This window comes from Poromitra crassiceps (assembly GCF_964638095.1).
Source record: "Poromitra crassiceps genome assembly, chromosome: 4".
Taxonomy (NCBI): Eukaryota; Metazoa; Chordata; class Actinopteri; order Beryciformes; family Melamphaidae; genus Poromitra; species Poromitra crassiceps.
This window is the reverse complement of record NC_139626.1, coordinates 64,915,972-65,060,150: the sequence shown is the minus strand read 5'-3', so window position 1 is coordinate 65,060,150 and position 144,179 is coordinate 64,915,972. Positions and strand designations below refer to the sequence as shown.

The 144,179-nt window shown below is 43.4% G+C and overlaps 1 protein-coding gene across 1 annotated transcript; it reads left to right on the top strand.

The window, feature by feature from the left end:
- Window positions 1-55,437: 55,437 nt before the first annotated feature.
- LOC310775910 (NACHT, LRR and PYD domains-containing protein 3-like) lies at window positions 55,438-142,089 on the top strand. Its single transcript, XM_083636034.1, has 13 exons — window positions 55,438-55,513; window positions 68,226-68,336; window positions 68,421-68,534; window positions 71,132-71,245; window positions 77,657-77,767; window positions 77,852-77,965; window positions 81,170-81,248; window positions 85,583-85,805; window positions 86,505-88,617; window positions 88,712-88,885; window positions 102,878-103,048; window positions 103,226-103,272; window positions 140,022-142,089. The coding sequence occupies exons 1-13, from the start codon at window positions 55,440-55,442 to the stop codon at window positions 140,552-140,554; spliced, it is 3,978 nt and encodes a 1,325-aa protein (XP_083492160.1). The 5' UTR covers window positions 55,438-55,439; the 3' UTR covers window positions 140,555-142,089.
- The last annotated feature ends 2,090 nt before the right edge of the window (window positions 142,090-144,179 follow it).

Here is a 144,179-nt window from a genome sequence, read left to right as displayed (position 1 = left end):
AATGTAGTTAAAACCTGACAGAGAAGAAGAAGAGTCACATTAATGTAGTTAAAACCTGACAGAGAAGAAGAGTCACATAGTTAAAACCTGACAGAGAAGAAGAAGAGTCACATTAATGTAGTTAAAACCTGACAGAGAAGAAGAGAGAGTCACATTAATGTAGTTAAAACCTGACAGAGAAGAAGAGTCACATTAATGTAGTTAAACCTGACAGAGAAGAAGAGAGAGTCACATTAATGTACGGTAGTTAAAACCTGACAGAGAAGAAGAGAGAGTCACATTAATGTAGTTAAAACCTGACAGAGAAGAAGAGTCACATAGTTAAAACCTGACAGAGAAGAAGAAGAGTCACATTAATGTAGTTAAAACCTGACAGAGAAGAAGAAGAGTCACATTAATGTAGTTAAAACCTGACAGAGAAGAAGAAGAGTCACATTAATGTAGTTAAAACCTGACAGAGAAGAAGAAGAGTCACATTAATGTAGTTAAAACCTGACAGAGAAGAAGAGAGAGTCACATTAATGTAGTTAAAACCTGACAGAGAAGAAGAAGAGTCACATTAATGTAGTTAAAACCTGACAGAGAAGAAGAGAGAGTCACATTAATGTAGTTAAAACCTGACAGAGAAGAAGAGAGAGTCACATTAATGTAGTTAAAACCTGACAGAGAAGAAGAGAGAGTCACATTAATGTAGTTAAAACCTGACAGAGAAGAAGAGAAAGTCACATTAATGTAGTTAAAACCTGACAGAGAAGAAGAGTCACATAGTTAAAACCTGACAGAGAAGAAGAAGAGTCACATTAATGTAGTTAAAACCTGACAGAGAAGAAGAAGAGTCACATTAATGTAGTTAAAACCTGACAGAGAAGAATAGAGAGTCACATTAATGTAGTTAAAACCTGACAGAGAAGAAGAGAGAGTCACATTAATGTAGTTAAAACCTGACAGAGAAGAAGAGAGAGTCACATTAATGTAGTTAAAACCTGACAGAGAAGAAGAGAGAGTCACATTAATGTAGTTAAAACCTGACAGAGAAGAAGAAGAGTCACATTAATGTAGTTAAAACCTGACAGAGAAGAAGAGAGTCACATTAATGTAGTTAAAACCTGACAGAGAAGAAGAGTCACATTAATGTACGGTAGTTAAAACCTGACAGAGAAGAAGAGAGAGTCACATTAATGTAGTTAAAACCTGACAGAGAAGAAGAGAGAGTCACATTAATGTAGTTAAAACCTGACAGAGAAGAAGAGAAAGTCACATTAATGTAGTTAAAACCTGACAGAGAAGAGAGAGTCACATTAATGTAGTTAAAACCTGACAGAGAAGAAGAGAGAGTCACATTAATGTAGTTAAAACCTGACAGAGAAGAAGAGAAAGTCACATTAATGTAGTTAAAACCTGACAGAGAAGAGAGAGTCACATTAATGTAGTTAAAACCTGACAGAGAAGAAGAGAGAGTCACATTAATGTAGTTAAAACCTGACAGAGAAGAAGAGTCACATTAATGTAGTTAAAACCTGACAGAGAAGAAGATAGTCACATTAATGTAGTTAAAACCTGACAGAGAAGTAGAGAGAGTCACATTAATGTAGTTAAAACCTGACAGAGAAGAGAGAGTCACATTAATGTAGTTAAAACCTGACAGAGAAGAAGAGAGAGTCACATTAATGTAGTTAAAACCTGACAGAGAAGAAGAGAGAGTCACATTAATGTAGTTAAAACCTGACAGAGAGAGTCACATAGTTAAACCCTGACAGAGAAGAAGAGAGAGTCACATTAATGTAGTTAAAACCTGACAGAGAGAGTCACATAGTTAAACCCTGACAGAGAAGAAGAGAGAGTCACATTAATGTAGTTAAAACCTGACAGAGAAGAAGAGAGAGTCACATTAATGTAGTTAAAACCTGACAGAGAAGAAGAGAGAGTCACATTAATGTAGTTAAAACCTGACAGAGAAGAAGAAGAGTCACATTAATGTAGTTAAAACCTGACAGAGAAGAAGAGAGAGTCACATTAATGTAGTTAAAACCTGACAGAGAAGAAGAGAGAGTCACATTAATGTAGTTAAAACCTGACAGAGAAGAAGAGAAAGTCACATTAATGTAGTTAAAACCTGACAGAGAAGAATAGAGTCACATTAATGTAGTTAAAACCTGACAGAGAAGAAGAGAGAGTCACATTAATGTAGTTAAAACCTGACAGAGAAGAAGAGAAAGTCACATTAATGTAGTTAAAACCTGACAGAGAAGAAGAGAGAGTCACATTAATGTAGTTAAAACCTGACAGAGAAGAAGAGAGAGTCACATTAATGTAGTTAAAACCTGACAGAGAGAGTCACATAGTTAAACCCTGACAGAGAAGAAGAGAGAGTCACATTAATGTAGTTAAAACCTGACAGAGAGAGTCACATAGTTAAACCCTGACAGAGAAGAAGAGAGAGTCACATTAATGTAGTTAAAACCTGACAGAGAAGAAGAGAGAGTCACATTAATGTAGTTAAAACCTGACAGAGAAGAAGAGAGAGTCACATTAATGTAGTTAAAACCTGACAGAGAAGAAGAGAGAGTCACATTAATGTAGTTAAAACCTGACAGAGAAGAAGAGAGAGTCACATTAATGTAGTTAAAACCTGACAGAGAAGAAGAGAGAGTCACATTAATGTAGTTAAAACCTGACAGAGAAGAAGAAGAGTCACATTAATGTAGTTAAAACCTGACAGAGAAGAAGAGAGAGTCACATTAATGTAGTTAAAACCTGACAGAGAAGAAGAGAGAGTCACATTAATGTAGTTAAAACCTGACAGAGAAGAAGAAGAGTCACATTAATGTAGTTAAAACCTGACAGAGAAGAAGAGGAGAGAGTCACATTAATGTAGTTAAAACCTGACAGAGAAGAAGAGAGAGTCACATTAATGTAGTTAAAACCTGATAGAGAAGAAGAAGAGTCACATTAATGTAGTTAAAACCTGACAGAGAAGAAGAGAGAGTCACATTAATGTAGTTAAAACCTGACAGAGAAGAAGAGAGAGTCACATTAATGTAGTTAAAACCTGACAGAGAAGAAGAAGAGTCACATTAATGTAGTTAAAACCTGACAGAGAAGAAGAGAGAGTCACATTAATGTAGTTAAAACCTGACAGAGAAGAAGAGAGAGTCACATTAATGTAGTTAAAACCTGACAGAGAAGAAGAGAGAGTCACATTAATGTAGTTAAAACCTGACAGAGAAGAAGAGAGAGTCACATTAATGTAGTTAAAACCTGACAGAGAAGAAGAGAGAGTCACATTAATGTAGTTAAAACCTGACAGAGAAGAAGAGAGAGTCACATTAATGTAGTTAAAACCTGACAGAGAAGAAGAGAGAGTCACATTAATGTAGTTAAAACCTGACAGAGAAGAATAGAGTCACATTAATGTAGTTAAAACCTGACAGAGAAGAAGAGAGAGTCACATTAATGTAGTTAAAACCTGACAGAGAAGAAGAGAAAGTCACATTAATGTAGTTAAAACCTGACAGAGAAGAAGAGAGAGTCACATTAATGTAGTTAAAACCTGACAGAGAAGAAGAAGAGTCACATTAATGTAGTTAAAACCTGACAGAGAAGAAGAGAGTCACATTAATGTAGTTAAAACCTGACAGAGAAGAAGAGTCACATTAATGTAGTTAAAACCTGACAGAGAAGAAGAGAGAGTCACATTAATGTAGTTAAAACCTGACAGAGAAGAAGAGAGAGTCACATTAATGTAGTTAAAACCTGACAGAGAAGAAGAGAAAGTCACATTAATGTAGTTAAAACCTGACAGAGAAGAGAGAGTCACATTAATGTAGTTAAAACCTGACAGAGAAGAAGAGAGAGTCACATTAATGTAGTTAAAACCTGACAGGGAAGAAGAGAAAGTCACATTAATGTAGTTAAAACCTGACAGAGAAGAGAGAGTCACATTAATGTAGTTAAAACCTGACAGAGAAGAAGAGAGAGTCACATTAATGTAGTTAAAACCTGACAGAGAAGAAGAGTCACATTAATGTAGTTAAAACCTGACAGAGAAGAAGAGAGTCACATTAATGTAGTTAAAACCTGACAGAGAAGTAGAGAGAGTCACATTAATGTAGTTAAAACCTGACAGAGAAGAAGAGAGAGTCACATTAATGTAGTCAAAACCTGACAGAGAAGAAGAGAGAGTCACATTAATGTAGTTAAAACCTGACAGAGAAGTAGAGAGAGTCACATTAATGTAGTTAAAACCTGACAGAGAAGAAGAGAGAGTCACATTAATGTAGTTAAAACCTGACAGAGAAGAAGAGAGAGTCACATTAACATAGCGTTAACCCCTCACAGCCTCACATGGAGTGGTGTCTAGGAGATTTTAATTGGTCAGACTTTGATTCATTTTAACGGTAAAAGTGGGGCAGTATTTTAGGGTGAGCTCACCCTTTAATCATGTGTGATTAAGTTAATTAGTGCACTAATACAGGAGTGCTAATTAGGAAATACAAATGAGGGAACAGTGATCCACAGCCTGGCTGTTTCTCATGGCTTCATGCTGACTCTAAATCCACAGCTGGCTCTCTGAGCTCAGCTTCACCCTCTGGTTCCCAGGACCATATCATCCACATGGTACGCTCTGGAATCAATTAGTACAGTCTGCCCGGGGAACGTGAACACATGGGCCCCGTTCCAATACCCATACTTCCATACTATTTAGTAGGCAAAAAAAGATTTAGTATGTCCCAATACATAGTATGTCAGATGCAGTATGCCAAGAGTACCAGGATGTTGTACTACATCAGCTCCTATTTCGGAGTATGCATTGATGCATGCTGCACCAGGCAAACTTCCCCACAATCCTTTGCGCAGCAGGAAGTTATGTCTTCTTCTTCTCCTTCTAATGTTTTATGGCGGTTGGCAAACAACTTTTTGTGCATTACCGCCACCTACTGGAGTTACGTCGCACTGACTGAGCTGCGTGTTCATGAATGAGATAATTAACTTTAAGAAAGCCTTGAAATATGTTAAAACCAAACAAGCATGGTGTGTACCAAAACATGCATATCTTGATTCCTGTTTAGAACTCTGCCTTAATGTTTTTGCTTTATTTATTTTATTTTGTTTATTTGATTGTCTGTTCCAATTTTGTAAATGTTTAGTCTGAATTTTTTGTATAATGTACTGTTTGTTACTGCCAGACTTTGTTTATTGAATAAAAAAAATAAAAAATAAAAAATAAAACTCAAATGTGGCGCTGCGGACGTCGGCGGAAGTGAGCAAGAGGTCGGAGTTCAGGAAGCTCATGTGACGACAGATGTAGTGTGTCCCAATAGTATGCATTTTGCATGCATGCTGCACACTACAATCCATACTTTGTGAGGGCAGCGGCAGTACATACTACAAGAAAGAAGTACAAGTATGGGTATTGGAACGGGGCCATGTGCTCTCCACTGCATGCCTCTGCTCATTTCCTCTGTAGCTAGGAAGCAAATGCTCACTCAGGAAGACTGCTTCTTACACTCACGCACGCACGTGCGCACACACGCGCGCACACACACGCACGCACGCGCACACACACACACACACACACACACACACACACACACACACACACACACACGGAAGAGGCATATATGCACATATATGTAGTAAACATATATGTAGTATATGTTCATATAAGTATTCGACATATATCCACATATATATCCAGGATATATGTGCATATATGTGCATATGTATCACAATATATGAACATGTATGGAATTGGAACGTTTCATATATGGTCCATATATGTTTGTCCTATATAATTATATATGTGCATACATGTATAGATTGTATATGGACACATATGGCAATTAATTATATGTACATTTGTATGCATTGACACTATACGGACATATATGGTTAATACATATAAAACTATATATGAATAATAACTATACATACATATATGTTTTATTTTATATGAACATATATGACTATTACCTAGACTACTGCCCAACTGTATGGTCTAGCGCCTCTAAACAAGACCTGGCCAAACTCCAGCTGGCCCAGAACAGGGCGGCACGCCTCACTCTCCGCTGCTCTATGAGGAGCAGTGTAGAGGGGATGCATGCCGCACTGTCATGGATCAAAGTGGAACAAAGAATAGCATGCAGCTTGGTAACCTTTCTGTTTAACATCTGGAACACTGGGAAACCACAGGGCTTACATTCACAACTGTACCCCACTAAGAGTAGACATGGCTATACTACAAGACAGGCAGTAGATGCTCAATTCACTCTACCTCTACCAAAAACCAATGCTCTGAAAAGAACGGTAATGTATAGAGCAGTTGCGTATTGGAACAATCTACCAAGTAATATAACGGTGGCAAGTAACAAATTTTTGTTTAAGAAAAAGTTAAAACATGCAGTGATGAATAATGTGATAACTTTGGGTTATTAATTATTGTACACATATGTTGGATTGTATTGTATTGTACTGCAATATGCTATGTTATATTATATAACACTACACTGTACTAATTCATGAACTTATAAAAAAAAATTAAAAAAAAATGTTTGATTTGTAATAGAGTGAGGTGATTCACTCTCTTTTTGTCTTTGTTGTTATAATTATCAGCAATGTTACTGTATTATGTTTTCATTTTTATGTTATATGTTTGGACCCCAGGAAGAGTAGTCTCACCTTGGTGCAGACTAATGGGGATCCACAATAAACAATAAACAATAAACCTGTGTATAACTGTATGTATTTATCTGTATTCGACATATATCCACCTATATATCCAGGATATACGTGCATATATGTGCATATATATCACAATATATGAACATGTATGGAATTGGAACGTTTCATATATGGTCCATATATGTTTGTCCTATATAATTATATATGTGCATACATGTATAGATTGTATATGGACACATATGGCAATTAATTATATGTACATTTGTATGCATTGACACTATACGGGCATATATGGTTAATACATATACAACTATATATGAATAATAACTATACATACATATGTTTTATTTTATATGAACATATATGACTATTACCTGTGTATAACTGTATGTATTTATCTGTATTCGACATATATCCACCTATATATCCAGGATATATGTGCATATATATCACAATATATGAACATGTATGGAATTGGAACAAGATTGGAATCAAAACACATATCTCTTAATTAAAAGAAATATAATTTTCCAAATTATTTTTGATTGAACAACATCTCAGAAGTGAAACCCACCATAAAAATGGTTAGTTTTGTGCAAGACTTCCAGCACTACTGGATATTTTCAAGGTTTATCCAGTGTGCATGAGATTGAAAAATAAGGGTTTTTTGACAGTGGAGTCATTAAAATGCCCCATAGTCTATATTATGGTTTTAGTGTATATATTATATATGATTTAGAAGCTCATCGTAAAGCTGATTCCAAATATATAATTTAAAAGCTTCATAAATTAAATCCTGTGGAGTTATTAACCATATTAGATCCCTAATCTCTGCCCCAAATGCATCATGGGACTTCCATGCAAATTCTGGAGAAATGTTCACGCCCCCTCCAACCAGTCTCTCTGCTGCACCCTGGATTACTTACATGAACATAGATGATCACATGTATGAGAATACTCATATATGTTAATTGCTTATATGAGCATACCTGCTGACATATGTAAGTAAAGTCTTATATGTTAATTGCTGATATACACATATATGTAGACATATGTAAGTTTAACCCTATATGTTCAATGCTTACACAAACATATATATATATATATATGTTAATTGATTATATGAGCATATATGTTGACATACGTAATAATAATCATATATGTTTAATGCTTATATGCACACATATTTTGATATGCAAGAGAATAGCATATATGTGTGTTGCTTGTATTTGCATATATGCGGAAATATGTAGAAATATTCTTATATGTTAATTGCTTATATGTACATATATCTAAACATATGCAAGAATAACCCTATATGTCCATTACTTACATGAGCATATATGATCACATGTATGGGAGTACTCATATATGTTAATTGCCTATATGATCATACATGTCAATTTATATTTGGATCACATATATGATCCTCACATATATATGCATAACTCTTAGATGGGTTTGTATGCAAAGTGCATACATGTACATGTATGGTGACATATATGTGGACCTTGTGTCGGATGTATGTCCATATATGACATATATTACCTTTCCGTATGGGCACACACACACACACACACACACACACACACACACACACACACACACACACACACACACACACAGGAGATTTCCCTATGCTGTCATTTCCTGCTTCTACTCAAGCAAACTCTAAGAGGAGGAAGGGTCAGTGTCAGTGACAGCATGACCTTTGTGAGGTAGCTGGATTCAACCGGACGTCTCAACAGAGTTGTTTTCATTGTGTTCATCTAGAGATCACCCTGACATTTCACAAGTGTCCAGGGGCTCTATCTGGGTACAGGGGCTCTATCTGGGTACAGGGGCTCTATCTGGGTACAGGGGGCTCTATCTGGGTACAGGGGCTCTATCTGGGTACAGGGCCTCTATCTGGGTACAGGGGCTCTATCTGGGTACAGGGGCTCTATCTGGGTCAGGGGCTCTATCTGGGTACAGGGGCTCTATCTGGGTACAGGGGCTCTATCTGGGTACAGGGGCTCTATCTGGGTATAGGGGCTCTATCTGGGTACAGGGGCTCTATCTGGGTACAGGGGCTCTATCTGGGTACAGGGGCTCTATCTGGGTACAGGGGCTCTATCTGGGTACAGGGGCTCTATCTGGGTACAGGGGCTCTATCTGGGTACAGGGGCTCTATCTGGGTACAGGCGCTATCCGCTTTGTGTGCTTTGCGCACCTGTTTTTGCACCTGTTTATACTATCATCTCTGCACGATGATAGCAGTCTGCCATGCGCAAGTGTCCAGGTGTTATGCTGAGTTTTGCACCCCCGCCGCCAAACGCATCCCCACCTCACGGGAGCATATTGTAATGATTTATACAGAAACGTAACTGTTTAAAAATGATATAATTGTTTGGGTAGACGTGACCTCCCTGTTTTTAAGTTAAAACAGCCCCAAAATATGGTGGTGATGCAATTAAAAACGGGGAAGCATAACTCGTCACAACAACGGGCGCAAACGCAGATTAGAGGCGTGCCAAATCATTTCAAAGCACGGCGCAAACGGGATTTGGGCGGTGTTATCCACCAATATTCACAGGTGTGGCCTGGCAATGCCTGGGCGTTACATCAATCAAACCATGATTCCCATCTCGCACTCCCTGTACAGTTTGCGTGAGGCATGCTGTAATTTTCTCCATGCGTAATTTGGATAGGTGTAGGCCTATTGACTGTATATCCCTATCTCATAACGACACCATCACATCATATATACCTGTTAAAAACATCAGTGTTTTGATGCAATTCGGGTTATTTTGTTGATTGGGGTGGGACAATACAAACGTGTTTGCAGCGGGTAAACGGCGGAGACAAAAGAAAAGATTGGAGGATTTACAGTGGACTCAATTAAAACAGTCTCATAACAACTCGTGCCGAGGACAGAGAGAGATGGAGAGAGCTTGTGACAGATCGGCTGTGGTGCCAACAAGTAGGCTACAATGTACAAGTTTTCTCAATTTATTTACCATAACCCCTCCTTGCAATGTGATAAAAGTTTCTCAGTGAATTCTAGTTGATTGCCTCTCCGAATAATCTGCTGGTTACCCAATTTTAGCAGAATTTGATGTCCTGGGGTGGCATGTCCGTGCGTAATGACGTTTCTGGTTATTATGGTGCGATCAAGCGCAGCGAGTGTTTTAGCACCTAAGAGCGCAGCTAAGCTTTTCAAAGCTATTAGCGTAATTGTGTGCTGCTGATGATAGGTTAATGCCATCTATCCCCACATTTTAGTGCTGAAACGCCTGCTTTGGCATGTGGCACGTCTATGCCCAGTACAATTATAACAGGCATGCGCTTGTGCCCGCCCACAATTTGCACGGCGTTAAACGAGCGCAAACGCTAAATTACCGCTTTTGCGAAGATAGGGCCCATTCTCTGCAAAGTCCTCTGAGACATGCTTGTGAACTAGGGCTATACTCGACTTAGATATTGCTGGCTAACGTTAGCTAACCAAGGTCGGTGAAAATGGAGAACAGGGGCTTGAATACCTTGCTGGCAGCGCGTGGGCGCCGCCGCGATGCCGTAAAGCCGGGAGCGTTTTTGCGGCAGGAACTCGTCCGCCTCTCTCTGCGTCTGGCGGTCCACAGCGATCACCGCCTCCCTGCAAAGCAAACACACACAGAGCAGACACACACTCAGCACAGAGAGACCAACCAAACACACACACAGAGCAGACACACACTCAGCCCAGAGAGACCAACCAAACACACACAGAGCAGACACACACTCAGCTCAGAGAGACCAACCAAACACACACAGAGCAGACACACACTCAGCACAGAGAGACCAACCAAACACACACAGAGCAGACACACACTCAGCTCAGAGAGACCAACCAAACACACACAGAGCAGACACACACTCAGCACAGAGAGACCAACCAAACACACACAGAGCAGACACACACTCAGCTCAGAGAGACCAACCAAACACACACAGAGCAGACACACAAACTGCACAGCGGTGTCTGATCCACGGCTGTGAAAGTGCCAGCAGAGGTTGTTTTGAAAGTCCTTTGCGTCTAGAACAGGGGTGGGCAATTATTTTTCATGGGGGGCCACATGAGAAACCCAGATTGTTGCCGGGGCCGAACAAATATTGTCATGACGTAATCCATGGATGGGTAACTTTGATGATAGAGAGGGCCACAAAAAATGTCCTCGCTACCAGGTTTAGCTGAGGGCCGAACGGCACCAGCGCAAAAAATTTGGTGCATTTGAAGCCAGGTTTAGAGGAATAACTCATTTTAAATTAACAGTTGTGATGTCATTATTCAGTCTTAACCACCAATATTTGATCCTTTTCTCACTCATTCCTATGTCACCACCTGCTCTCAGGGCTTGAAATTAACCAATTTGGCTGCAATATGGCTGCTAGATTTTAAAGTTACCAGCCAATTAGAATTTCCACTAGCTGAAATGTTTTTCTTGAAATAAATCAGAATATGAGTGGGTTAATTTAAGCATAAGTATCAGTAAGTGTCCCGGGATGATCAAAGCCTGTGTTGAGGGTCACACGAACAAAAATGCAGTCTTGCTAAATAAATCCAAAACCAATGAGTTATTTAAGTTATTTAAATTTCTACTTCAATGTAGCCTTTTAGTCATAAAGATTATTCAAAGATATTCCATATTCCAGACTGAAATGTTATAACAGAAGTGGAGTATTGGCCAGAATATGACATGAACATTTGGACACTTATTCAGCGGGTATCTTGCATGTTGCGTTCAGGTGCACTGTGTGTGTAAAAAACCGCATCCGGCCCGCGGGCCGTATTTTGCCCATGTGTGGTCTAGAAGCTGAATCCGAATTAAGAAAACTCAATTTAAAACTACAGGTAAAAGTTAAATTCAATCATTTCTACAGGCAAATGTCAAGCCACTGCACTGAAGTCCAGGATCATTGATGCTAACACACTTGGAAAGCTTGAAATGAATAGAGCAAGAATTGGATGCTTTCTATGTGGAAGTTGTACAGATAGCATAGTAGCTACTGTAACAGTGTGAACACCAGATAGTAGCTACTGTAACAGTGTGAACATCAGAAACACTAGAACTGCTGGAGAACGTGGAGATCCGGCAGTGGTGTCTGTGAAGTGGTATTAGAGACTAGGTGAGGTGAAGGTGGTCAGCTCGTACCTCCTCCAGTCAGTGTAGTAGAGGTTCCTCCCGTAGGAAACCAGACCAAAGGGGTACTGGATGCCCTCCACCACCAGCCGCCGCAGCTTGCGGCTTGGATCCATGCACTCCACTTTACGAGTCCCTGCAGACAGATCAATACATTCTGATCAGACCCATCAATACAGCCTGATCAGACAGATCCATACTGTACATCCTGATCAGTGAGGAGAGGTTGTCTGAACCCCTTCTGGACGGCTGGTTCATCACTCACTTTACCAACTGTCAAATAATTTAATTACGCTAGTCTTCAGTAGAGTGTTATACCCAGGGGGGTAGACTTTTTGAAATGAGGCAGAGAGGTTACTCACCTATTCTCAGTTCAACTGTATCAATCAATGAGGGGGGAAACAAGGTGGCTAAACTACTCACCTTGGATAGTTTACCCACCCGTATTAATCTCTGTATAAAGTTTTGGCCCCCTCCCCCCCCCCCCCCCATTTTTTTATTTTTATTTTTTTAAAGAAACGCAAAGAAAATAAAACAGACAGGCTCAGACACAAGAAAAGAAAAGGAACTAAAACATATGTACATAATGAACATTCAATATTACAGTGGTTCTACCAGCCACGTCAGGTGCTTATGTGTTTGTAAGCGATGTACTAAGGGGTCTATATAGGAAACCAGCCGGGCGAGTCACCCGTCGCCCCTAACCTCATCGAGGTGGGCTAAAAACGAGTCCCATATAGTTAGAAATTTTCTAAGCGAGTTGGTTCTCAGGAACTGGAGTCTCTCGATCCGTATAACAGAGATGATGTCCGTCAACCACAATTGGAAAAAGGGTGAAGAATTAGAATTAGTTTTTTTTGGCAACAGTTGACCCCAGTGTCAGAGATTGTTGCACAGCTGTAGTGAAGTTCAAGTTTAGGCATTTTTAAATGGTCAAATTTAAACAACATATCAGTAGAAAATATTGTCCAGGGCTTAAAATTTGGCGCGGGATTGCGGGAATCCCGCACATTTCCCCGAATTCCCGCATATTTTCAATTTATAAAGGGGGAGTAATCCCGCAATGGTTTGCGCAGATCTATGCAAGCGAAATGTCTGTCTGTCTGACCCACTGAGTCTCTGAGCACAGACTGTAGAAAGAGATGCAAGATAGCCAAGCGAATGTGATTGGATGAACGTTTGACACTAGGCCAATCAGAGGCAGAGAGGGGCGGGTCAGGCCTTCGCCTTCGCCATGATGGGGGAAAAAATATCGCGTCCCTCAGTCCGCTCTCGACATCCACGCTCCTCTGCTGATCTCTCGGTGGATACAGACAGCTGCTTGCAAACATGATAGATCGCTGGCTAAAAAGGAAAATTACATCTTCAGAAGGGGGACCCGCTCAGAAAAAACAAGCAGGACAAGTCGAACAACAAGGCACTTCTAGTTGAAATGTCGAACACCGAGTAACATCAGTGTCAGTGATGTTTAGTGTTACGTTATTGACGATGAAGAATCTGATATCGATAATGACGTTAAAACGTTAATCCTCCTTATGCCGAGTGCCAGTGACGTCAACGTTGTTGTCGCCACTCAAATTACATTTCTCATAAAGCAGCGGTGAAAATCTGGTGGAAGCATTTTCAATAAAAAGTGAAACGACACACAGATGATTTATAGTCACTTCAATAGAACTCTCGCCAATGCAAAATTCGAACGGGTTTAGTTGCCAGTAATGACAGTAAGAAAGGCAGATGTAGTGAGCAAAGATGGATGATTTAATATTCCATAGCTCTGACCTAACCAAATCTAACTGACATCACTAATGTGAACACAAAACAAGGAACACTTCTGATATAATATGATATTAGTGTTTTAGTAGAGTGTATCACTCAATACAAAAAAATAAAGGCTTTCATAGAACCAAAAGCCTATGGCTTAGTCTGCAGAAAAAACATGACAAAAGCCATAGTAATTTAGACTCAGGTGTGCATAAACTACTTCCTTTTTTAAATACAAAAATGTGAAATTACAGTATTATTGGACAGGAGAAGCAGGTATTTGTCGGTTATATCGCCTAAAAATTTCCCCCTTAAAGTCTATAGATCCCCCCCGAAAATCTATAAATCCCGCCTATCTAACATAGGGGGGAATTACAAAGTGCTAGTTTGCAAAGTGAATTTTAAGCCCTGTTGTCTATTGGTGAAGAATTATAAGTATGGGCCAGTCGAACCAGTTTACTACCAACTCTTCCAATCTGAGCGTGTAACTCTGGTTGGTTCTTGTCCAAATCCATCTTGTTTAGTCCTGGGGAGCGCCGGGTCTTGTCTCACCTGCGTCGGCCCAGCACAGCAGCTGGGTGTCGGGGTCGTAGGTCAGAGCGTTGGGCAGCGCCAGATCATCCTTCACCAGCACCGTCCGCTCTGTGCCGTCCATGTTGGACATCTCAATCTTAGGGCCGTCCCTGTTCCAGTTCGTCCAGTACAACCGCCTGCAGGACGCACACATGGTTAGGACGACTAGAACTACCAAAGCTAATAATGATAGTAGTCTTGCTGCTACTACTACTCAGTCGCAATGACTCTATGCGCGACTCCACACACGGTCACACATCAGAGTGCTGTTGCTACCAGTGTTGCCAGATGGGCTGGTTTTCCGGCCAATAGACCAATTATACGCCTACGTCACAATGACAACAAAGCAAGCTGCGCGCGCAACGTGTAGGCAGAAAGTCATCAGCCCAGCATAGACAGACAGCGAAAACTCTGTCAAAGCCCCGCTGTCAGGACTGCTCATCTCAGTAACCCATCTGCAACACACAGTTATATTTTAGTTTTAAAATGCAGTTTTCGGCTTACTACCACAGCTTATCGCCTGGTGATAAGCAATGTTATGCATCGAAATTAACGTTGTTTAATGGGACATGTCTTACAGACCCATACGCACTGGCGCTGTCAATTGGCCAAGCCTAGTGGCCGGCAATACATATCGTGCATTCCTTTATAACTGGGGATAGCGTAGATAATTATTCTGTAACTTGCAAAGATATATTGTTATGTTGATAATGCACACAACTCAATGACATTATGTAACGTTACTTGGTCGTTAACTAACCGAGCGATGTGGCTGAGCAGCCTACAGCTACAGGCAGCTTACCTGATTATGAAGAGCACTACAAAGTCGGGCATTTTTAATGATGTCCTCGTTCCAATCAGTTCAACTTAATAATGACATTATTTAACGTTACTTGGTCGTTAACTAACCTAGCGATGTGGCTGAGCAGGCTACAGTTTCAGTTCAGGCAGCTTACCTGATTATGAAGAGCACTGCAAAGTCGGGCATTTTTAACGATTTCCTCTTTCGGCTTGCAACCAAAGACACCTACGGTTAGCCTCGCACACACGCAATAGAACACAACACAACACTGAACAGTCTGTTACACTATCAACAAAGCAAGGAGTAAAGTTTTACCGAATCCCATCAACTCATACTGCTTTTAATGCTAACCGTAGGTGTCTTTGGTTGCAAGCCGAAAGAGGAAATCGTTAAAAATGCCCGACTTTGCAGTGCAAAAGAGAGGTTTGGGCATTGCCCGTTCCAAAATAGGCGTTCCAGCGCAATGTGTTGGGCCTTAATGGGTGCTCTCAATTTTAACGCCAGCAAATAGGTCTTAGCGCAAACAACCCCATTACGCCAGGTGTATGCCTGATACCTGACAGTATTCTCCGGCGCAGTGCAGGAAATCCTCGCTTGGATAGGCCCATTACGCACGGCTCGCGTGCGGACACACAATTCGCTCCTCAGAATGCCACGTTGATTTTCAACTAACCTACACTGCAGAAAAAAACACACCTTGATTTAACAATGAGAATTCGTTTGTCATGGTTTTGTGCGAAAAAGTGATTTGAGTTTTGAATTGGATTACCAGGGGAACGAGGGTCTGGCGGGGCGGGAGTCTGTGTGTAGCGCGGGGAGGGGTGCTTTGTGTTCGGCTAGTGTGCCGGGTTGGTGGGTAGAGGCACTACCGAGGCACCGAGGCAGCGCTGTGCATGGTCCCGCGGATCAAAATCAGTTTCTGGCAGCAAATCACTTTCTGACACAACACCGGCCAGTAGGCTATACAGTAACCATTGATAGTATACAGTGACCTCTCTCCCTGCAATAGCTTAACCCGAGTGGACAATTCTGGTATAGGCTATTGAAATAAAATCTCACACATCCCTACCCTATTAAAGAAACGAATATTTTTAAATGTGTATGTGTCGCCAGTAATCTATGATATGTACTGTAATATGACTTACCTGTAGTGCCTATGGGTTGGACTGTAATATTATGTAGAGATTGGGGATATGGACTTACCTGGGTTTACATGGGTTGGGCTTTGGATGGACTGTGGGAGGGTGTCTAAAGATTGTTCTCAGGTGAGACGCATCAGTCGATTGCGGTGGGCGAGCCTACGGTGTGCTGAGCCTTCCAAGGGGCTATGCTGATTGGCTGGCTCCGGCGCCGAGCCGGTTCTTAACCTGCCGTTCTGTAGATGTCAGGGGCGGCCTGGACGAGTGATCACGGACACAGAGGGACAGCAGACCTCTACGGCAGATTGGCGAGACGAGGTGAGGGTCCGATCGCACCTGGCCAGCGGGGAGAAGCCATCAGGAACTTCCAATACAACGCTCGCTATTTTCCTGATGAAGGAAAGTTGGATGGCCATCACCTTCTGCAGCCTGTGAGTGTGATTGCCCTGCGAAAGAGCACTGTTTGTTCATTCCTGCTTTATTGTGTGTCCTGCCAGTTCAGGATCCGGTCGTCTGCGGTGATCGTTGGAGCCCCGAAAGAACCTTCAATACATCGCTTGCTATTTCCTGTAATAAGGAAAGTAGACTGGCCATCTGCGGCAGCTTGTGATTGAGCGCCCTGTGAAGGGAGAGCGCTATTTGTTGATTTCCTGCTTTTACTGTGTGTCCCGCCAGTTCCGGATATGGATCGCCTGGGTGTGTGGGGCCAGCGTCTCCTGTGGCCGCATCGATTGCTTGCTTGTATCCGCCGTCACAAAGACTGCCCCGCCGGGCTGGACTCTTTAAACAGACTGTGCTTATGGGAAGGGGTGAGACGGACAATTGTTTTTATTCTCTCGGCCGGAAGGCTCCGACCGAGAGCGGACATTGAAGCCTAAATTTATATAGCCAAACTGCCATTGATCACTGGTAACTCTTGTTTATAGCAGCCAGCCAGTAACATCCACTCTGTTTTAATAGTAGCAGCTTTCCCCCTGTTATCCCTATAGTGGCCACTAGAGTCCCAGAGTGTTCCACTGTGTGTTGGGAGTTTATTCCCCTTTAGAGTGATCTTTTATAGAAGTGCCATGCGCACCGTTATGTGCCATTTACATTGTAGTGAGTTTTCATAGAAGTGCTGTGTGTAGTCCTACAGGGACCTTTTGCAGAGTGATTTGCCTTACCCACTAGTTTGCACTCTTGACCCAATGGGTGAGAGGGGGGCTATAGCGCCCGTTTATATAGAACCGAAGTGCTCCGGTTGGGATTAGGCTATCTAGCATTGGACCAGTCGATTGTTTGGGGAATGGCTGTAGGCTGTAGGTGGTCAATTTTATTCAATTGTATTTTTGTATTAAATTCTTTGTAATAAAATCTATCTTATTGTTGAAACCTGACTTCGGCCTGTTGTGTGTGTGTGTGTGTGTGTGTGTGTGTGTGTGTGTGTGTGTGTGTGCCTTTGGGGGATCAAAGAACAAGTTGTTGAAGTGTCATTGCCCAAGGTGGGCTCTGTTCGCGACATATGTTATAGCCTATATGAGCGAAACGACTAATTAAAAGGCTACTAATTACAAAAGCATCAATTTTCGTTCTGAATCCGAACTGGTTCATCCTTCAATTCTCTCTTCTCTCTCGTTCTCTCCCCCCTCTCTCTCTCTTTGACTCTCTCCCTCTCTCTTTTCTCTCTCTCTCTCTCTCTCTCTCTCTCTCTCTCTCACTCTGTCACTGTGCTTGTACTAAGCAAGAAAGAAGCTGCTGCCTGTCACAGACGTGCAGGCGGTGACGTTGTGGCTTTTAAGGGGAGTGATCTCAACTTGTGGTGAATCCTGTTAATCTGGGCATAAACACGCCTATCGGGGTTTGCGCTGAGATGACGTGAAGCGCAGCGGCCCGACACGCCCACAATTAGGGCTTTGCGCGGCACTATTCCACTGCAAAATGGGCGCTAACACAAAATTACCGCCGTTGGAAAGATAGGGCCCTAAGTGTCCTCTAGCGGTTGTGTGAATAACAGGCCAGTCTCAGAGTTTGGTGAAAATATAACCTTGAACCTGGAGCCGCTGGCTTGACAGCTGTCATAACCACTCAGCTACCGGTTCGTTGCTGTCCATACCCCTACCACACATCTCATATATTTCCTATAGCCTGTCTTACAGTAACATACTGTAGGTCTACTACCACACATCTCATATATTTCATATAGCCTGTCTTACAGTTAAAATACTGTAGGTCTACTACCACACATCTGATATATTTCCTATAGCCTGTCTTACAGTAACATACTGTAGGCCTACTACCACACATCTGATATATTTCATATAGCCTGTGTTACAGTAACATACTGTAGGCCTACTACCACACATCTAATATATTTCATATAGCCTGTGTTACAGTAACATACTGTAGGCCTACAACCACACATCTCATATATTTCCTATAGCCTGTCTTACAGTAACATAATGTAGGCCTACTACCACACATCTCATATATTTCCTATAGCCTGTCTTACAGTAACATACTGTAGGCCTACTACCACACATCTCATATATTTCCTATAGCCTGTCTTACAGTAACATACTGTAGGCCTACTACCACACATCTCATATATTCCTATAGCCTGTCTTACACTAACATACTGTAGGCCTACTACCACACATCTCATATATTTACTATAGCCTGTCTTATAGTTACATATAGGTCTACTACCACACATCTAGGGGCTAGAAGTTAAATTCAGTGTCTCTGATTAACCCATTGATACCTGATGCAGCATTTCCGTGTATATCCCTAATTTGTGTGTGTATCCCTTTGCTGCATCAGGTATCAATGGGTTAAGCTGAATGCTTAGTCTCACTGTTGACGAAACTGGAAATCAAATCCATTGCCATTGTCTAGGCCAAAAACAAGTCACTGTTTCTGATTAAGCTGAATGCATAGTCATGGCTGGTGACGAAACCGGAAATCAAATCCATTGTCTTTGGTTATGCCGAAATCAAGTCACCATGTCGTCTAAGCTGAAAATCAAATGTATTGTGCTGATCAGCTGATTTCAAAGCCGTCAGTGTCTAGGCGGCGATCAAGTCATCATTGGCTAAGCTGAGATCAAACTCAGTCGCTGCTTGAGTCGAAAATGAAGATCAATATCGTTCAAGCCGGCAATGATAGCGCTTGCCTCTTAAACTGGGATTAAAAAGCATCGCAGTCCAAGGAAATAAGGAAATCAAACTTTAATGGCATCATTATTATTAGCAGGAAATGTTTTGAGGGCCTTCCGGAACAGGACGCCCGGAGCAGGTGCCGCCGCATTATGCATTGTCGGCGGACTTCCGGAGCAGGATGCCCGGAGCAGGCTACGGCTGGAGCAGGCTGTGGGAGCAGGCCCCGCCGCATTATGCATTATCGGGCTCAGACTGGCCGAGGTTCTTCTGGAGCAGGGTGCCCGGAGCAGGCTGCCACATTAACGGCCTCGGACTGCCCTCTGTTCCTCAGCAGCCCTGGGACGGGCCCCGCGGCCCCTCTGTTCCTCAGCATCCCTGGTCTTCGCCAGCCTACGTGGCCTACATCCGTCCGGAGCAGGCCGCCATATTATCGGCCCGAAGTTAAGATCCCTCCCTTCTTAATTGGGGGGAGATCCTGGGTCATCCAACTCTTCAAGCGGACGTTCCAGAAACGCAACCTCCTTAAGCAGCATGGCAAATGCAAACCCGTGCAGTAGCACCCTTTCATCGCATTTCGTTGGTGGTGGTCTCCCCGAAATTATAGCACCAGCAGTAAGCCGCCGTAAGTCGCTCGTTGCGCAGGGGCGAGTCTAAAGTCATAGTGCAGCAGTAGCAATGCTCCGAAGTAGGTCGGTGGAACGTGGAACAAGTGTCCCCTTCCCGCGCTCTCCCCGAAGTTATAGCGCAAGACGCTCGATGCGAGGACATGAATTCAGTGCACCGAAGTAAGGCGTATGGCTGGCTATCCAGTTTTGGGGGGTGCTAAAGTCATAGCGCCAGCAGTAGTAATGCTCTGCAGTAAGCCAGGTGCAGCAGTAGTAATGCTCTGCAGTAAGCCGGTCGAACAAGCGTTCCTCTTCCAGTGCCGCATGCGCGTAAGTCACTGGAGCCAGTCTATGTTGTGGTGAGTCCAAAAATGTTAATACAGCGCACAGCAGTAAACCGGTGCGGCTCCACCCAGCGCCCGCTGTATCACTGAGGCCAAGCCGGTCGGTGGTTTCTTAATGCGCTGAAGTAATTAGGGGTGGTTTTTGAAAGTCGCTGAAGAGACTGAGCGCATCGACGTAAGCCGCTTGGCGAACAAGTGCTTGTTCTATCCAGCGCCCGCTGTATCGCTGAGGCCAAGCCGGTCGGTGGTTTTCGTAAGTCGCTAAAAGCCCGGAAGCCCGGAGTTGTCTCTAAAAGTGAGTCCTTCCTTTTGGGGGATTCTCTATCCTAGTCTGAGCAGATGCCCTCCTCTCTCACCACAAGAAGAGAGGCATCTTACCACGGAGTCATTACGCCAAAGAATCACCCACTGGTCTCTGATTGAAATGTTGGTCTCGACCTAGTTTCAAGATGAGAACCAGTCATGTTACCTCATATCACAATAGGCATCAGCGCTCATCATAAGTCAAGTGTAATCCAAGTGTGACGTCCGTTATGCCGTGTGTCTCCTGACTCATCACCCCATCCTCAATAGCCAATCAGCCCCTGTCAATATGTAAATATGACGTTGGTAATGACGTCACTGCCGAGGCTATGACGTGGCAGTACATATAGCCATGGTCAGCGTGTCATCATCCTATTTCCCTGATCCTTCACCTCATGGTCGCTGTACCTGGGCTGATCGTATCCCATCTTCTGAAGCTGTGTTTCGCCCCACCCACCTCCCCAGTCCACCACCAACGTCTTGACTCCTGAAGAATTCCCTACGGGGGGATTCTCTATCCTAGTCTGAGCAGATGCCCTCCTCTCTCACCACAAGAAGAGAGGCATCTTACCACGGAGTCATTACGCCAAAGAATCAGTTGCCATGCTGCCATGCCATATAATTAGTTGCCATGCCATTTGTGAATAAAGCTTGCTTGTTAAATTTTAACAACTGGTCTCTCATGATTGAAATGAGTAATAGAGTGAATACTGAGTACTACTGGATATCCTACTGGGCAACACTGAATGATGAAGTAACATTGAATACGTTAGATTGATGTAGGCTAACCCCCCCCTTCCCATTGCAACTGCTTAGCCAGTAAATCAGTAGCCAAAACATCATTGGAATTCTGGCAATAGGGAAAAATGGAAAATAAGCTAGTAGCCTAGTCTATAGCCTATGCATTAAAAAAGTTGTGATCAGATCATTGCAAAAGTGTCAAATGTTTGAATGGATGACATAGCCTACTGTATTATTCAGTTAAGATGTCCTGTAATTAACTTATATAATGTAATAGTTGTATGGCAGTATGGTGTAATGTGATTTAATGTAATCAGGAAACATTTCATCATCTTTTATTATTTACACTACAGGAAATGACAGGGCATTAGTAGCCTAGTCTATAAGCCTATGCATTAAAAAAGTTGTGAATTATAAAAAGCTTTATGCATAATAGACCGCTTCTAGGTTATTATTTTCCATTTGAAAAACTGCAGACAATCAGAAATAAAATAAAAGCTACCCTAAACGTACTCACAGCCATTAGTGATGTTAAATACTCACAAAACAAGCTCATGAATGATGCTTTGCAGACTGGAATTTTCTCCTTCTCCTTCTCTCCTTTCTCCTTCAGAACAGAGTATTTCACACTCAGCTGTCTTTTGTTTGCCTGGATCATCCACTTTGGGTCTCCTGCGTTTAACTGGCATTATCTCCATGTAAGACAGCAGCATGGCATCTTGTTTTACTTTATCTGATGTATCATAAAGCACTCGATGTATACCGGCTATCTCTTCAGCAGACAACGTAGCTGCTTCACACACATTTCCTTTATTGTGGGTACAGGCTACCGATGGGATCCCCCCACTATGTTGCGCTTTTTTCATCACGTTACGAGCGTACGTGTCCGACTTCCTCTTCTTTTTACGTCCAGATGGCGATAAAACAACAGCCTCTTCTGTTTCATCAAAAATATCCATCCTTAGGGCCTGTGTCCACCTAGCGTCTTTTTCCGACGTTAAACGCTGGAAGTGTGCTGGGAAGCGCTGATCTCGGCACACAATATACCAAGGAAGCAGTCTGAAAGTAACGTTAGTTCAGCTTGATAGCTGACAGCTAGCAAGCTAACAACACAGGTAGGCTACGCTATTAAAAGCAGTAAGCACAACACTCACCAGAAATATTAAGTGTCTAGCCAATCTGCTCCCACAATTGAGCCTTTCTGTCTCTGTTGCGATAGTTTCTCCATATGATTAGTTGCCAGAAAAGGAGCACCCGACACCAGCGTCTTTCTGAAAAGTTAAATTATTCTCAGCTGGGAGCGCTGGGAGCCGGCGCACAAAAACACCGGAGCGCTCTGAAAATAGACGCTGGGTGCAGCGCACTTTGTATAGACGTCTTTGTCTAGACTCTCCCCCCATTGGAAACAACTGAAAAAAGACGCTGAACCTGAGGAAAAGACGCTAGGTGGACACAGGCCCTTAGTTTTACAGTTTTACCACCAAAACTCCCATTCAGGCGGCACAAGTCTGTCTGCTTCACATTGCGGCAGCCATTGTGATCACGTGGTCTAAATACGTTGCGCTGATTTGCTCAATGGATTTATCGGCTTCCGCAAACAAAGACCTGTGGCGCTTGTCGCTTCTTGCTAGGAAACATGAACTTTGAGCACTTCCGGAATGGGATTTATCGGCCTTTGCAACAAAATTGATTTTATATTCTAAAACAATGCTAACTTAACACATTGACTGCCAGCCGTTTTTTTCTTGCTGTAGGTAGCTTCTGCCAAGCCGTTTTTTGAGGATTGTGGCTCATTTTACAAGAGCCGAGGATTATTTTCTGCTTGGAGTTTGTGAACATACAATATCTCAAAAGTACTAATAGAATGTGTACTTTCTCTGTCTAAAAGAGTTAGTTTGTAGAGTTAGTAGTTATAAGCATTAGCAGTTGAATACAGCATGGTTTTAGCGTCAGAAAAAATATTCAGAGATAAACGGCTTTTTGTGAAATTCGATAGAACTGTCACTTTAACCATTCATTTTTGGCTCTCTCTCTCTCTCTCTCTCCCTCCCCCTCTCGCTCTCTCTCTCTCTCTCTCTCTCTCCCTTCCCCTCGCTCTCCCTCCCTCTCTCTCTCTCTCTCTCTCTCTCTCCCTCCCTCTCGCTCTCCCTCCCTCTCTCTCTCTCTCCCTCCCTCTCGGGAGGGAGACGCACTAGGTTTAATCCTAGTGAGAGGGGGAGAGGGAGAGAGAGAGAGAGAGAGAGAGAGGGAGGGAGGGAGAGAGAGAGAGCGAGAGAGAGAGAGAGAGAGAGAGGGAGAGAGCGAGAGGCAGAGTTGCTTCAACTCCTCCCTCTTCTTGGCTGCAGCGGCCGTCACAGTCTCAGTGCTTTTGCTGCTGTCCTGTGCCTGTCTGCACGGCTGCTGTTTGAGGAAGTCGGCATGGACTCGCTCGCTTCTTGGGAGTTTTGGTTGAGAGAAGCTTTTGCGATTCTGGTCATATTTATGCTGCGTGTTTCAAAGTGTGTTCCACCTGTAATGTATTATGTAAATTTGCAATCCCGCATCGCCAGCAATCAGCGCGAAAACGAGAGCGTTTTCCCCCAACCATTTTCATGAGAATGTAATACTGTAAAATCGCCTCGCCATTTCCTTGAATGGCTTGCTCCCTTTTTCTTTGATTTCGCTCGTCTGGGGGAGCACTGTCAACACTTAGTGGGTCGGTAAAATAGATTATACACATTCAATACCTCCAATAATTGTATAGGAGACGTAAAAGGGATTGATCAACGCCCCACCGTCAAAAAAAAAAAAACGATTTTTTTGACGTATCAATACGTCGCTGGCAGTCAACGGTTGGATTCTGCTTGACGTATCAATACGTTGTTGGCAATGAACGTGTTAAGCATTATTTACCACAGTCAGCTCTCAATTCTTTCCAAAATGGCGTTTACCTGTTTTTGCAAATGAACTCTTCATTAACAAAAACAAAAACGATTCAGTCGCCGCCTTGGGCCCGAGGTACAAAATGTGTCCCCCCCACCTTTGAAATCGTAGCTACGCCCCTGGAATGTAGGCACCTTGTAAAGCACTTTGGATAAACGCTCTCTATAAATGCAGTCCATTTACTATTTAAACATTAATCCACATTACACAATAATACACATTAATTAATTCAACATTAAAATGAACACATAATAATAACCGATTACATCATAGTGTGTGTGTGTGTGTGTGTGTGTGTGTGTGTGTGTGTGTGTGTGTGTGTGTGTGTGTGTGTGTGTGTGTGTGTGTGTGTGTGTGTGTAGGTCACTCACTGTCCCTCAGGTTGTGGCATGTTGTGACATAATGGGCCAACTGTCTCCTCCTAGGATTATTTTTAATTTGAGAGCTCATTAAGCTCTTTGAAGTCTGGAATTATAGAGTTGAACTTGCTAAAGTAAATCTTATTTTCTTCTTCCAATTTTTCGCATTGTAGGAGGAAGTGCATCTGCGTCTCGACCTCACCTGTCAAACAGTCACCACACGTTCTGTTTTCTTTTGGTTGCCATGATTTTTTGTATCTTCCTTTCTCGATTGCCAACAGTCACGTGACATTTCTTGCCCCGGAAGTGAGTTTCTCACTGGTTTTCTCCATAGACATTTCAAAAATCCTTGAAGCTGGAACCAAGCCACCCTGTGACTTACTGAATCGTGAGTGACCATAAAACATTTCATTTGGAGCAAAAACTAAAAATAAACATGGGGAAAAAAATCGAAAATGTGTTATTTCCCTCAATTTTTCTAAATGTCTAATGAGAAAATGAATGGGAAAGGGAAACTCACTTCCCAGTGCAAAATATATCACGTGACTGTTCAGCTCTATTGCTGGTCACTGGTGAGGATCCATCTCTGCTCTCTATCTGTGACTGTCTCTCTTTTTCTCTGTCTCCCTCTCTCCCCTCCCCACTCTTTCTCTCTCTTTCCTCTATCTCTCCTGTACTCTCTCCCCTCCCCTCTCTCTCTCTCTTTCCTCTATCTTTCTTGTACTCTCTCTCCTCCCCTCCCTGTCTCTCTCCCTCTGTCTCTCCCCCCTCTCTCTCTCTTTCCTCTATCTCTCTTGCACTCTCTCTCCTGCCCTCCCTGTCTCTCTCCCTCTGTCTCTCCCCCCTCTCTCGGTGCAGATTATTTTCTAAGGTAACGTTAGGTTAGCAGTGGGAGTGTTCAACCCACAAACCATATTTGGAAGTTCAATTTCCTTCACCAGAAAGGGAGAAGCCTCCTTTCATGCATTACAGTATTATGGTTCCACACAAGACCCGCCCTACTCTACCTGTGATTGGTTGTGTTTAGACATTACATGAGGAGTTGGTTGGGTTTAGGCATGAGTGATGATTGGTTCTGGTTAGGGTAAGAATATCAACGTAAGCCAGGGGTGACTTTTTTGACAACATTTTTTGAATAGGGGCCAGATTAGATAATTCATCTGAAAACATTACTGTAGTTCTTCTGCCTGTGTTGTTCCTACTTGGTGCTTGTCTACAAACTGTATGATAGTGCTGTCATTGTTAGGTGAATGGTAAAATGCAAATAGTGAACTTGTTTGATTAAAGGACGGCTTTCCCCTGGGGATTGGGGAATATGAATATATATTAAATCTCACGCCCCTAAGGTTTTCGAATCCGTTGAAATTTTTGAAATTGCTTGTTCACAGCCAGAGATATCAACCGAAATCCACTCTGTGTGTGTGTGTGTGTGGGGGGGGGGGGGGTGGGGGGTGGAGGGGAGGGGCGGGTGCGGGGACCCGAAATCCTACATTTCCCACAATGCACTGGGCTCGCGTGGCCTTCGTTTCCACGCCCACCCCTCAGGCATTTGGCTGATATCAAACTCCAGTAGGTGGCGGTAATGCACATATATGCTTGCCAACCGCCATAAAAGTCAAAGAAGAAGAAGAAGAAGAAGGCTTCGACATAAAAAGATTTAGAAGAACAAGAAAAAAAAAAAAAATTTGCCTCCAAATTGCACCAAATTTAAATGGTAGTATATATGTCGGGAGATGTCTTCATAAAAAAGAAATTCATGCATTTTAAGGCATTTTCGTAGGAGTTACGCGCATCTGATGTTGTAACTATTTCATGTAAAAATGTGTAAAAACGGGTACATTGCTCAGCGTTGATTTCGTTACTTCAACGCACTACTACTAGATGTAAAATTTGACGAGCTTTCCAATGCCGCCAGTCCCGTGTCTGTACGTGCTTCCGTTCCCAAGATATGGTCTCTTTGCAAGGAGCTATGGAAAGCTAACCTAGCTCGGGGGTTAATGTCATATGAGCTGGCTCCTCGGGGGTTGATGTCGTATGAGCTGGCACATCTGGGGTTAATTTCATATGAGCGGCACCTCGGGGGTTAATGTTGTATGACCTGGTAGCTCAGTGGTTAATGTCATATGAGCTGGTGCCTCGGGGGTTAATGTCATATGAGCTGGCACCTCTGGGGTTAATTTCATATGTGCGGCGCCTCGGGGGTTAATGTTGTATTAGCTGGTACCTGGAGGGTTAATGTTGTATGAGCTGGCATCTCTGGGGATAATGCCGTATGAGCTGGCACCTCTGGGGTTAATTTTATATGAGCGGCACCTCAGGGGTTAATGTTGTATGAGCTGGTACTTCAGGGGTTAATGTCATATGAGCTGGCGCCTCGGTGGTTAATGTTGTATCAGCTGGTACCTCTGGGGTTAATTTCATATGAGCGACGCCTCGGGGGTTAATGTTGTATGAGCTGGCACCTCCGGGGTTAATTTCATATGAGCAGTGCCTCTGGGGTTAATGTGGTATGAGCTGGCGCCTCGGGGGTTAATGTTGTACGAGCTGGCACCACAGGGGTTAAATTTGTATGAGCTGGCGCATCAGGGTTAATGTGGTATGAGCTGGCACCTCGGGGGTTAATGTTGTATGAGCTGGCGCCTCGGGGGTTAATGTCATATAAGTTGCCGTCTCTGGGGATAATGTTGTACGAGCTGGAGCCTCAGGGGTAAATGTGGTATGAGCTGGTGCCTCGGGGGTTAATGTCATATGAGGTGCCTCGCGGGTTAATGTATAAGGGTTAGGGGGTTAATGCCATATGAGCTGGCAACCTTGGGAGTTAATGTGGGTGTCTGTGTGGGTGGGGGTGGTAATTGGTCCGATGTCACAATCATGACATTAGGCCTGCCCAGTAATGTAACTCATACCTCAACTCAACCTGTGCATTCTGGTGAGTTACCCCCTTTTTGCGTTGCAGGGCAGAGCATTCAGAGTGCAGTCAAACCAAACCAAACAACCGTAACTGATGTTACCTTAGTCTTGCTTGGCTTTTCTAGGGCTTTTGGAAGTTACTGTAAATATGACCGCCTATTTTCTCCAAAAAACAACACAATTGACTCAAGATATTTTTCCACATGACAAAGCAGATCTTCAATGTTCCAAAAATGACAAAAACTCATTTTTGCCAAAAATTGAGTTACCCCCTTTTAGCTTTGCAGGGCAGAGGCTAGGCGGTGGAAAAATATGGCTGCCTTTTGTTTTTCTTCAAGACCTCTGAAGGGGCATGGAGGACCTCTAGAGGCGGGACCATGGCCCACAACAATTGTAGTTCATAGGTGCTCGACTTCCCCAAGGCGGACTTGGGCCAGATGACTCGGCTGGCCCAAAAAATATGTGAGAGATGGTTGATATCTCTGGCAGTGAACAAGCAATTTCAAAAATTTCAACGGATTCGAAAACCTTAGGGGCGTGAGATTTAATATCTATTCATATTCCCCACGGTAAAGCTGTCCTTTAACCATACTGTGTGGAGGGCCAGGGAGAGACAAGCCAAAGGGCCACGGGCCACTTAGAATCGGTCGACGGGGCGCATGGACTTTGGACATGCCTGATAGCCAATCAGAGGCAGAGTAGGGTATTCAGGTGCAGAGTGGTGGGTACCCTGTAGTTACTGGCTAAATTTACTTCTTGTACCCCGTAGTTACACTATAAGTACAGGTGTGGTACCCCGTAATTACCCTATAAGTACAGATCTTGGTACCTTGTAGTTACATGCTAAATTCACTTCTTGTTACACTATAAGTACAGTGTGGTACCCCGTAATTACCCTATAAGTACAGATCTTGTTACCATGTAGTTACAGGCTAAATTCACATTGTGTACCCCGTAGTTACGCTATAAGTACAGGGGTGGTACCCTGTACTTTGCCTGTAAGTACAGAATCGGTCCCCTGCTTTAGAATACAGCCCGCGCATCTGTAGTTACACTGTAGTTACTATGTAAGTGTGGGCGAATTGACACAGCTTCAGAATACAGCCCGCAACCCCGTAGTTACCCTGTAAGTACAGGTGTGGTACCCCGTAATTACCCTATATGTACAGATCTTGTTACCCTGTAGTTACAGGCTAAATTCACTTCTTCTTCCACTATAAGTACAGTGGTACCCCATAATTACCCTATAAGTACAGATCTTGTTACCCTGTAGTTACAGGCTAAATTCACTTCTTGTACCCCATAGTTACACTATAAGTACAGATGTGGTACCCCGTAATTACCCTATAAGTACAGATCTTGTTACCCTGCAGTTACATGGTTATTTGCGGGCTATATTCTAAAGTGTTACCAAAATAACACCCACCTCTCCCAAAGAGGAAGAGGTGGTAAACAGGACATTTAGAGGCACTGAGAAGCAGGAGTTACATTACTAGACAGCAGAGGTGGGGTTGGAGGTAAAAGGAAAACTGCAGGTATACATGAAAATAATTAAATAACACAGATAAATAACAGATTCAGTGTATTTATACATGTCATAACAACTTTTATTATGTGTGTGTGTGTGTGTGTGTGTGTGTGTGTGTGTGTGTGTGTGTTTGTGTTTGTGTGTGTGTGTGTGTGTGTGTGTGTGTGTGTGTGGGGGTGTATGTGTGTGTGTGTATGTACATGTATGTGTATGTGTATGTGTATGTGTATGTGTATGTGTATGTGTATGTATGTAGCTATGTGTGTGTGTGTGTGTGTGTGTGTGTGTGTGTGTGTGTGTGTGTGTGTGTGTGTGTGTGTGTGTGTGTGTGTGTAAAGTTGGCCCTTTGTTGGAGTTTCAGTGAGGAGGCAGGAGGCAGATGAAAGCATTTAAAAGGCTTGGTGAGGGTATTTTTTGCAGTAAAGCTTGTACAGGTGCTACCAGCCCCAGCAGGTGCTACCAGCCCCACCAGCATAACCCAACAACAACGCATCTCCCACACACAAGTCATGCTTTAACCCTCTTCCCAGGTAATAACACTGATTGAGACAATTGGGACAAACTATATTGACAGGGGAGCTCCAACAAAGACACAAAGAAACACATTTACACATATATATATACATACATACATACATACATACATACATACATACATACATACATACCAGTATATTATTTACAATTTCCTATATCTATATCCAATATCTATATCCAATCATGAAGAACTATTAATTGTTAACATAACCTATCATATAACTCCCTTTTAACATGCTATCCCCCCTTCAATGTAGCAGTGGGAGGATCCAGGATAATAGACATGTGAGCAGCAATCAGTAGCAACTTGTAGCAGCTAAGCATGATTGCTTTAGGCCTTCAACAATTGACCCAATTGTTGTCTCCTGCCTTGTGTAGGAATGAATGGCTGCCACAGTGCCACTGCAAGCTAGTGAGTCCTCCTATGAGATACAAACACAGAGTTAATGCGCAAGCACGACAATATACTGTGAGGGAGGTGAGGGAACTCCGTCACAGTGTGTGTATATATATATATATATATATAGGGTTGAAAATACAATGCTTCAGCATGCGCTGGGACGCGTCATCAGTGATGTTACCTGGGGTCGTAAGGTGTTTCGGGTCTATCGAACATCATACACCCTCGCCCAGTAGACCCAGCCGAGGCCGATTAAGACCCCGACTCGCGTCCCAGAAGCAGCCGCTCACGGATCAGCCTTCCTACTCTGTCTGCAGCGTTGCCCACGGAAGGGTTGATCATGCCCAATCCGCTGCAATAGAGCTAGTGCTACACCGCAGTATTGAAAGACCCTTCGGTGCATGGAGGGCTAAGGCTCTGTGGGTTTCTCCCGGCCGCGCTCCTCCTTCGTCTCACCAGACCTCCAAAAGGCAATCCTACTATGCCGCACCATAGACAAAGAGGATGCCTCTAGGAGGCCTGTGCGCTGCACGTCATTCGCCTGCGGCGAGCACCTCACTCTAGCCTGAAGGACCCCAGGCCACGCCGATCTTTATACAGCTTTTCAGGAGGCTAATCCGTAGCGTTTGTGGATTTCTCCCTCACGAGAGAGCCAGGATGGGGTGCTAACCCATCCCGTACCGGGTGCCGTCTCTCCGGCCGTCAACTGTCTCTCCAGCTTGTCACCAATCTATACTTGGTTGTCACCTAGACTATTCCTAAGTGTCACTGGCCATGGGAGCCATACACATACGGTTGAAAATACAATGCTTCAGCATGCGCTGGGACGCGTCATCAGTGATGTTACCTGGGGTCGTAAGGTGTTTCGGGTCTATCGAACATCATACACCCTCGCCCAGTAGACCCAGCCGAGGCCGATTAAGACCCCGACTCGCGTCCCAGAAGCAGCCGCTCACGGATCAGCCTTCCTACTCTGTCTGCAGCGTTGCCCACGGAAGGGTTGATCATGCCCAATCCGCTGCAATAGAGCTAGTGCTACACCGCAGCATTGAAAGACCATTCGGTGCATGGAGGGCTAAGGCTCTGTGGGTTTCTCCCGGCCGCGTTCCTCCTTCGTCTCACCAGACCTCCAAAAGGCAATCCTACTATGCCGCACCATAGACAAAGAGGATGCCTCTAGGAGGCCTGTGCGCTGCACGTCATTCGCCTGCGGCGAGCACCTCGCTCTAGCCTGAAGGACCCCAGGCCGCGCCGATCTTTATACAGCTTTTCAGGAGGCTAATCATATATATATATATATATATATATATATATGTAGCCTGTGTGTGTGTGTGTGTGTGTGTGTGTGTGTGTGTGTGTGTGTGTGTGTGTGTGTGTGTGTGTGTGTGTGAAATCCGAGACTCTGAAGGAAGAATGAGTGACGAGTCTCGCGCTAACTAGCTGGCTGCTAGCTGGCCGCTAGCTACTTTTAGGTGATCGCTCGCCTCAAACTCGATTCTTCGGTGATATTTTAATTCTGTTTTACACAAGGCGCAAACTACGGCTCTTGACTTATCCACTGTGCCATTTGGGAAGTAAAACGAGCCATTTAAAAGCGTATTGCTGTCATTCTCGCCTGCACAAGCAGGAGACAGGAAACCGAACTGCTTGACTACAAGTACGGGTGCGCAAAGGGACAAAATAGCGGCATGCGCTTAACGCGATTAAAACAAAATAACGCGTTATGATCGGCGCGCGTTAACGCGCGATTAACGCGTTAACGCTGACAGCCCTAATAATTTTATATATTATATAATTATATATAGCGTGATGTCACTTGCCACCCAGAAATGTATGAGTTGTGCCAAACAAACATTAATATCTCAAAAACTATACATGACATCGCTTATATTTTGACATTCTGAGTGAGAGCAGAGCCCTATACTACAAAGCTATCTTAACAGATCCGCGATCCGCGATAAGTCCCTTTGATCTGGTTTGACTGAACAGGATCAAAGCTATCTAGTTTAAGGATACTACAACGCTGGTTTTCTACTCGATAACTGAAGCTGGATTTATCTGGGATCTGCCTGTGCACGCGCACGTTTTTCGCTCGTGCACAGGCGCGCGTCCACGCGAAAGAGGTGCGCTAGCCAATCACATTATGAACAGCTGAGTGCCACGGGCAGGCACACCCATTTCCTCGTTCAATGAAAGCGCAGTGTGATCAGAGTTTTTAGCGGATATTTAATGTAGCCTATGTCAGAATGAAAATCCGCGTTGGATATAGTTTGCTGAAGGACCGTCTAAAGCTGCCGCTTGTATTCACATCAGTCATTTGATTTACTTTGATCAGCGATTTCTGTCTCCTACAGCAGATTTTTGCGAGTGTAAATGTAAATGTGTAATCTCAGTCTATAAATTTCCACAATCTGTAAGCCTATTTAGACCATAGATTTAGAAACGCATGCTCAATGAATAATGATCTCTATCACTCATTATGTGTGTGGTTGCACTGATCGAATAATAAAATAATGATATCCTAATATAAAAGAGAAAACTGCTGAACTGAATTGAGACGATGCGGGCATAGTCTTCATTGATAAAAACTAGCCTATTTTGTGGTCACATATATAGGCTATTGTCAGCAGAGTCGCATCTCTCCATATTTCATATAATGATGCTGGAAATATGAAGTTCAATCACATCATACAGGCCAAAAGCAACACAGTTGCAGCTGCAAAATGCAGGAGTAGCCTAGATATGAATCATCTTAATATGGGATCGCCTGTATGCAGGTGATCCCATATTAAATTGCTTAGATGTAGTAGGCTATTCTAGCATGTAGGCTGTGACCATTTAAATTCCAACCCAACGTCAGTCTCAGCTCCGTTGCGCACATGGCTCCGTGCGCTTTGGAGACGTTTATGTAACCTTTTTATGCCGGTTTAGTGATATTTCTCCACTCACTATTCAGCTGCAATCGATCAGCGGGGTCAAACAACGTATCTAGGCAACTTGAGAGCACAAAAATTAATATATAAAAATATATTCCAAAGTGGTAAGTAGGGCTTAATTAAAATGTAGCCTGCAACAAGTGAAAGGCTTTAGTCCTTGATTAATTCAACATTACAATTCGTGCTCCTTCCTCGATGGGAAACTCGTCCAGAAAGGGGTTGGCCATTTTTCCAAACTGCTGATTCGTTTGGTTCGTGGGCGGTGTATTTAAGGTCTAATCTTATCCTTGCAACTTAACCTGCTGCGGACCAGGTTAAGTGTGAAGCATAAGTTGCTATGGAAATATATGTCGGTAAGAACTTAACTTGCTTTGTAGTACGGCTAAACCAGGTTTAAACCCAAACTTATCAGGATCAACCTAAATCTTGCTTTGTAGTACAGGCCTCTGGTTAAGTGTGAAGCATATTGCTATGGAAATATATGTCGGTAAGAAGTTAACTAGCTTCGTAGCATGGCCAAACCAGGGTTAAACCTGAAGTTACCTCGCTAAACCACTAATCTTGCTTTGTAGTACAGGCCTCAGAAGTAGCTCAAGAGTTTGATGTATAATATATGCGTGTAGTGTTAACGTTGTGTGAACTGTCGCAGTTTTTAAAATGTAAACAGAGTTAGCTGGCTAGAGTCAGACAATCAAGCCTCGCGCCACTTGGGCTCCATAGGGTTCCATTGCCGTTGCCACCCAGTGACGCGGTTTGTTTACCAAAATGCTGCTCGGCTGATCCCTCGTATATACTGTATGATCATAAACCCTTGAATATAAACATTTCATTGAAATTGATTGAGAAGTGTTCTTTATCCTGAAAAATCACAGCTCCCCTGTTCACATAAACGTTTTATTACATGGCAAGTTCATGTGCTTTTTCTTAGTTTCTGTTTCCCTGCTTTTTCATTCCGTAGCCTCTATGGAGCACAGCAACATATAAACAAAGCTTAGCCTACTGTACTGAAAAATATAAACAAAGCTTAGCCCCTCCTTTCTCTGTCCCTCTCTCTGTTTCTCTCTCCCTCGCTCTCTTTTCTTTCTTCTCTCTCTCCTTCTCTAATACTTAAATAATATATATAAATCTATAAATGTTTCTTTCTCTCCATTTCACTTTCTTTCTCTTTCCTCTCTCTGTTTCTCTCTCTCTCTCTCTCTCTCTCTGCCTCTGTTTCTCTCTCTTTCTCTCTCTCTCTGTTTCTCTCTCTCCCTCTGTTTCTCTCTCTCCCTCTGTTTCTCTCTGTTTCGCTCTCTCTCTCTCTCTCTCTTTGTCTGTCTCTGTCTCTCTGTGTCTCTCTCTCTCTCTCTCTCTCTCTCTCTCTGCGCAGAGTCATTTCTTCACCAAAAGGTAACGTTAGGTCAGCAGCAGCAGGAAGTGTTCTTCAGCCCACAATCCATATTTGGACATTCAACTTCCTGCAGCACAAATGTTTTTTGCCAACTAGAAAAAAGAAAAGAGGAACTTGAGAAGAAGCCTCCTCCCCTCTCTGGGTTGGTTCATTTCCTTGTTCAGTGTGACGCAGATAACCTTCTCCGGCTAAAGGTATTGTAACAAGAGTTTATTGACAGCTTCCAGTCAGTCTTACTTTCCTGACTCTTATCAGCAGATCTTTAGTGCATGTTACTGCCTGCCATTAGCTGTTATTTAAACTAGGACGGGGGGAAATCTACACGCAGCTGTTAAAGTTGTGGCTGTTTGTCTGATGTTTAGGCCCAAAACAGGCAGAAACAATATGTCACTCTTCTAACGGTTTTCCAACATGTGTTTTCATGTTCATATATAAAGTGTAAAGTAGTTAGTTAGTAATTAGCTGTGTTGGTTTCTGCCTGCAGGTTTGAGGGAAAAACCTTGTTCTGTTTTACTCTCACTAGCAGACAGTGATGCTAATGGAGCCTAGTGGTGATGCTAACATGAGGCTTTTGGACCATTTCTTAAGTAAAAAAAAGGGTAACCCTTTATTTTACAGGTACCCTAGTTAGATATGACCTATTTGTAATTACACATGAACACCAAATGTAATTACACAGTAATTACCAATAGTTATAAATTAAGTTCATATGTAGTTACATTGTAACAGACCTGTAAAATGGAGTGAGTCTGTTCAACTGTAGTTAATTTCTGCAGTGTGGCTGTGTCAGCCCCCCCCCCCCCCCCCCCCACACACACACACACACACAAGCTGTAAATGGCTCATGTGACTATTTATATTTTTAATATATTTATTATTTATTTATTTATTATTATTATATTATTCATTTTTGTATGGGAATCTGGACAAAATCATATCTACAACTAACAAAGTATAAATATGTTCCCCAAGTCTCTGTTTATAATAACAAAGCTATGAAGTGACAACTACATCTGACTGACATACAGTTATCCTTTCAAACTCGACCATGAAATGTGGAAAGCCCTCGTGGCTGAGTGGTTAAAGCTGCCTGCTTTGCAATCAGAAGTTCAGTGGTTCGAATCCACCTGGGTATACGGTACCATGTAACTACATATGACCTACAGTTGAATAGACTCACTCCACTTTACAGGTCTGGTAACATTTAACTACATATGAACTACAGTTGAACAGACTCACTCCACTTTACAGGTCCGGTTCCATGTACCTACATATGAACTACAGTTGAATAGACTCACTCCACTTTACAGGTCTGTTACAATGTACCTACATATGAACTACAGTTGAATAGACTCACTCCACTTTACAGGTCTGTTACAATGTACCTACATATGAACTACAGTTGAATAGACTCACTCCACTTTACAGGTCCGTTACAATGTAACTACATCCCCCCTATTGCCTATGGCTACGCTATGTAACCCTAGTTCTGCATGAGTATATATACAGAGTACAGTAGTAGGGTCACTTCTGGGGCTGGGCTGCGAGCAGCACGGCCTGGTAACGTGTTCAGTCATGATGCTTCATCAACAATATTGTGGAAACTCTATTTTAATGTAACACTGACTTCCTGTTTTCAACTAAGGCCTAAGAGCTGAGGAAGCAAATTACAACATGAAGCAATATGTTAAGTAGAATAACTAACAACATGAAGTGCAAAGTAAAACTGTTATCACAAGACAGTAAAATATCTTGCTAAAATGGAAGAGGAATTTCCTGTCACATGCTCCACCTCAGTAAGAGACTGGTTTGAGGTCAAATCAAAAAGTGGCTTTCTCTATCGAATGCGCTCTTCATTTACTCTCTCTGCTAGACTCACCCTGGTTAAAATGACAGTTCTTCCCATGCTTGACTATGGTGACACCATTTTTCGATCTACCTGCAAAACTACTCTGCAAAAGCTAGATGTTATCTATCACTCTGCCATCCGTTTCACTACTAATGCCCCTTTCAGAACTCACCACTGCACTTTATATTCCTCTGTAAACTGGCCATCCTTGCACACCCATCGTGAAATACACGGGTTCATGCTAATCTACAAAACTCTCCTAGGTCTGTCACTACCTGTGTAGTTTGCTGCAAATTGCACCTGCTGCCTACAACACCCGTTCTGCTAACCTCATCCTGTTGAAAATCCCCAAAACTCATTCTGTAATCGGTCATTCGTCATTTCATTCTGCCATGCCCACAGACTGGAATGGATTACAAAAAAGACTAAAACTGGTAAATTTAATCTCCAAGTCAGCTTTCAAGGACTCCATCATGGACATATTCACTGACACATGCAACTGCTTCCTAAACTAACTCTTATCCGCTGCCTGTCTGCTCCAACCGTTTGTTTTATTTGCTCTGTCTGTCTGCTATGTTTTTAACTGTGTTTTAACTTTTGTTTTAATATGTTCTAAGTAACTTTGTATTTATTTTATCCCCTACCCCCTATCCCTCAAAAGGCTGTGCCTTCTGCCAGGTCGCCAATGTAAATAAGAATTTGTTCTTAATGACTTACCTGGTTAAATAAAGGTTAAAGAAAAAAAGAAAAAGATATTACAGCTGTGATGTGACGTCAGACAGAGACATCTACTCTCTTATTCTCGCTCTGTGACTGAATTTTAAAGTGATCTGAATTTCTCCTGTATGCATCTGTACATGTCTGTGTGCTGCTCTGCTGGTTAGTTCCCTGTAGATGATGTGGGTAATGTTTCCATCTAATGGACAAACAGTGGAACTACATCAGCTGATCTGTGGTTTCTGGCTTCAGGTTAGAGCGGTTGCCTGTCGCACACACAGGCTAGAGTGACTAGACTTCTTAACTTCCCCTGAAGTTCTGAGGCCGCACCCTCATATCAAATGTTCACAGAACCAGAGATGAGAAAAGTACACACATTCTTTACTTAGTTATAGTACAGTTAGGCTACTTGTGTAAAAAAAGAGGTAGGCTACAAGTAGAAGTAGGCTACTGATTCAACTTGTTTACTCAAGTAAAAGTAAAAAAGTACAGGCTCATAAAGCATAAAAGTAAAACAAACTTTCTACTGGGTGTTTCTGTGCAAAGCTCACTGAAACTCACATATCTTCTTCTATATAATTTCTGTTTAAATATTAAATATTAAATATTAACTTGTTCAACTTTTTCAAGTGTCTGTGTAAAGTTATCCGGTATGCAAGTGTAGTGATGTGCACAGACATTTTGGGGGGCAGGTGCTCAACAGCCAAAAAAGGGCACCTCTCTCATAATTATTTATTTATAAAAACATAACATACAGTCTCAGATTAACACAGTGAGGTGCCCCTGGGTGACCACACTTGAAGTGCTCCCCTCCTTCTACATGTAAAAAAAAAAAAACATGTTAAAAAAATATAAATGTACTGGCAATAAAGACAGCAGATTTACATGAACTTATTGCTAAAGAACAGGCTCAACACAGACAGAAACATGTAAGCTACAATGTGTTTATTCTCATCTGAAGTTCCATGGCGAATTTGTTCAACTTGAAAAGCAAACTTCCTGTGGTGTAAAGTTCACATCTTCATCAGGTTCGGTGGATTCGTTCTTTGGACTTCCTTGTCCGTCTTCATATCAGATGCTTCATGGTTCAAACGTTCAAATCTTTATTATCCCTGAGGATCCATTTGTTGTACAGCCAGCAGGAACATAACCATCATCAGACAAACCCTAATAGGTAACACATTACAAGTTAGCAAGACGGTTGGTACCAATGGATGCATTCGGTCCGTTCTTCTAGTTTCATAATGATATCAGTATCTTCACTATAGCTTTATAAACGTCTTCTAGTTTCATGATATCAGTATCTTCACTATAGCTTTATAAACAGTCTTCTAGTTTCATAATGATATCAGTATCTTCACTATAGCTTTATAAACGTCTTCTAGTTTCATGATATCAGTATCTTCACTATAGCTTTATAAACAGTCTTATAGTTTCATAATGATATCAGTATCTTCACTATAGCTTTATAAACAGTCTTATAGTTTCATAATGATATCAGTATCGTCACTATAGCTTTATAAACAGTCTTATAGTTTCATAATGATATCAGTATCTTCACTATAGCTTTATAAACGGTCTTCTAGTTTCATAATGATATCAGTATCTTCACTATAGCTTTATAAATGGTCTTCTAGTTTCATAATGATATCAGTATCTTCACTATAGCTTTATAAACAGTCTTCTAGTTTCATAATGATATCAGTATCTTCACTATAGCTTTATAAACAGTCTTCTAGTTTCATAATGATATCAGTATCTTCACTATAGCTTTATAAACAGTCTTCTAGTTTCATAATGATATCAGTATCTTCACTATAGCTTTATAAACAGTCTTATAGTTTCATAATGATATCAGTATCTTCACTATAGCTTTATAAACGGTCTTCTAGTTTCATAATGATATCAGTATCTTCACTATAGCTTTATAAACAGTCTTCTAGTTTCATAATGATATCAGTATCTTCACTATAGCTTTATAAACGGTCTTCTAGTTTCATAATGATATCAGTATCTTCACTATAGCTTTATAAACAGTCTTCTAGTTTCATAATGATATCAGTATCTTCACTATAGCTTTATAAACGGTCTTCTAGTTTCATAATGATATCAGTATCTTCACTATAGTTTTATAAACAGTCTTCTAGTTTCATAATGATATCAGTATCTTCACTATAGCTTTATAAACAGTCTTCTAGTTTCATAATTATATCAGTATCTTCACTATAGTTTTATAAACGGTCTTCTAGTTTCATGATGATATCAGTATCTTCACTATAGCTTTATAAATGGTCTTCTAGTTTCATGATGATATCAGTATCTTCACTATAGCTTTATAAACGGTCTTCTAGTTTCATAATGATATCAGTATCTTCACTATAGCTTTATAAACGGTCTTCTAGTTTCATGATGATATCAGTATCTTCACTATAGCTTTATAAACAGTCTTATAGTTTCATAATGATATCAGTATCTTCACTATAGCTTTATAAATGGTCTTCTAGTTTCATAATGATATCAGTATCTTCACTATAGCTTTATAAATGGTCTTCTAGTTTCATAATGATATCAGTATCTTCACTATAGCTTTATAAACAGTCTTCTAGTTTCATAATGATATCAGTATCTTCACTATAGCTTTATAAATGGTCTTCTAGTTTCATAATGATATCAGTATCTTCACTATAGCTTTATAAACAGTCTTATAGTTTCATAATGATATCAGTATCTTCACTATAGCTTTATAAACGGTCTTCTAGTTTCATAATGATATCAGTATCTTCACTATAGCTTTATAAACAGTCTTCTAGTTTCATAATGATATCAGTATCTTCACTATAGCTTTATAAACAGTCTTCTAGTTTCATAATGATATCAGTATCTTCACTATAGCTTTATAAACGGTCTTCTAGTTTCATAATGATATCAGTATCTTCACTATAGCTTTATAAACGGTCTTCTAGTTTCATGATGATATCAGTATCTTCACTATAGCTTTATAAACAGTCTTCTAGTTTCATAATGATATCAGTATCTTCACTATAGCTTTATAAACAGTCTTCTAGTTTCATAATGATATCAGTATCTTCACTATAGCTTTATAAACAGTCTTCTAGTTTCATAATGATATCAGTATCTTCACTATAGCTTTATAGAGCAGCCTGTAGTCACACCACTAATCAGACCCCAGCAGACTACTCAAAGTGTTCTACGTGTCGAGCAGCCTGTGAATGTTCTAGGTGCCGAGCAGCCTGCAAGTGTTCCGGGTGCCGAGCAGCCCGTAATCTCCCCACTAATCCAGACCCCAGTGGACTACTCGAAGTGTTCTAGGTGTCGAGCAGCCTGCAAGTGTTCCAGGTGCTGAGCAGCCTGTAGTCAGGGGGGGGGCTCAATCCAAATCTCAAAACCGAGGGGGCTCAATCCAAATCTCAACACTGAGGCAGCATCACTAATTCAGACCTCAATAGACGACTCGAAGTGTTCTAGGTGTCGAGCAGCCTGCAAGTGTTCCAGGTGCCGAGCAGCCTGTAGTCACATAACTAATTCAGCAAGACCTCAGCAGATGACTCGAAGTGTTCTAGGTGCCGAGCAGCCTGCAAGTGTTCTAGGTGCCGAGCAGCCTGTAGTCAGTCAGTTTGGGGGGGGGTTCAATGCCGAACCATGCCAACGCCGAATTATGCCGGACTGGTCGATCATCCCGCGCCCGCGCATCGCAGCAGCCTCGCCCGGCGATGGTTCCGTAAGTCGCCGTGCTGCCGAGCCAACCGGTCGGCGACAAGCGTCGCCTTCCGCTCAGCGCCCGCTGTATCGCGAGGCGAGCAGACCGGTTGGCCTTTCAGGCTTCTCTCTTTTGGGGGGTTCTCCGAGCACATGCCCTCCCGCCTCAAGAAGAGAGGCATCTTGCCACGGAGTCACTACGCCAAAGAATCAGTTGCCATGCTGCCACGCCATCAGAATTAATGCCATACCGCTTCAGGCCATGAATCCTATCGCCATGCCATACTTTAATAAAGCTTGCTGATTAACCTTACCCTCTGGTCTCTCATGATTGAAATGATGGTCTCGACCTAGTTTCAAGATGAAGACCAGACACGCTGCCTCACGCCACATGTAATCTAGAGACATAGCGACCTCGGCATCACATGTAATCCTAGCGTGACGACAAGTGCAGTAATCCCAGAGTGACGTCGTTAATGTCATCAGTGCCGAGGCCATGACGTGGCAGTATTTATAGCCACGCCGGGCGCACCACAGTAAATGGTCTTCTAGTTTCATAATGATATCAGTATCTTCACTATAGCTTTATAAATGGTCTTCTAGTTTCATAATGATATCAGTATCTTCACTATAGCTTTATAAACTGTCTTCTAGTTTCATAATGATATCAGTATCTTCACTATAGCTTTATAAACAGTCTTCTAGTTTCATAATGATATCAGTATCTTCACTATAGCTTTATAAATGGTATTCTAGTTTCATAATGATATCAGTATCTTCACTATAGCTTTATAAACAGTCTTCTAGTTTCATAATGATATCAGTATCTTCACTATAGCTTTATAAACGGTCTTCTAGTTTCATAATGATATCAGTATCTTCACTATAGCTTTATAAACAGTCTTATAGTTTCATAATGATATCAGTATCGTCACTATAGCTTTATAAATGGTCTTCTAGTTTCATAATGATATCAGTATCTTCACTATAGCTTTATAAACAGTCTTCTAGTTTCATAATGATATCAGTATCTTCACTATAGCTTTATAAACAGTCTTCTAGTTTCATAATGATATCAGTATCTTCACTATAGCTTTATAAATGGTCTTCTAGTTTCATAATGATATCAGTATCATCACTATAGCTTTATAAATGGTCTTCTAGTTTCATAATGATATCAGTATCTTCACTATAGCTTTATAAACGGTCTTCTAGTTTCATAATGATATCAGTATCGTCACTATAGCTTTATAAATGGTCTTCTAGTTTCATAATGATATCAGTATCTTCACTATAGCTTTATAAACAGTCTTCTAGTTTCATAATGATATCAGTATCTTCACTATAGCTTTATAAACGGTCTTCTAGTTTCATAATGATATCAGTATCGTCACTATAGTTTTATAAATGGTCTTCTAGTTTCATAATGATATCAGTATCTTCACTATAGCTTTATAAACAGTCTTCTAGTTTCATAATGATATCAGTATCTTCACTATAGCTTTATAAACGGTCTTCTAGTTTCATGATGATATCAGTATCTTCACTATAGTTTTATAAATGGTCTTCTAGTTTCATAATGATATCAGTATCTTCACTACAGCTTTATAAACAGTCTTCTAGTTTCATAATGATATCAGTATCTTCACTATAGCTTTATAAACAGTCTTCTAGTTTCATAATGATATCAGTATCTTCACTATAGTTTTATAAATGGTCTTCTAGTTTCATAATGATATCAGTATCTTCACTACAGCTTTATAAACAGTCTTCTAGTTTCATAATGATATCAGTATCTTCACTATAGCTTTATAAACAGTCTTCTAGTTTCATAATGATATCAGTATCTTCACTATAGCTTTATAAACAGTCTTCTAGTTTCATAATGATATCAGTATCTTCACTATAGCTTTATAAACGGTCTTCTAGTTTCATAATGATATCAGTATCTTCACTATAGTTTTATAAACGGTCTTCTAGTTTCATAATGATATCAGTATCTTCACTATAGCTTTATAAACGGTCTTCTAGTTTCATAATGATATCAGTATCGTCACTATAGCTTTATAAACAGTCTTCTAGTTTCATAATGATATCAGTATCTTCACTATAGCTTTATAAACAGTCTTCTAGTTTCATAATGATATCAGTATCTTCACTATAGCTTTATAAACAGTCTTATAGTTTCATAATGATATCAGTATCTTCACTATAGCTTTATAAACGGTCTTCTAGTTTCATAATGATATCAGTATCTTCACTATAGCTTTATAAACGGTCTTCTAGTTTCATAATGATATCAGTATCTTCACTATAGCTTTATAAACGGTCTTCTAGTTTCATAATGATATCAGTATCTTCACTATAGCTTTATAAACGGTCTTCTAGTTTCATAATGATATCAGTATCTTCACTATAGCTTTATAAACGGTCTTCTAGTTTCATAATGATATCAGTATCTTCACTATAGCTTTATAAACAGTCTTCTAGTTTCATAATGATATCAGTATCTTCACTATAGCTTTATAAATGGTCTTCTAGTTTCATAATGATATCAGTATCTTCACTATAGCTTTATAAACGGTCTTCTAGTTTCATAATGATATCAGTATCTTCACTATAGCTTTATAAACGGTCTTCTAGTTTCATAATTATATCAGTATCTTCACTATAGCTTTATAAACAGTCTTCTAGTTTCATAATGATATCAGTATCTTCACTATAGCTTTATAAACGGTCTTCTAGTTTCATAATGATATCAGTATCTTCACTATAGCTTTATAAATGGTCTTCTAGTTTCATAATGATATCAGTATCTTCACTATAGCTTTATAAACAGTCTTCTAGTTTCATGATATCAGTATCTTCACTATAGCTTTATAAACGGTCTTCTAGTTTCATAATGATATCAGTATCTTCACTATAGCTTTATAAACAGTCTTCTAGTTTCATGATATCAGTATCTTCACTATAGCTTTATAAATGGTCTTCTAGTTTCATAATGATATCAGTATCTTCACTATAGCTTTATAAACAGTCTTCTAGTTTCATGATATCAGTATCTTCACTATAGCTTTATAAATGGTCTTCTAGTTTCATAATGATATCAGTATCTTCACTATAGCTTTATAAACAGTCTTCTAGTTTCATGATATCAGTATCTTCACTATAGCTTTATAAATGGTCTTCTAGTTTCATAATGATATCAGTATCTTTACTATAGCTTTATAAACAGTCTTCTAGTTTCATAATGATATCAGTATCTTCACTATAGCTTTATAAACAGTCTTCTAGTTTCATAATGATATCAGTATCTTCACTATAGCTTTATAAACGGTCTTCTAGTTTCATAATGATATCAGTATCTTCACTATAGCTTTATAAACGGTCTTATAGTTTCATAATGATATCAGTATCGTCACTATAGCTTTATAAATGGTCTTCTAGTTTCATAATGATATCAGTATCTTCACTATAGCTTTATAAACGGTCTTATAGTTTCATAATGATATCAGTATCGTCACTATAGCTTTATAAACGGTCTTCTAGTTTCATAATGATATCAGTATCTTCACTATAGCTTTATAAACAGTCTTCTAGTTTCATGATGATATCAGTATCTTCACTATAGCTTTATAAACATCTTCTAGTTTCATAATGATATCAGTATCTTCACTATAGCTTTATAAACAGTCTTCTAGTTTCATGATGATATCAGTATCTTCACTATAGCTTTATAAATGGTCTTCTAGTTTCATAATGATATCAGTATCTTCACTATAGCTTTATAAACGGTCTTCTAGTTTCATAATGATATCAGTATCTTCACTATAGCTTTATAAACGTCTTCTAGTTTCATAATGATATCAGTATCTTCACTATAGCTTTATAAACAGTCTTCTAGTTTCATGATGATATCAGTATCTTCACTATAGCTTTATAAATGGTCTTCTAGTTTCATAATGATATCAGTATCTTCACTATAGCTTTATAAACGGTCTTCTAGTTTCATAATGATATCAGTATCTTCACTATAGCTTTATAAACGGTCTTCTAGTTTCATAATGATATCAGTATCGTCACTATAGCTTTATAAATGGTCTTCTAGTTTCATAATGATATCAGTATCTTCACTATAGCTTTATAAACAGTCTTATAGTTTCATAATGATATCAGTATCTTCACTATAGCTTTATAAACAGTCTTCTAGTTTCATAATGATATCAGTATCTTCACTATAGCTTTATAAACGGTCTTCTAGTTTCATAATGATATCAGTATCTTCACTATAGCTTTATAAACGGTCTTCTAGTTTCATAATTATATCAGTATCTTCACTATAGCTTTATAAACAGTCTTCTAGTTTCATAATGATATCAGTATCTTCACTATAGCTTTATAAACGGTCTTCTAGTTTCATAATGATATCAGTATCTTCACTATAGCTTTATAAACAGTCTTCTAGTTTCATAATGATATCAGTATCTTCACTATAGCTTTATAGTCTTCTAGTTTCATAATGATATCAGTATCTTCACTATAGCTTTATAAACGGTCTTCTAGTTTCATAATGATATCAGTATCTTCACTATAGCTTTATAAATGGTCTTCTAGTTTCATAATGATATCAGTATCTTCACTATAGCTTTATAAACAGTCTTCTAGTTTCATAATGATATCAGTATCTTCACTATAGCTTTATAAACAGTCTTCTAGTTTCATAATGATATCAGTATCTTCACTATAGCTTTATAAACAGTCTTCTAGTTTCATAATGATATCAGTATCTTCACTATATCTTTATAAACGTCTTCTAGTTTCATAATGATATCAGTATCTTCACTATAGCTTTATAAACAGTCTTCTAGTTTCATAATGATATCAGTATCTTCACTATAGCTTTATAAACGGTCTTCTAGTTTCATAATTATATCAGTATCTTCACTATAGCTTTATAAACGGTCTTCTAGTTTCATAATTATATCAGTATCTTCACTATAGCTTTATAAACGGTCTTCTAGTTTCATAATTATATCAGTATCTTCACTATAGCTTTATAAACAGTCTTCTAGTTTCATAATGATATCAGTATCTTCACTATAGCTTTATAAACAGTCTTCTAGTTTCATAATGATATCAGTATCTTCACTATAGCTTTATAAACAGTCTTCTAGTTTCATAATGATTTCAGTATCTTCACTATAGCTTTATAAACGGTCTTCTAGTTTCATAATGATATCAGTATCTTCACTATAGCTTTATAAACAGTCTTCTAGTTTCATAATGATATCAGTATCTTCACTATAGCTTTATAAACGGTCTTCTAGTTTCATAATTATATCAGTATCTTCACTATAGCTTTATAAACGGTCTTCTAGTTTCATAATTATATCAGTATCTTCACTATAGCTTTATAAACGGTCTTCTAGTTTCATAATTATATTTCAATCAGGAGAGGCCAGTTGGTAGGATTAGACAAACTTTATTTAGCAATCGGCATGCATGGCAAATGCTTTGGCGCTTGACTCCATTGGCCAGTGGCGCTGCTCTTGAGGCAGAGGAGGGCGCCTGCATGGGCTAGGAGATCCCCCCATTGGCCAGTGGCGCTGCTTTTGAGGCAGAGGAGGGCGCCTGCATGGGCGACTCCATTGGCCAGTGGCGCTGCTCTTGAGGCAGAGGAGGGCGCCTGCATGGGCTAGGAGATCCCCCCCCCGTGGGGGATCGGGAGTCAAGACTCGTTGGTGGTGGACTGGGGAGGTGGGTGGGGCAAAACAACGCTTCGGAGGCCGGCTTCAAGGGAGATGGACTGCCGTGGGCTGCTGCTGCTATGATCGGCCAGAGAGAGAGAGGTGACGTAGAATCCTTGCTATATATATGAGGATTAACTGACGTCATGTTTGACGTCATAGCAGACGTCATACTAGGATTTTTGACCACGTTGAGATCGGATTACGCGTGAGTGGCCTTCTGCTTGAACTATGGTCTGGAGACCTCACTTCAATCAGGAGAGGCCAGTTGGTAGGATTAGACAAACTTTATTTAGCAATCGGCATGCATGGCAAATGCTTTGGCGCTTGACTCCATTGGCCAGTGGCGCTGCTCTTGAGGCAGAGGAGGGCGCCTGCATGGGCTAGGAGATCCCCCAAAAGGAAGATCTGATTACCGGAAGTTAATTGAGATCTGCAGGCGCCAGTAGTTGATTGTACTTTTCTGGCCTTCGACCTTTTAGCGACTTACAGCTATTTGCGGCTGGCGCTCCCAACTCGGTCGGGCCTTCGATCTTGATACGTTAATGTTTACTTGGTACGTGCTTATCCTGCCTTCGACCTTTTTTGCGACTTACGGCTATTTGCGGCTGGCGCTCCTAACTCGGTCGGGCACCTCGCGATAGCGCTTCCCAGCTTGGCCTACCTGGCCGCCTTGGCGCTTCGCGATTGTACTTTTCCGGCCTTCGACCTTTTTTTAGCGACTTACGTTATTTGCGGCTGGCGCTCCCAACTCGGTCGGGCCTTCGATCTTGGTACATTGATGTTTAGCTTGGCGCTTCCCGGCTTGGCCTACTTGGCTGCCTTGGCGCGACTACCCTGACTTTCTCCGGCTCTCTCTTTTTGTTTAGCTTGGCGCTTCCCGGCTTGGCCTACTTGGCTGCCTTGGCGCAACTACCCTGACTTTCTCCGGCTCTCTCTTTCTCTATCCCCCCCAAAAATTGTACTTTTCCGGCCTTCGACCTTTTTAGCGACTTACAGCTATTTGCGGCTGGCGCTCCCAACTCGGTCGGGCACCTCGCGATAGCGCTTCCCAGCTTGGCCTACCTGGCCGCCTTGGCGCCTCGCGATTGTACTTTTCCGGCCTTCGACCTTTTTAGCGACTTACAGCTATTTGCGGCTGGCGCTCCCAACTCGGTCGGGCTTACCTGACTTAAGGCGCTTCCCGGCTTGGCCTTCCTGGCCGCCATGGCGCCTTACCTGACTTAAGGCGCTTCCCGGCTTGGCCTTCCTGGCCGCCATGGCGCCTTACCTGACTTAAGGCGCTTCCCGGCTTGGCCTTCCTGGCCGCCATGGCGCCTTACCTGACTTGGCGCTTCCCAGCTTGGCCTACTTGGCCGCCTTGGCGCCTCACCATTTTAACTTGGCCTTCTTGGCCCCCTGACTTGGCCTTCTGACTGACCCTGACTTTCTCTGGCTCTCTCTCGGGGTTGACGTAGGACGACGGGACCCCCGGGCGACTCCACCCGCAAGCCGCACTCGTGCGACGGAGCGGGGAGGAAGCGCATTAAGCCCCCCGCCTCCCCCGGAAGGGGAGAGCGAGTAACGGGCACCCGGAGGCGCACGACACGAGGAGTGGAGCGCGTAGGACGACGGGACCCCCGGGCGACTCCACCCGCAAGCCGCACTCGTGCGACGGAGCGGGGAGGAAGCGCATTAAGCCCCCCGCCTCCCCCGGAAGGGGAGAGCGAGTAACGGGCACCCGGAGGCGCACGACACGAGGAGTGGAGCGCTCCCCGTGCCGCACTAATTTTCAGGTTCCGAGGTCGGATGGCGTCCGGTTACCAGACAGCCCCCTGCCCGAGGCGCCCCGTGTCAAGCCCGCCGCTCCCACTCCAGGAGACGTCGGGACAGGCCACGGGGACGAGTGCCCCGGGAGGGACCGCAGCGTCCGGTCGGATCGGCCACCCAGAGTCAGAGGTGTTCAACGCGCGCCCGCCGCCACGCAGCCTCTCCCCGGGGGGAGAGAGAGACGAGACGGACGGACGCGGCCTCGAGCCAGGCCGGGACAGAGGAGGGGGTTACCCCCCCCCAAAAATAACCGGGAGATTTACTGCGCCTTGCTGGGCACCCTGCTTTTCGGGGAGCCACCACCAACGAGACATTATTTGGCACGGACGTCCGGGACACTGTTCGTTGCCATGCTTGCCGATGAAGGGAGGAGGGTCCTTTGGGCCGCCGGTATGGCCACCCGCTCCGGGCGGATGTAGCTGGAGAATGCTGATGAAGACCGGCGGCCCGTTTGCTGGAGGGAGGCGGAGGACGCTCCTTGCACGGCGGCTGAGGTGGCCGCTCCGATCCTGAAGGAGTGGCTGGAGAAGTTCTTTGTCGGGAGGTTGCACTTCTGGAGCGTCCGCTCGAGGTGCAGGACGAACCAGGATCTTGTCATGTGGTGACGAGGTGCGATGAGGAACAGGGGAGCCGGGGGCCGGTCTGGGGCCTGAGCGGTCTTTCCCCTGATTTTGGGCTTAGCTGCAATGCTGTATGGGTCAGCAGTCATCACGTGATGAGATTGATGAGCTGAAAATAAACGATATGACACGTGGACAGGATCGCTAGCTGGAGAGGCAGACAGAATTCACCCGATGCAAGATTCTTATGATAATAGCTTCAGCGCTCTCAGCCCTTTCAGGGACAATTATTTCAGAATTACGAGCCAATAATTCATGGGAATGCAAGCATTATTAGTAGCTAGCTATTTGAATGAAAAGATACGGTGCCGGCCGGTGATGATGTCCTCAGATGGCGACCATCTTTTCCCCCCATGGGGAAGTCTGGGCAGATTCACGGTGATTGACGGGACCCGGCCTGGAGACGCACTGATGCTGAAGTGCCATAGCATCTCGGGCACTCTGGACAGACCGAAAGATCCATGGGGCAAACGGTTCATTCTGGCGGCAACCCTATAGAGCTGAAATGTAACGCTTAATGCATGGGATATAAAGACCTGGTTAATAAACAAGTAAAGAAAAACAGTGGTTTCACCGCCTTGCAAGTGCACCATAGACTGCTAGTTGCAACCATGGACCCATCATAAGATGGACTGGGCATCACACTGGTTCAGTGAAGCCGCTGCATGTTAGATCGCCGCTCTGGCGGTTGAATCCAGTGTTGGGTCACGAGGCCCGCCTCCTCATGTTAGTGGATGGGAAAATCAAAACCGAAATAATCACAGTATACGTCGGATGATTTTTTTTTTTTTTTTTTTTTTTTTTAAAGGTGGTTTGTATAATTTTTAGATAGTCATTATCATGCTAATGCCTGTGCAGGTGGTCATTTTTCTGATCAGTTTGTTTTTTAAGTAGTTATTTGACGTATAAAAAGGGATAAAAATGGGTGATTGGCGGCTGTGGCAGCCAGTCTCAAGCCGTCATTGGCTGGACAGGCTCTTCACATTATAGATCTATCGTGATAGACAAGACACGCGGCTTCATTGTTATGTAATGCTGCCTGGAGGTCGGGTGGCTCTGCTGGGTGTGTGGGGCCGGGAGATGGGCTCTTAGCCTGGGTAGTGCAGGCCTGGAGGTTGGGGTGGCTCATGGGATGAGGCCTAGTAGTACACGCGCACCGTTAGCTCATCGCTAGCGGATTAGCATCACGTACGAACGGACGTTTTATTTTTGTAGGCTATTAAAGCAACAAACGTTTTTATATGCATATCTGGGGGAAATGCTTTGACTGTGGGGATGTTCGTTCTTCACAAGCTCCTCTCTTAGTAACGATATACCAGGCGATAGACCGGGCAGCCTGGCTCGCGCACTCACTGGGCTAACGTTAAACCCAGGTGGAGCAGTGCTAGCGACCTGTTCTGTAAGGCGAGGGTGGCCATTTTCCAGGCGCTCCTGAGAGATCTGAGGTACAGGTTCATCTGTAGATTGAACGTGTCTCAGAATGTTATTATTAAGTTGCTCACTGACCTTGGGCTAAGCACTGTGAGATACCAGTCACATATGTGGAAATTCTGGTATGACTCTCTTTTATAATGTACTTTGTTCTTTTATTATGCCCTTATGTGCTTTTTTTTTTTTTTTTTTTTTTTTTTTTTTTTTTTTTTTTTTTTTGGAATTGTGTATGTGTCATCTATGGACCAAGCGTCTGCCGATAAAGGTTTGTTTGATTGATTGATTGGTTGATAACAGTGGGATTCGCAGCCTCTTGTTACATGACTAGCGTGACACTGTATTAATTATTTTAGCTTTGGTATTATTTATGGTTATGTGGTGACCCACATCGAGACACTAGGAGAGACATTCGCCAAAGGAGACTTGTGCCTTTAAGAGCGGGGGTTAAGGTTACCGTACTTCCGGTTACGGGTTAGGTCTGTTATTGCTGGTTGCTAACCGCGGTGAATGTAAACATTTATATGGATAGAAGTAAACTACCTCGACCAACCTTCGTCTACTGTCTCACTGTTTCCTAATTCCCACAGTTAAAAGAAACGCCAGGGCATTTTACTTTGAAATTTGTTAAGAACAGGAAGTGGTGTATTAAGACTGGGTAGCTTGACACGGAAAGGCGTTAGCATTCCCTGGGCCGTCTGACTTCGGTCTGGAAGTTATACAGTAAACACTCATTCTAACCTGATTCTAACTGATGCTCGGACATGCTCCGTGGTGAAGTATGCAATGTGCGGTGATAACGTCACCGTCATCAGGCAGCGACGTGACGTCTTTTACTCACGCAACCTCCCGTTTATTTACGGTTAAAGTAAAGACTTAACTGCCCGGTGATAGCAGAGGGGTCTGCGCCTGCCGTGCAACTGACCACAGCGACGTGGATGGAACGGCCTGTGATGCCTGCTTGGAGGAGAAGCCTGGGGCTGGACGCCTGAACACCCGGGACAGGAACGGCTGCTGAGCTGTGGCGCGGCCCGTCGCAGTGGCGCGCCCCGTGCCTTCTCATTGTGGCTACGTTGGCGGCCTGTGGCACGGCCGCTTCGCCGGTGTCGTCAGGCGTCTCGGAGGGCAAATACGCTCCGTGGCTGATCCGGAACGGGGTATCGTTGTTTAAGCTGTCGTCACTGTCCAGGACTGCTCTGGCTCGGGATCCGACATGCCAGGAGTGGGTGCTGATTCGGTCTGCAGATGTGGTGCAAAACAGCCGCAAAACAACGCTTCGGAGGCCGGCTTCAAGGGAGATGGACTGCCGTGGGCTGCTGCTGCTATGATCGGCCAGAGAGAGAGAGGTGACGTAGAATCCTTGCTATATATATGAGGATTAACTGACGTCATGTTTGACGTCATAGCAGACGTCATACTAGGATTTTTGACCACGTTGAGATCGGATTACGCGTGAGTGGCCTTCTGCTTGAACTATGGTCTGGAGACCTCACCAGTATCTTCACTATAGCTTTATAAACAGTCTTCTAGTTTCATAATGATATCAGTATCTTCACTATAGCTTTATAAACAGTCTTCTAGTTTCATGATGATATCAGTATCTTCACTATAGTTTTATAAACAGTCTTCTAGTTTCATAATGATATCAGTATCTTCACTATAGTTTTATAAACGGTCTTCTAGTTTCATAATTATATCAGTATCTTCACTATAGCTTTATAAACAGTCTTCTAGTTTCATAATGATATCAGTATCTTCACTATAGCTTTATAAACAGTCTTCTAGTTTCATGATGATATCAGTATCTTCACTATAGTTTTATAAACAGTCTTCTAGTTTCATAATGATATCAGTATCTTCACTATAGTTTTATAAACGGTCTTCTAGTTTCATAATGATATCAGTATCTTCACTATAGTTTTATAAACAGTCTTCTAGTTTCATGATGATATCAGTATCTTCACTATAGTTTTATAAACGGTCTTCTAGTTTCATAATTATATCAGTATCTTCACTATAGCTTTATAAACAGTCTTCTAGTTTCATGATGATATCAGTATCTTCACTATAGTTTTATAAACAGTCTTCTAGTTTCATAATGATATCAGTATCTTCACTATAGCTTTATAAACAGTCTTCCCGCCGCCTCATCATCACCTCCAACTCCTATCCTCCCCTCCTCTTAATCATCACCTCCGACTCCTATCCTCCCCTCCCCTCCTCTTAACCCATGTCACCAACGCGGACTCATGGATTCCTCAGATCATCCTCATGGAACTCCCAATCTTGTTACCCCTTTTTTCACCTAGCTAATTAACTAGTATTCTCTAAACCTACGAACACTTAAAGACTGCATTTTCTATTTCTTTTTGGACTCTACTTTTTAGATTTTCAACTCCCTTCCCTGATCTTAGGATAATTTAAAAATTACATTTTTATATCCCTTCTGTTGGACTCTTTTTTTACATTTTCAATTTTCTGTTCTCTTGTAAATTTTATTTCCATAATAAACCATTCACAGAGTTTCATTATCGGAAACTCTGTGCATGGTTTAGCCCGGCATCTCTCGGCCTGTCTCGGAGGCGAGTCCCCAGATGGGGGTCCGCTGCTGTGGCCTGGGTGGGCCCGTCCCCCGCGTGGCCTGCTCTCACGCTCTCAGTCACTATGCTGGTGGCTGGGGGCTGGGGGGGCGGGTCGCGTGGGGGCTGGGTCCGCCCGGGCCGCAGCAATGGGCCCCTAGCACAACGACCTCACAAGGTTCCTCCTCAGCCAAGTCACTGGGGCAATCCATGTGGCGATCCATGTGTGGATTGCCACCATATGGTGGAAAGGTTTTCTTGCGTTCACTGGGGGTGAGGGGGTGCCGCTGTGTCCCGGCCTGGCCTTCCCTCCCAAGCCTTATGTGGGCGGGGGCCGGGTCGGGGGGCATCGGTGCTCTTCATCACTGGTCGAGGGCTGCCGGTTGGTTTAGAACAGCTTAGGTAGGCGATAGATTAGCTACAGCCTAAGGCTGACCTGTTAGTGTTCAGGCTAAAATCAGACTAGAGCAGGGTAGGATAGGCCAGATTAGGCTGTAGATTAGCTAGATACTATGTCCCAGTTAGCTCTGGTTAATGCTTAGAGTAGTCAGTTGTCTGATCTTCTCCCCCCCCCCCTCTCTCTTTCCCCCTTCCCCCGCTTCTTCCCTTCTTCCCCCTTCTTGTTCTCCTCTCTTTCCATGCTCTTTCCTCCCCCACATCCCACCGCCCCCCCTCCCTTCTCCTGCTCTCTCCTCCTTCTCCCCCCCTCTGCTCCTTCTCCTCTTCTCCCCTATTTTCCTGAATCCCTGCCACTTCCTGCTCTCCCTTCTCTCACATTCCCCCTGCTCTCCTTCCCCTGCACCCTCCCACCTCTCCTTCTCTGCCTCTCTCCTCCTCTCTGTCCTCCCCCCTCTCTCACATTCCCCCTGCTCTCCTTCCCCTGCACCCTCCCACCTCTCCTTCTCTGTTCTCTCCTCCTCCACATTTCCCATTTTCTCCCCACCCTCGCCCTAATCCGGGCCCGTATCCTACTCCCTCCCTCCACCCTAGACCCTACCTCTACTCTACCTCCCCTGTACCCTTCCACCTCTCCTTCTCTGTTCTCTCCTCCTCTCTGTCCTCTCCCCTCTCTCACATTCCCGTTGCTCTCCTTCCCCTGCGCCCTCCCACCTCTCCTTCTCTGTTCTCTCCTCCTCTCTGCCCTCTCCTCCCTCTCACATTCCCCCTGCTCTCCCTCCCCTGCACCCTCCCACCTCTCCTTCTCTGTTCTCTCCTCCTCCACATTTCCCATTTCTCCCCACCCTCGCCCTAATCCGGGCCCGTATCCTACTCCCTCCCCTCCCCCAACCCTAGACCCTACCCCTACCCTGGCTTTCCCTCCCCTGCACCCTCATCTCTCCTCCTCTGTTCTCTCCTCCTCCACATTTCCTATTTTCTCCCCACCTCCCCCCTCTCCTCCCTCCTCCCTCTCCCTCCCTCCTCCACTCTCCTGCTTTCTTCAAATGTTCAAATGTTATCTTTATTCTGTATATTCTTGTTACTGTGTGTTAGCTAGAATCAGCTAGACATACTTTCTGTGAAGCCCTCTGAGACATGCTTGTGAATTAGGGCTATATAAATAAACTTGACTTGGCTATATAAATAAACTTGACTTCTAGTTTCATAATGATATCAGTATCTTCACTATAGCTTTATAAACGGTCTTCTAGTTTCATAATGATATCAGTATATTCACTATAGCTTTCTAAACTGTCTTCTAGTTTCATAATGATATCAGTATCTTCACTATAGCTTTATAAACGGTCTTCTAGTTTCATAATGATATCAGTAGAGGCGAAGGCAGCAACACAAAAGACTGATGGAAATATACATAACAGAAGAGAAGGTAAGCCCACTAAACTGGTATGCAGCATTGCATTGACAGTCAGTAGATAGAGTAAACACGTTTCTGCCTGACCAATCAGTCGTCAACAATGTTTTCACGTCACCGTATGGTACCGGGTTCACAGAATAGAACCCCGACAGGCAGGTACGAAAAGTAGCACGACTCGACCCCAATACAACCCGGGCTGGGACAGTTTTTAGCGGTGGAATGAGACCAATTATCGAGTCGAGCGGAGCGGGATCGCGCTACTACCTGCGGTGGAAATGGGCCATATGTATGTATTTATGTAGAGATGGGGACTTGGACTTGAGACTTGGACTTGAGTCGCACTTAAGTCACACACACAGTGACTTGAGACTTGACTTGAGACTCGTCCTCAAAAGACTTGAGACTTGACTTGGACTTGAAGGTTTGGGACTTGTGAACAATCTTTATTTTTCTTTGTTTACAGTTTTAGATACTGATTTTGTAATGTGATACAAACTGATTGAAAATCGGTGGAGTGATCTTACTGGACTTACTGGGCATTTTACATGGACTTAATAATTTCATGGTCATTTACATGGACCCTGCTATATGTCACTTAGACTTTTACTTTACACTTCATAATTAATCATTTGAATATTGTCTTTCTGTCTGCTCCATATTCTGTTATTGCTGTGATTGCTGTGCTGCATAGGCTACTGTACAAAGACACATTCCTCCTGTGTAACATGTTTACTCACTATGCCTGTTCAAATGATCTTCAATCTTGAAAGCTTGACTGAGTCCAGCTAACTGTGTGTGTGTGTGTGTGTGTGTGTGTGTGTGTGTGTGTGTGTGTGTGTGTGTGTGTGTGTGTGTGTGTGTGTGTGTGTGTGTGTGTGTGTGCGTGCGTGCGTGCGTGCGTGCGTGTGTGTGTGTAAAGGTGTTGGCTCTACTATGAGTGAGTCTGAGGAGAGAGAGGAGCGGCTGTCTCTGTCTGGCGAACATGACAGCCCGAGCAAAGCTAAGAGGTAAGATGAGGATCTCTGTCCATGACATCATTCGAGCTCTGCAGTGACATCATTGTATTAGATATTCCAAGGGCCCTTGACTGACAGGGGCCCTGACAGGTGCCCTAAAAAGAATTGAAGACTGGATTTTTTTGCAGTATTAAATTATTAACCTATCGTCAATAATATAATATTGTATTCACAATGTACTAATACAACTAATGGTTTATTTTTATTTTTATTGTATTTTGGCAAAAAAAAAAAACATCCACCCTCCTCCCCCTTCGGTTTTCATAAAATGGTTCAGTCCTGCCTCAAGTCCGCCCCCAAACCACGCAGAACTGCCGGCTTCTATCAGAAATGCGTAGTGAGTGAGATCATGGCAGCAGCAGCATCATCATGTCTAAATAAGGCAAGAGAGACAATTGAACAAATTAAATGGTCAAATAAAGTTGACATTGACATTTAAGGTATTTTAGATAGGCACCCCCTTCCCTGCCCGGCATCGGTGGGCCCGATGTTGTATCCTTTCATGGGGCCCAAAATCCACAAACGGCGCAAAACAGTGCGCAAATACAACTCCAGTTACATACGGTTAGGATTCAGCTGCGGTGGGACGGAGGAAGAGCCCAGGCAACAGTGCGGGCTGAGCAGGAGCATTTAATAGAGTTGAAAACAGTGAAAACACTGAAGCCTGCTTTCAGAAAGTTGTTGGACTTTTGGATAAAACAACAGAGAGAATACCCTGCCCTGTCTGACAAAGCTGTGCGCTTCCTCCTTCCTTTTGCGACCACATATCTGTGCGAGAAAGGCTTCTGTTCACTTGCTGCCATCAAAACCAAATACAGAAGCAATGCTGAGCCAGACTTGAGACTGAAGCTCACCTCAATTGCCCCAGACATCAAATGACTGTGTTCACAGAGACAGGCACAACCTTCACATTAGGCTTATGTGGGTTGTCAATGGACATCAACATGCTCTGTATGTGTGTGTAATGTTTGAAGTACGATTGTTTGCTCTGTGTGTGTGTGTGTGTGAGTGAGTGTGTGTGTGTTTGTGTGTGTGTGTGTGTGTGTGTGTGTGTGTGTGTGTGTGTGTGTGTGTGTGTGTGTGTGTGTGTGTGTGTGTGTGTGTGTGTGTGTGTACATTGTGGCTGTGGCTGACAAAAGTTAACAATAAATCATGTTATTAGGAATAAGTGTGCCTCCTGTGTAAACTGTGCAGCTGAATAGACTGTATTTGAACGTCGGTCATGGGGGTACTTGGAGAGCGAACTAATTTCTCAGGTGGTACTTGGTGTAAAAAGGTTGAGAACCACTGCTGTAGAGGGTGTGAGGTAGCTGCACTTATCTCTTTAGCCTGTAGAGGGTGTGAGGTATCTGCACTTATCTGTTTAGCCTGTAGAGGGTGTGAGGTATCTGCACTTATCTGTTTAGCCTGAGGGTGTGAGGTATCTGCACTTATCTGTTTAGTCTGTAGAGGGTGTGAGGTATCTGCACTTATCTCTTTAGCCTGTAGAGGGTGTGAGGTATCTGCACTTATCTGTTTAGCCTGAGGGTGTGAGGTATCTGCACTTATCTGTTTAGTCTGTAGAGGGTGTGAGGTATCTGCACTTATCTGATGTTTAGCCTGTAGAGGGTGTGATGTATCTGCACTTATCTGTTTAGCCTGTAGAGGGTGTGAGGATCTGCACTTATCTGTTTAGCCTTTCTGTGTACGGCACTGTCAAATATATTGCAGTTGTTTCTGTGAATTGCAATAACTGTGCCTAGGTACTGTGTTGGTACAAGTGTTGGACTTGTTCTACAGGCTGGTTATTGAGTATGACAGGAGTGATCAGATCCAGATCACTTCCCCGATGCCAGTCCTGCAGTACAGTACAGTGACCTGGCTGGAGTAAGTATCCTGCAGCAGTGTTTCCCACAGGATTTGGAGTATTTGTGGTGGTGGACCACAGCCCCCCTAGGGGGGTGCAGGGGCATGCCCCCCCTGCGAGATTTTTTAAAAACATTTTAAAGTAAAATGCATGAATTTGGTGTACTTTGAGAAAGCTTAAGAGCAAAATTAAAAGGCTCGATCTATGAAGAACATGTCATCATTACTGTGCTGTGGGTTTACAATGACAAACTAAATTTCTCCCTATAGACCCCTTATACAGCTGTCAACATTGGAGCTGCGCGCGCATCGTGTCGGCAAAAAGCCGTGAGCCCAGCATTGACAGACACAGAGAACTGTGTAAAAGCCCCGCTGTCAGGACTGCTCTGTGCCCATCTGCGACACACAGTTAGATTTTAGTTTTAAAATGCAGTTCTCGGCTTACTACCACAGCTTATCGCCTAGTGATAAGCAATGTTATGCATCGAAATTAACGTTGGTTAATGGGATATGTCTTACAGACCCATATGCACTGGCGCTGTCAATTGGCCAAGCCTATAGTGGCCAGCAATACATATCGTGCATTCCTTTATAACTGGGGATAGCGTAGATAATTATTCTGTAACTTGCAAAGATATATTGTTATGTTGATAATGCACACAACTCAATAATGACATTATGTAACGTTACTTGGTCGTTAACTAACCGAGCGATGTGGCTGAGCAGCCTACAGCTTCAGGCAGCTTACCTGATTATGAAGAGCACTACAAAGTCGGGCATTTTTAATGATGTCCTCGTTCCAATCAGTTCAACTCAATAATGACATTATTTAACGTTACTTGGTTGTTAACTAACCGAGCGATGTGGCTGTTACTAGCAGCCTACTACAGCTTACCTGATATGAAATGAGCGAGCACTGCGAAGTCGGGCATTTTTAACGATTTCCTCTTTTGGCTTGCAACCAAAGACACCTACGGTTAGCATTAAAAGCAGTATGAGTTGACGGGATTCGGTAAAACTTTAGTCCTTGCTTTGTTGATAGTGTAACAGACTGTTCAGTGTTGTGTTGTGTTCTATTGCGTTTGTGCGAGGCTGTGTATGTTCCCTCGAGTTGCATAGAACAGGATATGTGGGGATAAGCTTGTTATAACGTTACAGCCTGGCTCTATCGTTTATTATTTTATTAACCAAGTGTGAATAGGCGGACCCGAACACTCTGCTACAATAGCTTTCCGATTCTGGCATCGCAGTGCACAACACGAAGACATGTCTTGCTCGAATTAGTTTTCCAGCCATTGGAAAACTACTTGACAGGGCTGCGCGGAGTCTGTCTTTCTGCCTCCGTCTTGCGCATCGACGCTGCGTGATGTCAGTCTGACGTAGTCGTATAAGGGGTCTATGGGTCAAGGATACTCAACTTGCTTTGCCACTTTCGTGAAATGATAGAAGGCGAGGGGCCAGTTAATAAACAAACAATATACATTATTCTGTAGCGGATTGTGGGTTTTTGGGGTGTCAGCCGGAGTTTAGGCTGACAATGTTGTGCACACCGGATAGTTAGTTAGCTTAAGTAGATACATAAGTGCCTGGGTAGCGAGCAGATGGCGGTATTTGACAATTTAGCAGCTAAATCATAGATTATTGAAAGATATTTCATACTGAAATGCTATAACAGAAGTATTGGCCAGAATGACATGAACATTTCTTGGACACTTATTCAGCAGGTATCTTGCATGTTGCGTTCAGGTGCACTGTAAAAAAACATCAACATCTTTTTGTGGCGGTCAAAATCCTTTTGTGGCGGCCCACCACAAATTCCTTTATGTATGGGAAACACTGCTGCAGTACAGTATAGTGACCTGCAGTACAGTACAGTGACCTGGCTGGAGTAACCATCCTGCAGTACAGTATAGTGACCTGAAGTACAGTGTAGTGACCTGGCTGGAGTAAGCATCGTGCAGTACAGTATAGTGACGTGTCTGGAGTAAGCATCCTGCAGTACAGTATAGTGACCTGGCTGGAGTAAGCATCCTGTAGTACAGTATAGTGACCTGGCTGGAGTAAGCATCCTGTAGTACAGTATAGTACAGTACAGTGACCTGGCTGGAGTAAGCATCGTGCAGTACAGTATAGTGACCTGGCTGGAGTAAGCATCCTGCAGTACAGTATAGTGACCTGGCTGGAGTAAGCATCCTGCAGTACAGTACAGTGACCTGGCTGGAGTAAGCATCCTGCAGTATAGTGACCTGGCTGGAGTAAGCATCCTACAGTACAGTATAGTGACCTGGCTGGAGTAAGCATCCTGCAGTACAGTATAGTGACCTAGATGGAGTAAGCATCCTGCAGTACAGTATAGTGACCTGGCTGGAGTAAGCATCCTGCAGTACAGTATAGTGACCTGGCTGGAGTAAGCATCCTGCAGTACAGTGACCTGGCTGGAGTAAGCATCGTGCAGTACAGTATAGTGACGTGGCTGGAGTAAGCATCCTGCAGTACAGTGACCTGGCTGGAGTAAGCATCGTGCAGTACAGTATAGTGACCTGGCTGGAGTAAGCATCCTGCAGTACAGTATAGTGACCTGGCTGGAGTAAGCATCCTGCAGTACAGTATAGTGACCTGGCTGGAGTAAGCATCCTGCAGTACAGTGACCTGGCTGGAGTAAGCATCGTGCAGTACAGTATAGTGACCTGGCTGGAGTAAGCATCCTGCAGTACAGTATAGTGACCTGGCTGGAGTAAGCATCCTGCAGTACAGTATAGTGACCTGGCTGGAGTAAGCATCCTGCAGTACAGTACAGTGACCTGGCTGGAGTAAGCATCCTGCAGTACAGTATAGTGACCTGGCTGGAGTAAGCATCCTGCAGTACAGTACAGTGACCTGGCTGGAGTAAGCATCCTGCAGTACAGTGACCTGGCTGGAGTAAGTATCCTGCAGTACAGTATAGTGACCTGAAGAACAGTACAGTGACCTGCCTGGACTAAGCATCGTGCAGTACAGTATAGTGACCTGCAGTACAGTACAGTGACCTGGCTGGAGTAAGCATCCTGCAGTACAGTATAGTGACCTGAAGAACAGTACAGTGACCTGGCTGGACTAAGCATCGTGCAGTACAGTATAGTGACCTGGTTGGAGTAAGCATCCTGCAGTACAGTACAGTGACCTGGCTGGAGTAAGCATCCTACAGTACAGTATATCCCATACGGAAGAGGCATATATACACATATATGGACATACATCCGACACAAGGTCCACATATATGTCACCATACATGTACATGTATGCACTTTGCATACAAACCCACCTGAGATATATGCATATATATGTGAGGATCATATATGTGATCCAAATATAAATTGACATATATGATCATATAGGCAATTAACATATATGAGTACTCCCATACATGTGATCATATATGCTCATGTAAGTAATGGACATATAGGATTATTCTAGCATATGTTTAGATATATGTACATATAAGCAATTAACATATAAGAATATTTCTACATATTTCCGCATATATGCAAATACAAGCAACACATATATATGTTATTCTCTTGCATATCAATATATGTGTGCATATGAGCATTAAACATATATGATTATTATTACGTATGTCAACATATATGCTCATATAATCAATTAACATATGCGGATGTTCGCATACATGTAATCATATATGTTTGTGTAAGCATTGAACATATAGGGTTAAACTTACATATGTGCATATCAGCAATTAACATATAAGAATTTACTTACATATGTAAGCATGTATGCTCATATAAGCAATTAACATATATGAGTATTCTCATACATGTGATCATATATGTGCATGCAAGTAATGGACATACAGGGTTATTATTGCATATGTTTAGATATATGTACATATAAGCAATTAACATATAAGAATATTTCTACATATTTCTGCATATATGCAAATGCAAGCAACACACATGTATGTTATTCTCTTGCATAATAATAATAATAATAATAATGATTGGATTTATATAGCGCCTTTCCAAGGCTCAAAGCGCTTACACAGAATCATTATTCGTTCACACCATTCGTACCGGTGGTTCAGAAGCGTGGCAGCCACACATTGGCGCTCAACGGTCCCTCCGAACCACCATCATCATTCATGTCAACATTCATACCAATCATACCATTCATGTCTTACATTCATACCAATCATACCAATCATACCAGGCAAGGAGGGTTAAGTGTCTTGCCCAGGGACACAACGATTAACAGCTGGGAGGGAGCGGGGATCGAACCGCCAACCCTTGCGTCATTGGCTGACCCGCTCTACCTCCTGAGCTAAAGCCGCCCTCATATCAACATATGTGTGCATATAAGCATTAAACATATATGATTATTATTACGTATGTCAACATATATGCTCATATAATCAATTAACATATGCGGATGTTCGCATACATGTAATCATATATGTTTGTGTAAGCATTGAACATATAGGGTTAAACTTACATATGTCTACATATATGTGCATATCAGCAATTAACATATAAGAATTTACTTACATATGTAAGCATGTATGCTCATATAAGCAATTAACATATATGAGTATTGTCATACATGTGATCATATATGTTCATGCAAGTAATGGACATACAGGGTTATTCTATTATGTTTAGATATATGTACATATAAGCAATTAACATATAAGAATGTTTCTACATATTTCTGCGTATATGCAAATACAAGCAACACACATATATGTTATTCTCTTGCATATCAAAATATGTGTGCATTTAAGCATTAAACATATATGATTATTATTATGTATGTCAACATATATGCTCATATAATCAATTAACATATGCGGATGTTCGCATACATGTAATCATATATGTTTGTGTAAGCATTAAACATATATGGTTAAACTTACATATGTCTACACATATGTGCATATCATCAATTAACATATAATAATTTACTTACATATGTAAGCATGTATGCTCATATAAGCAATTAACATATGAGTATTCTCATACAAGTGATCATATATGTCCATGCAAGTAATGGACATACAGGGTTATTCTTGCATATGTTTATATATATGTACATATAAGCAATTAACATATAAGAATATTTCTACATATTTCCGCATATATGCAAATACAAGCAACACACATATATGTTATTCTCTTCCATATCAAAATATGTGTTCGTATAAGCATTAAACATATATGATTACTATTATGTATGTCAACATATATGCTCATATAATCAGTTAACATATGCGGATATTCTCATACATGTAATCATATATGTTTGTGTACGCATTGAACATATAGGGTTAAACTTATGTCTACATATATGTGTATATCAGCAATTAACATAGAAGACTTTACTTACATATGTCAGCAGGTATGCTCATATAAGCAATTAACATATATGAGTATTCTCATACATGTGATCATCTATGTTCATGTAAGTAATCCAGGGTGCAGCAGAGAGACTGGTTGGAGGGGGCGTGAACATTTCTCCAGAATTTGCATGGAAGTCCCATGATGCATTTGGGGCAGAGATTAGGGATCTAATATGGTTAATAACTCCACAGGATTTAATTTATGAAGCTTTTAAATTATATATTTGGAATCAGCTTTACGATGAGCTTCTAAATCATATATAATATATAATGTTTACACTAAAACCATAATATAGACTATGGGGCATTTTAATGACTCCACTGTTAAAAAACCCTTATTTTTCAATCTCATGCACACTGGACAAACCTTGAAAATATCCAGTAGTGCTGGAAGTCTTGCACAAAACTAACCATTTTTATGGTGGGTTTCACTTCTGAGATGTTGTTCAATCAAAAATATATATATATATATTTCTTTTAATTAAGAGATATGTGTTTTGATTCCATACATGTTCATATATTGTGATATATATGCACATATATCATGGATATATAGGTGGATATATGTCGAATAGAGATAAATACATACAGTTATACACAGGTAATAGTCATATATGTTCATATAAAATAAAACATATATGTATGTATAGTTATTATTCATATATATTTTTATATGTATTAACCATATATGCCCGTATAGTGTCAATGCATACAAATGTACATATAATTAATTGCCATATGTGTCCATATACAATCTATACATGTATGCACATATATAATTATATAGGACAAACATATATGGACCATATATGAAACGTTCCAATTCCATACATGTTCATATATTGTGATATATATGCACATATATGCACATCTATCCTGGATATATAGGTGGATATATGTCGAATACAGATAAATACATACAGTTATACACAGGTATTAGTCATATATGTTCATATAAAATAAAACATATGTATGTATAGTTATTATTCATATATAGTTATATATGTATTAACCATATATGCCCGTATACTGTCAATGCATACAAATGTACATATAATTAATTGCCATATGTGTCCATATACAATCTATACATGTATGCACATATATAATTATAAACGACAAACATATATGGACCATATATGAAACGTTCCAATTCCATACATGTTCATATATTGTGATATATATGCACATATATGCACGCATATCCTGGATATATAGGTGGATATATGTCGAATACAGGTAAATACATACAGTTATACACAGGTAATAGTCATATATGTTCATATAAAATAAAACATATATGTATGTATAGTTATTATTCATATATAGTTTTATATGTATTAAGCATATATGTCCATATAGTGTCAATGCATACAAATGTACATATAATTAATTACCATATGTGTCCATATACAATCTATACATGTATGCACATATATAATTATATATGACTAACATATATGGACCATATATGAAACGTTCCAATTCCATACATGTTCATATATTGTGATACATATGCACATATATGCACATATATCCTGGATATATATGTGGATATATGTCGAATACTTATATGAACATATACTACATGTATGTTTACTACATATATGTGTATATATGCCTCTTCCGTATACCTGGCTGGAGTAAGCATCCTGCAGTACAGTATAGTGACCTGGCTGGAGTAAGCATCCTGTAGTACAGTATAGTGACCTGGCTGGAGTAAGCATCCTACAGTATAGTATAGTGACCTGGCTGGAGTAAGCATCCTACAGTACAGTATAGTGACCTGGCTGGAGTAAGCATCCTGCAGTACAGTATAGTGACCTGGCTGGAGTAAGCATCCTGCAGTACAGTATAGTGACCTGGCTGGAGTAAGCATCCTGCAGTACAGTATAGTGACCTGGCTGGAGTAAGCATCCTACAGTACAGTATAGTGACCTGGCTGGAGTAAGCATCCTGCAGTACAGTATAGTGACCTGGCTGGAGTAAGCATCCTACAGTACAGTATAGTGACCTGGCTGGAGTAAGCATCCTACAGTACAGTATAGTGACCTGGCTGGAGTAAGCATCCTGCAGTACAGTACAGTGACTTGGCTGGAGTAAGCATCCTGCAGTACAGTATAATGACCTGGCTGGAGTAAGCATCCTACAGTACAGTACAGTGACTTGGCTGGAGTAAGCATCCTGCAGTACAGTATAGTGACCTGGCTGGAGTAAGCATCCTGCAGTATAGTGAAGTTGCTGGAGTAAGCATCCTACATTACAGTACAGTGACCTGGCTGGAGTAAGCATCCTGCAGTACAGTATAGTGACCTGGCTGGAGTAAGCATCCTGCAGTACAGTATAGTGACCTGGCTGGAGTAAGCATCCTGCAGTACAGTACAGTGACCTGGCTGGAGTAAGCATCCTGCAGTATAGTATAGTGACCTGGCTGGAGTAAGTATCCTGCAGTACAGTACAGTGACTTGGCTGGAGTAAGCATCCTGCAGTACAGTATAGTGACCTGGCCAACACAGTCTCACAGAAAATTGTATAATACCAACGTTTTGGACCAACGTTGCTATTTTACAATTTCGGCTCGAAAATTGTAAAATAGTAACGTTCTGAGATTTTAGGGTTAGGATTAGAGTAGGGGGAGGGGTTAGAAACAGAAAATCTCCGTAAACCACGCCCAGACCACGCCCACCGCTGTAGACACATACGTTACCATTTTGCAATTTCTTAGCCAAAATTGTAAAATAGCAACGTTTGTCCACAAACGTTGCTATTTTACAATTTTTTTGGAGATCGGGTTGACCTGGCTGGAGTAAGCATCCTGCAGTACAGTATAGTGACCTGGCTGGAGTAAGCATCCTGCAGTACAGTATAGTGACCTGGCTGGAGTAAGCATCCTGCAGTACAGTACAGTGACCTGGCTGGAGTAAGCATCCTGCAGTACAGTATAGTGACCTGGCTGGAGTAAGTATCCTGCAGTACAGTATAGTGACCTGGCTGGAGTAAGCATCCTGCAGTACAGTACAGTGACCTGGCTGGAGTAAGCATCCTGCAGTACAGTATAGTGACCTGGCTGGAGTAAGTATCCTGCAGTACAGTATAGTGACCTGGCTGGAGTAAGTATCCTGCAGTACAGTATAGTGACCTGGCTGGAGTAAGCATCCTGCAGTACAGTATAGTGACCTGGCTGGAGTAAGCATCCTGCAGTACAGTATAGTGACCTGGCTGGAGTAAGCATCCTGCAGTACAGTATAGTGACCTGGCTGGAGTAAGCATCCTGCAGTACAGTATAGTGACCTGGCTGGAGTAAGCATCCTGCAGTACAGTATAGTGACCTGGCTGGAGTAAGCATCCTACAGTACAGTATAGTGACCTGGCTGGAGTAAGCATCCTGCAGTACAGTATAGTGACCTGGCTGGAGTAAGCATCCTACAGTACAGTATAGTGACCTGGCTGGAGTAAGCATCCTACAGTACAGTATAGTGACCTGGCTGGAGTAAGCATCCTGCAGTACAGTACAGTGACTTGGCTGGAGTAAGCATCCTGCAGTACAGTATAATGACCTGGCTGGAGTAAGCATCCTACAGTACAGTACAGTGACTTGGCTGGAGTAAGCATCCTGCAGTACAGTATAGTGACCTGGCTGGAGTAAGCATCCTGCAGTATAGTGAAGTTGCTGGAGTAAGCATCCTACATTACAGTACAGTGACCTGGCTGGAGTAAGCATCCTGCAGTACAGTATAGTGACCTGGCTGGAGTAAGCATCCTGCAGTACAGTATAGTGACCTGGCTGGAGTAAGCATCCTGCAGTACAGTACAGTGACCTGGCTGGAGTAAGCATCCTGCAGTACAGTATAGTGACCTGGCTGGAGTAAGTATCCTGCAGTACAGTACAGTGACTTGGCTGGAGTAAGCATCCTGCAGTACAGTATAGTGACCTGGCCAACACAGTCTCACAGAAAATTGTATAATACCAACGTTTTGGACCAACGTTGCTATTTTACAATTTCGGCTCGAAAATTGTAAAATAGTAACGTTCTGAGATTTTAGGGTTAGGATTAGAGTAGGGGGAGGGGTTAGAAACAGAAAATCTCCGTAAACCACGCCCAAACCACGCCCACCGCTGTAGACACATACGTTACCATTTTGCAATTTCTTAGCCAAAATTGTAAAATAGCAACGTTTGTCCACAAACGTTGCTATTTTACAATTTTTTTGGAGATCGGGTTGACCTGGCTGGAGTAAGCATCCTGCAGTACAGTATAGTGACCTGGCTGGAGTAAGCATCCTGCAGTACAGTATAGTGACCTGGCTGGAGTAAGCATCCTGCAGTACAGTACAGTGACCTGGCTGGAGTAAGCATCCTGCAGTACAGTATAGTGACCTGGCTGGAGTAAGTATCCTGCAGTACAGTATAGTGACCTGGCTGGAGTAAGCATCCTGCAGTACAGTACAGTGACCTGGCTGGAGTAAGCATCCTGCAGTACAGTATAGTGACCTGGCTGGAGTAAGTATCCTGCAGTACAGTATAGTGACCTGGCTGGAGTAAGTATCCTGCAGTACAGTATAGTGACCTGGCTGGAGTAAGCATCCTGCAGTACAGTATAGTGACCTGGCTGGAGTAAGCATCCTGCAGTACAGTATAGTGACCTGGCTGGAGTAAGCATCCTGCAGTACAGTATAGTGACCTGGCTGGAGTAAGCATCCTGCAGTACAGTATAGTGACCTGGCTGGAGTAAGCATCCTGCAGTATAGTGACCTGGCTGGAGTAAGTATCCTCATGTGTGGTATTGTCTTCCAGGAGAAGACAACCAAGACCATATCATCAGCATATTTAAACTGCTTGACATTACTGCTGTGAAGAGTCATTTCACATCAAATCAAAAGTGATTCTGAAGAGTCATTTCATTGGTGTAAGGCTTCTGTAAGCGCAAAACAGAAATGGTGGGAACACGCAGCCTTGTGGCACCCCACTGTAACACAAGCTCATCTGAATAGTAAAATAGTAAAAACTCTCTTGAGGCCACCGTTCATGTTCATCTTAAAAAGTCGTTCTAAATGTGTGCCAATTTGCATAATGTTAGAATCCAAATTCAAAATGCTTTTGATTGTTGTAGGTGTCTGGCTATTGGTCCATCATAGTGAGAGGCGTGTCCTCTGTCCCCCTGTGCCATTTATAAGCAAAGTGTAGGAGGTTGAGTAGATTCCCGAAACAGATGACTTAGGGCTGTTGTTTCTCTTCACAATAAAAATCCTCAGGTTAGTTGAAGGCTGTGTATTAAAATCCGCAAGACAAACAAACGGTTGATCTGCTGAATGGGACAGCGCAACACTGAAGTTGTCAGTTATGGTTTCAGCAGATACCATATTATTCGGCCCTGGAACATAAACAAGAATGAAAAACATGAAACTGTCTTCTTCATAAAGACACACATGCCTTCACAATAAATGTCCATAATGTGTTTCTCTCAGGATGCAGCAGCAGAGAGCAGACTCCCCTGAGCCCAGCTGTGTGTCCATGAAGAGTGACTGGTCTATGGAGCTACCTCGAAACTTTAAAGATAAAGATCCTTCTGAAAAGACGTAAGTCATTATCATGTTAGTTACAGCATCAAAGTCTTGTCCATACAGACACAGATACCTTCACTGTCTTCATGTTTCTCTCAGGATGCAGCAGCAGAGAGCAGACTCCCCTGAGCCCAGCTGTGTGTCCATGAAGAGTGACTGGTCTATGCATCACCCTTTTAGCTTCAAAGATGGACAGCAGTCTACTGATAAAAGGTATTTATTTCAGATGCTGTTGTCAGATTCACATGAAAGGAAAAGTAACACACAGTCGCACATCAAAGGTTGTGGTAAGGTGCCGACCACTGGGAGTGAACTTAAAGCCCCATTCAGTAAGTTTTCCAGGTTTTACTGTTGGAGAAACTGCGCCCTCTGGGTCCAATAGTATCGATAACGATATCGCCGTTCAAAGTCAACAAAACACAGCGCCAGAAGCTCTATGTACATGTTGTGACATCGGGTACTCACCACGTGATGAAATAATAATCCATAGTTCCGTGAAACATCATTTTCGTAGCAAATCCGAATCGAGTTACTTCCTCGTTTTCATGAACACAGCGCTTCCGCTGTACAGCGCATGCGCGCATGCTTTTCTTTTTTCTTTTTTCTTGCTACGGGACGTGACAGACAAACTGCTTAGTCCCAGTGCTGGCCAATGGAGGGCGGTGTGGGATAAATAAAGACGAGGGTCTCCCTATTAAAAGTCAATCTACCATGTCCTGTGACTAAAAAGCTGTTATATTACAGTAAAAAATGTGAAAAATCTTACTGATTGGGGCTTTAAGTAGAAAAATGCATTGCACACTCTGGCTCCTTTATGCATCTATATTTATTGTATACTGTTGTCAGATTCACAGTCATCAGAGATAGATAGATAGATAGATAGATAGATAGATAGATAGATAGATAGATAGATAGATAGATAGATAGAGAGATAGAGAGATAGAGAGATAGATATAGCTCTAGTATTTGCAGTGTGTCCCGCACCGTTGACACTAGTTGGCTTTGTCGGCAGTAGTGTCCTCTAGTAAGAGAGTGGCGTCAGCGGAGGACCAAAATGCAAGAATCATTAGCCAATGAACAGCCAGGAATGGGTCTCGCGCTACTTTTGCATGCTAAAATAAAGCCGATAATGTACAATTTGATTTATTTCAAGGGATGAAAAACCCTTTCAAAGTACAACACTGTCTATTTTGATGCAACTCGACAGTGCTGCTTTTTTTACTGAAGAGTTCCACTTTCTACTTCCTGGAAAAAAACTGGTCCATTGGAGTGAATGGAGATGTCGGAACTCTTCTATTATACGGCTCTGGTCGGCAGCTTTGAATTGGCGTTGGGTCATTGGTGACAGAAATCACTCTGATTGGCTGGTCAGGGGTAGTGAAACAGCACACGACGGAGGCTCGGTCCTTCGCGCGGCCGACGTGGGTTCAAATCCGACCCGAGGTCCTTTGCCGCATGTCATCCCCTCTCACTCCCCAACTTTGCTGTTGGCCTAAGGCAGAAAATGCAATTCGGCATAGCGGCACCTACCGGCAACACAAAAAGTGGTTTATTTCGAGAATCGTCATATCGACTTCAAACTGGAGGGGGTGCGCTTAGGGAGACCTGTCAGAGTTCAGTCCCAAATTCGTGAGGCGTGGGAGAGGTTAGGTTTAGGGTTAGGGTCTGGGGGAGGTTAGGTTTAGGCGTGGGGGCTGGGGGAGGTTAGGTTTAGGCGTGGGGGCTGGGAGAGGTTAGCTCCAGCCGGTCCACCGACACGCTGCACACCGCCTCGCTTAGCTGGTTCTGCTTGTGGGTTGTCGGCAGTGCGGGCTGTCGGCACATAGACGGGGCACCGAATTTCATGCAATTCGGCATCGTGTCAACACAAAAAGGGGTTTATCTCAAGAACCATTTGTTTGATGGACTTCAAACTGGGGGAGTACGGTGCTTTGAACTGCCCAGAACACAGACCATTTCACATCAAATCAAAAGTGATTCTCATTCTGAACAGTCATTTCATTGGTGAAGGCTTCTGTAAGCGCAAAACAGAAATGGTGGCAACACGCATCCTTGTGGCACCCCACTGTAACACAAGCTCATCTGAATAGTAAAATAGTAAAAACTCTCTTGAGGCCACCATTCATGTTCATCTTAAAAAGTCGTTCTAAATGTGTGTCAATTTGCATAGTGTTAGAATCCAAATTCAAAATGCTTTTGATTGTTGTAGGTGTCTGGCTATTGGTCCATCATAGTGAGAGGCGTGTCCTCTGTCCCCCTGTGCCATTTATAAGCAAATTGTAGGAGGTTGAGTAGATTCCTGAAACAGAAGACTTAGGGCTCATTCAGACACAATCTGACGCTGGCATTGACCCCCTCCGTGCTCCATTCATAGTCAATGGGGGTAGTCCGACAGGCTCCGGCAGTGGGCGACGCAGGGGTATGCGTGAAAAACACGCGGTCGTACGGCGAGAGAGCTCAGGGCGATCCAACTTTTGGGGGATGCAGCCCTATGTCACGCTCCAGTGGCCAGTCTAGATGCCCCACACACACACACACACACACACACACACACACACACACACACACACACACACAGCTCTGCTCTGTTTCACTCATTTCGTCTCTTCTTCTCTTCTCTTCTCTCTCAAAAATCGCAGCTGTATATCTGTTCTCTTTCTCTTCACAATAAAAATCCTCAGTTGTCAGTTATGGTTTCAGCAGATATTATTCGGCTCTGGAACATAAACAAGAATGAAAAACATGAAACTGTCTTCTTCATAAAGACACACATACCTTCACAATAAATGTCTATAATGTGTTTCTCTCAGGATGCAGCAGGAGAGAGCAGACTCCCCTGAGCCCAGCTGTGTGTCCATGAAGAGTGACTGGTCTATGCATCACCCTTTTAGCTTCAAAGATGGACAGCAGTCTACTGATCAAAGGTATTTATTTCAGATGCTGTTGTCAGATTCACATCAAAGGAAAAGTAACACACAGTCGCACACCAAAGGTTGTGGTAAGGTGCCGACCACTGGGAGTGAACTTAAGTAGAAAAATGCGTTGCTCACTCTGGCTCCTTTATGCATCTATATTTCTTGTATACTGTTGTCAGATTCACAGTCATCAGAGATAGATAGATAGATAGATAGATATATAGATAGATAGATAGATAGATAGATAGATAGATAGATAGATAGATAGATAGATAGCTCTAGTATTTGCAGTGTGTCCCGCACCGTTGACACTAGTTGGCTTTGTCGGCAGCTTTGAATTGGCGTTGGGTCATTGGTGACAGAAATCACTCTGATTGGCTGGTCAGGGGTAGCGAAACAACGCACGACGGAGGCTCAGTCCTTCGTGCGGCCGACGTGGGTTCAAATCCGACCCGAGGTCCTTTGCCGCATGTCATCCCCTCTCACTCCCCAACTTTGCTGTTGGCCTAAGGCAGAAAATGCAATTCGGCATAGCGGCACCTACCGGCAACACAAAAAGTGGTTTATTTCGAGAATCGTCATATCGACTTCAAACTGGGGGGGTGCGCTTAGGGAGACCTGTAGCCTGTACTACGAAGCTAGTTTAATGCCTTATCCGAGTAAGTTTGAGTTTAAACCTGGTTTAGCCGTACTACAAAGCAAGTTAACTTTCAATCACCATGGCAACTGAGGCTGCAAAGCTAACCTGGTCGCGACCAGGTTAGCTTCAGAGGATAAGATCAAAATCCATGACAGACCCATATAATCGGCTCTCTGGAGTCACTCACCGTTCATATAAGATCGCCATATGAAAAATAGATTGCAGTCAACTGAGAATATAACAAGAAAAACATTTGTGGCTCTGTAGGCTACATAATTAAATTAAGCCTACTTACCACTTTATGTCTTAACAGCTCAACGATGCGTGGAGAAATATGATCACTATTAATCACCGCGGCGCATATCATGAATGGACCCTCAAATGGAGTGAGGGTGTCGTCTCAATTCAGGTCAGCAGTTTTCTCTTTTATAGTAGGCTATTAGGCTTTATACTAGGCTATTTTATATATGAATTATTCGATCAGTGCAACCACACACATGAGTGATAGAGATCATTATTCATTGAGCATGCGTTTCTAAATCTATGGTCTAAATAGGCTTACAGATTGTGGAAATGTATAGACTGAGATTACACATTTAGATTTGTTGCTGCTGCCTGTATCAATGCAGCTGTATCAATCGCTGATCAAAGTAAATCAAATGACTGATGTGAATACAAGCTGCTGCTTTAGACAGCCCTTCAGCAGACTATCCAACGCGGATTTTCCTTCTGACATTAAATCGCGGATACATTAAATATCCGCTAAAACTCTGATCATGCACTGCGCTTCATTGAACGAGGAAATGGGTGTGGAAATGAGTGTGGGCGTGGATAAACTCAGCTGTTCATAATGTGATTGGCTGGCGCACCTCTTTCGCGTGGACGCGCGCCTGTGCACGAGCGAAAAACGTGCGCGTGCACAGGCAGATCCCAGGTCCACTTACCTAGTAAAAAACCAGCGTCGTAGTATCAGTTAACTAGATAGCTTTGATCCTGTTCAGTCAAACCAGATCAAAGGGACTTATCGCGGATCTGTTAAACTAGTTTCGTAGTACAGGGCTCTGACAGAGTTCAGTCCCAAATTTGTGGGGCGTGGGAGAAGTTAGGTTTAGGGTTAGGGTCTGGGGGAGCTTATGGTTTAGGCGTGAGAGGTTAGGTTTAGGGTTAGGGTCTGGGGAGGTTAGGTTTAGGCGTGGGGGGGTGGGAGAGTTTAGGTTTAGGGTTAGGGTCTGGGGGAGGTTATGTAGTGTTGGGCAAGTTACTTTCAAAATGTAATATACTACATATTACTTGTTACTTTCATTTAAAAGTAATACGTTACTTTACAATATTACTTTCTGTGTAGAGTAACTCGTTACTTATTACACTATTTTCTCTCTCGTAACGGGACAAGCCCATCTTTTTTTGTCACACGAACACCACAATACATGCATGCGGCTACAACACACTCATGCTGACGGTGGCCGGTGAAAAGTGTCCTCTGCATTTAACCCATCCAGGCATGTCCTTTCCTCCGGGGGGCAGGCCAGGAGCAGTGGTCGCTTTCTCGTACAGCGCCCGGGGACCAACTTTGGATGTTGTCGTCACTGGTCGGATGACGATGACGATCTGATCTTCTGCATGTTTTTAGTGGGGGGGTTATATACGGAGGAACCCCCTGGGGGAGCACGGGGAGAACATGCAAACTCCACACAGAGAGAAAGGCCCTTACGACGAGATACCCCACCTGGGCAGTAAGCACTGAGGATATGGGGGGGAACACAACCACAGCGCCCACAGTGTCCCAGGCGAGAATCGAACTCAGGACCTTCTGACTGTGAGGCGACAGCTCTACCACTGAGCCACCGTGCCCCATTTTTGCATTACTTTTACCAAAACAACAGTGCAGCAGCTGAATGACATCGTTGCCCCGGAACCATCCCAAAAATAATTTCAACCGCCTTGAAGTCAGTGTAAACAATCCAAAATTCTAAATGTTATCATTTTCCTTTGTTATTGTTGTCAAAATAGTGGTTATTTGCATAAAAATACACAGTTTGATTAGGAAATTATTGTATCTTTTTGAAATATGTGCATTGATTTAATAAAATGTAACTCAATTTGTAACTTGAGTTACTTGACAAAGTAACTGGTATAATATTACTGAAATCCTATAAGTAATAAGTTACCGTAAATTCCGGACTATAAGCCGCGGCTTTTTTCCCGTTTTTTGGCCTTTTTTGGCCCCTGCGGCTTATATAACGGTGCGGCTTATCTATGGATTTTTTCCAAAAAAAAAAAAATCTCTCTTTTTTAGCACTCTTTCTAACTATAAATCCACTTGTTTTAATTTCCTCTCTTGCCCTCTTTTAACAACATAACATAACATAACATAACATAACACAACACAGGTAAGCAGAAAGAAAAAGACGAAGCAATCACGCCATGAATGAGGAAATGACTCACCTGCTGGAGGCTGGAGATACACGGCTTGGGCTAAACTTTTACTCCGTGAAACACTATCGATTAAGTCCGACAGCGCTCAGAGGTTTTAAGCAGCTTGAAAACAAGTTTGAAAACGTGCAGAAGTCCATCCACTCACTAAAGAAACTAAGGCAACCGTGAACAGAGTTTATAATGCGGAAAAGCGCATCAGCTTGGACAAAAACAACACAGTGAGTCCGAAAGTGGATAAAATGCAAAAACATCGAAACGCTGCACACGCAGGTTGATGACTTAATCAGCAGGAGTAAAAGAAATAACATTCGCCTCACCTGGGAGGGTACGCGCTTTTTCGTCCGGCAGGACCTCTCCGCGTTGGTGCAACAGAAACGCGCAACATACAACAGCATCATCGAGTCAATGGATATCGCTTTGGCGTACTGTACCCAGCGAGACTCGTCATAACCATTGATGGACAGCGGCGGAACAAGAGCTCAAAGTGAAACTGCCGAATATCTTTTGAGTTGGACTGGTCAATAGTACTGTGAGTAACTAAAATAAAAAAATAAAAAACGGAATTCTCTCTTCTTTAGCACTCTTTCTAACTATAAATCCACTTCTGTTTTAATTTCCTCTCTTGCCCTCTTTTCACCACACCGCGGACACTGTGTGCACTGTAAAAATAAACAACGGTGGTGTTGTGTTATGTTGTTTTGTTGAAATGTTACGGTAATACGGTAAATGGGAGCTTCCTCAAACAGCCATCTCTTTCCCGACAATCCCCTCTGTGTGTGACCACTTACATATGGTAATTACGGTAAGCAAACGGCCACTCGGCCAACAACTCCCTCCCCCGACTACCAGGAGAAAATCACAAACTTCGGCGAATTCACACAAAGGAAGATCACGGAATATTATAGGAGTGTGAAAACATCCACAATCACCAACGGGTTCCAAAACGCTGGACTGCTGCGGGATGAAGAGGATGACGCCGCCACAGCTGGCGCTGAGGGCCGTCAGAGGCTTCAGAGGCTGTTCGATGCCGACAGTGACGAAGAGGAGTTCGTTGGTTTTGAGTGACAATGAAGGAGAGAGGAGAGTGGTTGACGAAGCCACCCTGAACCTGTTCGTTTCCGACACTGAAGATGAGGACTTTGGTGGTTTCAGTATGCAGGAAGAAGAGGAAGACGAGGGTTAGTGACTTGACTTCTCTGGTTACAGCCGTTTGCTGCACATATAGCCTATTGTTGTGTGATTTTGTCTGGGGATTAGTGACCTGACTTTTGTTTTGTTTTGTTGAAATGTTAATAAATGGGAGCTTCCCCAAACAGCCATCTCTTTCCCGACATTCCTCTCTGTGCACGAACCCTTTCATATGGTAATTAAACATCAAAACACCCGCGGCTTATAGACCGGTGCGGCTTATATAAGAAAAAAATAGTCAACTTTGAAGGTGCGGCTTATAGACCGGTGCGCCTTATAGTCCGGAATTTACGGTATATTACTGAGTTACTGCTAAAAGTAATATATTACATGTAATATGTTACTTTTGTAATGAGTTACCCCCAAAACTGGGTTTAGGCGTGGGGGTGGGAGAGGTTAGGTTTAGGGTTAGGGTCTGTGGGAGGTTAGGTTTAGGCATGGGGGGTGGGAGAGGTTAGGTTTAGGGTTAGGGTCTGGGGGAGGTTAGGTTTAGGCGTGGGGGCTGGGGGCTGGGGGATGGGGGAGGTTAGGTTTAGGCATGGGGGCTGGGAGAGGTTAGCTCCAGCCGGTCCACCGACACGCTGCACACCACCTCGCTTAGCTGGTTCTGCTTGTGGGTTGTCGGCACTGCGGGCTGTCGGCACATAGACGGGGCACCGAATTTCATGCAATTCGGCATCGTGTCAACACAAAAAGCGGTTTATCTCAAGAACCATTTGTTTGATGGACTTCAAACTGGGGGAGTACGCTGCTTTGAACTGCCCAGAACACAGACCATTTCACATCAAATCAAAAGTGATTCTGATTCTGAACAGTCATTTCATTGGTGTAAGGCTTCTGTAAGCGCAAAACAGAAATGGTGGCAACACACATCCTTGTGGCACCCCACTGTAACACAAGCTCATCTGAATAGTAAAATAGTAAAAACTCTCTTGAGGCCACCATTCATGTTCATCTTAAAAAGTCATTCTAAATGTGTGTCAATTTGCATAGTGTTAGAATCCAAATTCAAAATGCTTTTGATTGTTGTAGGTGTCTGGCTATTGGTCCATCATAGTGATAGGGGTGTCCCCTGTCCCCCTGTGCCATTTATAAGCAAATTGTAGGAGGTTGAGTAGATTCCTGAAACAGAAGACTTAGGGCTCATTCAGACACAATCTGACGCTGGCATTGACCCCCTCCGTGCTCCATTCATAGTCAATGGGGGTAGTCCGACAGGCTCCGGCAGTGGGCGACGCAGGGGTATGTGTGAAAAACACGCATAGGTCGTACAGTGAGAGAGCTCAGGGCGATACAACTATTGGGGGATGCAGCCCTACCTCACGCTCCACTGGCCAGTCTAGATGCCACACACACACACACACACACACACACACACACACACACACACACACACACACACACACACACACACACACACAGAGCTCTGCCCTGTTTCACTCCTTTCGTCTCTTCTTCTCTTCTCTCTCAAAAATCGCGGCTGTATATCAAAACCAGAACCACACGCTACCTAAACAGCTTCTTCCCGCTGTCTCTCTCCTCAACAAGTCCAATCACATCTGAGGTCATGGACACCCCTCCCCCCCCCCCCCCCCCCCCGTTGTTCCAGTCACCCTTTTTAGAGCACTTTATCTTACTATTTTAATCCATGCGCCTCTATATTTAAATTTTTTATCCTAGTTCTGGTGATTTTATTGTTTTTATGAGTGCTTTTATGAGTGCATAGCTGCATTTTTTAGTCAAAACTATTGGTTGTGGTAACCAACTACATGCTCGTTCATGTCCTGAGTGTCTTGTCTTCACTGTCGTATGTATGTATGTTTATTTGTATCTTGTCGAGTGTGCTGATTGACCAGAATTAATTCCTGTCTGTCCTGCATTTGGCAATAAAGTGTTTCTGATTCTGATTCTGTTCTCTTTCTCTTCACAATAAAAATCCTCAGGTTAGTTGAAGGCTGTGTATTAAAATCCGCAAGACAAACAAACGGTTGATCTGCTGAATGGGACAGCGCAACACTGAAGTTGTCAGTTATGGTTTCAGCAGATACCATATTATTCGGCCCTGGAACATAAACAAGAATGAAAAACATGAAACTGTCTCCTTCATAAAGACACACATACCTTCACAATAAATGTCCATAATGTGTTTCTCTCAGGATGCAGCAGCAGAGAGCAGACTCCCCTGAGCCCAGCTGTGTGTCCATGAAGAGTGACTGGTCTATGGAGCTACCTCGAAACTTTAAAGATAAAGATCCTTCTGAAAAGACGTAAGTCATTATCATGTTAGTTACAGCATCAAAGTCTTGTCCATACAGACACAGATACCTTCACTGTCTTCATGTTTCTCTCAGGATGCAGCAGCAGAGAGCAGACTCCCCTGAGCCCAGCTGTGTGTCCATGAAGAGTGACTGGTCTATGCATCACCCTTTTAGCTTCAAAGATGGACAGCAGTCTACTGATAAAAGGTATTTATTTCAGATGCTGTTGTCAGATTCACATGAAAGGAAAAGTAACACACAGTCGCACATCAAAGGTTGTGGTAAGGTGCCGACCACTGGGAGTGAACTTAAAGCCCCATTCAGTAAGTTTTCCAGGTTTTACTGTTGGAGAAACTGCGGCCTCTGGGTCCAATAGTATCGATAACGATATCGCCGTTCAAAGTCAACAAAACACAGCGCCAGAAGCTCTATGTACATGTTGTGACATCGGGTACTCACCACGTGATGAAATAATAATCCATAGTTCCGTGAAACATCATTTTCGTAGCAAATCCGAATCGAGTTACTTCCTCGTTTTCATGAACACAGCGCTTCCGCTGTACAGCGCATGCGCGCATGCTTTTCTTTTTTCTTTTTTCTTGCTACGGGACGTGACAGACAAACTGCTTAGTCCCAGTGCTGGCCAATGGAGGGCGGTGTGGGATAAATAAAGACGAGGGTCTCCCTATTAAAAGTCAATCTACCATGTCCTGTGACTAAAAAGCTGTTATATTACAGTAAAAAATGAGAAAAATCTTACTGATTGGGGCTTTAAGTAGAAAAATGCATTGCACACTCTGGCTCCTTTATGCATCTATATTTATTGTATACTGTTGTCAGATTCACAGTCATCAGAGATAGATAGATAGATAGATAGATAGATAGATAGATAGATAGATAGATAGATAGATAGAGAGATAGAGAGATAGAGAGATAGATATAGCTCTAGTATTTGCAGTGTGTCCCGCACCGTTGACACTAGTTGGCTTTGTCGGCAGTAGTGTCCTCTAGTAAGAGAGTGGCGTCAGCGGAGGACCAAAATGCAAGAATCATTAGCCAATGAACAGCCAGGAATGGGTCTCGCGCTACTTTTGCATGCTAAAATAAAGCCGATAATGTACAATTTGATTTATTTCAAGGGATGAAAAACCCTTTCAAAGTACAACACTGTCTATTTTGATGCAACTCGACAGTGCTGCTTTTTTTACTGAAGAGTTCCACTTTCTACTTCCTGGAAAAAAACTGGTCCATTGGAGTGAATGGAGATGTCGGAACTCTTCTATTATACGGCTCTGGTCGGCAGCTTTGAATTGGCGTTGGGTCATTGGTGACAGAAATCACTCTGATTGGCTGGTCAGGGGTAGTGAAACAGCACACGACGGAGGCTCGGTCCTTCGCGCGGCCGACGTGGGTTCAAATCCGACCCGAGGTCCTTTGCCGCATGTCATCCCCTCTCACTCCCCAACTTTGCTGTTGGCCTAAGGCAGAAAATGCAATTCGGCATAGCGGCACCTACCGGCAACACAAAAAGTGGTTTATTTCGAGAATCGTCATATCGACTTCAAACTGGAGGGGGTGCGCTTAGGGAGACCTGTCAGAGTTCAGTCCCAAATTCGTGAGGCGTGGGAGAGGTTAGGTTTAGGGTTAGGGTCTGGGGGAGGTTAGGTTTAGGCGTGGGGGCTGGGGGAGGTTAGGTTTAGGCGTGGGGGCTGGGAGAGGTTAGCTCCAGCCGGTCCACCGACACGCTGCACACCGCCTCGCTTAGCTGGTTCTGCTTGTGGGTTGTCGGCAGTGCGGGCTGTCGGCACATAGACGGGGCACCGAATTTCATGCAATTCGGCATCGTGTCAACACAAAAAGGGGTTTATCTCAAGAACCATTTGTTTGATGGACTTCAAACTGGGGGAGTACGGTGCTTTGAACTGCCCAGAACACAGACCATTTCACATCAAATCAAAAGTGATTCTCATTCTGAACAGTCATTTCATTGGTGAAGGCTTCTGTAAGCGCAAAACAGAAATGGTGGCAACACGCATCCTTGTGGCACCCCACTGTAACACAAGCTCATCTGAATAGTAAAATAGTAAAAACTCTCTTGAGGCCACCATTCATGTTCATCTTAAAAAGTCGTTCTAAATGTGTGTCAATTTGCATAGTGTTAGAATCCAAATTCAAAATGCTTTTGATTGTTGTAGGTGTCTGGCTATTGGTCCATCATAGTGAGAGGCGTGTCCTCTGTCCCCCTGTGCCATTTATAAGCAAATTGTAGGAGGTTGAGTAGATTCCTGAAACAGAAGACTTAGGGCTCATTCAGACACAATCTGACGCTGGCATTGACCCCCTCCGTGCTCCATTCATAGTCAATGGGGGTAGTCCGACAGGCTCCGGCAGTGGGCGACGCAGGGGTATGCGTGAAAAACACGCGGTCGTACGGCGAGAGAGCTCAGGGCGATCCATCTTTTGGGGGATGCAGCCCTATGTCACGCTCCACTGGCCAGTCTAGATGCCACACACACACACACACACACACACACACACACACACACACATTACATGGGAGAAAAATAATTACATTTCTAGTTCGCCACTGAATGGCCAAATTGATATAACTTTCAACCATTTTGAGCAATGCTGTTTCCATACAGGCCACCAGCATTGGCTAGTTGTTGATATTTATAAAGATATTGCAGCTCTCATATAAATTATTTTCGAGGCGGTGGGCAAACTGTAATGGCGTCGATTTCCGAAAAGAATTCCTGAGCTGAGCACAGCCAAAGAGTATAGTATAGACAAGAGTATATGTCATTTCTTGTTTTTTTCCATAGGTATTTTCAAATCACCGTTTGTTACATATCTGGGGGGTCAGTCCCCCTTTAAATAGAAAAATGCGTTGCACACTCTGGCTCCATTATGCATCTATATTTATTGTATACTGTTGTCAGATTCACAGTCATCAGAGAGAGATAGATAGATACTGTAGATAGATAGATAGATAGATAGATAGATAGATAGATAGATAGATAGATAGATAGATAGATAGATAGATAGATAGATAGATAGCTCTAGTATTTGCAGTGTGTCCCGGACCGTTGACACTAGTTGGCTTTGTCGGCGGCTTTGAATTGGCGTTGGATCATTGGTGACAGAAATCACTCTGATTGGCTGGTCAGGGGTAGCGAAACAGCGCATGACGGAGGCTCGGTCCTTCATGCGGCCGAAACATCCTTCTGAAAAAAAGTAATTATTTTCTCTGTATTTTAGGATTAATGAAAACATGAAATTGTTCTTCATATCTTCTTCTTCATAAAAACACAGATACCTTCACAATGTTAATAATGTTTCTATCAAGATGCAGCAGGAGAGAGCGCGTGCGTGTCCTGTATGACCTAATACATCATGTCTTCTCAACAGAGTCGACCAGGAGAGGTCAGAGGGTTCCAGTGGTCCGAGTGCCCAGGAGCATCAAACAGACCTGGACTCCATATTTATGGTGTGTAAAGGATTAACAACACCTTCGACTTCAGCTACATACAAACACACCTTGTACTTCACCATCAACTGAAATCAACCTGTTACAAAAAGGACAAAGGCTACGGTGTCACGACTAGTTGTTGTAGTATGCCTAACCTAATCATCACTAAGGCTTAACCAACAATGTCCTCCCTCACCATTAGCCTTTAGCCCCAATGTAAGTTGAAATCTCTACCCCTAGTGTACTGACGTGAGAGTGAAACGTATGTGTTTGCAAGTCAAGTTTCAAGATTTGTATTGTCACTCTGTTGTACAAGTAGACACGTGTGAAATTCTTATGCTGTGGGCTCCGTTACATAAGGTTGGTAGGTACAAAATCACAGCAAACAACCAATAAGGCAATAAGGCAACAGTTAACTAGGGCAAACAGTGTAAACAGTGTATGTAAAGGGCAATTAAGGCAAACAGTAAAATAATAAAAGTAATTAAGTAGAAGTAATAAAGTATTAAAATAGAGTATAGAATAAATATAAAAAAGTGTCCAAAGTGTCCACTTGTCAGTGGAAGGGCTCTATCGTCGCAAAGGCAGTAATTTTGCGTTAGCGGACGTTTTACGCCCGAATAGCGCTGTGCGCAATGCACAATTGTGGCCGTGTTGCCCCCCTGCGCTTGGCCTCACCTCAGCGCAAACCTCCATATAGGCATGTTCCTCACCTGCTCATACGCCCCGGAGAATAATATTCATGTAGGATATAGAGTCGTCTCCATGCGAGCAGGCGAGGAGAGAGAGAGAGGGGAGTAAACAGAGGTGCAACCAGCAAGACAGCGAAGCTCGCGCTGTGTCACCACAGAGGATTTCCCCTCTCTCATCAACAGTGCTGTGCTGGAGACAATTCTTCCATGTCCCAAAAGTGAACTGGAAGAAGCGGCCAAAACAGAGGGACCGAATGGGAAACTATCCATCAATCAGCTAAATATATAGAGTCATCAAGTCCATGTTGCCAGACACTATTGACTTGCTTTGTGGCATCTCCAGAGTCTTTCACGTCTGTTACATGTGCTCAGGTTGAACCTGCTCTCATCTGTGAAAAGCACAGGGCACCAGTGTCGGACCTGCCAATTCTGCTGTTCTATGGCAAATGCCAATCGAGCTCCACAGTGCCGGGCAGTGAGCACAGGCCACACTACAGGACGTCGGGCCCTTAGGGCAGTGAGCACAGGGCACACTACAGGACGTCGGGCCCTCAGGGCAGTGAGCACAGGGCACACTACAGGACATCGGGCCCTTAGGGCAGTGACCACAGGGCACACTACAGGACGTCGGGCTCTCAGGGCAGTGAGCACAGGGCACACTACAGGACGTCAGGCTCTCAGGGCAGTGAGCACAGGGCACACTACAGGACATCGGGCCCTCAGGGCAGTGAGCACAGGGCACACTACAGGACGTCGGGCCCTCAGGGCAGTGAGCACAGGGCACACTACAGGACGTCGGGCCCTCAGGGCAGTGAGCACAGGGCACACTACAGGACGTCGGGCCCTCAGGGCAGTGAGCACAGGGCACACTACAGGACGTCGGGCTCTCAGGCCAGTGAGCACAGGGCACACTACAGGACGTCGGGCTCTCAGGGCAGTGAGCACAGGGCACACTACAGGACGTCGGGCTCTCAGGGCAGTGAGCACAGGGCACACTACAGGACGTCGGGCTCTCAGGGCAGTGAGCACAGGTCACACTACAGGACATCGGGCCCTCAGGGCAGTGAGCACAGGGCACACTACAGGACATCGGGCCCTCAGGGCAGTGAGCACAGGGCACACTACAGGATGTCGGGCCCTCAGGGCAGTGAGCACAGGACACACTACAGGATGTCGGGCCCTCAGGGCAGTGAGCACAGGGCACACTACAGGACGTCGGGCCCTCAGGGCAGTGAGCACAGGGCACACTACAGGATGTCGGGCCCTCAGGGCAGTGAGCACAGGGCACACTACAGGATGTCGGGCCCTCAGGGCAGTGAGCACAGGGCACACTACAGGATGTCGGGCCCTCAGGGCAGTGAGCACAGGGCACACTACAGGACGTCGGGCTCTCAGGGCAGTGAGCACAGGGCACACTACAGGATGTCGGGCCCTCAGGGCAGTGAGCACAGGGCACACTACAGGATGTCGGGCCCTCAGGGCAGTGAGCACAGGGCACACTACAGGACGTCGGGCTCTCAGGGCAGTGAGCACAGGGCACACTACAGGATGTCGGGCCCTCAGGGCAGTGAGCACAGGGCACACTACAGGATGTCGGGCCCTCAGGGCAGTGAGCACAGGGCACACTACAGGACGTCGGGCTCTCAGGGCAGTGAGCACAGGGCATGTGATGTAAAAAACAAAAAAAGAAGAAGAAAAAAAGAAGAAATTTCAGTTGACCCTATTTGAATTCTAGGCGACCCCACTTAGTGACCCTAAGGTTGGGAACCACTGCACTATTGTTTGTGTGTGTTTGTGTGTGTGTGTGTGTGTGTGTGTGTGTGTGTGTGTGTGTGTGTGTGTGTGTGTGTGTGTGTGTGTGTGTGTGTGTGTGTGTGTTATTTATTGAGGAGTCTCGTGGCCTGTGGAAAGAAACTATTCTGCATACGGTTTGTGCGTGCTTTGGGGAGTCTGTATCTTCTCCCTGAGGGCAGCAGGGAGAACAGGCTGTTGTGCAGGTGGGTTGTGTCCTTGATGATCTTCCGGGACTTCCTGAGGCACCGCTGATTGTACAGTTCCTGCAGTTTCTGCAGCTCACATCCTGTCACGTGCTGGGACACGCGCCTCACCCTTCTCAGCTCCTTGTGGTCCATGGTGGTACAGTTCCCGTAGCAGGTAGTGAGTGAAACAGTTGGTCAGCAGACTCTCAATGGTGCCTCGTCCCTGAGGATTTTGGGCCTCAGGCCAAATGTCGAGACACAGCCCTGCGGCGCTCCTATGCTGATGGTCAGTGGGGAGGAGGTGGGCGAGGACGTGGGCGATTGCATCCGCTGTGCTCCTGTTGGGGCGGTATGCAAATTGTAGGGGCTTGTCGTTAGTGGGAGTGTGGGGCGGATGTGTGATATGACCAGCTTAATTTAATTTATTTATTTGTGTAGGGACAGATCATACATAATGTTTACCAAAAGATCTGATGTCCTGTGCCACAGCATTTATAGCCAAGGCTAATTTGCAATGCCCAATGTTTAGTTCATCCGACAGGATGGGGGAGGTGTTTGTGGTGTGCTGTTTCTCCCCCTTGAAGTCAGAAGCAGCATGGAGTCCTCTCCAAAGGTGTCTTGGGTTGTTGGAGTCAAGTTTGGACTCCAGCTATAAGTTATCTCTGTTAGGCAGGGTAAAGATTACAGTCCATTCATTCACTGGTCTTTATCTTCTTCTTGATCTTCCCCGCTATCTGTCGTGGCGTGGCTCTGAACCGGGGCACGGTTGGCTTGGTGATACACAGCTCCGTGGCGTCTGTTTGAGGTGGACCATTTCGGATGTCGCTTGTTCTGGTTTTCATTTAAAGGATGCTTGGTAATAGTGATAGTGTTGCATGTAGTTGATCAGATATCCTATTGTTGATGTGCTGTCCTCAAGAAACCGTAGCTTCGTGTCGTGTGTGACCATCATAGCTCCCGGTGTCACTTCGGCGTCCTCAATCAGTATCACCTGCGTCGGCTCTCTCGCTTAACTTTGTAACTATTTGGTAACTTGTCCCCCAAATATGATGTCAGTACTTTCACTGCAGCGGTACACCTCCAGTCCTGCAATAATGTAAGCAAAATCCTAATAAGTACTAAGAATAAGAAAGACAGATGGATTTCTAAAAATTAAGTAAATTATCTCAGACTAGTGTCATGATTATAATTTTCTGCTTGGGGAGTATCATATAAAACATTCAGGTCTGACAAAGAATTGTGACATAGTAACATGGGTCCACAGCCCAAAGATGTTCTAGGTTCACAAAACGCCATCAAAATTAAAAGTAACGGTTGTTTGGCCGCTAGAGGTCGGGGCCCAGGCAGGCCGGAGATGAGGCGAGGACGAGGCTCTCACAACTCGCTACTGGGGCAACTCGGTGGCCACGCCCGGCTCGGTAACCAGGAAGTAGCTGTGGATTGAGGCAGAAAGTGACATTCACATTCAACAATTTTAGAACCATTGTTGTGAAACTAGAATATTTTGCGCTTTGGGTTAACATTTCTATTTCATAATTATTTGTGAGATCATGTTGAATCTCCATGCTGCACTCTTTAGATCAGTGCGGGCTTTCACTCTCTGTAAGATGTATTTGATTTTGTGTTTTGTCTTTGATGTCTTTTAGTATGAAGGTTTAATATGTATATTATTCTGTTCCAGCTGCTTGAGGAGAACATTGTCACCTTTGTGAAGAAGGAGCTGAGGAGGTTCCAGAGGGTTCTGAGTCCAGATGAGGCAGAATGCTCAGAGAGTCAGAGAGAGGATGAGGAGGAGGTGGACGATGTGGAGGAAGAGCAGAGGAGCACAGAGGCTTTTCTAAACATCACACTGCTCTTCCTGAGGAGAATGAAGCAGGAGGAGCTGGCTAAGGAGCTGCAGAGAAGTAAGAAGCTTTCACAGCTTTAATGTCATGGAGAGAGAGCAAAGATGGTGGAGAATGAGTGAATCATGTCTGTTAGAGCCAGTTTTGTCCTCCCCATCTAATTCATTTGAATCAGGTATGCAAGCCATAGCTGGAAGACGCCATCAAGCCACAGTTCTCAACCGCAACAAACGAAACAAGAAACAAATTATTATAGAGAACATTTAATTTGAGTTTGGCTTATTTTGATCTCATTTGACTTGTAAAGGCCCATTTTATTTTTATGAATGCATTTGAGTCATTATTTGTTTGGAATAAGACAAATAATCCATTCCAACAAGAACACAAGATCAACAAACTGAGTAGCCACCTTCATGTTTGAACTTTACGGCGTATAGTGAATATAGTTTTAAATTTAAAAAAGCCATGACCATGTCCAAACTGCTGAAAACATAAACATTTGCCAAATAAGATCTATTCATTACAAGATAGAAAAGTAAATGAGTGAAATCCCTCTGGATAATCTGGTAAACTTATTAAACAAAACAGCGCCACACCAGTTGTCTTTCACACTGAGCTGCACACAGTCAGGACCTGTTTGTTCACTCACCAGTGATGAGCTGAAGAGATGTCATGGAGTGGAGATACACATTTACCAGGAAATGTTCACATTTCTCATGTTTACTGAAACATCTGCTCATTGTTCATTTGTTCTTTCAGAAACTCAACATCAACATCCACAACAACAACACAAATCCAGTCTTAAGGAGAGGTTTCAGTGTTTGTTTGAGGGGATTGCTAAAGCAGGAAACCCAACACTTCTGGGTCAGATGTACACAGAGCATTACCTCACAGAGGGAGGGAGTGGAGAGGTCAATGATGAACATGAGGTCAGACAGATTGAAGTAGCATCCAGGAAACCAGCCAGACCAGAAACAACAATCAAATGTGACGACATCTTTAAACCCTTACCTGGAAGAGACAAACCAACCAGAACATTGATGACAAAGGGAGTGGCTGGCATTGGGAAAACAGTCTTAACACAAAAGTTTACTCTGGACTGGGCTGAAGACAAAGCTAACCAGGATATAGAGTTCATATTTCCATTCACTTTCCGAGAGCTGAATCTGCTGAAAGGGAAAAAGTTCAGCTTGGTGGAACTTCTTCATCACTTTTTTCCTGAGACCAAAGAAGCAGGAATCTGTAGGTTTGACAAGTTCCAGGTTGTGTTAATCTTTGACGGTCTGGATGAGTGTCGACTTCCTCTAGACTTCCAGAACAACGAGATCGTGACTGATGTCACAGAGTCGACCTCAGTGGACGTGTTGCTGACAAACCTCATCAAGGGGAAACTGCTTCCCGCTGCTCGCCTCTGGATGACCACACGACCTGCAGCAGCCAATCAGATCCCTCATGAGTGTGTTGACGTGGTGACCGAGGTGAGAGGCTTCACTGACCCACAGAAAGAGGAGTACTTCAAGAAGAAATTCAGAGATGAGCAGCAGGCCACGAGAATCATCTCCCACATCAAGGCTTCACGAAGCCTCCTCATCATGTGCCACATTCCACTCTTTTGCTGGATCACTGCCAATGTTCTGGAATATGTGTTGAGAACCAGTGAGAGAGAAGACCTGCCCAAGACCCTGACTGAGATGTACATCCACTTCCTGGTGGTTCAGTGCAAACTGAACATCAAGTATGATCAGAGAGCTGAGACAGATCCACACATGATTCTCTCTCTGGGAAAACTGGCTTTTGAGCAGCTGGAGAAAGGCAACCTGATCTTCTATGAAGCTGACCTGAAAGAGTGTGGTATTGATATCAGAGCAGCTTCTGTGTACTCAGGAGTGTTCACACAGATCTTTAAAGAGGAGTGTGGGCTGTACCAGGACAAGGTCTTCTGCTTTGTCCATCTGAGCATTCAGGAGTTTCTGGCTGCTGTTCATGTCATCATCTCATTCATCGACTCTGGTATCAATCTGCTGTCAGAACCACAATCAACCTCCACAGACAAATCTGTCAATCTGCCATCAGAAAACCAGTCATCCTCCACAGACAAATCTGTCAATCTGCTGTCAGAAAAGCAGTCAGAAAATCAGTCAACCTCCACAGACAAATCTGTCAATCTGCTGTCAGAAAACCAGTCAGAAAATCAGTCAACCTCCACAGACAAATCTGTCAATCTGCTGTCAGAAAACCAGTCCGAAAATCAGTCAACCTCCCACACTGCTGACTATTCTGAATCAATGTCCAGCAAAGGGTTGATGAGTAAATGGCCATTCTCCCTTTTGAAGAAAGAAAAACAAAGAAGAAAGAAAAAAACAGAACAGCCAGGAGCCATTTTAGACGAGCACACGTTAGAAAATAACCCAGAAACTATCTTCTACCAGAGTGCTGTGGACAAGGCTTCACAGAGTCCAAATGGACACCTGGACTTGTTGCTCCGCTTCCTCCTGGGTCTTTCACTGGAGACCAATCAGACTCTCCTACGAGGTCTGCTGCCACAGATAGGAAGTAGCTCACAGACCAATCAGGATAAAGTCCAGTACATCAAGAAAAAGATCAGGGAGAATCCGTCTTCAGAGAGAATCATCAATCTGTTCCACTGTCTGAATGAGCTGAATGACCGGTCTCTTGTGAAGCAGATCCAAGACCACATGAGTTTTGGAAGTCTCTCCACAGGCAAATTCTCCCCTACTGAGTGGTCAGCTCTGGCCTTCATCTTACTGTCTTCAGAAGAAGACCTGGATGTGTTTGACCTGAGGAAATACTCTGCTTCAGAGGAGGCTCTTCTGATCCTGCTACCAGTGGTCAAAGCCTCCAATAAAGCTTGGTAAGTGCATACCAACTGGATAGATTCAATATATGTTGTGAGGAGGGAAATAAACATTTTCAATGTTGTTTTTTCATCACTAATTCTCCTTTAGGCTGAGTGGCTGTCAGCTGTCAGAGAGAAGCTGTGAAGCCCTGGCCTCAGTTCTCAGCTCCCAGTCCTCTAGTCTGAGAGAGCTGGACCTGAGTGACAATGACCTGCAAGATGCATCAGTGAAGCTGCTCTCTGTTGGACTGCAGAGTCCACACTGTAGACTGGAGACTCTCAGGTCAGGATCACTGTTACTATTCAACAGCCTGTTTAAATTCTGTTTTACGTGCACATTAATATCAGAGAAAATACCTGAACTCTCATTTTCCTGCTGATGTGATGTGAAACCCAACATTCTTCTCTGAGAGAACATGTCATTATTTTCTCACCTCACTGCCTCTTGTTGAAATAGAAAAGTTCACCTGCAAAAACAGATATCTTCATTTGTACTTTTTTTTTTTAATACACTATAAATATTGTGGGCTTCACGCTTTCCTTTCTAGCTGAACTGGCAGCGCTCATTTCTACTGTGCCTCGCTGGTTCCCCCGTGCTCTCGTATGCAGGTGGGCTGTGTGGCACCCCTCACCTCATTATAGTAATCAGATATTTATGTATTTATGTGATAATTTTTTTTTTTTTTGTATATTTCTATTACGAATCAAGAGGTAATTAAAACATTTTCACTGAATCATCTTCACATAAATCAACTAAATAATATTTTATGTGCACTCCAGGGAGTATCAAACAGGTGTTATTTCATTTTAAGAATGACATTTATATGTGTTTACAAATGAAGTCTTCTTGAGTCAAGAACTAAAATGAAAAAACGAACCCGATGCTTGGGTCAACTGTTAATATTGGGGACAATAACAGTTTCTACATTATCATAATTCATTTCTGAGCAGTGTACCAATGAGAAAATCCAACATGTAACAATTTTATACTGAAAGATGGGATCTCTTTCTCAGAAAACCTGTATAAAATCATCAATCGTAAACAATCAAACTAATAGTGTTGGGTGATATGGATGAAAATGTTATCACGATTCAAATTTCCATATATGGTGATAGAGTTTTATCACAATATACATTATGCTAGCCTAAAATCACTCTTTTTATTATTATTATGATTTCAATAATACAAACAATACAATCCACCAACCAACATACAATAAACACACCATTGAACAACAGAGCACAATTAAAACAGGACACCATTAAAAATGACAGGACAGACAAAATATATACATAGTTAAGTTAAGTTAAGTTAGTTAAGTTAAAGGTCCCATATTGTGTGGATTTCTGCTGTTTTAAACATTTGTCAGGGGTCTTTAAAATAAGGTAATGCATTCTGTTTGGGATTTGGAGACATCTCGATTTTTTTCTTGTATTTACCCTCTGCAGCTCAGTATAGTCAGTTTTTTCTACAAAGGCCTTGGTCTCATTGGCCGATGAGGCGCTCCGGTGAGGTGCCCCTCTGATTGGCCGCCTGATCTGTCACTCAAAGCAAACGCTGACTGAGCAGAGCAACTACTGTCTGTGCTTGCGTAACCTATGTGCGATTCGAAATCACGCGTCTGTGCCTGTATGCTGCCTGTAGCTTTAGCTAGCTGCACTGAGCTGAGTCACAAAAAAGTGTGGAAGTGAGACCGTTTGACAGATTCGGATTTAGAGGAAAAGGAACAGTTGAGCGGACCCCATTCGCATTGCGGGTTGTTGGCATAGTGAGCAGACCCTGTTTCGATGCGGTAAGTGGAGTGTTTTTATCTAGCTTTGGCTTGTGTCGCTAACGTTAGCATAGCTAGTAAACTTGCAGATTTCCGTGTCTGTCATGGCCATTATCCCTAGCGTTATATTATACTATAGCCTATTTGGACCCCAGGAAGACTAGTTAGCTGTTGTCTAGGCGGCAGATAATGGGGATCCTTTTTAATAAGCAATAAACGCCAGCTTGCCTGCTGTGTGGATGTAGCTACTACTCCACAGCAGACATAAGCATAACGTTCATTTACGTTCAAATGCATCAAATTGATGTGAAGATTCATCAAGGGATACAAATATTGACATGACACATGTAAACAATAATGCTTAATAATAATAATATGCTATGCTATCTATTAATTTGGACATGACTGTTGTAACGCTAATTCATGCCAGTGTTATTCAGCAATAAAGCTAGCTCATCTGTTTTACAACTGAAAGTCAATAACTGCATGACGGAGGCTTGGTCATTCAACCCGTGTATAACTTCTTACTTCTTGAGTTGATACCTTTATAGTTTGTTGTATGTTACAATAGTCTGTACAGTAACGTTACTCACATCTACTCTAAATTGCCTGTGCAAAATAATAAATGTCATTGTACTGTTCTGAAGTTACCCGTTCTCATTCCTTTAGGTTGCCAGAAGAACCCTGATGAATCCTGAAGAAGCCAGATGATCCTGTTCAGGATAATCTTGGCGTGTATGTTCACTTCAGAATGCAATGAACAAAATCAGACTATGGACCCTTACAGCTTAGGTGTAGCTTAGCTTACAGTATAGCAGTTGTGTATTCTGTGCATGCATTGATTTGACAAATATGGCCAACATGGATACTGTACATGACAATACATTTGAGCAAAGTAATTGTGTTGTACTTTATTACACATCCAAGTAGATAAACAGTAACACTGACTTCTTACAGAATCTAATTATTTTATTATAGAAAATACACACAAAATGCTTGTGCAGGACCATGCTATGCTGCAAAATCACAGGAATGTTCCACTGTAGCAGTAAAGTGGTGCTGTAGGCTATCAATCACATAAATTATACGAGACTAAGTATTACAAAAATATATTTGACAGTATGTGTACTCTATTCTCAAAGTCTACAGACAGATCTTTTGTCAGCTAGGTAGCTGGAGGATTTCTCGGTTGCCGGTGTGTGCTGGGGTGCTGAGCTGCGCTCTCCGACGCTGCTGATGCTTCAGGAGACATGACTGAATGGGGGGAAAATGGAAGAGTGTACATCATTATGTTGCAAATTAGCGATTTTCATGTACAGATTATTTTTATAACATCATTTCTATATTTATTAAATTGTCATATTTACAAAGTTTTGTGTGTACAATAAAAATGTGTTGGTAAACATACCGTACTGAAAGTCGGCTAAGCAGACGGCAGGATCCTGGATGGTCTCTTGGTAGGTGAAGTCAGACTGGTTGTAGCTTACTAGAGAGGCACAAAAGGGGAAAGTTGGCTCAATCCGTGCACTCTAAAACTACATTACCTGCTAACTACAGCCTCAATAATTAGTTACCATGTATTCTAAATGTATCCAACTGTCTCAAGGAAAATAGGACATGATAACCTCCAGAGAAGTAGTATTCCTTGTAGTGTCATTCATGTTTATGGTTGTGACTACAACTGTTTACAAAACTAGCAGGCTTACCAGAGCTGCAAACACACAAGTGAAAAGCTATCAATGGCTGCATCTAATCAGCCAGTAACTACTGTAGGCTATCTTCCATTATGTTAGTGTTAGAAGTCAAATGTACTGATAATAGTCCCTGGTCACCAAAGTAATGTTACCCTTTTAGTTTTGTTACAGAGTTGCTGATCGGTTGTCATGTGTCCAGTCAGCCAGAGAAGCTGCTTGGGTAGCATGCTAACTAATGCCTAACGCTAGCATTAGCTCAATTAGCTTGTTGCAACTAGTCCCTAACATTACAGTACGTGTGTCCTAACGCCACCGGGACAAGGTGTTTGTTTTGGCTGGCTGAGGTTAGCCTATAAGGCACAGTTGTTGTGGCTAACAGCCTCCATTCACACTAGGCTATTCACATTAGGCTATCTCTTCCATGATGTTTTCAAACCCAGCTGGCTGTATATAACTGAACAACCACAAAGTGGTGACACTTAGGCTACTTACCCATGGGTTCAGTTCATTGTTTTCTGGACATGTTTCCATGCTACAGTAGCACAGCAGCTAACAGACCAGACAGGCCTTCCATGCCGACCTCCATTGTACGCGAACACAACAGTTTCCTGCACGCAGCTGTCGGGGGCGGGGCTGTGAGGGGGCGGGCTCTGGGCGGCCCTGTGAATTTTTTTATTGGTTGGCGACATGTGACGTATGAAATCCTTGCAAATTCTGGAACTCTAATTCGCCTCTCCTGTGGCTCCATCTTGTGGCAGGGGAGGGAGAGGAATGACTGTAGGAAGTGATTTCATACTTTTACAGACTTGTACAGACACCCCCAAGTTTATACAAACCACAAAACCCAATCAAAAGCGATTTTCACAGTATGGGACCTTTAAGTTAAGTTATCCTTATGGTGAAATTCATCCTCTGTATTTGACCCATCCTCTACTAGAAACCTTCCTAGAACTAGGAGCAGTGGGCAGCCGCAGTGCAGCGCCCGGGGACCAACTCCAGTTCTTTTGCCAGTGCCTTGGTCAGGGGCACTGACAGGAGTATTAACCCTAACATACATGTCTTCTGGTGGTGGGAGGAAACCGGAGCACCCGGAGAAAACCCACACGAACACGGGAAGAACATGCAAACTCCACACAGAAAGGACCTGGGACGGACCGGGGTTCGAACCCAGGACCTTCTTGCTGTGAGGCAACAGCGCTAACCACTGAGCCACCGTGCCGTCATATACACTGTTATGCCCGGCCTAGGGGACACCCAGCATAACACAAAAAAAGTGACTCCCCTCTTTCCCCTCTCCCAAGGATGACCATGCCACGAAAGGTTTGCAGTCCACAGGTTGTTTAATAAAGAATAGCGACAGAGAGATAGATAGATAGATAGATTAACTTTATTGTCACTTCATGGTACAAGTATCACGAGCGAAATTTCTGCTTGGTTCGCTCTCTCCCATTTCGGCGCCGGTTTGGTTCTTCGTGGGAGGGAAGGGGGGTGGTGGGGGGGGGGGGGGGGGTTGCAAAGCGGCATCAGGGTGAGCCCACCCAACATAACAAACATAATCTATTAAGCTTGCCTCTAAACAAAACCCCCCAAATAAACAACATCCATCTTACCTGCTTAACTAATAACAAAACACAGGAGAAAATGTAACTAACGAGAAATCAGGGCTTCATACCCGTACATGCCGCTATACAGACTGCATACAGTTATAGCAAACAATTAGCAAGAGTACAATGATCAATGTTAACAGCTAGGCCAACAGAAAGTGAATAGGCTAGCTCCTGGCGTGACACAGCCTGGTTGGGAGGAGGAAGAGAGTGAAGAGGCCTCGGCCCAGGATCCTTTTAAGGCCAGCCCCATCAGCCTCCCAGCCAATCACCAGCCGCATGTAGCAAAAGAACACAGGGGAATGGAGTGACAGCTCCACCGGGGGTAGGGAGGAAAAACACATGTCAGAACTCAATATAAATATAGTTTCTCCCCCAGTGTGGACCATCACGGCAATGATGACCCACACTTAGCTATCAATGACCCACACTGGGTCATCACATACACATACATATAACAAACATTAAACGAATAAAACAAAAAATAGTGATGATCATTATTATCACACTAAGGTTGGCCTTAATCTGTTCCATTTCTTATCATAATCTTTCGTTGTTCCCTGTCTATTTGCAAAATGCCTTCTAACAAAAAGTAATGCTTTAGAAAAGAACGAAAACAAGGGAGAGTCAATTGTTCTTTTTCCCTTCAATATATATATATATATTTTTTTTACACAACAGTACTTCAATTTCTTAATTCACCAAGTATAATGGTTTGAGGGCACATGGTTAGCACAATTGAATTGAATGCTAGCCATCTCTTAATAGTCAACCAAAATGTCACCACAAGTGGGCAGAACCAAAATAAATGCAATTTCAGAATGACAAAAGAGACACTTTAGATTCACATGTTAACTTTGATTTAAAACACTTTAAAACACACTTATTTATTGCTAGAATAAAACTAAAGAAAACTAAAAATGAAAAACAAAAGAAGAAATAAATAAAAAGAGACAACAAGCAGAAGTGAAAATGAAATGAAAGCCTGTTCTTCCAGTATGATCTGAACACAGCAGAAAGCCAGCAGGCAGCACAGTGATGTAAACATGACTGAGTGGACCGAAGTGCAGAGACAGAAACTCAACACAAAGATTAAACTAAAAAGAGTCTGAGCTTCAAAAATCCCAGTGAACAAAACAGCAAAACAAACATCTTTTCTTGGTATCTCAAGTCAAAGTGGTGAAATCCTGACGGAAAGACTGAGCAAAGAGCAACTGAGAGCAGCAACTTAATATCAATCCAGGACAGAGGGCAGATGACCACAGTAAAGTAATGAAACAGGTGGGAACACTTGATCCATATTGACACCAAGTGGTCCAGATCAAACAGTTTAGTGAGGCCATCTAGTGGTGACCCAGGCTATGACAAGTAAAAAGAGAAGAGTGAGCACTAAGCACTAAGAAAACATAGTCAGAACTGAAATGTAATGAGTCTTCAGTCACTATCAACTATCTGAAGACGTGTGTGTGTGTGTGTGTGTGTGTGTGTGTGTGTGTGTGTGTGTGTGTGTGTGTGTGTGTGTGTGTGTGTGTGTGTGTGTGTGTGTGGAAAAGCACTCCTGTTTAACTGAAATAAAATGTACAATTCAGTGAAGGGAGTGATGTAATGTTGAACCATAGGTGTAATGCCCACTGGGGGGGAGAGACATGTCCCCCACTTCTCAAGATCCAGATTCTGCCCCCCATCCCCCCCCCCCCCCCCCCCCCCCCACTATTTAAACTGATACAACATTGTGCATAATCTGAAAAGATTGTCCTTACTACTGTTTAACCATGCATGTGTTTGGTTCTTTCAAGTGAGGAGAAGAGAACAGGACAGTATAGAACAGTGATTCTCAACCCTTTTCATATCAAGGACCCCTAATCTGCTCCACAATAGGACCACAGACCCCATAAAGCCATATAAACATGAACTGTGGACTATGCCCATTGAATCAGGTGCAGGTATTTCCCAGAGTTACTCTTCCAGACAAGAGGCAGTGTTGTTTCCACACATGAGATAACTCCTCTGGTGTAGAGACTAGAGAGTGTGTGTGTGTGTGTGTGTGTGTCTGTGTGTGTGTGTGTGTGTGGAGGGGGGGGGGGTGTAGAGACTAGAGAGGAGAGGGGGGGGTGTAGAGACTAGAGGGGGAGGGGGGGGAGTGTAGAGATTAGAGAGAGAGGGGGGGGCCTAGAGACTAGAGAGGGGGGGAGGGTGTGTAGAGACTAGAGAGGGGGGGAGGGTGTGTAGAGACTAGAGAGGAGGGGGGGGGGTGTAGAGACTAGAGAGGAGGGGGGGGTGTAGAGACTAGATAGGGGGGGTGTAGAGAGGAGGGGGGGGGGTGTAGAGACTAGAGAGGAGGGGGGGTGTAGAGACTAGAGAGGAGGGGCGGGTGTAGAGACTAGAGAGGAGGGGCGGGTGTAGAGACTAGAGAGGAGGAGGGGTGTAGAGACTAGAGAGGAGGGGGGGGTGTAGAGAGGAGGGGGGTGTAGAGACTAGAGAGGAGGGGGGGCGTGTAGAGACTAGAGAGGAGGGGGGGGTGTAGAGAGTAGAGGGGGGGGTGTAGAGACTAGAGGGGGGGGTGTAGAGACTAGAGGGGGGGGTGTAGAGAGTAGAGACGAGGGGGGGGGTGTAGAGAGGAGGGGGGGTGTAGAGACTAGAGAGTGGGGGGGGGTGTAGAGAGTAGAGACGAGGGGGGGGTGTAGAGAGGAGGGGGGGTGTAGAGACTAGAGAGTGGGGGGGGGTGTAGAGAGTAGAGACGAGGGGGGGGGGGTGTAGAGAGGAGGGGGGGTGTAGAGACTAGAGAGGAGGGGGGGGTGTAGAGACTAGAGAGGAGGGGGGGGGGTGTAGAGAGTAGAGAGGAGGGGGGGGTGTGTAGAGATTAGAGAGCAGGGGGGGGGTGTAGAGACTAGAGAGTGGGGGGCGGGGGTGTAGAGACTAGAGAGGAGGAGGGGGGGTGTAGAGACTAGAGAGGAGGGGGGGTGTAGAGAGTAGAGAGGAGGTGGGGGGTGTAGAGACTAGAGAGGAGGGGGGGTGTAGAGAGTAGAGAGGAGGGGGGTGTAGAGACTAGAGAGGAGGGGGGGTGTAGAGACTAGAGAGGAGGGGGGTGTGTAGAGAGGAGGGGGGGGGTGTAGAGACTAGAGAGGAGGGGGGTGTAGAGAGTAGAGAGGGGGGTGTAGAGACTAGAGAGGGGGGTGTAGAGAGGAGGGGGGGTGTAGAGACTAGAGAGTGGGGGGGTGTAGAGACTAGAGAGGATGGGGGGTGTAGAGACTAGAGAGAAGGGGGGGGTGTAGAGACTAGAGAGTGGGGGTGTAGAGAGGAGGGGGGGTGTAGAGAGTAGAGAGGTGGGGGGGTGTAGAGAGTAGAAAGGAGGGGGGGTGTAGAGAGTAGAGAGGGGGGGGGTGTAGAGACTAGAGAGGAGGGGGGGTGTAGAGACTAGAGAGGAGGGGGGGTGTAGAGACTAGAGAGGAGGGGGTGGTGTAGAGAGTAGAGAGGAGGGGGGGTGTAGAGAGTAGAGGGGGGGGTGTAGAGAGGAGGGGGGGTGTAGAGACTAGAGAGTGGGGGGGGGGTGTAGAGAGTAGAGACGAGGGGGGGTGTAGAGAGGAGGGGGGGTCTAGAGACTAGAGAGGAGGGGGGGTGTAGAGACTAGAGAGGAGGGGGGGGGGGGTGTAGAGAGGAGGGGGGGTGTAGAGACTAGAGAGGAGGGGGGGGTGTAGAGAGGAGGGGGGGGTGTAGAGAGTAGAGAGGAGGGGGGGGGTGTAGAGACTAGAGAGTGGGGGGGGGGTGTAGAGACTAGAGAGGAGGAGGGGGGTGTAGAGACTAGAGAGGAGGGGGGGTGTAGAGAGTAGAGAGGGGGGGTGTAGAGACTAGAGAGGGGGGTGTAGGGAGGAGGGGGGGTGTAGAGACTAGAGAGTGGGGGGTGTAGAGACTAGAGAGGAGGGGGGGTGTAGAGACTAGAGAGGAGGGGGGGTGTAGAGACTAGAGAGGGGGGGTGTAGAGAGTAGAGAGGTGGGGGGGGGTGTAGAGAGTAGAGAGGGGGGGTGTAGAGACAAGAGAGGAGGGGGGGTGTAGAGACTAGAGAGGAGGGGGGGGGGTGTAGAGACTAGAGAGGAGGGGGGGGGTGTAGAGAGTAGAGAGGAGGGGGGGGTGTAGAGACTAGAGAGGAGGGGGGGTGTAGAGAGTAGAGAGGAGGGGGGGTGTAGAGACTAGAGAGTGGGGGGGGGTGTAGAGACTAGAGAGAGAGAGGGGGGAGGTGTAGAGACTAGAGAGAGAGAGGGGGGTGTAGAGACTAGAGAGGGGGGGGGGTGTAGAGACTAGAGAGAGAGGGGGGTGTGGAGAGTAGAGAGGGGGGGTGTAGAGAGTAGAGAGGGGGGGTGTGTAGAGAATAGAGAGGAGGGGGGGGGTGTAGAGACTAGAGAGGAGGGGGGGTGTAGAGACTAGAGAGGAGGGGGGGGTGTAGAGACTACAGAGGAGGGGGGGTGTAGAGACTAGAGAGGAGGGGAGTGTAGAGACTAGAGAGGAGGGGGGTGTAGAGACTAGAGAGGAGGAGGGGGGGTGTAGAGACTAGAGAGGAGGGGGGGGTGTAGAGACTAGAGAGGAGGGGGGGTGTAGAGAGTAGAGAGGAGGGGGGGTGTAGAGACTAGAGAGTGGGGGGGGGGTGTAGAGACTAGAGAGAGAGAGGGGGGAGGTGTAGAGACTAGAGAGAGAGAGGGGGGGTGTAGAGACTAGAGAGGGGGGGGGTGTAGAGACTAGAGAGAGAGGGGGTGTGGAGAGTAGAGAGGGGGGGTGTACAGAGTAGAGAGGGGGGGTGTGTAGAGACTAGAGAGGAGGGGGGGGGGTGTAGAGACTAGAGAGGAGGGGGGGGTGTAGAGACTAGAGAGAGAGGGGGGTGTAGAGACAAGAGAGGGGGGGTGTAGAGACTAGAGAGGAGGGGGGGGTGTAGAGACTAGAGAGAGAGAGGGGGTGTAGAGAGTAGAGGGGGGGGGTGTAGAGACTAGAGAGGAGGGGGGGTGTAGAGACTAGAGAGGAGGGGGGGGGGTGTAGAGACTAGAGAGGAGGGGGGGTGTAGAGACTAGAGAGGAGGGGGGTGTAGAGACTAGAGAGGAGGGGGGTGTAGAGAGTAGAGAGGAGGGGGGGTGTAGAGAGGAGGGGGGGTGTAGAGAGTAGAGAGGGGGGGGTGTAGAGACTAGAGAGTGGGGCGGGGGTGTAGAGAGTAGAGAGGAGGGGGGGGTGTAGAGACTAGAGAGGAGGGGGGTGTGTAGAGAGGAGGGGGGGGGGTGTAGAGACTAGAGAGAGAGAGGGGCGGTGTAGAGAGTAGAGAGGGGGGGGTGTAGAGACTAGAGAGGAGGGGGGGTGTAGAGACTAGAGAGGAGGGGGGGTGTATAGAGGAGGGGGGGTGTAGAGACTAGAGAGGAGGGGGGGTGTAGAGAGTAGAGAGGAGGGGGGGGTGTAGAGAGTAGAGAGGAGGGGGGGGTGTAGAGACTAGAGAGGAGGGGGGGTGTATAGAGGAGGGGGGGTGTAGAGACTAGAGAGGAGGGGGGGGTGTAGAGAGTAGAGAGGAGGGGGGGGTGTAGAGACTAGAGAGGAGGGGGGGTGTAGAGACTAGAGAGGAGGGGGGGGGTGTAGAGACTAGAGAGGAGGGGGGGGGGTGTGGAGACGTTAGTGTGCTGCACACTAGTCTGCAGACTGCAGCCAGGAATAGTGTTTGTGCTAAACAGACTTTTAATGACATTTTTCAATGTAGACTACATCAAGAGATAGATTTCAGAAAGTAATTAAAAAACCTTCTATGCATTATTCAGGCGATAGTGTGGGGTGGCGATGTCCAAAAGCCATGTGGGTGATGTCCACACCAGTCAAAATAATAGTTGCACTAAAGTTAAACGGTGGAAAAGACGATTTTACAAGTGGCATTCAAGTCATATCTGACTAGTTTTCAATTTTTCTCCACAAAAGTTATGTCTCGAATATATAGCCTAAGGGCCTCTGTCCACCTAGCGTCTTTTTCCGACGTTAAACGCTGGAAGTGCGGTGGGAAGCGCTGATCTCGGTGCACAATATAACAAGGAAGCAGTCTGAAACTAACGTTAGTTCAGTGCGGTAGTAGCTTGATAGCTGACCGCTAGCAAGCTAACAACACAGGTAGGCTACGCTATTAAAAGCAGTAAGCACAACACTCACCAGAAATATTAAGTGTCTAGCCAATCTGCTCCCACAATTGAGCCTTTCTGTCTCTGTTGCGATAGTTTCTCCATATGATTAGTTGCCAGAAAAGGAGCACCCGACACCAGCGTCTTTCTGAAAAGTTAAATTATTCTCAGCTGGGAGCGCTGGGAGCCGGCGCACAAAAATGCCAGAGCGCTCTGAAAATAGACGCTGAGTGCAGCGCACTTTCTCTAGACGTCCGTGTGCACCGGCATACGCTCTCGCCCCATTGGAAACAACTGAAAAAAGACGCTGGACCTGAGGAAAAGACGCTAGGTGGACACAGGCCCTAATGCAGCACTCATCTTCTTGTTGTGTTTTCACGTTTCAAACTGGCAGATGGAGGAAAAGAAACGATTCGACTTTCACTTGTTTACTCACCAACTTGGCTCTCTTCCAAATAATCCAGCCACGTAACTACGTCCATTCATGAAATTAAATAGCACGGGGACAGTAATGGTTTGTAAAAGTGCCATGTAACTATTAATCAACTATTTATTAACTGTTTATAGGCTATAATAATCTTGTCTCGCTCGCTTTCCCTCTCACCCCCACCCGCTCACTCACTCACTCCACACTCTGGACATGAGGCTGGATGATGATTGTCTATCTCGGACCCAAATCTGGAAATATGTTTTCTTATTAGAATGATTTTGTTCCTTAACTATCTGTATTGTTGATCAAGAGAAAACGGTGAAACTGATCAAAATAGTAATTCTACAGTCTCTAAGGCTGCATTTACACTGCAGGTCTTGATGCTCAGATCAAACTATTTGCCTGTATCAGATTTATTTAACCTTCTGCTTACACTACTTTTAAAAGTGACCCATATCTGATGTGTGTTTACACTTGCTTCACTTGAAACAACCTGCATGTGTACATGAGGAATAAACTCATGATTGAGTAGCACAGACCAGACGGTGCAGCACAAGTCTCTACAGGAATATTATAGAAATATAGAGATATTATAGAGATATTATAGAGATATTCTAGGGGAACCACACAATATGCTTCCTAAACTCATTCTCAAGCACCACTGACTCATCAAGTCCAGAAATATTAAACAAATATTAAATCCTCGTGCTGATATTAAGCACATGAAAAGAGCTGCATGGTAAACAGTATCTTTCTCCTCCTCCTTTGATAGAAATGTTAATAATAAACTGACCGGGAGCATAATCCTTGTGCGGACATTATTTTACCGTGTGAGCGAAACACACTGCAGTCAACAGCTGAGTAGCCTACAGCCTCTGGAAGCTGAAGACACACACACACATGTCAACAGCTGAGCCTACAGCCTCTGGAAGCTGAAGACACACACACACACATGTCAACAGCTGAGTAGCCTACAGCCTCTGGAAGCTAAAGCACGCACACACACATGTCAACAGCTGAGTAGCCTACGACAGCCTCTGGAAGCTGAAGACACACACACATGTCAACAGCTGAGTAGCCTACAGCCTCTGGAAGCTGAAGCACGCACACACACATTTTCAATCAGGTGCGACTCGCAATGAGAGGAAATATCTGATATGTCCGCTTAGATTCCAGTCACATCGCATTGGGCCATGTGTGATTCATATCTGATTTATTTCCACATGTGACTGAGGCCTGAATGGGACCTGACAATATCCTGATCCATGTGCTTTTTTGCTGCTCACACCGTCATGACACATATCAGATATGTGCCACTTGAGAGCAAAACATCTGAATTGAGTCACCAATGCCATTCATATGGTCCCCATATGAAAAATACATTGCATTCAAAAGAAAAAGAAAACATGGCTCCTGTTGAATTAATCGAGGACTGAAGCCTTGCACTTGTTGCAGGCTACATTTAAATTAAGCCCTACTTACCATTTTGGAATATGTTTTTATATATTAATTTTTGTGCTCTCAAGTAGCCTAGATATGTTGTTTGACCCCGTCGATCGATTGCAGCTGAACGTGAATGGAGAAATATCACTAAACCGGGGTAAAAAGGTTACATAAACGTCTCCAAAGCTGTGTGTGCAATGGAGCTGAGGCTGACGTTGGGTTGGACATGGTCATACATGTCAGAATAGCCTACTACTATCTAAGCAATTTAATATGGGATCGCCTGCACACAGATTATTCATATCTAGGCTACTCCTGCATTTTGCAGCTGCAACTGTGTTGCTTTTGGCCTGTATGATGTGATTGAACTTCATATTATTTCCAGCATAGTCCTTGTATGAAATATGGAGATATGCGACTACTGCAAATACCACAAAATACCACAAAATAGGCTATTTTTTATAAATGAAATCTATGCCTGCACGTACCGTGTCGATTCAGTTCAGCAGCCTTTTTAAATTGTATTATCATTATTTTTTTATTGATAGCCTATTAGCCTATAAGAATTATTCCATCAGTGCGACCAAACATCATGACCAGACTCATTCCTGCGGTACTCTATTAGAGAGATGGGTTTGAAGGGAGAGATGGAGGAGAATAAAGAAATGTTCTTTATGTTAAACATTTGATTAATTGACTGTCTTTCATCTTAAAAGGTAAACGCTAAATATTAATACATGAAGGTAAGAAGATCTTGAAGGTTTATAAAAACGGGGATTACAAAAGGCAAGTATTGAGTATGTGTGTAGTTCTTCAAAATATCTAGCCTCTTAATTTTGCTCTCAAAGTGCACCAATTAAATTGATTGATTGGAAAAAAAGGAGGAAAGAAGAAAAAAAAACTTCCGGGGGAGCATGCCCCCGGACCCACGTGGAGGGTCCGAGCTTCCCATTTTATTGTGCCCCTCCCCCCCGACTTCTCCTTTATTTGGAAAAAAAGGAAAAATTTAACAGATAATTATCAAGTTTTACCACCCAACACTACAAACTATCACTGAAGAAAATGATTTGCTGTGTGTGTGTGTGTGTGTGTGTGTGTGTGTGTGTGTGTGTGTGTGTGTGTGTGTGTGTGTGTGTGTGTGTGTGTGTGTGTGTGTGTGTGTGTGTGTGTGTGTGTGTGTGTGTGTGTGTGTGTGTGTGTGTAGGCTGTCAGGCTGTCTGCTCACAGAGGAAGGCTGTGCTTCTCTGGCCTCAGCTCTGAGCTCCAACCCCTCCCATCTGAGAGAGCTGGACCTGAGCTACAATCATCCAGGAGCCTCAGGAGAACTGCTCACTGATGGACTGGAGGATCCACACTGGAGACTGGACTCCCTCAGGTATGGAGAGCCAACGTCTGAAGGCTGAGAGTCACACACATTTTCTCTGTCACATTGAGAAGATGAGGATTAATGTTTAATGTTTAATGGAGGACATGAGTGGAGCTCCTTCATATTGAAGGATATTAAATGTCCATCAAAGATAATCTGCTGGTCTGACTTTGTTTATTCCTCCAGGGTGGATCATGGTGGAGAGCAGTGGCTGAAACCAGGCCTGAGGAAATGTAAGTGTGTATTTAGTTTGATTCATGAAAACAAAGAAACACATTCAACTACAAAGATAGAAAATCCATCTACACCACATCTTTGCGGTCGTTCTAGTTGTATTTAAAAAAGGAAGTTCGCCTGTAGTTTATGCACACCTGAGTCTAAGTTATTATGGCTTTTGTTTTGTCATTGTGTTTTATCTGCAGACTACACACACAAAGGACCCCTAAACTGACAAAAATTAGACCACAGACCCCCATTTGATAGGATTTTGTCCCATGGTCCCCCTTAATAAGATCGATGCTTTTAGATGTTTTATTACAGAAAGTGTATAAAACCCATGACCAAAATAGTCCTTCTGTTACTGAATTGAATTATAGCTAAAATAAATTACCCCCCTTTTGGCTGGGGACCCCCTGAAAACCCCTCAAGGACCCCTAGGGGTCCCTGGACCCCCATTTGAGAACCACTGGACTAAGCAGTCATATGCTTTCGGTTCTATTAAAGCCTTTATTTTTTGTATTGAGTGATACACTACTAAACACTCATATCATATTATATCAGAAGTGTTCTTTGTTTTGTGTTCACAATAGTGATGTCAGTTAGATTTGGTTACATCTGCCTTTCTTACTGTCACTGGCAAAGCTGTTGCATTGGGTCGAGTTCTATTGAATGGAATGGGCAGGCTTGGGAAGTCTGTCCCACTATAAACCATTATCTGTGTCGTTCCACTTTATTGAAAATGTTCCCACCTGATTAAAGAAAAGACATTATGTGATGTTGACTGATGTTTTTATGTATTACATAAAATATTACACGTTTTCTTTAATCATGTGGAAGCATTTTTCAATCAAGGTGAAAGGACACAGATATTATGGTTTATCGAGGAACTGACTTACCCTGCAATTTAACGTTCGCCCCCGTTAGCCACTGTATGGAGCCACCGACCAACACAAAATCTGGACGTTTCATTTCACGGTTTTTTATATGGATTACTTACGCCAGCTCTGGGAGTATGAAGTTCTTTGAATGCGGGGATATTTGGTCACAAGAAGCGATTTGCTGCTTGCCGAATGGGGAGGCTACACGCCTGGAGCAACGTTCAGCAAAACAGTCCGTCAAATGTGTCCGACCAGTTCTCCGTCGCGTCGGCCTAACATAACATCGGTGCGCAAACAATTGCGCGACTTCTCCCGCATTATAAATTACAAATCTGCGGGAATTGACAAAAAATATGCGAGATTCTCACAATCCCGTGCATTTTAAGCCCTGCAATAGAGTTACATCATTAGTGAGCAATGGCTTTCCAAGCAGGTTTAGGGTTACATCTCAAACTGTAGCTGGATGAAGTCTATGAAGTCATAGAGACTGATGATGTCATCAATATGTGACATCACTGATGACATCACTGTTCCCTAATGATGTCAACTGTGATGTCATAAGCCTCCTAGCGACATAGAGTACCGCAGGAATGAGTCCGGAAAACGTGGAAGCTAACACTTCCGGGTTCTTTTAAATTTGACGTGCCGTTAAAAGGGCGGCTAGCTAGCAAACGGATAAATGAGACTACACTGTCGACGGGGATATTATACGTCATCACGCCAAAGGGCGAACACGGAAATTATCTTTCCCTCGCCTGCCTAGCCATTCAGTCAGCTATTGCCCACTCGCTCCTTTAAACTAGATTTATTAGTAAAACACACGCGCTATATCAGTGCACAGCAGCGCACACACTGACACACACAAACTCCTGTCACCATACTGTCAAAACCTAACCTCGCGTCACCAGGCTCTCTCAGAGGAGAGAGACCCCAACACAGTCCCGCCCAGCCGCCCCATTAGCTAATAGCATTTTAGAGAAACGTCATGTACCTCAGTCTAGACGGTCCAATCAGAAGCAGTTAAAGACGAGCAATACTAGTAAGTTAGTTTGTCACACCACGTGTCGACGTGTTTGACAGTGTTACCAAACTATAAAGTGACAGGTCAATATACTTAACGTATGCCCACATTTAATCCGGGGCTACAATTAATTGCGTCGGGAGATAATTTAGAGGACAATGTCGTGCAGATTTTAATTTGCAGGTTTTTGTTGAATAGTTGCCAGTTGGTTTATAGTTATTTTTAATAAACGCATTTATTTTATTTGTGTGTGTCTGTGTGTCTAAGTGATTGCTAACTAATTGGGTGCATGTTCCCCGTCGCACACATCAACATATAAAATTATTTTTCATATTTATATATCTCAATGGTCCCACACACTGCTCTCAGTCAGCTCACAGTAACAACACTAACACTAAGGGCCCTATCTTCCCAATGGCGGTAATTTTGCGTTAGCGCCCGTTTTGCGCTGGAATAGCGGCGCGCAAAGCCCTAATTGTGGGCGTGTCGGCCCGCTGCGCTTCACGTCATCTCGGCGCACATCTCCGTATAGGCGTGTTTATGTGTGGTCATGCCCATAGAACCACAGCGTCAAGTCCGCAGCTTCCTCCTCACTGAGAGGGACTAGAGTGAGAGAGAGAAAGAGGGAGAGAAAAAAGATAGCCTAGATGAGGAGAGGGAGAGAGGCAGAGAGAGAGAGAGAGATGTGAGGCTGTCATGCATAGAAAACAAATAACGTGCTCATGAATCACCTGTGTATTATTGCCATTTCACACGCTGAAAAAGGGCTGCTGCCCAAACGTCTGTATGCACGTATGCTTATCCCTTTTCGGGCTCTCTTCTCGTGCATCTCCGCTGCGGCGCTATACTGCATGCGTAATTACGCAGCGTACTGAGAGCCGCGATGAGTGATGCTGCTCTATTTGAATTTCTAAGTTGAATTTCGTTCCACCAGCACACATTTTATTAATCAGCTATTTTCTATTCCTTTCTATTAATATACAGTATATACATCGAATCCCACCAATTTAGTCCGTCATTTTCCCCTTGGCGCACATAAAGACATGCTTCCATCACTGTCTGCTTGATGGCGAGAGGGACTTCAGCTATAGGCTACTCGTGACAAAACCAGACATCGAATTTTCAACAGTTAACTTTTGCAGTAGTTAGGCTAATAGGTTACTGGCTATTACGAGGTGAGGCAGTATGCCCTGTGTCTCTCTCTCTCTGCCCCCGACGGGGGAAGTGGAGATGGCTATTGCGGTGCTATTAAACGTATAATGGTTGGAAAAGATCAACATTTGCTTTTTATCTTCTCCTACCCTCTCCTACCTAAAGTAATCTAATGTTACACCACAGACCTGTATGGTCGGGAATTATGTAGCCTAATAAAACCAGACAAACGAATTCTCATTTTTAAATCAAGATGTGTTTTTTCTGCAATGTAGGCTATAGTTGAAAAATAAATGTGGCATTCTGAGGAGGGAAGAGTGTTGGAGAGAGAGAGAGACATCCATGCATGTATGTATCCAAGCAAGGATTTCCTGCACTGCACGGAGAATACTGTGTGCGCTCAGGTGTACGGCTGGCATAGTGGGGTTGTTTGCGCTAAGAGCAGCTATTTGCTGGCGTTAGAACACATTGTGCTGGAATGCCTATTTTGGAACGGGCAACGACCAAACCTCTTTGCGCTCTGAACATACCGACGGTATCTTCCCACAGCGCTAAATGACTCTTGCGTGAGACAGATGATAGGCTAGAGGCCCATGGACACACCTGGGCCACGCCTACACCTGTGTCTGCGCTTAGATCTAAACTGGATGGTGGAGGCAGACGATAGCTTAAGACGCAGGGAAGATAGCAATAAGAGGCGCGCAAACGATAGCGCCGTACGAAGATAGGGCCCTAAAGGTTGAATTTGGCTGTGGTGACGTGACGTGGAAGCCTATGCGACACTGTGTGTAGTAGTTCTGGAATAGCTTAGCATGAGCTTTTTACTTCTAGGACTCGCATTTACGCTTCAAAACTCATGAAAGTGGTCCTCATGTGTGAAGATTATCTCGCTGAACACACGTTTGAATAAGCTTGCGTTAACCACAGACCTTATTTGAAGCATCCTGCCAAAAACCCATTCAAAAATACGTCATTCCTGCGGTACTCTATTAGGGAGCAGTGTTGTCATCAGTGATGTGACATATTGATGACATCATCAGTAGTGTCACAATACTGAGTGACATCAGCGAGCAATGGCTTCCCAAGCAGGGACATCTCAAACTGTAGGTGGATGTCACCACTGATGATGTCACAATGTATATGATGATGTCATATACCTTATGCTAATGAAGTCATAGAGACTGATGATGTCATCAATATGTGACATCACTGATGACATCACTGCTCCCTACTGAGTAGTCACCTGTCTCCTGTAGCTCAGGCGACTACTGATGATGTCATGGATATTGTGACATCATTGTGCTGTCATCTGTGAGTGATGTCATCAGTGATGCAAAGTTGACAAAAAAAGAGACTGATGTCATTAATATGTGACATCACTGATGACATCACTGCTCCCTAATTTTGTCAAGCCTGTATGTCATAGACATTGTGACATCATTGTGATGTCATCAGTGAGTGATGCTTCAGATTTTCTGCCCTCCTATTAGGAAAAGTGCGCTGGAATGGCACTCAAAGTGGTTAAGCTCCGCCTTGAAAACTGGGAGCAAAAAATCTACCCCCACTAGGCTGGGAATCAGTGTCAGGATCCGAGTGAGACGTGTGGATCTATTCGCGGGTAGTTGATGACCACGGGAAACTTGGTAGGTCTGGAGAAGCTGGGGTGTTGTGGAACTTGGTAGCTTGATAGCTGGGGGCTGCACTGGTCGAGGTTTTGGGAACGGTTGCAGAGAGATTGCAGGAGTTGCTGGTTGCAGGAATTGCAGGTTGCAGACGTTGCTTGAGATTGGTATGATCCTAGTTTAGATTATGAATCACTGGCCAGGACCTGCAGGAACAGGCCCTTATAGATGTGAATATGACATCACCTGTGTTATGACATCACCAGCGAAAGGCATGAAAGACGCTTATGAATCATGACATCATCAGTGATTGATGACATCATAGTAGGAATGACGACGTCGAAGTAGGAATGATGACGTCATCCTAACAGTACCCTCCCCTCAACGGACGTCACCTGGCGTCCAATGGGGCCATCAAGGATGGCATCTGGGAGACAAAAATCCGTAGGTTCTGGTGGGGGTGCTCTTCCGCAGGTGGTTAGACGCAGGTGGTTAGGCCCCAAAGGGGGTGTAAGAGAGTGAGGTGCTCTTCAGCAGGTGGTTAGATGCAGGTGGTCGGACCCCAAAGGGGGTGTAGGACAGTGGAGGTGCTCCTCCTTTAAACGCCTCTTATTTCTTCTTGCTCTTGACCGAGGGCTGACGACGCTACGGGAACCTCCCAGCATGAAGCTGGGACCTACGTGTTGGTCAAGGACAGGAATTGGCTGCTGCTGGGGTACGGGTTCAGACTCGACGAGGGGAAGGTCCGCAGGTTGTGCCTCAGGTACGGGTTCAGACTCGGCGAGGGGCAGGTCCACAGGTTGTGCCTCAGGTTGTGCCTCAGGGCCAGCAGACTCGGAGGCCCCCTGCGGGGGGACGGAGCCGATCTGCAGGCAGCGATTGAACTTCCCAATGAGACGATCGACGGTCCTCTCCAACTCGTTAACCCTCTTGGAGACACACTGCCACTCCTGGGTCCTGCAGGGAGCGCTACCCAACCGTACAGATTTCTTGGCTGGACACGTAGAGTCTTGATCCACTGAGAGTACCACGGGCCGGCGAGCGGTGGGACCACTTACTGGACGCCGGGAGCAGGAGGAGAGGTAATGCCCGGCTCGACCACAGTAAAGGCAGCTCCGGGTGTCCAAACGGCGCTGCCTCTCCTCTGGTGTGATGCGAACCCTGCCGGTCAGATCACGGTACAGATGGCTGATGGTACAGATGTCGGCCGGCTGCCCCTGCTCTGGGATGACGCGAACTCCCCCCCAGAATATGCCCTTAGCAGCTGGAGGCGGCCGAGAGGCAGAGCTAGAAGCAGGTCTGGAAGGTCTGGAAACCTCCGGAACGACGGTGCGCTCGGAAGCTGGGGCAGGAGGGGCAGAAGGCTGCGGAATGGCACCCTGGGGGCCTAGCCCGTCGAGACGATCTAGCCTGCTCGCCAGGAGGGCGAGCTGATCCTGGGCGGTGGAAGCTATATTCTGGATTGTGCTAACCAGGAGGGCGTCCCGATCATCGGCCTTGGAAACCAGAGCCTGGATTGCTTTTTCCTGCTGGGCAATCAGCTCAAGTATTGTCAGCAAGTCTCCGAACGTGATGGGACGAGTGGAGACATCAGGATGAGTGGAGATATCAGGATGAGTGGAGATATCAGGATGAGTGGAGATATCCAGCTGACCGCCTGGTGGGTCAGCTGAAGCGACCGGCCGGGTAACTGGCGTTGGGGCGACTGATCGCCCAGAAGCTGGGGCAGGAGGGGCAGGGGGGGCAGGAGACTGCGGAATGACGCCCTGGGGGCCTAGCCCATTGAGACGATCCAGCCGGCCAACCAGGAGGGCGTGCCGATCATCGGCTTGGGAAGCCTTGAAAGCTACGTCCCGAAGGATGTCATCGAGGAGCGCCTGCTCCCGTTGCATCTCCGCGAGTCGCGCGCCCAGGCCAGAAATAGTAGAAATGAGTGCTGTTTGGAAGGTGTCGTCTGGTGGACCACCTGACGTGGCCGGCGGGAAAACTGGGGTCTCGGGAGCTTCCTCCTTGACCGGCGGAAGTGTGTCCGCTCGATCCGCTTTAGAGTGATTGGGGGCCTCCTCCTTGATTGGGGTGAGAAATTTGCCCGCTAGATCCAGTTGCGAGTGATTCATACTGTCAGGATCCGAGTGAGACGTGTGGATCTATTCGCGGGTAGTTGATGACCACGGGAAACTTGGTAGGTCTGGAGAAGCTGGGGTGTTGTGGAACTTGGTAGCTTGATAGCTGGGGGCTGCACTGTTCGAGGTTTTGGGAACGGTTGCAGAGAGATTGCAGGAGTTGCTGGTTGCAGGAATTGCAGGTTGCAGACGTTGCTTGAGATTGGTATGATCCTAGTTTAGATTATGAATCACTGGCCAGGACCTGCAGGAACAGGCCCTTATAGATGTGAATATGACATCACCTGTGTTATGACATCACCAGCGAAAGGCATGAAAGACGCTTATGAATCATGACATCATCAGTGATTGATGACATCATAGTAGGAATGACGACGTCGAAGTAGGAATGATGACGTCATCCTAACAATCAGTTGTCTGACGTCACACAACAATGACCGCAACCATGGAGTATGTAGTTCAAAGTATTAAGTGCCTAAATTAAATGTATAATAGAGTCTGTTACCTTATGCGTCATTGCTGCCCCTGATTTTCGTTTAAATATGCAAGGAGGGTGCTCTGCTCGTTGTAAAGCTGTCTTGCTATTTGCCAAACAAAAAAAAGTTTGTTGCGGTCCGCCATGTTTCTTGGTTGCGTTTTGCCTTTGTGCTCTGGAATGCTTTGAAGGTGGGGGGGTGTGACCTTTCCACTGGGAAACACCCACGTCCCAGGTGTCTGGACGGCAGCATTAGGGGCACATCATCAACCAGAAACTACATTGTTCAACTGACATCACTGATGGCATTGTGACATCATCAGTGCCTATGACATCATTGTGTTGTCATCACTGAAATGTTAGCATCCAGAGACTTACGCACATCCACTGGTTGGTGCTGAGCTCAACTGTACTAAACAGGAAAATAAACGAAAAAAGGGCTCGCAACACAAGTTTTTGATAGCTCCCGTGGCGGAGGCAGACCATTTACATTACGTTACATTACATTACGTCATTTGGCAGACGCTTTTATCCAAAGCGACTTACAATAACACACTTTTTGTCAGCAATAGAGCAATCAACTATGGAGCACAGTCTATGACAACTACAAATCCTGAAGGAACAGTGGTACGAGTTTTAGTTTAGGATTTTTTTTTTTTTTTTTTTTTTTTAATAAAGAGAGAGAAAGAAGAGAGAGAAAGAAGTTAGATCAAGAAGGGCCCAGGTGGAGCCTGAAAAGCTGAGTCTTTAGTCTTTTCCGAAAGATCGGCAGTGATTCAGCAGTCCTGACCGAAGGTGGCAGCTCGTTCCACCATTGGGGTGCCAGGGAGGAGAAGACCCAGGTACAATCTTCAAAACAGTTTCACAAAGCATAAATCACATTCTAAGGGAAAGGAAAACTGGTAGCAGAACCTATAATAGCTCTACACAGCAATCACTGCACGCTAATATGCACAACATATTTTAGAATATATTTTTTTGAACATATTCAACATATTTTTAGACATATTTTTTATATAGAAATGGACGCTGTCAATCAGCTCGGCCCTCTAAGTATCTCACAGAGAATATTCATCTATACAGTCTTATATCAAAAGGAAATAAAAGGCAAAAAACAACTGGAAAATGAGTACAGCACAGAGGTCTCACAAGTAAGGTCTGACATCAAAGTCCTCATTGAGTCCAATAGGTGCCATGATGCCCAAAAAGTCAATCCACCATAATTCTCCCTTTAGAAGGAGATTGTCCATGTTCCCCCCGCGTCTAGGGGCCATAACATGTTCAATGCCCACGTATCTGAGTTGGGAGACATTGTGGTGTGCTTGCGTGAAATGAACGGCTACTGAGCTTTTTACATCACAGTTTCTGATTGTACTGCGGTGCTCTGCTATCCGTGTCTTAAGGGCCCTTGACGTCTTGCCCACGTAGGATTTCCCACAGGGACAGGTGAGCATGTAAATAACATTGGTAGTTGTGCAAGATATCTTTCCTCTGATTTTAATCGTTTTTCCTGTTGTTGGATGGTTAAAAACGTTGCATTTTGTTGTAAAATGGCACTGTGTACAAGCTCCACAACGTCTGTTGCCATCAGGTAGATCATCTAAGAAAGTGTGGGGTTTCTTAGGGGTTAATTAAGTCAGAATGCACAATTTGATCTCCAATGTTTGGTGGTCTCTTATATACTATCCGTGGGGCAGTATTGAATAGACCGCTCAGAGCCGGATCTGTATCTAAAAGGTGCCAGTGTTTTTTTATTACTTTTTCGAATTGTTTTACCAGGGGTGAATACTGTATGATACAGTTAACTGGTTGTAGTGTTCTTTTTTTGAGAGGGGAGCAGACACTCCTCCTGGCTTTTTGAGGAGACCTTTGAGGCTGCTTTCTCGATGACAGGCTCCGAGTAGCCCCTTGTTTTGAACATACTTTTAAGGGTGTGACTTTGTTTGTGAAAAAAGGCCTCCGTGCTGCACACTCTCCTGATTCTATGGAATTGACTGATAGGCAGGCTGTTTTTTAGGGGGGTGGGATGGAATGAGTCCGCCCTAAGTAATGAGTTTCTATGGCAGCTTTTCCTGTACAGATCTGTTTGAAAAGAAGCTCCTTCCTTAATTATCTTAATGTCCAGGAAGTTCACTTGATGTTGATCGTACTCTATGGTGAACTTGAGGTTTTCATTCTGGGCATTTAGAATTGAAAAGAACTGTAAAAGAGTAGATTCATCTCCCGTCCAAAGTAAACAGATATCGTCAATATATCTTTTACACATTTTTATGTATGGCAAAAACACATTTCTTTGTGGATTTAACACAAGGGTTCAAGGTTCAAGGTTTTTATTGTCACATACAGCATCACAGAAGCAATGAGCAGTGAAATTAGGGCCGCAGCCACTCCAAGACTGTGCACATGCAGAGACAGACAAGACAACATAATACGGTCAAAAGTTAAAAACATAGTGCAGTCAAGTATAGTAAGAACCAATACTAAGTTAAGAAGTTAAAATTAAGTTTTTTTTTTTTTTTTTTGGATTAATAAAATTTGATAAACGCTAAGAGTTCACCATGCGCATTCAAGTCTAGCCGAGTAGGGGGTTCCCCCAATAGCACCGTAAATCCCCCAATCATTTGATAGGCAGTAGAAGAAAATAAATAAATATATATATATATACATAGCAGCAATAAACATAATGCACTACAATACCAAAAGAAGTGCAAATGTATCTAAAGTGCTTGATTTCATGCTATAACAATATAAATCTGTATAACCATATATAACTATATACTAACCATATATCATTATTACCATCATCATATATATATATACATACATACATATATATATATACATATATATACATATACATACATACACAACCATCTATTTGTGGGTATCAAGGGCCCTAATGGCCTGAGGGAAGAGTCAAAGTCCTGTTCAAATAAACCCACATAAATGTTGGCAATGGAGGGGCTGGCTTTGCTCCCCATGCTAACTCCCTTAATCTGTAGGTAGTTCTGATCTAGAAACATGAAGTGATTGTGGGTGAGGAGAGTCTCTGTTAGAACAGTGAGGACTTGTGTTCCAGGTGTTGCCTCTGGAGGGTGTTTGTCCAGGAAAGATGTTAGAGCTTCAAGTGCACCTGTGTGTGGTACTGACGTGTACAATGATTCAATATCCAAACAAGCCATGTACGTCACTGAGTCTGGATCTTCCACAGCTCTCAGAGTCCTGATCATGTCCGTAGAATCCTGTGTGAAGGAGGGGATAGATTTTACAATAGGTTGGAGAAAATGGTCGACATATGAAGAGATGTGTTCTGTCAGGCATCCTATAGACGCTACAATTGGTCTGCCCTTAGGATTCACTGGACCTTTGTGTACTTTGGGCAGGCAGTAGAATACTGGGGTGATGGGATAGTCAATTTTTAGGAAAGCATATTCATTTTTGGTTAGGCAGCCACTGTCCAATAGGTCTGTTAGTAGTTGATGAATTTCATTTTTGAACGTGGCTGTTGGATTGCCTGGTAGCTTCCTATAAAATTGTGTATCCCCAAGTTGTCTATAGATTTCCTCCTCATAGTTAGTTCTATTTAGAACTACTATTGCGCCTCCTTTATCTGCGTTTTTTATTATGAGAGTACAATCATTTGACAGTGTCTTCAATGCTTCTCTTTCTTCTTTCGATAGGTTATTGTGTACTTTGTATTCTCTCCTGTGTTTCAAGAGGGTACGGGCATCTTGTTCCACTCTCCTACAATAAGTGTCTATGGAGGCATTTCTATTTTTGTAGGGTATGAAGGTGGACTTTCCCCGAAAACATTTTTCGTTTATCACTGAAATGTTATCATTGATTGCTTTTTGTTTACACTCAAGAAATCGTGACATGACTGATTGTTAGGAAGTTTGTGTGAAGTTTGCTGGATCTTAGGTAAGGGCTCACGGGCAGTGATCGATTAGAACCACAGAGATGTCTTTCAAGCTTTAATGAAGTATGACAGGCAGAAAGTAAGGCAGAAGCAACATACAGAGCTTAAAGATTGCAGAAAGGGAACAGGACCTAACTGAACATGACAGAACAACACCTTTATACTCCCACATTCGAGGTATGACATCATTGGTGATGTCACAACGTCCTGGGAGGTATGACATCATTGATGACCTCACAAAGTCACGTCTGCCATCACACAGGCTGGAGACAGCCTAGACTGTCTGACATCGCTGATGACCTCACAGGGGGAACTCTGACATCACCGGTGACCTCACAAGGTGAACCGGTCACCGATGATGTCATCATTGCATCGTGGGCTCCTTGGTTTGTGGGCGTCAATGGCCCCAAGAACAGGCCTGATGGTGGACCATTACGGAGCATTTTCTACAGCCGCCCTCAGATTCCTGTGGGGAATCTGTATTCTTCCAGAAATGGCCCTCCAGTCCCACCAGGTGTAGGCAGGGCTCGGTTGGTTAGTGATGGGAGCTGAATAAGCTTGGCCACCGGCCGGGTGTAGGTACGGGCCTACACTTTGTTGTCCAGTCCAGGGGAAAGTTTGGTGACTGTCCCCATCGGCCAAAGTGTGCGCAGGAGCTGGGGGTCTATGATCATCCTGACACCTCAATGAGGGATGTCCTGAGCACCTCCTCCGCAACCAGTGGTGCCCCAAGGCCTGCTTCACTGAGCAAATCTCTCGCTCCCAGCAACTGCTGAAGTGAGGGGCCTCTGGTGGCTTGAGTTTCCATTTGAGGAAACTCAGCTGCGTGAGGTCAGCGAGGAAGCAGTTGTGCTGCACTCGTTGGAGGGAAGCCTCGGCCTTACTATATTCTTCGGCCGTTAGTGCCTCGTTGGCCGCCCCGTGGAACGCCGGCGTGGTCTCCTTGATAAAGGCACCGAAGGCTGTAAACTCATCCGGCATGGGGGGGCCAACGTGAGGCCACAGTAGGTTGGCTTCCCCAACTCCTCGCTATGATCCGAGGTTGTGTGGAGTTGGGGTGTCTCTGGCCGGCGATCTGGGCTGAGAAGAAGGAAGGGGGGTCCGCCACCCCAACGGCTGGTGGTGAGTGCAGGAAGGGGCTTTCCCCCCTCGTAATGTCATCCGCCGGATCCTGGGCGGTATCCACATAGCACCAGTCGTTGCCCGCCGTGGGCTCCTGGATCTCCGTCACTCTAGTGCCCACGGACACCTTGTAGCGGCATGATGGCTGCAGCCAGATGAGGACGGTGGTTGAGTCGGTCCATAATACAGTCCGCTGGATGGGGAGTGTCAACTCCGTCTTGAGTACCTTGGCTACTTGCACTCCTGTCAAGGCGGCACACAGCTCTAGACGTGGGATAGACTGTTGTTTCTTTGGAGCAACTCTAGACCTTGCCATGATGAAGGCTATCTCCACCTTCTCGCCGGGACCCTCAGTCCTGAGATACGCCACTGAAGCATATGCTTGCTCAGATGCGTCGCAGAACACATGGACCTCCCGTCTGCCGATGGGGGAGTCCAGGTCAGGGCTAGTGTAGCATCTCGGTAGGGAGATATCCTGCAGTTGCGGTAGCTCGTCCTCCCACTCTTTCCAGGCCTGCAGCAGTGTCTCGGGTAGGACTGGGTCATCCCAGTCCCGTTTCACCAAGGTTTGGTTCCGTAAAGGCTCTCTTGGTGCGATAGGTCTGCTCTGGGCAACTTGCCGGCGAGACGATGAGGGAGACGGCTGCCCTGTGAAGCATCTGGGGCTCCTGCCTCACCGTCCGCAAAGGCATGTCCTCTGGCTGGCCTGTAAGGCCCAGCTGCTGTGCTGCTGAGTGTAGGAGCACGGTCCACTCTGAGCCGTCGTCCATTATGGCGTATGTGTCCGGCCTCTGGTCCCCATGTTGGGTCACCACTTTGCTGACCTTAAAGGAGAACTTACCTCCAAAACACTTTTTTTCAGCTTTTAACCAATATATATGACTTTGGGGGTGATGTGTGAAGAATTCTGGTCAGAATTTCCACATTTGACACCAAACTGTTGGCATTTTACCATTTGTATCATTTTTCAGCAGCATAGCTGGCATAAGCGCCCTCTTAGGGTCAAAGACTGCTTTTTTTTTTTCTCTCAAATGAATGGGATATTTGACACGTCGTTACGTCACGGTGTTCCCAAAGACTATGGGATTTCAAGATAATTACTCCCTTACCCCCCCTGTACCCTTTCAGCTCCTCAGAACTCCAAGCCTATTCTTATTGAAGTTTGCTCTTAAAATACTGAACCAAACGTCGTCAAAGTTGGCACATGTCTTAATTATAGTTAGTTTCCCGCTGAATGTGTCATTACTTTATTGATATCTTACCTGGATAAGCTCGAATGATGATGTTTATATTATCAGTCCGAGTTGCAAGGACTGTCTCCAGCCCAGGCAGGCGAGAGTCGTACTGTTACATGGACGAGCCCCAAGCTCCGCGGGCGCGCGCAGCAGGCCAGCAGCAGCTGGGCTCTCTGTGCTCTGAGCAGCAGAGAGAGCAGTCTGATATTTCCGCAAACAAATATGGTCGCAGTTTAGCGCACATGTAAAATATAACGCTATACTACGACGTGACAACGTGACAAAGCTTCTCTAAACATATCGGCTAATATAATATCATCACTGTGTACAAGCAACGCCAACTTTTATGGAAATCAAGTCAGCAGAGCAGAGCGACTGGCTCTGTCTGTGTGTGTGTGCTGCTCGGGGGGATTCGCATGGGAACAGTGTGAGGAGGAGAAGAGCTCTGCGCTGCCTCCTGCGCCCCCCCAAAACGCAAATTAAAAACGGATTTCATTGCGCGGTTTATCTCTAGTTAGACGAGGGAATTACGTGGAGAAATCTCGCATTGTGTTACCCCAGAGCGAGAGGTTTGTCCTCATTGTGTGCTGTGTGCTGCGAGCAGCGAGGCTCTTAACGTAAGTTTAGACAAGCCACATGCAAGCCACGCACACACACATGGGACAAAATGGGACAAAAATAATTAAATTTCTAGTTCGCCACTGAATGGCCAAATTGATATAACTATCAACCATTTCAGGATTTTCTGTTTCCATACAGGCCACCAGCGTTGGCTAATTGTTGATATTTATAAAGATATCGCCCCTCTCAAATAAATTATTTTTGAGGCAGTAGGCAAACTGTAATGGCGTCGATTTCCGAAAAAAAATCTTGACTTAACACAGCCAAAGAGTCTAGTATAGACAAGAGTATATGTCATTTCTTGGTTTTTTCCATAGGTATTTTCAAATCACTGTTCTAATACATATCTAGGGGGTAAGTCCTCCTTTAAGGAGGGCATGATGGTTTCCCCATGGCGGTTTCCCAATGTCTCCCCCACCTGTGCCTCTTGCCTCCCAAGACCAGAGGCAGTCGTGCGTACCGGCTTCAGGGTCAGCACCCCGGAGGGCGCCACCCACTTCACCGGTGCCCGCACCCCGGCTCAACGCTCCACCGGTGCCCGCACCCCGGCTCAACAGTTCACCCGTGTCGCGCACCTCCCAAGAGCAGGGCCCGGTCAGCACGGCAGCTCCAGAATGAACGACCCAAACTATGGAACCCCCTGTTCCAGTGCCAATGCCACCAACACCCGCACCCAGGACACGTCCGCCGACAAAGGTCGCCGACCCTGAGCATGCAGTAGAGTGTTGTTATATAAGTTGTAGTATACAGTATACAGTTGTTATATAAGTTGTAGTATACAGTATACAGTAGTTATATAAGTTGTAGTATACAGTATACAGTTGTTATATAAGTTGTAGTATACAGTATACAGTAGTTATATAAGTTGTAGTATACAGTATACAGTAGTTATATAAGTTAGTATACAGTAGTTATATAAGTTGTAGTATACAGTATACAGTAGTTATATAAGTTGTAGTATACAGTATACAGTAGTTATATAAGTTGTAGTATACAGTATACAGTTGTTATATAAGTTGTAGTATACAGTTGTTATATAAGTTGTAGTATACAGTAGTTATATAAGTTGTAGTATACAGTTGTTATATAAGTTGTAGTATTCAGTATACAGTAGTTATATAAGTTGTAGTATACAGTTGTTATATAAGTTATAGTATTCAGTATACAGTAGTTATATAAGTTGTAGTATACAGTATACAGTTGTTATATATGTTGTAGTATACAGTATACAGTAGTTATATAATTTGTAGTATACAGTATACAGTAGTTATATAAGTTGTAGTATACAGTATACAGTTGTTATATAAGTTGTAGTATACAGTATACAGTTGTTATATAAGTTGTAGTATACAGTATACAGTAGTTATATAAGTTGTAGTATACAGTATACAGTAGTTATATAAGTTGTAGTATACAGTATACAGTAGTTATATAAGTTGTAGTATACAGAATACAGTAGTTATATAAGTTGTAGTATACAGTATACAGTAGTTATATAAGTTGTAGTATACAGTTGTTACATAAGTTGTAGTATACAGTATACAGTAGTTATATAAGTTGTAGTATACAGTATACAGTTGTTATATAAGTTGTAGTATACAGTATACAGTAGTTATATAAGTTGTAGTATACAGTATACAGTTGTTATATAAGTTGTAGTATACAGTAGTTATATAAGTTGTAGTATACAGTAGTTATATAAGTTGTAGTATACAGTATACAGTAGTTATATAAGTTGTAGTATACAGTAGTTATATAAGTTGTAGTATACAGTATACAGTAGTTATATAAGTTGTAGTATACAGTACTTATATAAGTTGTAGTATACAGTATACAGTAGTTATATAAGTTGTAGTATACAGTATACAGTAGTTATATAAGTTGTAGTATACAGTATACAGTAGTTATATAAGTTGTAGTATACAGTATACAGTAGTTATATAAGTTGTAGTATACAGTATACAGTTGTTATATAAGTTGTAGTATACAGTTGTTATATAAGTTGTAGTATACAGTAGTTATATAAGTTGTAGTATACAGTTGTTACATAAGTTGTAGTATTCAGTATACAGTTGTTATATAAGTTGTAGTATACAGTTGTTATATAAGTTGTAGTATACAGTAGTTATATAAGTTGTAGTATACAGTTGTTACATAAGTTGTAGTATTCAGTATACAGTAGTTATATAAGTTGTAGTATACAGTTGTTATATAAGTTATAGTATTCAGTATACAGTAGTTATCAATCAATTAGGGGTGTCACGATACACTCTGTTCACGATACGATACGTATCACGATACTGGGTTCACGATAACGATACGATACGATACGATTTTAACAATATTTTTTTAAACTTGAATAATGACAATATATGACTGGAAAAGTAGTATTTTATTTGAAATGCACAAATACAAAACATGCTGTTGTGGGAAATTGTTATTACAATAACAACTAGAAAAAACATGAGATTGGAGATAAGGCTTATCTTGAAATAGAATGAGTTACACCGTCACTTAGATTTACTTTGAACTAAAAGGTTTCTCAGCAGTATAAATTCTCATTATGCATCTTCAGTTTTTCTTCAAACTCAAACAACAAGACTTTTCTTAGTCTATTTTTTATGCATCTTCAGTTTTTCCTGTCAAGTAAACAGTTTTGCCAGAAACTCAATTGAATGGTTTCTCTCCTGTATAACTTCTCATGTGTCTCTTCAGAGACTTGTTCAACTGAACTACTTTCCACACATTGAACTTCAACGAACAAAGACGTTTCTTTGTCTATTTTTAAAGATTTTTTTTTTTTTTTTTCACGATATGAGATTTCATCTCAACGATACATATCGTGACGTTTTACTATCGCGAAATTTCGTGGGACGATATATTGTGACACCCCTACAATCAATCAATCAAAACTTTATTGCAGACTCCACCGTCCAAATAGACATACAGTCACATATAGTAAATAAACATAAAAACACACACCACAACAACAACAACAACAAAAAACATTATAAGAGGGGATATATCACATATTAAAAAAGTGCTTATGCAAATTCAATAAAAGGCATCTAAAAATAAGAACAGTAAATGTCATTAAAATGCCATTTAAAAGTGCTTTATACACATTCTATAAAAGGCACGAATACCAGTGTGTCCACATATAGGATTGGTATCTCACAGAACTACACCTTGGGTTGGTCGACTGTATAATGAGATCATTCTGGGACCCCTGCAGTCTACATATGAACTTATACATTAGTCTTCTCAGGGTGGCCTGGAAGGTGTTTATCCCTAAGTCACAAAAAAGCTTGCTGGCACTACTACACCTGGGCTTCTTGAGCAGGATTCTGAGACATATATGCATTATATGCAACCTTGAGTTTGCGCAAGCTCTCTTTCTTATATCTCACCCAGAGAGGGGCCGTGTACATAGGGGTGCAGTAAGCTCTAAACAGGTTCACCTTCACTTCATCAGATCAGTAGTGAAATTTTCTCACTAACACATTGGCTTGGACATATAGCATTCTTCTCTGTCTAAGCATGTCAGCATCATCCTCCATCTTATCATTGATGATGTGGCCTAGATATTTTACATTGGTACACACAGACAGGGTTTGACCAGACAAATAGAAACCTGGGAAATTAAGATGTTGATCCGCCTTGGTCCTACATATCATTATTACACTCTTTTTGGCATTAAACTTGATGTCAAACTTGACCCCATAGTCTGAGCATATGGTGAGAAGCTGTTGGAACCCTGCACTACTGAGAGATATAATGGCCAGATCATCAGCGTACATGAAATGGTTTATTAAGGTGTTACCCATTATGCACCCTGTTCTACAACCTCTCAACTGCCTTGACAGGTCGTCCATGTACAGGCTGAATAGGCCTGGGGATAGAAGCCCACCCTGCCGTACCCCATTGCCAACTCTGAAGGGAGAGGATGAGATACTCCCCCATTTGACCTGCATAGTCTGCCTGTCGTACCAATATGCCAGGATACGTATGATGCTACCTGGAACACCCCTATGCTTCAGCTTGGTGAAGAGCTTGTGATGGTTGACTCTGTCAAACGCCTTAGAGGCATCAATAAAGCCTACCAACATTGTTGAGCCCTGCCCTCTGTACTTTTCTACTGCTTCTTTTAATGCATAAATACACAAATCAGTACTGTGCTTGCTCTTAAAACCGAATTGGTTGTCTGTGGTGCAGATAAGATCCCCAACTCTGTCTATTATTACACTTTCTAGCACTTTAGACAGTATGCTGGCTAGGGCGATGGGTCGATAGTTATCCATACTCCCTACCTTCCCAGCCTTGTCTTTAATGATAGGTACTAAGACAACTGTCAGCATAGCATCTGGCAGGCTGCCATGTGTTACCAACCCTGTAAGACAGATGGACAGCAACACAGCAACCCTAGGGCTGGCTAGCTTCAGGCGCTCTGCAGTAATGTTATCCTTGCCACATGCTTTGTTATCCGCTAGTTGCCTTATGGCTTGGGAAATCTCATAGGGGCTGATGTGTACCCCTTCCTCCTCTATGTTGCCTGTACAGTAGGGCTCGCTTCTGACACAGTTGAACAGAGCAGCATAGTGCTGCCTCCATAGTTCAGTTATATTTTCTCCACCAGATACACCCTCAATGTTACATGGCAGTGCTGTTTTACCCCTATTTATATTTTTAACTTCTTTCCAGAATCCAGTGACATTGCTGTCAAGCAGTTTTCCAGCCATAGAGTCAGCTCTCAAGGCTTGCTCATGGTTGCCAACAAAGCGCACTGCATATTTGTATCTAGCATTGGTTAGCTTTTTATGCTCTAGAACAGGCCCCTGTCTAGGTCTGCCAGCAATAACCCAGGCCTTATGGGCCGCCTTAGCTTCTGCATGGGGGCCAGCTACATATCTGTTCCACCCAGGCTTGGTGTTTTTAGCTTTACCAAGGTGAGTGAGTAGAGGTCTGCTGGCCTCTAATAAGGCATACACAATACAATTGTACATTTCACAGAGGTCATCACAGTGAGAGGTGTCATTACAGTTGATGTAGCGAAGCTTGTGGGCTTGCCTCGGGTGATGCGTGAAGTGGCCTGGGCCTGGCCTGGCTGGGTGTAAGGCAGCCAGTGACCAAGAGTGATCGGTCAGAATCGCAATCAACTTGTAGCGAAGCTTATGAGCTTGCTGGGGGCGAAGCTTTGGGGCTTGCCTCGTGAAGTGTGCTGGATCGTGGATGAAGGCTCACGGGCTGTGATCGATCAGAATCACGGGGATGGAGATAGGGACCGACATGTCGGTCCTGGGACGCGGTTGAAATTCCACTGGTGACCTGGCTGGGTGTAAGGCAGTCGGTCACCAGGGCCTGGCTGGTTGTAAGATAGCCAGGACTCAGCTCGGGTCCGGATTTGGTTGTGCTAATGGTTGACATTATTAGGGATAGTAGGGAGTAAGAATACCTGAAGAAGTATGGAAGTAGAAGGAATCTCCCGGATGTGTATCGGAAGTAGAAGGAATCTCTGGAATCAAGCGTCACAGAACACCTTGTTTATACCCCCGCGTTTTGGTGTATGACATCACGTCATTGGTGATGTCACAACGTTTGAGGGAGCTATGACATCATCGGTGTTATGTCTGACATCGCCGATGACCTCACAGGTGAACTCTATGCTATGACATCATTGTCATCGTTGATGATGTCATCGTCATTACGTCGTTGGTGGGCATCGACTGCCCCAAGAACAGGCCTGACAGTGGGCCATTATGGGCCCTTTTCTACAGTTGACATTGGAGCAGAGAATGGCATTCATAGGTAAATGTATTTTGCTCAAAAGTGCATCTGATTTCCCACAATGAAATAATACATCCTCTGAGGAGAGTTTAGACCAGCCTATCTTAGCCTTACTTGCACTATTGTCCTCCCTCATTATCTCAGGGAGGCTGCCAGTGTCAAGCGTGATCTCAATGGGGAAATGATCAGTTGTAGTAGCCCCATACAGTACTTTCATAGGCCCAAGTGTTGCATGAGCATCTGCAGTACATATCAGATGATCAAGCCAGCTGGTTGTTCTGTGGGCTTCACTATAGTAGGTGAAGCTATCCGCAGGTAGAAGCACCTGACTAGATAGAACCAGATTATTGTCTTCACACATCCTGATCATATGCTTGGCAAAGGAGGAAGCTTTATCAGAAATATCAGCATTCATGTCTCCCATAGCATAAATGGTCGTGCAGCAATTATCAGCAATAAAAGAGTTAATAAATGCCAGCCTATTCACATATTCATCATCATTGTGTGTCTAGACTCATACGGTGTGTAGATATTCAGAATAATAAATTCTGTATTATTCATCCTGACCTGAACACCAATACACCAATCAGTTTCTAGTCGGACAACATTAATCACTAAGTCAAGCCTTTAATGCCACAGGATGGCCACACCCCCAGGGATTCTCCCCCTGATAATGCACTGAGAGAGATCTGTGGTTGACTCCCCAGCGCCGTGAAAGTAATCATGGACAGAGTTTAACTCCCCCAAATCCTGTTTAGAGAGGAATGTCTCCTGTAGACATAGAATGTCACAATTTTGAAGAAGTTTATCCACCACGACACGTCGGGCTCTGTCCCCTGCGCTGTTACCTACGCGCAAGCTGCTACAGTTATAAGAGACAACCCGCATCACAGTTAACACCGTTATCACCGTTATCCGCACTTCCACCAGCAAGAGGAGAGGGTAGGGGTAGGGTCGCCCCCACAGCACCTGCCTTTCGTGGCTCATAGAATCGCCTATATATAAGTTGTAGTATACAGTATACAGTAGTTATATAAGTTGTAGTATACAGTGTACAGTAGTTATATAAGTTGTAGTATACAGTATACAGTTGTTATATAAGTTGTAGTATACAGTATACAGTAGTTATATAAGTTGTAGTATACAGTATACAGTAGTTATATAAGTTGTAGTATACAGTAGTTATATAAGTTGTAGTATACAGTATACAGTAGTTATATAAGTTGTAGTATACAGTAGTTATATAAGTTGTAGTATACAGAAGTTATATAAGTTGTAGTATACAGTATACAGTAGTTATATAAGTTGTAGTATACAGTATACAGTAGTTATATAAGTTGTAGTATACAGTTGTTATATAAGTTGTAGTATACAGTATACAGTAGTTATATAAGTTGTAGTATACAGTATACAGTAGTTATATAAGCTGTAGTATACAGTATACAGTAGTTATATAAGTTGTAGTATACAGTTGTTACATAAGTTGTAGTATACAGTATACAGTAGTTATATAAGTTGTAGTATACAGTATACAGTAGTTATATAAGTTGTAGTATACAGTATACAGTTGTTATATAAGTTGTAGTATACAGTAGTTATATAAGTTGTAGTATACAGTATACAGTTGTTATATAAGTTGTAGTATACAGTATACAGTTGTTATATAAGTTGTAGTATTCAGTATACAGTTGTTATATAAGTTGTAGTATACAGTATACAGTAGTTATATAAGTTGTAGTATACAGTAGTTATATAAGTTGTAGTATACAGTATACAGTAGTTATATAAGTTGTAGTATACAGTAGTTATATAAGTTGTAGTATACAGTAGTTATATAAGTTGTAGTATACAGTATACAGTAGTTATATAAGTTGTAGTATACAGTATACAGTAGTTATATAAGTTGTAGTATACAGTTGTTATATAAGTTGTAGTATACAGTATACAGTAGTTATATAAGTTGTAGTATACAGTATACAGTAGTTATATAAGTTGTAGTATACAGTATACAGTAGTTATATAAGTTGTAGTATACAGTTGTTACATAAGTTGTAGTATACAGTATACAGTAGTTATATAAGTTGTAGTATACAGTATACAGTAGTTATATAAGTTGTAGTATACAGTATACAGTTGTTATATAAGTTGTAGTATACAGTAGTTATATAAGTTGTAGTATACAGTATACAGTTGTTATATAAGTTGTAGTATACAGTATACAGTTGTTATATAAGTTGTAGTATTCAGTATACAGTTGTTATATAAGTTGTAGTATACAGTATACAGTAGTTATATAAGTTGTAGTATACAGTATACAGTAGTTATATAAGTTGTAGTATACAGTATACAGTTGTTATATAAGTTGTAGTATTCAGTATACAGTTGTTATATAAGTTGTAGTATACAGTATACAATTGTTATATAAGTTGTAGTATACAGTATACAGTTGTTATATAAGTTGTAGTATACAGTATACAGTTGTTATATAAGTTGTAGTATACAGTATACAGTTGTTATATTAGTTGTAGTATACAGTATACAGTTGTTATATAAGTTGTAGTATACAGTATACAGTTGTTATATAAGTTGTAGTATACAGTATACAGTTGTTATATAAGTTGTAGTGTACAGTATACAGTTGTTATATAAGTTGTAGTATACAGTATACAGTAGTTATATAAGTTGTAGTATACAGTATACAGTAGTTATATAAGTTGTAGTATACAGTATACAGTAGTTATATAAGTTGTAGTATACAGTATACAGTAGTTATATAAGTTGTAGTATACAGTTGTTACATAAGTTGTAGTATACAGTATACAGTAGTTATATAAGTTGTAGTATACAGTATACAGTAGTTATATAAGTTGTAGTATACAGTATACAGTTGTTATATAAGTTGTAGTATACAGTATACAGTAGTTATATAAGTTGTAGTATTCAGTATACAGTTGTTATATAAGTTGTAGTATACAGTATACAGTAGTTATATAAGTTGTAGTATACAGTATACAGTAGTTATATAAGTTGTAGTATACAGTATACAGTTGTTATATAAGTTGTAGTATTCAGTATACAGTTGTTATATAAGTTGTAGTATACAGTATACAGTTGTTATATAAGTTGTAGTATACAGTATACAGTTGTTATATAAGTTGTAGTATACAGTATACAGTTGTTATATAAGTTGTAGTATACAGTTGTTATATAAGTTGTAGTATACAGTATACAGTAGTTATATAAGTTGTAGTATACAGTATACATTAGTTATATAAGTTGTAGTATACAGTATACAGTAGTTATATAAGTTGTAGTATACAGTATACAGTAGTTATATAAGTTGTAGTATACAGTATACAGTAGTTATATAAGTTGTAGTATACAGTATACAGTAGTTATATAAGTTGTAGTATACAGTATACAGTAGTTATATAAGTTGTAGTATACAGTTGTTACATAAGTTGTAGTATACAGTATACAGTAGTTATATAAGTTGTATTATAAAACGGCTCTCTCAAATCAAGCAATCTGATTGGTTCACAGCCATTGTATAATTCCAGTTGTTGTATAAACCCATGGCCATGGGTTATTGGTTGCCATGGCAACTCTCTTACTAAAAGGCAGCGCTGCGCTCGAGCCAAACAGCTTTCTCCTGATCTGCTGTATGGAGGGTCACTAGTCCTTCAAGTCTTTGTACAATGAGTCATTATGGACGCATGATGGTGCAACTCTCTTACTAAAAGTACCTCAAAAACAAAATGGCGGAGACAGCTTTCAGATCCTTGTGAATCGATCTTCGCTTATAACTTTACTAATACTTCGCAGAAAATGATGTGTTTATACTGTGACTGTACCTAGCCCCAAGTGGCCATTCGAGGAACTACAGCTTTCAGGAACACTTGACTTGACTTCAAGTTGCCCACTGTCACACACACACACGCACACGCACACACGCACGCGCACGCACGCACACACACACACACACACACACACACACACACACACACACACACACACACACACACACACACCCTCTCTTTCGCCCGCGCTCTCTCTCTCTCTCTCTCTCTCTCTCCCGCGCCACGCGCTCACACACACACACACACTCTCTCTCTCTCTCTCTCTCTCTCTCTCTCTCTCTCCCGCGCTGCGCGCTCACACACACTCGCTCACTCTCGTGTCTTCACTCTTCCGTCATTCCTCTGTGTTTACAGGTCAGTACTGTGAAAATCATGAGAATAACAACCTCCTAAAGCTCAACTTTAAGTAGCGCGAGTGTGATGACTTTGTTAGTTTATCTGTTTGTTTCTGCATCTGGTTTAAAAGAGGGGAAATCTCCGCGAGACTTCACATGTTGAGACAGGCTTGGTGGTCCACTGTAAAAAAAAAAATGTTTTGAGCAGAGCACAATTACGGCAGCGTAGAGCTGCCACACTGGGAAAATAAAATATTTTCAGTATCTCATTATAACGAGATAAGTATCTCATTATTCTGAGATAAGTATCTCAGAATAATGAGATAAGTATCTCATTATTCTGAGATAAGTATCTCATTATTCTGAGATAAGTATCTCGTTATTCTGAGATAAGTATCTCATTATTCTGAGATAAGTATCTCGTTATTCTGAGATAAGTATCTCATTATTCTGAGATAAGTATCTTGTTATTCTGAGATAAGTATCTCGTTATTCTGAGATAAGTATCTCATTATTCTGAGATAAGTATCTCGTTATTCTGAGATAAGTATCTCGTTATTCTGAGATAAGTATCTCGTTATAATGAGATAAGTATCTCATTATTCTGAGATAAGTATCTCATTATTCTGAGATAAGTATCTCATTATTCTGAGATACTTATCTCATTATTATGAGATATGAACTTTTCTCATAAGGAGATGCCAACTCCACATTTCCTGTGAGATAGGAAGAAGAGAAGCAGCCTGCACATCGGAGAAACTGAAAATGGCTAATTTAGACCGTTTAATCAAGTTCTATTTCATGCTTGGGTTGAAACATGGTGAGATTCTGCTATTATTGAGCAACGTAGATGGTATTGTGATCAGTATGCGTACATTAAGAAGGATGTTAAAATCTATGGGACTGTATAGAAGGAAGAATCAGTCCGACCTATTGGAGGTGGCATCATTTCTCATTGATCAGCTGGAAGGGCACGGAAAGCTGCATGGATACAAGCTGCACCACCTGAATTGCATCCAAGCAGGGTATGTTGTGACCCAAAGTACCGTGAGGCATCTGTTAAAAATCCTGGACCCCCATGGTGTTGAACAAAGACGGAGAAATCGCCTGAGGCGACGCATCTACATTAACCCTGGTCCTAACTTCATGTGGCATGTGGACTCGTATGATAAACTAAAACCATACGGCATATGCATTAATGGAGCGATTGATGGCTTTTCAAGACTTATGGTATGGCTTCATGCCTATTCAACAAACAGCAACCCCAAGGTCATCGCCAGTTACTTCATAGCAGAAGTTGAAAAGAAGATGGGGACAGCTGCTAGAATTCGTGCAGATTTGGGAACAGAGAACGTCACCATGGGAGCGATGCAGAGATTCCTGCGATGGAGCGACAGGGATGAGCACGCCAGAACTTGTTTCATCACTGGCTCCAGCAATCACAATCAGCGCATCGAAAGTTGGTGGGCTTTTTTGAGAACGCACCATGCCCAGGATTGGATGAATCGATTTCAGAGATTGAAGGACAATGACTGTTTCAGTGGCGACTTCCTGGACAAGCAGCTTGTATTGTTCACCTGTCTGAATATCATCGAGGTAAGCATCTCTCTCTCTCACACACACATGCACACACACACACACACACACACACACACACACACGCACACACGCACACACACACACACACAGACACACAGACACACACACACATTTCCTACAGTATAGGCTACTATTATAGATGTTATATACGCTATATATTTTTTTATCACTTGCAAATGGTCTTCAAATTATAGGCCCTAAAACACACTTTCTGTCAATAACAAGCGCAAACCTTAAAGACCATGATGCCACTCCCCCTACAGCCCCTTTTACCTCGCCCCCCCCCCCCCCCTCCACCTATATCCCCTATAGCCACTCCACCTACCCAGCCCTGGAATCCTGACTGTCTACCACCTTCCTATCCCTATGCCCCCCCCCACTAAACTACATGTCCATGACTGACTGAGTGCCCTGACTTTTCCATCACCTGACCAGGTGGGGCCGCTGGCCCAGCGCCTTGGCAAAAATGCCATTACGCCTATATGCAGTGAAATATTGTTGTTCATTATTTAAATATTATGAGAGCCTATATCTGCATGTATCTCAACTAAAAATAAGGAATTCTACTTAAATCATGTTTTTTTCTTCTGCAGGAAGAGCTGCAGCGAGTCACACATTTGTGGAATACCCACATTATCCGCAACAGCAGAAATGCAGTAGCTCCAAGTGGACGTCCACTTCTCATGTACACAATCCCTTGTCTATTTGGAGGACAAGATCACCTGAAAGTGGTCTCTCAGCAAGCGGTGGACGCTTGTAAAGAAGAATGTCTTCAGAGGGGACCACATCCTTGTGATGAAACAGTATTCAACTTGTGTTGCCTTATAATGGCAGAACATTTCTTACACTCACCCACCACAGCAGATGAAGCCATAGAGCTCTATCTTTTCCTGAGGGCGCACATACTTAAAGACTTGTAAATTCTCCCTCGAGCTCTGGAGCAGTGCTGTGTTTACCCTGCCTTTTTGACACAAAATGGCCCCCATGAGAAGGGTCTATTCACCTTATGTTCCAACACAGGGCTCAGCTAGTCACTTCCTATTGTGTTTACATTTCCTGTACCAGTACAGTACTAGTGACCAGGTAAAACAGCTGGTGTTTTCAACAGGAAGTCATAACACAACTGGGTCAAGTGGGCCGGGATACATAAGGTGAATAGCCTTTGACACCAAGCCAGGGCAAGTCATGAACTTGTGGCCCCCTGGTGGTCTGTGAAGGTATTTACCATGTAACTCAATCCAGTGGTCCTCAGGTTGCTTTGTCACTGGTCACAATCATTTGAAAAGCCCTGTGCTATGCAACCCACTTTTTTACAAGTTGATGGGTTGATGAGTGGTTTGATGGCCCTACATGGCATGAGGCCGAAACCTCTGGCCACTCAACCTGCTTTAATATAAAGGGTCATCCAATGAAGAAGTATGTATGAATAACTGATGTATAAATGTATTTCTGAGTGTGTGGTCTTATGTGTACCAAGACAAAAGTTATTCTGATTCTGATTCAATGTGTGATTTGGGCTTCAGGAAAGAAATAAACAATTAGACCCTTAATAGGCTCCCTCATCTTCCAGATAACAAGGACATGAAATATTTCAGTGACATTTGTGGGTGTTTTTGCACAATCTGTATAACTAAAACATTTTCATCAATACAAGAAATGACACGGAATATTCATTTGAACAAAGTGCAACTGTTTATTTTCATTTACTGTAAAAATGACTGAACAGTCATCACAACATATGACCAGTGAAGCCTGCAGTGAGATCACCTGGAACTTCTCACGTGTAAATGTATTGTGCTTCCAGTTGGTCAGTCAAACTCATTAACGGGTAGAAAAGTACAAAAATACAATGTAGGCTACTACAATAAAAAATGAATGACAATCTTCAAAACACGCATGCACACACACACACACACACACGCGCACACACACACACACACACACACACACACACACACACACACACAAAAACGCACTAGTGATGTACACAGTGGTTACTGAACAAAACTCATTACACACACACAACAAACACACTAGTCATGTACACAGTGGTTACTGAACAAAACTCATTAACAGTTCAAACAGGCCTGTTTCTAACAAATGGGAAATTGCAAGTAAAAATCTGTGGATTTCTTCAGCTGTGAACATTATGTGCAGATCCTGCACAAATAGCTGCTATACTTCAACTTACTTGCAAACCATTAAATTAACAGGTAAAACTTTGAAACCCTCACAATAAAACAAAAATAACGAGGCAAATGCTACACAGTATCACCCCCCCCCCCACACACACACATACACACACACACACACACACACCTGCTTTGGCTGATCATATTCATTCATACATTCATTACTGGAATTCTTGAGTGCCTTGATGGTCAACCCCCCACCTAAAGCTGAAAGTGTGAGTCCTACCCCCCCCCCCCCCACAAGAGATATACTGTATGTCTTCACCCATAATTACATCAAACTCCTTCCTTTCTTCATTAGATACGATTTACCTTTTGAATGGACCCAATCAATACTCTTGAGTGTATGGGTTAGTATAGTGGATGAACTTGAGTAATGGCCGGTAGTAATCACTCAGTCCTTACAGCTGTATCCTACTGTAACAAAATGAAGTGGCCTTCACTATTTGACAACTCTGACAACAGAGGTCCACAGCCCAAAAGTTAAATGTTGAAATAATGTGAAATAATGCACAAATAAAATCAGTCACTCAAAGTGGTTTGGTTTCTTAACAGGAACAGTGAGTCTCCTCTGAATCAATCTTAGTTTCCATCCATCTGAATCAAAGGCAGTGAATTACCATGTTTAGTAAGAGAGGACTGTAGAGTTTGTAAAATACTGCATCTGTGAGGTGTTCTGGAGATGTCAAATCATTCTAAGCCTCACTATCTAAACTTGTGTTGAAATGAGGCTCTGGCACCAAATATAAAGCAACTGCTCTATAAAAAAGGAGAACTACTGTAAAACTGAAAGTGTGAGTCTTAGAGCCAAATTTCAAACTTGACCTCAACCTTTTATTTTCAAGTGTATTAATCCCAAGCCCCCCCCCCCCCCCCCATTATGCTTCTGCGTTACTTCCTCATACAGTCATTACTGGGATTCTTGAGTGCCTTGGTGGTCAACCCCCCCCCCCCCCCAAGGTACATACAGTACCTGTATTTATCCACCCATAAATACATTTGACTTCTCCTTTACTTCTTCATATTACATATCAAAATTATAATATCAACATTCTACATTGTATGGGTTAGTACTGGGAGGAGGAAGTTAGTTAGCTTACATTAAGCTGAATTCAAAGTTTTTAGCCATCAGTATATTGTCCATTTCCTTACGTAGTTCTGGGTATTCATTGTATGTCCTTGGCAGTTCTAGAGCTGGCCCACAGGTATGCGCTACTGGTGTTCGTGTCAGTCCAACTGAGGGTGTGAACAGGACCTCAATCTCCTTAACACAAATAACATCCGACCCTGTAACAAACCTTAACCACCTCCTGAGGCCTGCATCATCCAGTCCTCTGATGTACTGTTGCAGAAATCGAAAGCTCTGGTTCTCTGCTTGAGTTGTAGGAGATGCATTCAACAACTTCAAAAGCTTTCTTGTTGTTGGCTTTATATCCTCATACATTCTCTGAACATCCTGTGGTCTGACAAAAGTTTGTTTTAGGACATGGCAAGCAATTGCCATTTTTTCCACTGCATATCTTGGTTTTTGGATTAAGTGCTTGTGTGCCACATCTAGAAGAAGTTGTTTCAGATTATCTTGTGTTGGGAGTGTTCTCACACCCATCCGATCCAAAAGATCAAGTAGCTCATCCTTTTCCTCACTGTCCACAGCTAAAAGATCTTCTTTTAAGGCGGTGGTTATCAGATCCCTCTCTGACTGACTTATGTACAGGAGAAAAGAGTCAAACAAGATCTCAGTCGAGACCTCCTTCTCCCCCAATATGAGTGCCACTGCACAAGCTGGGGCAAGGCGAGAGGGGAAGTATCCATGGTCTTGAAATCCCTTCACCAGAATTCGGCCGATGGATTTCCACTCTTCGTCCTTATATTTGTTAGTCAGCAATGGAACTCTCAGTTCTTCCCCTTCAGCTGCGTTGTCCATGAACTCTGCCCAGAATGCAGCATACACATCTCTTGATACGCCATCTGCATCAGTTCCTCTTTCATCTATGTAAGTGTATTTCAGGGGATGTTTGAGTAGTGCTGGATCCTTGAACTGGCTAATCATCTCATTCAGGAGATTGACCCTGTGAAGTTTTATCAGGACATTTACAACTTCATACGAAGCAGTTGTGCTGTTTGCTTCATCACTGGCAGATGCTGTGTCGGTGTCTGTCAGGAGATGGGTAATGGTGGTGATCAGCTCATCCTCTTCAAACAGCAGGCTGGGTTGAGATATCAAGGTGTCATCCAGTTGAAAGGCCAAAGGTTCTCCAGAAAAAGGACCTATCATCACCTCAGTGTCAGATAAATCATCAACCCTGTATCCATCTATTGACACGAGGACAACATCAGCCAGCTGCTCATCATCTTCATTTGTATCTCTGTGTTGTGCATGGTTGCTCACGCCTTCTTCTTCATCGTCGTTAACATCTGCTTCTTCGTCATCGTTGTTCACATCTGCTTCTTCGTCATCGTTGTTCACATCTGATTCTATGTCATCATCTGGCCGGCACTTAGTGCACAGATAAAATCGTATCACTCCCATTCTTAGTACGTTGTACAGTTCCACAATTGTGACATTTTCATCAAGTACAGCTTCCTCCTGATAGTCTAATATATCACAAATAAAGGTCTCAAACCTTCCTAATTTAGATTTTCCATTTGGGAAGAAAAGCTCTTTAGCATACTGTAATATGTCCGCTTTCTTTGCTTCTTTATCGACATCAAGGGTCCTGGTCCCTCCTCCCCTCCGTTTTCTGATCTGTTTACCTTCGTGAATCCACCCCAACTCAACTTTTCTAGTTTTTTTTTCAGCCACTTTGTTATGTCTCAGATGTCTTCTTGGTCGCTTTGAAGCAGGACTCTCTTCATGCTCAGAATTCTCATCATCTTTGTCACCGATCCCCATCTTTTTCTTTAGTTTTTCAAGCAGTGAATGTTTTTTTGGTTCTTTTGCAGTTGCACCTTTGTCTTTGTCCAAACAGAAGCGCCTTGCTCCAATCCGATCTCCATATGTTGGGATGTAGCCTGCCAGAGCGCCATCATCCATGAATTCAATGATTGAGGCATCAATCTGTGAATGAGAGAGATATTACCACTCATGGACAAGACCAGTAGCATCCCACCCATCCTCAAACCTCACCCAACACACACACACACACACACACACACACACACACACACACACACAACCCTCATGCTTTGGCAGCATTGTTTGTAAACAATAAGGCAAAGTGAATTTGGGGGGGGGGGTTAAAGAGACATAAGCAATACATGCCTGTGGCATTGATACTGCTAGTCTGGGAAAGATGTCCCTGCTTCATGACTGTGCTTGGTTTTATAGTTTTGTTTTAATTATTTGATTGTTTGGATCACTTTGTATTTGTCAGCAAACACTGGCTGGAGTAGCTAGATATAGATATATTTTTTTTAACACAATTTTAGTTGGGATAACGTGTCAATGTAGCTACAGTCATCAAAGCAGTAAACACACTAGCCATTTCAGGAGCGACAGTCCTGGGCTACAAACACAGCACCTCTTCATCTGTTGTCAGTAAAGTTAGCAGGGTGGCGTAGCCTACGGCTACTACATCCCGTTGGGCATGATTATCTGGCTGCCTTTGGCTTGTCTAGTTGGGTGTGTGCTCAACTACATGATTTGAAATGTAACGTTAATTTGGTCTAATGACACGATATAACTTGCTAGCTCAACAGGCTAATGAAACATGCTACTGTATCAACAGGCTACTGAAACATGCTACTAGGCTAGCCTATACGCTGGTCATCATTTTGTCCAAAAACAACACTCACGTTTTCTTGTAGCATTAGTGAGAGATACTCTTCAGGTACACCGCGATTTCTTAAAAATGCCAACAGTGGAGTATCCATGTTATGGGCCATGGTGATGTCTCAATTCATACCGGTGAGCAGCAAATGCAGGCAGCTACACCGGCGGCATGCCCAGGTAGCCTACTCTGCGTTGTGTGTGTGTGTGTGTGTGTGTGTGTGTGTGTGTGTGTGTGTGTGTGTGTGTGTGTGCGTGTGTTAGACTAACGAGATACGTATCTCGATATTACGAGATACGTATCTCGTTAGTCTAACGAGATACGTATCTCGATATTACGAGATACGTATCTCGTTAGTCTAACACACGCACACACACACACACACACACACACACATACACACACACACACACACACACACACACACACACACAAATCGTATCTAATGAAGAAAGGAAGGAGTTGGATGTAATGATGGGCCTATATCTCTTGTGGGGGGGGGGGTATGACTCACACTTTCAGCTTTAGGTGGGGGGTTGACCATCAAGGCACTCACGAATTTCAGTAATGCATGTATATACATGTATGTATGATCAGGTGTGTGTGTGTGTGTGGAGCATTTGTCTGGTTATCTTTGTTTTATTGTGAGGTTTCAAAGTTTTACCTGTTAATGGTTTGCAAGTAAGTTGAAGAAGTATAGCAGCTATTTTGTGCAGGATCTGCACATAATGTTCACAGCTGAAAAAATCCACACAGATTTGTATTTGCAATTTCCCATTTGTTAGAAACAGGCCTGTTTTAACCGTTAATGTGTTTTGTTCAGTAACCACTGTGTACATGAGTAGTGTGTTTGTGTGTGTGTGTGTGTGTGTGTGTGCGCGCGCTGTGTGTGTGTGTGTGTGTGTGTGTGTGTGTAAGTAATGAGTTCTGTTCAGTAACCACTGTGTACATCACTAGTGCGTTTTGTGTGCGCGTGTGTGTGTGTGTGTGTGTGTGTGTGTGTGTGTGTGTGCGCGCATTCGTGTTTTGAAGAGGGTCATTAAATTTGTATTGTAGTAGCCTACTACTATTTTTGTAGAATTCCTTATTTTTAGTTGAGATACATGCAGATATAGGCTCTCATAATCTTTAAATAATGAACAACAATATTTCACTGCATATAGGCGTAATGGCATTTTTGCCAAGGCACTGGGCCAGCGGCCCCACCTGGTCAGGTGATGGAAAAGTCAGGGCACTCAAGTTTAGTGGGGGGGCGGCATAGGGATAGGAAGGTGGTAGACAGTCAGGATTCCAGGGTTGGGTAGGTGGAGTGGCTAGGCCAGGGGATATAGGTGGAGGGGGGGGGGGGGGGTCCGAGGGAAAAGGGGCTTTAAGGTTTGCGCTTGTTATTGACAGAAAGTGTGTTTTAGGGCCTATAATTTGAAGACCATTTGCAAGTGATTAAAAAAAACATATATAACGTCTATAATAGTAGCCTATACTGTAGGAATTGCCTCTGCAGCCAGCTACAACTTGTGTGTCTGTGCAAATAGCTCATGCCATTAAAGATGGATTTGAAATTATTGTGTAAAGATATTAAGTAGGCTATTAATATCTGGGTCAAACACGCAGGTGTGTGTGTGTGTGTGTGTGTGTGTGTGTGTGTGTGTGTGTGTGTGTGTGTGTGTGTGTGTGTGTGTGAGAGAGAGAGAGAGAGAGAGAGAGAGATGCTTACCTCGATGATATTCAGACAGGTGAACAATACAAGCTGCTTGTCCAGGAAGTCGCCACTGAAACAATCATTGTCCTTCAATCTCTGAAATCGATTCATCCAATCCTGGGCATGGTGCGTTCTCAAAAAAGCCCACCAACTTTCGATGCGCTGATTGTGATTGCTGGAGCCAGTGATGAAACAAGTTCTGGCGTGCTCATCCCTGTCGCTCCATCGCAGGAATCTCTGCATTGCTCCCATGGTGACGTTCTCTGTTCCCAAATCTGCACGAATTCTAGCAGCTGTCCCCATCTTCTTTTCAACTTCTGCTATGAAGTAACTGGCGATGACCTTGGGGTTGCTGTTTGTTGAATAGGCATGAAGCCATACCATAAGTCTTGAAAAGCCATCAATCGCTCCATTAATGCATATGCCGTATGGTTTTAGTTTATCATACGAGTCCACATGCCACATGAAGTTAGGACCAGGGTTAATGTAGATGCGTCGCCTCAGGCGATTTCTCCGTCTTTGTTCAACACCATGGGGGTCCAGGATTTTTAACAGATGCCTCACGGTACTTTGGGTCACAACATACCCTGCTTGGATGCAATTCAGGTGGTGCAGCTTGTATCCATGCAGCTTTCCGTGCCCTTCCAGCTGATCAATGAGAAATGATGCCACCTCCAATAGGTCGGACTGATTCTTCCTTCTATACAGTCCCATAGATTTTAACATCCTTCTTAATGTACGCATACTGATCACAATACCATCTACGTTGCTCAATAATAGCAGAATCTCACCATGTTTCAACCCAAGCATGAAATAGAACTTGATTAAACGGTCTAAATTAGCCATTTTCAGTTTCTCCGATGTGCAGGCTGCTTCTCTTCTTCCTATCTCACAGGAAATGTGGAGTTGGCATCTCCTTATGAGAAAAGTTCATATCTCATAATAATGAGATAAGTATCTCAGAATAATGAGATACTTATCTCAGAATAATGAGATACTTATCTCATTATAACGAGATACTTATCTCAGAATAACGAGATACTTATCTCATTATAACGAGATACTTATCTCAGAATAACGAGATACTTATCTCAGAATAACGAGATACTTATCTCAGAATAACGAGATACTTATCTCAGAATAACGAGATACTTATCTCAGAATAACGAGATACTTATCTCATTATAACGAGATACTTATCTCAGAATAATGAGATACTTATCTCAGAATAACGAGATACTTATCTCAGAATAACGAGATACTTATCTCAGAATAACGAGATACTTATCTCAGAATAACGAGATACTTATCTCAGAATAATGAGATACTTATCTCAGAATAACGAGATACTTATCTCATTATAACGAGATACTTATCTCAGAATAACGAGATACTTATCTCATTATTCTGAGATACTTATCTCAGAATAATGAGATACTTATCTCGTTATAATGAGATAAGTATCTCGTTATAACGAGATAATATCTCATTATAACGAGATACTTATCTCATTATAACGAGATACTGAAAATATTTTTTTTTCCCAGTGTGGCAGCTCTACGCTGCCGTACACAATAGTAACGTGTGTATTTATATTATACAGCTGTAGTTTCAATGTTTTGTCCCTGCACACCTGACATCTGTTGTAAAGAAGGTTTCTTTCTGTTGCTGAGACGTGTTTCAAAGTTTAATTCACTACATTCATGCATCTAGTAACACTTTAAGCTGCTAATTCTCCATTTTGAGTTTGGATCAAGCTGTAAAATGTTTATTTCCAAAATATTTCAAGTTAAAGGAGAATTTCGGTTTTTTACGCCACGGTCCTCATTTCCAGCTTAAAATATCATGTTTTCTACCCACAAATACTTTTGGGTTCATTCGGATCCCCACAGAAGATTTGTCGCACCGAGTACACTCCTCAAACACTCAAACAGGCTAGAACGAGAGCCTGCGGGGCATGCTGCTTACACTCTGTAAATGACACTTTTTCGGTCACATCGCGGTTCGTTATGGTTGTAAATATAATTATGAGAACATGAAATAGATATCTAACTAACCGTCCTCTGCTCCCGAGTGCCGACAGTTTGCTGTCCGGGTGCCCCGGATGTGCTTGGGAAGATGCAGTGAGAAGCGCTTCTGTTTGTTTACAGTAGAAGAAGAGAAACCACAGAAGAAGTACATAAGCACTGTAAGCCCATCCGGGGCAGATCAGAGTTGACTCGCTCTCTGGTGTGTTGTTGTTAGCTTAGCTTCTAGCTTGGCATTATTATAGATATCTGATGTCAAGATTATGGACGTTTCAATTCCATTACCGCTCGTGTGGAATCATGCCACATATCGACAACAACAGCAGCGGGAGATGTTATGTGATGGACACCCGGACAGCAAACGGAGTGGGCTGTCGGCACTCGGGAGCAGAGGACGGTTAGTTAGATATCTATTTCATGTTCTCATAATTATATTTACAACCATAACGAACCGCGATGTGACTGAAAAAGTGTAATTTACAGAGTGTAAGCAGCATGCCCCGCAGGCTCTCGTTCTAGCCTGTTTGAGTGTTTGAGGAGTGTACTCGGTGCGACAAAACTTCTGTGGGGATCCGAATGAACCCAAAAGTATTTGTGGGTAGAAAACATCATATTTTAAGCTGGAAATGAGGACCGTGGTGTAAAAAACCGAAATTCTCCTTTAAATAACATTCTCTATGTGTCCATGCAACCCGATCTCCAAAAAAATTGTAAAATAGCAACGTTTGTGGACAAACGTTGCTATTTTACAATGTCGGCTAAGAAATAGTAAAATGGGAACGTATGCGTCTACAGCGGTGGGCGGGGTTTGGGCGTGTTTTACGGAGATTTTCTGTTTCTAACCCCTCCCCCTACTCTAATCCTCACCCTAACCACTCGGAACGTTAATATTTTACGTTTTTCGAGCCGAAATTGTAAAATAGCAACGTTGGTCCATATCGTTGGTATTATACAATTTTCTAAGAGACTGTGTTGGTCCATGTGGAATGTAAGCCTATTAGTACACACACACACACACACACACACACACACACACACGATTTCTCTCTGTCTCTCACTCTCTCTCACACACACACACAAACACACACACACACGCATGCACGCACGCGCACACGCACACACACACACACACACACACACACACACACACCTCTTCTTTGTAATGATTGTGGATTGTTTAAGTCGTATGTGAACCTGTTTCTATCAAACTCCCTGTATGTGTTTGATGCTGCTGAACCAACACAATGAATGTCCATGTGTGGACAATAAAGACATTCTATTCTATTCTATTCTAAGCTACTGCTGTGTTGTGTCTTGTTGTCTCATCAGATGCCTGTGAATTCACACTGGACCCAAACACAGCAAACAGATACCTCCTCCTGTCTGAAGACAACAGAAAGGTGACGAGGGTGAAAGAGCAGCAGTCATATCCTGATCACCCAGAGAGATTTGACAGATGGGTTCAGCTGCTGTGTAGAGATGGTCTGACTGGTCGCTGTTACTGGGAGGTGGAGAGGGAAGGAAAGGTTAGTATAGGAGTGACTTACAGAGGAATCAGAAGGAAAGGAAAGAGTGATGACTGTGATATTGGATGTAATGAAAAGTCCTGGTGTCTGGTCTGCTCTGATGATCATTATGGTGCCTGGCACAATAACAAATCAACAGTCATATCTCTCCCCTCCCCCTCTAACAGAGTAGCAGTGTATCTGGACTGGCCTGCTGGCTCTCTGTCCTTCTACATAGTTTCCTCTGACACACTGATGCACCTCCACACCTTCACCTCCACCTTCACTGAACCACTTTACCCGGGGTTTCACTTTAACACAGGTGGCTCAATGTCTCTGTGTCAGATAGAGGAGTGAGAGAGAAACACTGTGACCAAACACAGCTGCTGAGCTTCACTCTGTACAGGATCACACACACACACACACACACACACACACACACACACGCACACACACACACACACACACACACACACACACACACACACGCACACACACACACACACACGCGCTTATTGTTCAGGTCATGGCGGACTGTAGAGGAGGCAGTTTCTCCTCTCCTTTCCTCTTTTGAATTACAGATACAACATTCTCAGGTTCTGTGTGTGTGTGTGTGTGTGTGTGTGTGTGTGAGAGAGAGAGAGAGAGAGAGAGAGACCCTGTGTGTGTGTGTGTGTGTGTGTGTGTGTGTGTGTGTGTGTGTGTGTGTGTGTGTGTGTGTGTGTGAGAGAGAGAGAGACCCTGTGTGTGTGTGTGTGTGTGTGTGTGTGTGTGTGTGTGTGTGTGTGTGTGTGTGTGTGTGTGTGTGAGAGAGAGAGAGAGAGAGAGCTGTGTGTGTGTGTAATGTAAAGTATCTCAGCTCCAAGTATCACATCCTCAAGGTTCCACAACCTACGCGTACCATAGGTTGAGAATGACTGATCTACATTATTATATTATCCTCAATGTTCTAGAATCTAGAGAACATTACATCTAGAACAGTAATAATATAGAATCTATATTATTACTGCACATGGCTACAAGCAGTCAGATAAATATCAACTCCCTTTTTTACTTAGAAAGTGCTTTAAAATCTGAATGTCAACAGAAATGTGAACAAAGGATTCAGCGATGATCTGTCTTTGATTGGATTCACATGCGATGCATCGATGAAAGGATTCATGTTGACAGCCCTATCAGAGAGGCGTCTGGTATTCCTTCTCTCACAGTGCTGCTGTGTGGAGCGCCTGTAATCAGGGACAGCGTACAGCAGTGATACTCAACTTGCGGCCCGCAGGCCACATGCGGCCCGCGGGCGCCCCCTGTGTGGCCCGCGATGGAATTGCAACGCAACATGCAAGTTACCCGCTGAATAAGTGTCCAAATGTTCATGTCATTCTGGCCAATACTCTACTTCTGTTATAGCATTTCAGTCTGGAATATGGAATATCTTTCAATAATCTATGATTTAGCTGCGAAATTGTCAAATACCACCGTCTGCTCACTACCCAGGCACTTATGTATGTACTTAACCTAACTAACTTAACCGAACTAACTATCCGTTGTACACAACATTGTCAGACTAAACTCCGGCTGACAGCCCAAAAACCTACAATCCACTACAGAAAAATGTATATTGTGTGTTTATTAACTGGCCCCTGGCCTTCTATCATTTCACGAAAGTGGCCCCCGGGCAAAGCAAGTTGAGTATCCCTGGTGTACAGGAGTAGTGGGCAGAACCCCAGCAGGCTGTGGAGCTGTTAGTGCCTTAACTTGCTCTGTTTAGATTTCCTTTTGTTGCTTTGACTTCATTGTTACACTGTACTGCCACCTTGTGTTCACAATCAGCCTGCATCACTGTGCTGTGTAGAGCTGTTTTCATCAACACACTTCTCTATTTGTCTCTATAATAAAGACTTCTACTTCTATATCAAACTGCTTCATGGTATATGTGCCTTAACGGCGTTGGAACCTGTGCTCTGTGTTGCCACAATATTGACATATAATTAATGATGAAATAAATTTCCAAATCCTCATGTTGTACTTTCTCTTTCTCTCTGCTGTCAATCATGTCTTGTTTTATGTGAATAATAATGAGAAACTTGGTAAATATCTGATTCCATCACCTGATCTGTGCTTCTCCTCATAACCACTTGTTACTGGAGAAAGTAATATTATTACTGTAATGTGTTACTATAGTAACTAGTTACTGTCCAACACTGATGGTGTGTGTGTGTGTGTTTCTGTCAGGCAGAAGACTCTCTTCACTGTTTCACATCAAACAGGCTTTATGTACGTGTTGAAAGTGTGTGTGTGTGTGTGTGTGTGTGTGTGTGTGTGTGTGTGTGTGTGGGGAGATTAGGCTAATTTTTAAATTGTTTGTTCTTGTAATATTAATTTCGGCCACAAGAGTGCACCACTACCCCATGTTGTAAAATAGGACTAGAAGTGTTTTCTTCCAGGTGAGTTTCTCTCCATGCACTCTAACCACAAGGTGCATAATGTGTGTTAACAAGTCATGTTACATTACTGTCATGTCTTTCTTTAGACTGAAATGTATTTAAGCTAAATAAAGACATGACAGAGTTTCTACAAAGCAGGTTAGAAGTGGAGCATCAGTGTTGTCATGGTGACACACTGAAGCAGGTTAGAAGTGGAGCAGCAGTGTTGTCATGGTGACACACTGAAGCAGGTTAGAAGTGGAGCAGCAGTGTTGTCATGGTGACACACTGAAGCAGGTTAGAAGTGGAGCAGCAGTGTTGTCATGGTGACACATTGAAGCAGGTTAGAAGTGGAGCAGCAGTGTTGTCATGGTGACACACTGAAGCAGGTTAGAAGTGGAGCAGCAGTGTTGTCATGGTGACACATTGAAGCAGGTAAGAAGTGGAGCAGCAGTGTTGTCATGGTGACACACTGAAGCAGGTTAGAAGTGGAGCAGCAGTGTTGTCATGGTGACACACTGAAGCAGGTTAGAAGTGGAGCAGCAGTGTTGTCATGGTGACACACTGAAGCAGGTTAGAAGTGGAGCAGCAGTGTTGTCATGGTGACACACTGAAGCAGGTTAGAAGTGGAGCAGCAGTGTTGTCATGGTGACACACTGAAGCAGGTTAGAAGTGGAGCAGCAGTGTTGTCATGGTGACACACTGAAGCAGGTTAGAAGTGGAGCAGCAGTGTTGTCATGGTGACACACTGAAGCAGGTTAGAAGTGGAGCAGCAGTGTTGTCATGGTGACACACTGAAGCAGGTTAGAAGTGCAGCAGCAGTGTTGTCATGGTGACACACTGAAGCAGGTTAGAAGTGGAGCAGCAGTGTTGTCATGGTGACACACTGAAGCAGGTTAGAAGTGGAGCAGCAGTGTTGTCATGGTGACACACTGAAGCAGGTTAGAAGTGGAGCAGCAGTGTTGTCATGGTGACACACTGAAGCAGGTTAGAAGTGGAGCAGCAGTGTTGTCATGGTGACACACTGAAGCAGGTTAGAAGTGGAGCAGCAGTGTTGTCATGGTGACACACTGAAGCAGATTAGAAGTGGAGCAGCAGTGTTGTCATGGTGACACACTCAAGCAGGTTAGAAGTGGAGCAGCAGTGTTGTCATGGTGACACACTCAAGCAGGTTAGAAGTGGAGCAGCAGTGTTGTCATGGTGACACACTGAAGCAGGTTAGAAGTGGAGCAGCAGTGTTGTCATGGTGACACACTGAAGCAGGTTAGAAGTGGAGCAGCAGTGTTGTCATGGTGACACAGTGAAGCAGGTTAGAAGTGGAGCAGCAGTGTTGTCATGGTGACACACTGAAGCAGGTTAGAAGTGGAGCAGCAGTGTTGTCATGGTGACACACTGAAGCAGGTTAGAAGTGGAGCAGCGGTGTTGTCATGGTGACACACTGAAGCAGGTGAGAAGTGGAGCAGCAGTGTTGTCATGGTGACACACTGAAGCAGGGTAGAAGTGGAGCAGCAGTGTTGTCATGGTGACACACTCAAGCAGGTTAGAAGTGGAGCAGCAGTGTT

What these genes read in the sequence shown, in the direction of transcription:
- LOC310775910 (XM_083636034.1), top strand. Translation starts at nt 55,440, where the DNA reads ATGAGTGAGTCTGAGGAGAGAGAGGAGCGGCTGTCTCTGTCTGGCGAA. An exon ending in CAGCAGTCTACTGATAAAAG is followed by an intron (nt 68,535 to 71,131) that starts GTATTTATTTCA and finishes TGTTTCTCTCAG; the next exon opens with GATGCAGCAGGAGAGAGCAG. An exon ending in ACCTGGACTCCATATTTATG is followed by an intron (nt 81,249 to 85,582) that starts GTGTGTAAAGGA and finishes ATTCTGTTCCAG; the next exon opens with CTGCTTGAGGAGAACATTGT.